This window comes from Culex pipiens, chromosome 1, assembly GCF_016801865.2.
Source record: "Culex pipiens pallens isolate TS chromosome 1, TS_CPP_V2, whole genome shotgun sequence".
Classification (NCBI taxonomy): Eukaryota; Metazoa; Arthropoda; class Insecta; order Diptera; family Culicidae; genus Culex; species Culex pipiens.
The window spans coordinates 46,848,040-46,992,218 of NC_068937.1; the positions used below are offsets into that span (position 1 = coordinate 46,848,040).

Consider the following 144,179-nt stretch of genomic DNA (forward strand, 5'->3'; position numbering starts at 1 on the left):
AAAAAATTTAAAAAATTGTAAAAAATTGTAAAAAATTGTAAAAAATTGTAAAAAATTGTAAAAAATTGTAAAAAATTGTAAAAAATTGTAAAAAATTGTAAAAAATTGTAAAAAATTGTAAAAAATTGTAAAAAATTGTAAAAAATTGTAAAAAATTGTAAAAAATTGTAAAAAATTGTAAAAAATTGTAAAAAATTGTAAAAAATTGTAAAAAATTGTAAAAAATTGTAAAAAATTGTAAAAAATTGTAAAAAATTGTAAAAAATTGTAAAAAATTGTAAAAAATTGCAAAAAAAATTGTAAAAAAATGTAAAAAATTTAAAAAAATTGTAAAAATGGTAAAAAATTGTAAAAACTAGTAAAAAATTGTAAAAAATTGAAAAAATTGTAAAAAAATGTAAAAAAATGTAAAAAATTGTAAAAAATTGTAAAAAAATTGTAAAAAAATTGTAAAAATTGTTAAAAAATTGTAAAAAATTGCAAAAAATTGTAAAAAATTGAAAAAATTGTAAAAAAAAATGTAAAAAAATGTAAAAAATTGTAAAAAATTGTAAAAAATTGTAAAAAATTGTAAAAAATTGTAAAAAATTGCAAAATTTTTTTAAAAAAATGTAAAAAATTGTAAAAAATTGTAATTTTTTTTTAAATTGTAAAAAAATGTAAAAATTATAAAAAATTGTAAAAAAATTGTAAAAAATTGTAAAAAAAATTGTAAAAACATGTAAAAAATTGTTAAAAAATTGTAAAAAATTGTAAAAAATTGTAAAAAATTGAAAAAATAGTAAAAAATTGTAAAAAATTGTAAAAAATTGTAAAAAATTGTAAAAAATTGTAAAAAATTGTAAAAAATTGTAAAAAATTGAAAAAATAGTAAAAAATTGTAAAAAATTGTAAAAAATTGCAATTTTTTTTAAAAAATTGTAAATTTTTTTAAAAAATTGTTAAAAAAATGTAAAAAAATTGGAAAAAAATAAAAAAAAATTGTTAAAAAATTGTAAAAATTGTAAAAAATTGTAAAAACTTGTAAAAAATTGTAAAAAAAGTAATTTTTTTTTAAAAAGATGTAAAAAATTTACAAAAAATTACAAAAACTGTCAAGAATTGTTGAAGTTCTTGGTTAAAATTCGGTTTGATAGTTAATTTTTTATAAGTTTTTCGATCATTTGTGAAAAACTTTCTCGATAATACAAAAATAAATATGTTAATTTAGGGTGAATTTGAATAATCAAAGCGAATTGAGATTACTGTTCAAACTGTAGTCCCGATTCACTCAGTTTAAACTTTCAACAAGAGATGAATAGTTGAACTTTGATCACCGTGAAAAACATGAAATATTCAAAGCCATCTTCCAAATCAACCCCACAAACAGGTGTTAACAACTAGTTTAAAGTTGCTCTACATCCAAACCCACAAGCAGGGAAAAGCCCCAGTTTCGGTAAGCTTTACCCTTAACTACTTCCCCAGACGAACCCGTCTCCGACAAATTCCCGTGGAAAACTCAACCGGAAACAAACTTTGCGTGTACCACTTTACAGTGCGACTGCGACGACGACGATGATGGCACCACAAATCTTCCCCCGGGGAGCCCTTAAATCAACTGAATTTATGCGCTCTCGTCTTACCGAACAACTGAGTGTAACTTGAAAACATCTTTTTCGGAAAGGTGCTAAAACTTGTGCATTTGCAAACGGAGGGAAATGCTGTTTTTCACTGTGGCGGGCAATAGGGTGCGAAATCTGTTGGAAAACAAATTTTGTGCATTTTCCTCACAGCGCCAAAGTTTTGCGGATTGTGGCAAGGGCAAGGTGTGTTTTTCTTTCAAGGTAATAATGGAACGAGTTGTGGACTCCACTCAATTAGGGGAGAAGAGATGCAAAAAGGGAGCAAGCTTTTTATGGATTATTGTGGAAAGGTCGCGCGGTGAACTTTTGCAGGGTGCATTTAACGGGTCGTAAATCAGATGTTGAGTTGTGGTGAGCTTTTAACGGTTTGGCTTTAGATGTGAATGGAGTTTTTTTTTCATATTGTTCATTCTAAATTTTGAAAAATGCTTTTCAGAATTCATAGCTCACTATTTCCACACAAATCGTTTTAGGTTCACCATGAATTTATATCTGTTGAACTAAATTGGGCCTCACAACTCTAGTTACAAGAATACATTCACCATCCTGGAGAATATTCTACATGAAGACATTTGCTGCAGCTATAGAGGAGAAAAGCAACTCGCGACAAAATTTTGAGGCTAGGAATTTTGACAGGTATGATTTTCATAAAGTATTCGCCTCCTTTTCTCTCCCACAGAAAACCTGGGAACGAGGTAGCTGTCAAACTAGGCCAAAATGTTAAAGTCACTCACAAAATGAACTTTGAGTGATTTGAGTTCATTTCTGACGTCACGATTTTCTCCTCTATTGCCACAGTATATTCTTCGTTCTACTTTGTCTCGGTAGGTTTTCCGAGCCTTCTTTGTTTTTCACTTTAGTTTAAGTTGGTACTTCTCCAAATTTAAAAAAAGGTAAAAGAAGAGATGTCAAAGTGATTTTACTCATAACATTTAACTGTTTTACATGAATCTGTTTTAAATGATCAGTCTGAAAATAGTTTATTTTCAATTATTTCACTACAATTTTGTTTAACCATTTATTTAGCATTTATTTATTTATTGGAAAATTGCTTTAAATTCAACTCCTAACTAACATTTCTATGTTACGCAGGTAATAATAAAAATGTATAAAAAACTTTGCTTGTTAATCACACTTTCTCTTCATGATCAAGCAACATTAAGGTTAATAAAAACCACCTTTCAAAACAAAGTAAGAAGATTTACGTAGTCCAACAAGCCAACACAATGTAACCTCCAGAAAACATTATTCTCCTCCAAAGTACCTCTCAGAAGAGGTGTTTTCCATCATCATCATCCTTCATCCTGCACAGCATGGTGCCTTTAGATTTAAGATTTTTGTATCTCAAACACAAAACAGTAAAAATCTCTTTAAAAAAGTTGAAACCTTAGACCGATGTCAACATGTGTTTTCGGCAACCACCTTGGCCGGAAGTTTCAGTGTCTGGATCCAGGATTTTGTCAACGCTCACCCTGGCTTCCGGGGCAGAAGAGCAGACGAAGGACGAAGGACTGAGAAATAAAGGATAATTTACCACCAGACCTCGAAGTCACCTGTTTAGCCTAGATTTTGGTCGAGTCAGCTTTAAACAGGGTGTCAGCTTAAGTTACGTAATTTTATTTACTTTTTTGATTTGGAAATTTTCTTTATGAATCAAGCACGAATAAATTAAAATATGTTTTGACAACTTAAAAAAATACCTATTTGTTCAACCACGTAATTTAGAAATGACCCCTTCTAAAAAACGGTAAATCTCAATTTTGTAACTTTTACAATGGGGCTTGCTCACCCTCCAGACCAGACCACACAGAACATGCCGCCTTCACAATGAGGGAGAGCAGGATACCTTCATTTTAAAGGTGAAAATCAAGGTACCGAGAAAGCATTGTCTGAATAGGAAAAAAAGAAACATCATAAGAAGGGATGAGAGAGAGAGCTTGATTCGCAGGGGTAGATTTCAAGTGAATGTTTATTTGGTCGTTTTTCCCCCAAACATGGAGGGAGGGACGGGGGGAAAACGTATTGTTTCCAAAAATGGAAAATTCTTGGAGTAGAGAGGTGGCATGAGCTTGGAGGGGGAAAAATACAAAACACAATGGTACAAATCAGGACAAATGGCTTCAAAGCAGACGACACGTGTTTTGTGATAAAGATCTCGAAATTAAGTTGGGCGTGTGGGGATTGTTTCGTGAGGAGAAGGTTGGGTAGGGAGGGGGTGTAAATGAAAATTGGGAGAGCTTTACATTTTTGTGATATGATCTGGCATTCGATTTGCGTATCTTGAATTTAAGGTGCAGTATTTGAATAAAAGAAAACAAGGAGATCAAATTGATCAAATAGATAAGATAGTGGAAACTACTACATGGCAATAAAATGATTGCAGGTAGATAGCAATGATAGATGAAGAAAGATCAAAAACCAAAAAAATGTTAAATAAGATTCAAACAGATGGTTAATGGATGGTTTTCTATTACAACCTGAACATCAACGATAGTAAGGTTATCACCGATAATAATCGTTATCAAAATACGATAATACTATCAACGAAACGTTGTCGCCGACAACTCCTCGCCGTCGTGCTAACTTGTCGTACGTGCATTTTGGGCCAAATTGAGTCAAGAACGCCATTTTGTGCAGCTCACAATGCCTCACCTTTTGACCTGCACAGATCCCCAAAATTCGTTTTCAATCCTGAGATATTCTACGAAATCCGAAAAAACTCCGTGCATTTTTGTCACTTTACATATGAAAGTAGTTTCAATCTTGTCGTGCTATCTTGTCACTCCATGAAAATTGATGTAAGTGCAACAACTGGCCAAACGGATTTCAGGTCAGGATGCGTTTGACGCACGTACAAGTTAGACTACCGTAAAAATTTGTAATTATAACTCGGGACTCCAGCAACCAACTTCAACCAAACTTCAGGACAATGTACAGAATGGTCAGCCAAACAAAACGTGTTTGTTATTGTTTACATTGCGTGCTCTAGTTTTGGTATATTCAAGGTCAAACATTAAAATGTGTTTTTCTCGGAACGTCGAAATGGCGGGTGCCACAAGATAGCAAGACGACATCGAACTGACGATAGCTCATTTAATGTACCTAACTTCTTAAAATAAACTTATTCAAACGCAATCATCTTAGACTTTGTAAACCTTCACTATTTTTTTTAGTTGGTTACCTTTGACTCGAAAACATTAAAAAAATAAAATTTTTTACTTTATTTATTTTCATTTTTCATTTTAGTAAAGAATTTTACTACCGTCATCAGGGGTGACAAAGGTTGAGATTGGGTCATACAAAAATGCAGAAATTTCTATAACCAAATCTCACCCCTAGACTCAATGTCACTCCTGATGATGGTACATAAGAAATTTTAGTGTAAAATTCTTTAATTTTCATAAAAACACTCATAGTCATGAGATCAAACATTGCGATTTTTACATAAATTCTACTAAATTGATGTTGTTAGTGTAATATCCGATAATACAAAAGTTTTTTAATTTTTGTCATTCTCTGCCAACTCACACGAAATCGCAAAAAGTTGCCCCGACCCCTCTTTGATTTGAGTAAAACTTTGTACTAAAAAACGTAATTTTGATCCTTGGTCAGAGTCCAATGTCCACTTTTCGATATCTCGTGACGGTGGGGCGGTATGACCCCCTTTTTTGAACATTCGAAAAATACGTACTCGAAATTCCGAAAAAAAATATTTATTTTAAAAAATACAGTTTTTAAACCCCTGGTATTTTTTGTTATTTAAACTGCATAAAACATAAAATAAGTATTTAAACAAGAAATTTAATGTACATTACGAGCCTAAAAAACCAAGCAGACAAAAAAACATTACCTTAAATGTTTAAGAGTTTAAAAATCGTTGTTTACGTGTCATTTTTTTTTTCTCAAATAAATAAAGGGGAAAAATAATTAAAAATAAAAAATTTCTTTGAAAAATTTTGTAAAATCGATTGTAAATTATTCAAAACACATTTAAAAACGCTTGGTTATAAATTTTTAATATTTCAAAAAAGGCTTACTAACTTTTTTACAATTTTTGAATGTTGGTACCACAGATCGAAACAAAAGGTTCAAGTTATGGAAAACAATATTTACATTAATTCATTGAAACTTTGCAATTTTTTAAGTTTAATTTTACTTTGACGATTTATAAAATATTTTGTTATACTTTTTGTTTCGAAATTTCAAAATTCAAGCTCGAAACTATTTTTTTTTGTGCCTTGGGTCAAAGGTTTTGTTTTTTATTGTAGAGTAGTACTCTCCGATTCGCAATTTTTTTTTGTAGTTTTCGATTCGGTTTAGGCTTGTACAAATGTTATATAAAGTTTTTCAAAGTCGACTCAAAAAATCAAAGGGCAAAACAAGAATTAAAAAACGTTACTTAATCCACCTAGGTGAATGGGGGCTTCCTCTTCTCGGTTCATACACATATAAATGTATTGAGAATGTACATGTATATATAGAGGCGATTCGTTGATTGAGTTCTAAAATTCAACTAAATTGGTAATATTATTGTTCACAATGATAAAGCTTAATTTTCTGGGTACAATGACCCTTTGTACGACCGCAAAGGACTTAAAATGGATTTTTAAAACAATTTAAAATAATAACTTTGCGATCCTTTTAGACTGAAAGCAGAATACTTAGTATATAGTCTAGAGACTTACTAAATCGATTGCTATTCAATCCGAGTAGAAGTAAAATACGCCCATGTTCGTCGACGAAAATCCATGTAAGCAATGCACGCGAGTTTTTACACCGTGACGGCATAGGGGGATGGCGTCACTATTTTTAGACCACGTTTTCCACTTTTTCTTATCGAAACCGACTACTTTATCGACTTCATTTTGCTGGGCGAGATAGGACGCCGTCTATTTTTAGACGATGACTCAGCACTTTTGCACTTAAAAAAACCAGATGGCAGCACGATGTAACGCCACGTCCCTATGCAGTGCTCAAACGAGTCAAAATTTCCGTAAACTCTCTCCTTCTCACGCCTTGCATTCCGCTCTCACCTTCTACAGCTAAAGCGAAAATTTAAGAAAGGGTAAAAAGTGTATCGCTAACGGAGTCGATCGATGGCTCATGGATAGGTATCTAAGAACACATTACATATTGTCATTTCCCGAAATGACTTGACTTGTCTTGGCTTGGCGAAGACGTTTTTGAGGCTATTCTGGTCCTGATTTAGGGACGACAGAATCTTAGCATGCTGGACGCGATTCACAAAGGGAATTTTATTTCCTAAAATGACATTCGAAGCACGATGAAAAATGCTTTCGAGTGAAGTATAATAGTTCTGGGTTTTTTAGCCGGATGGGCGAACCAGCATGTGATAATGCATTGGTATCGTCAAAAATAGCAGTTTAGTGCAGATATTAGCGACTAAGCCTAATAATTCGTCGAGATATGTATCTCATTGGATTGGGTTTTGAAAAAGCTTTACAAAAATGTGCAACATGCCGAAATTTTGGTTAATTTTGGCCACGTTTTAGTCGATTTGGAGGCGGCTGAATGCAAACAGTTTTCTTAAAGTGGCTGTAACTTTGGCTAATTTCAATGGATTTTTGTCCCGTTTCAGCCGTGGATGGAGGACATTCCAGACTACCTAGTTGTGCAAAAATGAAGCAATTTTGAAAATTTTTCATCGTTTTTTGTTTTTCCATTTTAGTTTTGCAAATCGTTTTTCGTAAATATCTTTTGACAGGAAAGGGCTACGGGGAAGATTTTCAATAGCGACTTATCGGAAGCTAAGAGGGATCGAATGCAACCGGAAGTGTCCAAATCCGTTCAGCCATTTCCGAGAAATCGAAGTGCAATTTTTTGGCCAATTTTCAAGTGATTTTATATGGCATTCCTCGGAGAGGAAGCCAAAACTCGGGTTCCCCCAAAATAAAATAATCTGCCGTAAACCAATTGCGACCAGTTGGTCGCGTTCTTGTTGCACTCTTCTCAACAAGTCGAGTCGGCGTAGTGAGCTAGGGCGCGCCCTAGAATTTTATTTTTGGCCGTGGGTTCGAATCTCGTTCTCTCCCGCTCGCTCTCTGAGCTGATTTGTTTTTTTTTTTTTCTCTCTGCGCGTTGTCGAGCAATCTTCCGGCCGGAAGGTGCTCGACTTGGTTTTTCGAGCAATCTTCCGGCCGCTCGACTTTTGGGGCCATGCTGGACCTGATTTGAGGTCGGCGGAATCTTTGCATGCTGGACGCGATTCACAAAGGGAATTTTATTTCCTAAAATGACATTCGAAGCACGATGAAAAATGCTTTCGAGTGAAGTATAATAGTTCTGGGTTTTTTAGCCGGATGGGCGAACCAGCATGTGATAATGCATTGGTATCGTCAAAAATAGCAGTTTAGTGCAGATATTAGCGACTAAGCCTAATAATTCGTCGAGATATGTATCTCATTGGATTGGGTTTTGAAAAAGCTTTACAAAAATGTGCAACATGCCGAAATTTTGGTTAATTTTGGCCACGTTTTAGTCGATTTGGAGGCGGCTGAATGCAAACAGTTTTCTTAAAGTGGCTGTAACTTTGGCTAATTTCAATGGATTTTTGTCCCGTTTCAGCCGTGGATGGAGGACATTCCAGACTACCTAGTTGTGCAAAAATGAAGCAATTTTGAAAATTTTTCATCGTTTTTTGTTTTTCCATTTTAGTTTTGCAAATCGTTTTTCGTAAATATCTTTTGACAGGAAAGGGCTACGGGGAAGATTTTCAATAGCGACTTATCGGAAGCTAAGAGGGATCGAATGCAACCGGAAGTGTCCAAATCCGTTCAGCCATTTCCGAGAAATCGAAGTGCAATTTTTTGGCCAATTTTCAAGTGATTTTATATGGCATTCCTCGGAGAGGAAGCCAAAAAGATCAAATTTTCAGTAAAATTTTAAGTGTAATCAACTGAAATCAACTTAAAATGCTGTTTTGCGTTTAGAACCATTTTCAGCATGCTTGGGTTAATTTAAAAATCTTTTTAATTTTGTTGAATTTTTGATGTTTACGGTTTTTTTTAAACGGCAAAAAGTTTTTTGTTCGTCAAATATTGAACTTTTGGAAAAGTAATGCTTGCATTATTTTTTTTTTTGTAGCTGCATTACTACTATTACTTTTTTGTTGTGTAGTATTTTTTATGACCGCAATTTAATTTTAAACTTTACTGTTTTTGAAAATGTACCACATTAATTCAACCTGTTCAATCTGTTCTGCCAAATCACCCACAGACAGAAGTTCAATGCCAACAGACACGGTGATTTTATCGGTGCAGAGTTTACCGGTGTTTGTAAACATGGAAATCACACAAAACGTGCGTGCAACCCGTGCTGAAGTGAACAAACACTACCACAGCACCATTTTACGACCATCACCATTACGGTTGTGCAGGGTGGCAAGTGATAAAAGATAACCATATAAAACCATAATATTGATAAACGACGACGACTGACTGCTCTCAGACACACACACTTTAACACTCTGTCTGTGTCATCCAGACAGTTCGACTTTGGAGATACAGGTTTTATGAGGTCGTAACATTTTAAAAGGTCGTTTTTTTTTCTTTCCTTTTTATATTTTAAAAAATTGAATTATGCAAGATTATTATTTAAAATTTTAATTGAGCAAACCCATTTTTGAACTGTTTGAAAAACTTATCTATATTTAGTTCAAGATTTAGTCAGAACGATGTCTACACAGAATGTACGATAAATGATGGTTCATAAACTGCCGTAACCCAAGCAAGAGGAAGGAAAGTTCCTGCCCACTGCAGAATTGCAGACCTCCGGATGGTTCTGGGAACTCTTCACAAACAGTCATAAACATCAACTCAGTCCGACGGCACGTGGACAAGTGCACAAGAAAATTGTTTGTTAGGCAGAAGGGGGTGTTGCGAATGTTTGCCGATCAAACAATAAACAAAATATTTCCACAATAATCATCGAAATTAATTCAACAGCACGATTTTGCGTACCTTCTCACCACCCCCAGGCATGGAAGAGGGAAAAACTACATTCCTCCGGTTGATGGTGGATAAAATACGTTGTGTTTGTCAATTTTAGATTCTTTCATTATTTTTCATAAAATTCAAAATTGTGGCAGAAAATGCATATTCTGTTTAATGTAACAGTCACTTTCACCACAATAATGAATAGAAATAAAAGAACCAAGCCCTGCGGGTCTAATTAACGTCCTCGTTCACCGCAAGTCAACGTCAGGACCAAGAGAGTTTTCATTGTAAACTGTAGCACCTAGACCTGACTGAAAGTTCATCTCAACCCAGAACAGGAAGCAGGAAGGTCTTCCCTCCCTTTCCAAGGAAGCCTCATCAAAACGAGTTATTTTCACCCTCATTCGCCCAACGCAAAGATTGGGTTACGGCTGGGCTTTTTTGTATGAAAAGTTGCTCTTTTGACATTTGCTTGAATTAGCATCGTGCATGGAGCAAAGTCATACCTCATGAAAAAAATATTGTAAAACGACACTTTTTTGTGCGACAAATTTTATGCAAAGCTGACAAATAGTTTGGCACATTACCAGGAACCGGGAAAACACAATTCACATATGTGGGGTAGTTTTATCTGGATGGCGCGAAAATTTCCTCGAAAAGCACGTTTTCACTTGGATGGAAAAGTTTGGGCCCCCGTTAAACATGGTGGCCCATGGTATAGAAAATATGAAACAAATGTGTGCTTTCAATGCACAGTGGTCCAGATCGTAAAATTAAGTGGAAAATGGATTTTCCGAAAAATGGTTAAGTTTTGGAGCTTTGGTGTCTTCAGAAGAGTTGTTGCATATGGAAAGGGGCAACTTTTGGTTTGGTTGAAAATTAGGGTGGTTCACGATTTGGGTGATTTTGGAAATCTAACTTTACAGGAATATTTTTGGGAATTTTTTCGTCTTCTAAAAAGTTGATGGGCTTGCTAATCCAAGCAACTTTGTCGAAGACACCAAAATTTTATCTCGTAATCTACGCCTTCTACGACCAAATTTATAGAAAGCATCTGAGCAAACCTTCAAAAATCAGTTTTTTCAACGTGGCAATTCAGGGTTAAGTTTTAGAGAAAAGTGGTATTCGGGACACTTTTAGAGCTTTAAAAAACAAACATTTTTATAATCTGACAAGTCAATTTGGACTTAAGGGTCAAAAGTTACAGCGATTTTAAGGTAAAAAAGATGCAAATTTAAAACTTAAATATCTCGAAAAGGCGCAAGCCAAATTTTAAGCATCAGGTTGCATTTGAAAGAGGAGATCCAGCACTACAAACGCTGAAAAAATCTCAGGGGTGTTTTTCTTTAAACTCGAGATATCTTCATTTGAAAAAGTCTAATTTTCAAGGGAAAACCTTATGGGACCACCCTAACGAATTTCGAAAATTTTCCAAATAAATGTTTTTACATGTAATTTTGCCTGCTGAATCTGAATCTGCCCTCAGAATTGAACCAAAGTGTCGAAAAATCGATTTTTGGTCATATTTTGGGTTTCCATGTAAAATTATCATTTAAACCCAAAATATGACCAAAAATCGATTTTTCGACACTTTGGGTCAATTCTGAGGGCAGATTCAGATTCAGCGGGCAAAATTACATGTAAAAACATATATTTGGAAAATTTTCGAAATTCGTTAGGGTGGTCCCATAAGGTTTTCCCTTGAAAATTAGACTTTTTCAAATGAAGATATCTCGAGTTTAAAGAAAAACACCCCTGAGATTTTTTCAGCGTTTGTAGTGCTGGATCTCCTCTTTCAAATGCAACCTAGTCCTTAAAATTTGGCTTGCGCCTTTTTGAGATATTTAAGTTTTAAATTTGCATATTTTTTACCTTAAAATCGCTGTAACTTTTGACCCTTAAGTCCAAATTGACTTGTCAGATAATAAAAATGTTTGTTTTTTAAAGCTCTAAAAGTGTCCCGAATACCACTTTTCTCTAAAACTTAACCCTGAATTGCCACGTTAAAAAAACTGATTTTTGAAGGTTTGCTCAGATGCTTTCTATAAATTTGGTCGTAGAAGGCGTAGATTACGAGATAAAATTTTGGTGTCTTCGACAAAGTTGCTTGGATTGGCAAGCCCATCAACTTTCTAGAAGACGAAAAAATTCCCAAAAATATTCCTGTAAAGTTAGATTTTTAAAATCACCCTAATCGTTAACCACCCTAATTTTCAACCAAACCAAAAGTTGCCCCTTTCCATATGCAACAACTCTTCTGAAGACACCAAAGCTCCAAAACTTAACCATTTTTCGGAAAATCCATTTTCCACTTAATTTTGCGATCTGGACCACTGTGCAATGGCGATACGGGAATTAGCAGCGGGACACGTACTTTTAGAAAGAAAGTTATTTTAATGAAATTTTAATGTTTTTTTTTTTGCCGTCGTTGCCTTGTTTCTCTTCCATAGCTCGGTATAACAAAAAAAATGAGTCTTAATTTTTCATTTCTTACAGAAAAAAAATCGTGAGTTTTTTGAAAAATGCAGAAATTGTTAAGGGACTCATAGTGGCAAAAACCAAAATACGGGTAAAATCCCATTTAACTTCAAAGTATAAGCGCCAGGTCCTGTCGCAACCAATCAAGCTAATATTTGGGATTTGGGCACAGTACATCTAAGGGATCATGGCCTGAAATGTCAGTTTCATTCCTTTCTTCTAATTTGTGAGTTTAATTTCAACGAAAACTACCGATAAAAGCCCGTAATAGAAACTTTGTTAGTGCCTTTCAATATTACGCCATTTTGAAATGTAAGTCTTGATTAAAAAAAATAAAAGTATTTTTTTCGAAAAGATCAGAAAATTTTACGAATGATTCATATTTTAACATTGAAAATCGGATCATTAGTTGCTGAGATATCGACATTAGAAAATAGTGGGTTGTTTGGGTGAGACTTTTGAAAAAAAGTTTCCCAAAAAATGGCTTTAACTTGAAAACTGTGCAATTTATCAAAATTTCACAAAAGTTGATTGATTGCAAATTCGATTTTACATCGAAAAATGAAGTTGAAAATCTTTTGCGACCAGTATTTCGATTTTTATTTTAAATCAGTATTGATTCCAAAATTCATAACTCGATCAAAGATTTTTTGCCCATTCTGGAAATGTCTGAAAAATTGGCATTTGATGTCTCCTAAAACATATCAGAAAATAAAAAAATAAAAATAGTGTTTTTTTGCAAATCAAGTTTTATTGATTAAACGTAAAATAAAAAATCACTTTGCCGAAGACACAAATTCGAACAAAAAAATCCTTCAAAAGATACAGACTGTTGAATTTTCATAAATCATTTTTGTATGAACAGCTGCCAAATTTGTATGGAAAGTATATAGACAAACTAAAGATGCAAAATGGCTTCTTTGGGCATACCGAAGGCACCAAAAAAGTTCCAGCCGGATTAAAAAATACAAAAATTAAAATTAAAAAAAAAATACCGATTTTGTAGAGAATTGCTCATGTATATTACAAACTTACTGCATGATTATTTTTTTTTCATAGCATTTTATTTGCATGTTAACGTGATCGTGCTATATTGTTGCACGTCGCTTTTTGACGTTTGGAGAAAAACCAAAACAAGCAATGTAAACGATAACAAACACGTTTTAATTGTCCCGAAGTTTGGTTGAATTTGGTTGCCAGAGTCCGAGTTAAAAACATATAAAATATAAAAAAAATACTGTAGTTGGGCATGCACGTGTGACAAAACGTCCTCGGCAGGGATGCCACATGATTTTTTTAAATGTCTGTGAAAAAGTCTGTATATGTCTGTGCATTTGTCTTAAATTCAAATATATCAACTCACAGTCATAGAAATCCATCAAAAAATGTGTTTTTAAGCAATTGAAGACAAACGCAATAAGTTTTGATTGATATATTTACAAAATAACAATTTAATGAAGTTTTTAAAAAGTCTGTGCACCTCAAAAAATGTCTGACATGAGCTCAAATGTCTGTGAAACACAGACAAATCTGAGAAATCTGGCATCCCGGACTAAATTCATTTCGGCCAGTTGTCGCACATGAGTGTGTAAAGATAGCACGATCAGATCGAAACTTCTTTTATATGAGGGTGGCAACAATTCATTGCATTAAAACTGAAACAAGAATTTGTAAAGAAAAGACATTTTCGAATTTCTTTTTTATTTTGTTTTTATTTTCAAATATATTCAAAACCAAGCTTTAAAGCAAAGAATATTATCTTGAACTTTTCTCAAAAAAAGTATGGGGAAATCTTTATTTTTTTCATTTTAATGGCGTTTTGTAGTCACTCTTACAAACATCCTTATAAATGTGGCACGCTGTAACTATTACAAGTAAAATCAAATAAAATATTCAAAAAAGGACTTATCACATCGTTCAAATTGTGGTGAGACGTTAACTAAATATTTATCTGGAAAATCGATCATGTAAAGCCACCTTAGTTCGTACACTAAAACCCCCGATTACGCTCAGGCGTTACGCTTTTTGTTAGGTTGATTTCTCGAAAACAGTGTAATGTTTCTACATTCTTTTGAAATCAATTTGTAGATCTGCACAAGACGTATAAATTGCTTTAAAAAGATTGCAAAAATGTTGCGTCGTTTCAGAGAAATCGACGAAATACAAAGCGTAACGCCTAAGCGTAATCGGGGATTTTAGTGTACTGCTATTGAAAAAAGGCATCAACTTTATTGAATAACTTTTTGGTAGTCGCACTACAACATGTGTGAGGAAATTTGTTAGAAATTTTTTGAACTGAAAATGTGATTGTGTTAAGGATACATGTTATCATAGATCCATTGGATATGATCTTTATAGTTTAATTTCAATAATAACCCGTAACCATTGTTACAATAATACCGTGAAGCTTCAAGTAAAATAAAGTTTTTAGTGCCATTTCTAGGAGAGTAAAATCCTATTATCGTTGTTTTGTTATTATTCCCCATGTTTTGTAAACATAGCAAATTGGCATTATTAATCCTGATGAATTTTTCATACTCAAGACACTGATGTTTACATTTAGACAAATGTTGCCTTGTTACTGGTTTATCACGGAGTATGGGTGAATTGTCAAAATTTAAAATGGATAAAGTTACCCAATCGTACGATTGTAGTTCCTCTAACGTAGGTAAACAAATCGGTTGCACTTGATCTGTAAAAAATAAAATGAAATGAGAACAGTATCGACTCCACGACTCCAAATTTTCATCAAACCTCCAAATATTATATTGTTTACCAAACGAAGGAGAGCTAATTTTACTTCGGAAGATTGGTAGATGATTAATGACTCGACGTCTTCATAATATACATTGGAAAATTCCTCCTCGGAAATCGCGTCTACATTACTCAGAACAACTCGAACTCTAAAATATTTAAGTGTTGAATATTAAACGCAACACTTTTTCAATACAAATCTCTTACATATCATTTTCTTGAAACAAACACCCGTTGACTAGAACATAACGCTGGCTTATAACTGCTCCTATACAAAATTTATACCAATGTATTTCAAAACCAATATCTGAGTAGTGATAAACTGTTACAGCCATGGTGGAATTTGAATCTGACATTCCGCAATGTTGATGGCGAAATTGTTCCATCAGGATATCTGGCAAAATGAAAAGGTAGTGATACAAAAGCAATTAAAGATTATGATTTAGTACCTGTTGTTATTTGCTCAATCCATGGTAAATATTTGAAAACATTTGTATAAACTGCATATCCATTCTCCTTGCAACGAGTAACAGCCGTTCCTTGGGTAGCAGAGAATGATACGATCCCTCCTAGTTGCATAGTTCCATTCCGATGGAATAAAAGTCCCCCGCCACTGTCTCCGTTGCAGACGGTTCTTCCGTCTGAGTGACCAGCACAGAATTGTTTAGCATCCATGACGTAAGCAAACTCAGTGTGCTTTTTTACACATGACAATGAATCTAAGACCGGGACATGAAGCAATCTGAGCGTAGTCGAAAGATTATTGTTGTTAGTCAAGCCAAAACCAACAACTGTTCCAGTTTCGTTCAAGATAACATTCTGTTGTGCTAAGCATGCAGGAACAATGTACACCGAAAACTGAACCGTCCTATTCAACTGAATCAGAGCAATGTCATTACGAAAGTCAACAGAATGCTTTTTGCCAACTGTATGGATCGCAGAAACCCCGTGCGTTTGCGAATTTTCGTGATCACCGTAAATTTCCTGCAAACCAAGTTTCACTATAATCTCGTTGATTGGAACATGGCGCTCCACTCCACTTATCAAGGTGCAATGACGTGCTGTGAGTACAAACTTGTTATTGATAAGAGTGCCGCCACATTGGTACTCCCAATCTTGCTCGATCCAATGAAAAACGGCCGAATGCCATGGATGTTCTAGGGGATCAGCAGTTTTAGCACCGCGAATCAACCCAAGAATTTGTTTCTTATGTATTCCACATGGAAACGTCCGATCTGGTTGACATTCTATATGCCAAAATATAACACATATAGCCAAAAAAAAGATCACTCCTCTCATTCCAACGGCCAGAAGATTACTGAATGCTTGTGCATAAGTCATGAATATAATTGTTCGTCTGATTTTTTGCTCTCTTGTGCCAACGACCGGCTTCATAGTGTTAGGAAAGATGAGAAGTCGCGCGATAGATTGGGAGCCGATCAACGGCCGAATGTGTAGGTTGCGGATTAAATACCGTTTCTACAATTACCACATCTTCAAAGTACATTGCCCACACGGAGAATCAACCGATGCCGAACAGGAAGCTTTCTACGCGGAGCTGAAGCAGAATTTCGACAGCTGCCCTCAGAGGAACGTGAAGATCATCATTGGATGGGTGGAGACGTACAAGCCGGTGGTCGGGTCGAACAGCCTGCACACCGTAACGAACTACAACGGCCAACGGTGCATCGACTTCGCAGCCTCCCGCGGTATGGTGGTACGGAACACACTCTTCCCCCGGAAAGACATCCACAAAGTCACCTGGACATCACCAAACCAACGAACAAAAACACAAATTGAACCGCCGTTCAACACCGAGCGGCTGCAGGACACGGTTGTGGCTCAGCACTGCGTGCAGCAGCTAGAGGCAAGACTGCCAACGGAGAAGGAACTTGGCGCTGCCTCAATCAACGATGGATGGAGCTGAATACGCTCGGCCATCGGCAGTGTCACTGAAGCCGCGCTAGGTTGGTCAGTTTAAAACTGCTCGCAATTTGATACAAAGATAAAACTTCGCGTTACAGATAGTCTAAGACTAAGACCAAATAATGTTCTCTTGTACTTACTAGGATGTAACAAAAATGACTTTTTGGCGGGCATTCAGGGACAGGTACTGGTGGGCGTACTGAGCCCAAATCCCAAATATGAGCTTGATTGGACGTAACAGGAGCTGGCGCTCCGCCCTTCAATTTTCAATGGGATTTAGCCCGTAAAAATACATTTTTACAAAAATGTCTATTTTTGAGGCACTTAGGCCACCAATGCGTATATCAAAAACATCACTGGCGTGTAGGCCAGATCCTTGCGCATGTTTTGGTATATGAGCAACTCTAGCATATCATAGCATTGCATTGGTGTCTACCTGTTGTTGCTACTCTGTTATTGACCAGGACCTCCAAGAATTGCTCCGTGGACCACAGATGAAGAGTAGGAACCAATCATCACCACTTCTCAACTTTCAAATGTCCCTATCATGCTTGCCAATCACAGCGCCGGCCACGACCAGTGATAAGACACGGGGAAGTGGATAGGAATTTTAGTCCGATACTTGAGTGACCGTGGTGTAGGGATAAGCGTGATTGCCTCTCACCCAGTCGGCCTGGGTTCGATCCCAGAAGGTCCCGGAGGCATTTTTCGAGACGAGATTTGTCTGATCACGCCTTCCGTCGGACGGGAAATAAATGTTGGCCCCGGACTAACCTAAAGGTTAGGTCGTTAGCTCAGTCCAGGTTTAGGAGTCGTCTCCCTGGGTCCTGCCTCGGTGGAGTCGCTGGTAGGCAGTTGGACTAACAAGGAATCTCGCAATCGAGAACGCCAAGGCAATGCTGTAGAGCGAATAATTTGATTTTTGAGTTGACTTGAGTGATGAAGACCGCTAAATCGGCTGCGTCTTCGACAAAGTATCACGTGAGGTTTGATGGTGTTAGTAAGATGGGTGTGAAGCCAGGATTCACCGTGGTAAGTGATGCGGCCGGTCAAATCTATTTATGTGTGTGTGTGTGTGTGTGTGTGTGTGTGTGTGTGTGTGTGTGTGTGTGTGTGTGTGTGTGTGTGTGTGTGTGTTTTTTTTTTTTTTTTTTTTTTTTTTTTTTTTTTACAAGGTCGGAATCTGCTACCAGACACCTGAGAATTCATTTCTCAGGTAGTGTGGGGTTGGGAAATCAAAAAAAGATTTCCCGACCCACTAAACCAGTCCTTGAACGCCGTGCCCTTTTCCCCCCGGGACCACCTTTCGGTATAACTTCGGGGGGAGGCGTTGCATTTTCTGCACTAGTCTACTTACAGGATCCATGCCGGGTACTAGAACCATTTCCTGTTCCACATACATATGAGTCCATGCGAGGGTTTAACCGCGCCCAAGAATCGCGTTGCTTTTGATCGGCTAGTCATATGCAGCCCTCTCCTTGGACCATCGAGACGTGTACCGATTTGGTAGAGCCAACCGTCATAACGTGCTCTCCTTCACAGCCACACTCGTGGGTTCTCGACTCCTGTGACCATCGAGACGTGTACCGATTTGGTAGAGCCGACCATCATAACGTGCTCTCCTTCACAGCCACACTCGTGGGTTTTCGACTAGGCTCCTAGTCGTTCCTCCTCTGATCGTCTCTCCATTTCCGCTGGAGAGCCGAAGTGATCTGCGTCACTGCTCCGACGACCGCATTCCACTTGGCGATGTCGCTGCACATTCTTCGCACCACATTATCCGGGCTGGTGTCTGCTCCGATAATGGCCAGCATTTCGCTTCGCGCAGCCTCGAAGCGAGGGCAGCCGAACACCACGTGCTCCGGTGTTTCCTCGCAATCGACGCAGTCCGGACAGAGCGGAGACTCTGCATGTCCGAACCTGTGCAGGTACTTCCTGAAGCAGCCATGGCCCGACAGGAACTGTGTGAGGTGGAAGGTGACCTCTCCGTGCCTTCTGTTCACCCACGCGGATACAGACGGGATCAGCCGATGCGTCCATCTGCCTTTCTCCGTAGTGTCCCACTCGCGTTGCCACCTTGTCAGCGATTCGGCTCTCGCGGCTTCCCGGATACCTCTCGTGCCTCTTCGGGTGTAGCACACGGTGTCCTCTTCTAGTGTGATTCCGATGGGGATCATTCCGGCTATGACACCAACTGCTTCCGACGAGATGGTCCTGTGTGTGTGTGTGTGTGTGTGTGTGTGTGTGTGTGTGTTTTTTTTTTTTTTTTTTTTACAAGGTCGGAATCTGCTATCAGACACCTGAGAATTCATTTCTCAGGTAGTGTGGGGTTGGGAAAACAAAAAGAGTTTTCCCGACCCACTAAACCAGTCCTTGAACGCCGTGCCCTTTTCCCCCCGGGACCACCTTTCGGTATAACTTCGGGGGGAGGCGTTGCATTTTCTGCACTAGTCTACTTACAGGATCCATGCCGGGTGCTAGAACCATTTCCTGTTCTACATACATATGAGTCCATGCGAGGGTTTAACCGCGCCCAAGAATCGCGTTGCTTTTGATCGGTTAGTCATATGCAGCCCTCTCCTTGGACCATCGAGACGTGTACCGATTTGGTAGAGCCAACCGTCATAACGTGCTCTCCTTCACAGCCACACTCGTGGGTTTTCGACTAGGCTTCTAGTCGTTCCTCCTCTGGTCGTCTCTCCATCTCCGCTGGAGAGCCGAAGTGATCTGCGTCACCGCTCCGACGACCGCATTCCACTTGGCGATGTCGCTGCACATTCTTCGCACCACATTATCCGGGCTGGTGTCTGCTCCGATAATGGCCAGCATTTCGCTTCGCGCTGCCTCGAAGCGAGGGCAGCTGAACACCACGTGCTCCGGTGTTTCCTCGCAATCGACGCAGTCCGGACAGAGAGGAGACTCTGCATGTCCGAACCTGTGCAGGTACTTCCTGAAGCAGCCATGGCCCGACAGGAACTGTGTGAGGTGGAAGGTGACCTCTCCATGCCTTCTGCTCACCCACGTGGATACGGACGGGATAAGCCGATGCGTCCATCTGCCTTTCTCCGTGGTGTCCCACTCACGTTGCCACCTTGCCAGCGATTCGGCTTTCGCAGCTTCCCGGATACCTCTCGTGCCTCTCCGGGTGTAGCGCACGGTGTCCTCCTCCAGTGTGATGCCGATGGGGATCATTCCGGCTATGACGCCAACTGCTTCCGACGAAATGGTCCTGTACGCGCTTGCAACCCGCATGGCCATCAGTCTCTGCGTTCTGTCGAGCAGCGCTCGATTTCGCTTCGTCCCCAGCGCCGTCCACCATACCGGTCCGCCGTACCTAAGTATGGACGTCGCGACACTTGCCAAGAGGCGGCGCCTACTGCTCCTGGGTCCAGCGTTGTTCGGCATAATCCTCGACAGTGCCATGATCGCCTTAGCCGCCTTCTCGCAGGCGTAATCGACGTGGCTGTTGAAGTTCAGCCGGTCATCCACCATCACCCCGAGGTACTTGAGCGCTCTCTTCGAGTGCACGACGTGTTCCCCAACGTGTATCTGGGCCTGCTGCACCTTTTTGTGGTTACTAACCAGTATCATCTCCGTCTTGTGGTGAGCGATCCGCAGCTTCACCTCGAGCATCCAGTTCTCGATCATTGCGATTGCCTCCATAGCCAGCACTTCGACCTCCTCGACATTTTCGCCGGTTACCGTCAGCACTATGTCGTCTGCAAAGCCAACAATCTCTACGCCGTTGGGTAGCCCCAGTGTCAACACTCCGTCATACATTCCGTTCCACAGTGCTGAACCCAGAATGGATCCCTGCGGAACTCCCGCGGTAACAACAACGGTTTTTTGTCCATCGGCAGTGTCGTAGACCAGCACGCGGTTCTCGAAGTAGCTCTTCAAGATCATGCACAAATAGTCAGGCACCTTCATTTTGTGCAGCGCTGCTGCTATGGCCGCCCAGCTCGCACTGTTGAACGCGTTCTTGACGTCAATCGTGACTATTGCGCAGCAACGGTTCCCCCTGCGTTTTTTCCTCCGCGCCTCGTCGGCTTTCTCGACCACTTTCCGGATGGCGTCCACCGTGGATCTCCCTTTACGGAAGCCGAACTGCCTCGCTGCTAAGCCATGCTCGCTCTCCGTGTACTTGGTCAGCCGGTTAAGGATGATCCGTTCCAGAAGCTTTCCGAGGGTGTCCAGCAAACATATAGGCCTATACGATGATGGGTCCCCCGGTGGTTTGCCTGGCTTTGGCAGCAACACGAGCTTTTGAACCTTCCACGGGTCGGGGAAGTGTCCTTCGTCCAGGCATTTCTGCAGGACTGTTCGAAACCTATCCGGGAATGCTTGAACCGCCGATTTCAGGGCGAAATTCGGGATTCCATCCGGGCCGGGAGCTTTCTTCACCTTCAATCTCTTCGCTACTGCCACAAGTTCTTCGTTGGTGATCAGATGACCTTCGGCGTTGCTACCCCCTTCGTCGTTGTACGGTGTAGGAGGCCATGTCGTTGGGTCATGTCTTGGGAAGAGCCCTTCCACAATGACCTTCAGCTTGTCGGGACACGTTTCAGCCACCATCGATGGGCCTCTGATCTTCGCCATCGCGACACGATATGCGCTCCCCCAAGGGTTTGCATCAGCGTCTTGGCATAACTATCTGGTACAGGGGCTCGTCTCCCGATGCTGTACCGGATCGCTTGGTGATCGCTATGGGTATAGTCCTCACTCACCCTCCAGTTCATGTCGGCCGCCAGTCGCGGGCTACAGAACGTAACGTCGATAATGGACTCACGACCGTCTTTGCGGAAGGTACTGCTGGTTCCGCGATTCGCCAGCCTAACGTCTAGCTTTGCCAGAGCTTCCATTAGGCTATGCCCCCTAGCATTGGTGCATCTGCTACCCCACTCGACCGCCCACGCGTTGAAGTCACCTCCGATAACGATCGGGATTCGTCCGATCAGTTCATCGGTCAGACTATCCAGCATCTGCTGAAACTGCTCCAAGGTCCATCTTGGGGGAGCATAGCAGCTACAGAAGAAAGTTCCGTTAACTTTGGCAATCACGAATCCTTCAAACGCCCTCGAAACCACTTCCTGTATGGGGTACCGCCCCATCACGTGTATCGCCGCCATTCTTGCTGTATCCGCGGCCCAGTTTCCGTTGTCGTGTGGAACTCGGTACGGTTCTGCAATAATTGCCACGTCACACCCCGTCTCCGCGGTCGACTGCCACAGCAGTTGCTGTGCAGTGTCGCAGTGATTGAGGTTCACCTGGGACACCTCCATTACTTTTTGCCCGAGGCCAGCTTCTTGTACACCGGGCAATTAAAGCCACCCGTCGCATGGCTATTGCCATCGCCTTCTTTACAGAGCACGCACTTCGGCTTATTTTTGCAGTCTCTAGCCATGTGGCCTTCTCTACCACATCTTCTGCAACTGTTGGTTCGATCGGGACCGTCGCAATTTCTCGCCTGGTGGCCGAAGCCCATACAGCGGAAACACCTCGTCATCTGCTGGGTCACTCGAGGAACAGGCCTCAGTGGGCACACCGACCACCCTACTTTGACCTTGCCGGCTTCCAGCAGCTTAGACGCCGAAGGCGTCGATAGTCGGATCGACGCAATTTGCGTGCCGCCGTAGGCTTTCCTCAACCGGATTGCCATCGGTGTCGTACGGTCATCCAGAAGAACGATCAGCGCATCTTCTAGCTCTTCCTCCGTCGTGATCTCGTCCAGGTTCCTGCACTCAATCGTTGTCTCCGGCGATAGCGCCCTTACCTTCGACTCGTAGCCTACGGCTTTCTCGACGAGGGACTTAAAAGCTGAGCTCTTGACCGCGGGGTCATTCTTCAGCTCAAAAAGCATCGCTCCGGTCTGTGTGCGCCTGGTTTTAACCACGTTCTCGCCAAGCTCCTTGAGTTCCGGATCGGTTCGTACTTTCCGGAGGAGGTCTGCGTACGAAACACCTTCCTTCACCTCGACCACCAAAGCCTCGCCTTTGTTACGCTCCCTGCGAAACTTGGGTTTTTGGGTGTCCTCGTTCTGCTTCCCTTTTTTCTTCCGCTTCTTTTTCTTGACCTTCTCCCATTCCTCCTTCTCTGGGGCTGGTTCTGGCTCCTTCGCTGGGTCCGGACTGTCTCCATTCCCCTGCTTCTGCTTCTTTGCGTCCTCCTCCTCTCCAGGCGTTTCCCTGTCCCTTTTAGAGCCTGGGCCGGGCGGCGTTTTCGGTTTTTTCTCCCGTAGCGCTTCCTCCTCCAGTTTTGCGTTCAGCGTTTCTTCGGCTCTTTCAGCTCTGAGCTTCAGTGAATTCCGCGTCACCACCAGCGAGCTGTTTTCGCGCTCTGCGGCATTCATGGCTGCCTTGACTCCATTCACCATCTGCTTGATTCTGGTGTGGACGTTGTTTTTGTCCTTGATGAAATCAAAGAGTTCGTTAACCCTCCTTCTGACCTCCTGCAACGCGGTCCTTCCGAGCAGGACTCCGTCCTGAGGGGTACTGCCGGCGAAGTTCAACAAGGATGACTTGGGTGTCTCCTCTCCAATTACTCCTATCTGCTGACTCGAAGCAGCCGCCTGGTTCAACACTGGGGATCTCATCACCTTCCCGCTTCCACGAAACGCGCTCGCCCCTCCGCTTGCTGTGTCGCCGCCGTTTGACTCGCCTCCTGTCATTTCGACGTTTGCGTCCTCTTCTACCTCCGTGTTTTCCGATGCTTGGGGCGCATCGGGACCCTTTTGTTGGTTTGTTTCACTTGTCTTCATTTTGAATCCCACGAGTCGCTAGGGAAATACGGTCCGCTGCGCCAGTGCCCTGCCGTGACACAGTAAGGGCAAATTACGTGTGGGGTGCGCCCCTGTGCCCCACAGGCTCCGTTATCGACTGGGAATCTGTTGACATCCTCCCGCTGCTGGTCCGGGGGCGATGCAATGAATGTATGCAATCGCCGACAGCTATCCGCCTACTGCAACCCGCCCGGTAGCTGGCAGCTAAGCTCCGCAGGGACCCTCACCTGTCCCCACGGTTCACGGGTGTGTGTGTGTGTGTGTGTGTGTGTGTGTGTGTGTGTGTGTGTGTGTGTGTGTGTGTGTGTGTGTGTGTGTGTGTGTGTGTGTGTGTGTGTGTGTGTGTGTGTGTGTGTGTGTGTGTGTGTGTGTGTGTGTGTGTGTGTGTGTGTGTGTGTGTGTGGGTGTGTGTGTGTGTGTGTGTGTGTGTGTGTGTGTGTGTGTGTGTGTGTGTGTGTGTGTGTGTGTGTGTGTGTGTGTGGGTGTGTGTGTGTGTGTGTGTGTGTGTGTGTGTGTGTGTGTGTGTGTGTGTGTGTGTGTGTGTGTGTGTGTGTGTGTGTGTGTGTGTGTGTGTGTGTGTGTTTTTTTTTTTGTTTTTTGTTTTTTTTTTTGTTTTTTTTTTTTTTACAAGGTCGGAATCTGCTATCAGACACCTGAGAATTCATTTCTCAGGTAGTGTGGGGTTGGGAAAACCAAAAGAGTTTTCCCGACCCACTAAACCAGTCCTTGAACGCCGTGCCCTTTTCCCCCCGGGACCACCTTTCGGTATAACTTCGGGGGGAGGCGTTGCATTTTCTGCACTAGTCTACTTACAGGATCCATGCCGGGTGCTAGAACCATTTCCTGTTCTACATACATATGAGTCCATGCGAGGGTTTAACCGCGCCCAAGAATCGCGTTGCTTTTGATCGGTTAGTCATATGCAGCCCTCTCCTTGGACCATCGAGACGTGTACCGATTTGGTAGAGCCAACCGTCATAACGTGCTCTCCTTCACAGCCACACTCGTGGGTTCTCAACTCCTGTGACCATCGAGACGTGTACCGATTTGGTAGAGCCGACCATCATAACGTGCTCTACTTCACAGCCACACTCGTGGGTTTTCGACTAGGCTTCTAGTCGTTCCTCCTCTGGTCGTCTCTCCATTTCCGCTGGAGAGCCGAAGTGATCTGCGTCACCGCTCCGACGACCGCATTCCACTTGGCGATGTCGCTGCACATTCTTCGCACCACATTATCCGGGCTGGTGTCTGCTCCGATAATGGCCAGCATTTCGCTTCGCGCTGCCTCGAAGCGAGGGCAGCTGAACACCACGTGCTCCGGTGTTTCCTCGCAATCGACGCAGTCCGGACAGAGCGGAGACTCTGCATGTCCGAACCTGTGCAGGTACTTCCTGAAGCAGCCATGGCCCGACAGGAACTGTGTGAGGTGGAAGGTGACCTCTCCATGCCTTCTGCTCACCCACGTGGATACGGACGGGATAAGCCGATGCGTCCATCTGCCTTTCTCCGTGGTGTCCCACTGACGTTGCCACCTTGCCAGCGATTCGGCTTTCGCAGCTTCCCGGATACCTCTCGTGCCTCTCCGGGTGTAGCGCACGGTGTCCTCCTCCAGTGTGATGCCGATGGGGATCATTCCGGCTATAACGCCAACCGCTTCCGACGAAATGGTCCTGTACGCGCTTGCAACCCGCATGGCCATCAGTCTCTGCGTTCTGTCGAGCAGCGCTCGATTTCGCTTCGTCCCCAGCGCCGTCCACCATACCGGTCCGCCGTACCTAAGTATGGACGTCGCGACACTTGCCAAGAGGCGGCGCCTACTGCTCCTGGGTCCAGCGTTGTTCGGCATAATCCTCGACAGTGCCATGATCGCCTTAGCCGCCCTCTCGCAGGCGTAATCGACGTGGCTGTTGAAGTTCAGCCGGTCATCCACCATCACCCCGAGGTACTTGAGCGCTCTCTTCGAGTGCACTACGTGTTCCCCAACTTGTATCTGGGCCTGCTGCACCTTCTTGTGGTTACTAACCAGAACCATCTCCGTCTTTTGGTGAGCGATCCGCAGCTTCACCTCGAGCATCCAGTTCTCGATCATTGCGATTGCCTCCATAGCCAGCACTTCGACCTCCTCGACATTTTCGCCGGTTACCGTCAGCACTATGTCGTCTGCAAAGCCAACAATCTCTACGCCGTTGGGTAGCCCCAGTGTCAACACTCCGTCATACATTCCGTTCCATAGTGCTGAACCCAGAATGGATCCCTGCGGAACTCCCGCGGTAACAACAACGGTTTTTTGTCCATCGGCAGTGTCGTAGACCAGCACGCGGTTCTCAAAGTAGCTCTTCAAGATCATGCACAAATAGTCAGGCACCTTCATTTTGTGCAGCGCTGCTGCTATGGCCGCCCAGCTCGCACTGTTGAACGCATTCTTGACGTCAATCGTGATTATTGCGCAGCAACGGTTCCCCCTGCGTTTTTTCCTCCGCGCTTCGTCGGCTTTCTCGACCACTTTCCGGATGGCGTCCACCGTGGATCTCCCTTTACGGAAGCCGAACTGCCTCGCTGCTAAGCCATGCTCGCTCTCCGTGTACTTGGTCAGCCGGTTAAGGATGATCCGTTCCAGAAGCTTTCCGAGGGTGTCCAGCAAACATATAGGCCTATACGATGATGGGTCCCCCGGTGGTTTGCCTGGCTTCGGCAGCAACACGAGCTTTTGAACCTTCCACGGGTCGGGGAAGTGTCCTTCGTCCAGGCATTTCTGCAGGACTGTTCGAAACCTATCCGGGAATGCTTGAACCGCCGATTTCAGGGCGAAATTCGGGATTCCATCCGGGCCGGGAGCTTTCTTCACCTTCAATCTCTTCGCTACTGCCACAAGTTCTTCGTTGGTGATCAGATGACCTTCGGCGTTGCTACCCCCTTCGTCGTTGTACGGTGTAGGAGGCCATGTCGTTGGGTCATGTCTTGGGAAGAGCCCTTCCACAATGACCTTCAGCTTGTCGGGACACGTTTCAGCCACCATCGATGGGCCTCTGATCTTCGCCATCGCGACACGATATGCGCTCCCCCAAGGGTTCGCATCAGCGTCTTGGCATAACTCCTTGAAGCAGTTTGTCTTGCTGCATTTGATCGCTTTCTTGAGCGCGGCCTTTGCAGACCGGTACTCCTCTCTGCGCTCCTCTCTAGTTGCTTCGGATCTTGCTCTCTGGACTCGTCTTCTGGCGCTGAGGCAACTTGCCCGAAGGGTACCGAGTTCTTCATTCCACCAGTAAGCTGGACGACGACAGTTCCTTGGCTCCAGTCTCCGCGGCATGGTTGTGTCGCATGCTGTCACTAGTTGTGCTGTTAGCACGTCGGCACTCAAGTCTTGGGGACCATCACACCAATGGAGCGCTTCCACGAAGAGACCCTCGTCGAAGTACTGCAGCTTCCATTTCCTTCCGTAGGACCGGCTGCTCCTATCTGGTACAGGGGCTCGTCTCCCGATGCTGTACCGGATCGCTTGGTGATCGCTATGGGTATAGTCCTCACTCACCCTCCAGTTCATGTCGGCCGCCAGTCGCGGGCTACAGAACGTAACGTCGATAATGGACTCACGACCGTCTTTGCGGAAGGTACTGCTGGTTCCGCGATTCGCCAGCCTAACGTCTAGCTTTGCCAGAGCTTCCATTAGGCTATACCCCCTAGCATTGGTGCATCTGCTACCCCACTCGACCGACCACGCGTTGAAGTCACCTCCGATAACGATCGGGCTTCGTCCGATCAGTTCATCGGTCAGACTATCCAGCATCTGCTGAAACTGCTCCAAGGTCCATCTTGGGGGAGCATAGCAGCTACAGAAGAAGGTTCCGTTTACTTTGGCGATCACGAATCCTTCAAACGCCCTCGAGACCACTTCCTGTATGGGGTACCGCCCCATCACGTGTATCGCCGCCATTCTTGCTGTATCCGCGGCCCAGTTTCCGTTGTCGTGAGGAACTCGGTACGGTTCTGCAATAATTGCCACGTCACACCCCGTCTCCGCGGTCGACTGCCACAGCAGTTGCTGTGCAGTGTCGCAGTGATTGAGGTTCACCTGGGACACCTCCACTACTTTTTGCCCGAGGCCAGCTTCTTGTACACCGGGCAATTAAAGCCACCCGTCGCATGGCTATTGCCATCGCCTTCTTTACAGAGCACGCACTTCGGCTTATTTTTGCAGTCTCTTGCCATGTGGCCTTCTCTACCACATCTTCTGCAACTGTTGGTTCGATCGGGACCGTCGCAATTTCTCGCCTGGTGGCCGAAACCCATACAGCGGAAACACCTCGTCATCTGCTGGGTCACTCGAGGAACAGGCCTCAGTGGGCACACCGACCACCCTACTTTGACCTTGCCGGCTTCCAGCAGCTTAGACGCCGAAGGCGTCGATAGTCGGACCGACGCAATTTGCGTGCCGCCGTAGGCTTTCCTCAACCGGATTGCCATCGGTGTCGTGCGGTCATCCAGAAGAACGATCAGCGCATCTTCTAGCTCTTCCTCCGTCGTGATCTCGTCCAGGTTCCTGCACTCAATCGTTGTCTCCGGCGATAGCGCCCTTACCTTCGACTCGTAGCCTACGGCTTTCTCGACGAGGGACTTAAAAGCTGAGCTCTTGACCGCGGGGTCATTCTTCAGCTCAAAAAGCATCGCTCCGGTCTGTGTGCGCCTGGTTTTAACCACGTTCTCGCCAAGCTCCTTGAGTTCCGGATCGGTTCGTACTTTCCGGAGGAGGTCTGCGTACGAAACACCTTCCTTCACCTCGACCACCAAAGCCTCGCCTTTGTTACGCTCCCTGCGAAACTTGGGTTTTTGGGTGTCCTCGTTCTGCTTCCCTTTTTTCTTCCGCTTCTTTTTCTTGACCTTCTCCCATTCCTCCTTCCCTGGGTCTGGTTCTGGCTCCTTCGCTGGGTCCGGACTGTCTCCATTCCCCTGCTTCTGCTTCTTTGCGTCCTCCTCCTCTCCAGGCGTTTCCCTGTCCCTTTTAGAGCCTGGGCCGGGCGGCGTTTTCGGTTCTTTCTCCCGTAGCGCTTCCTCCTCCAGTTTTGCGTTCAGCGTTTCTTCGGCTCTTTCAGCTCTGAGCTTCAGTGAATTCCGCGTCACCACCAGCGAGCTGTTTTCGCGCTCTGCGGCATTCATGGCTGCCTTGACTCCATTCACCATCTGCTTGATTCTGGTGTGGACGTTGTTTTTGTCCTTGATGAAATCAAAGAGTTCGTTAACCCTCCTTCTGACCTCCTGCAACGCGGTCCTTCCGAGCAGGACTCCGTCCTGAGGGGTACTGCCGGCGAAGTTCAACAAGGATGACTTGGGAGTCTCCTCTCCAATTACTCCTATCTGCTGACTCGAAGCAGCCGCCTGGTTCAACACTGGGGATCTCAACACCTTCCCGCTTCCACGGAACGCGCTCGCCACCCCGCCTGCTGTGTCGCCGCCGTTTGACTCGCCTCCTGCCATTTCGACGTTTGCGTCCTCTTCTACCTCCGTGTTTTCCGATGCTTGGGGCGCATCGGGACCCTTTTGTTGGTTTGTTTCACTTGTCTTCATTTTGAATCCCACGAGTCGTTAGGGAAATACGGTCCGCTGCGCCAGTGCCCTGCCGTGACGCAGTAAGGGCAAATTACGTGTGGGGTTCGCCCCTGTGCCCCACAGGCTCCGTTATCGACTGGGAATTTGTTGAACCCCCCCAGCCATGCATCCCTCGACACGGGTCGCGTCACATCTTGGATTCGGGGTTTGGTGAGGTTTTGGGCTAAAACACTTATAGCGGCGTTCGATCGCTTGACAGAGGTGTTTACGGACCCATGTGGTTTTTTTTCGAAGAAATTAAACAGAGCCCTTGTTCAATTCCGCCACGTCCTAGACATCCTCCCGCTGCTGGTCCGGGGGCGATGCAATGAATGTATGCAATCGCCGACAGCTATCCGCCTACTGCAACCCGCCCGGTAGCTGGCAGCTAAGCTCCGCAGGGACCCTCACCTGTCCCCACGGTTCACGGGTGTGTGTGTGTGTGTGTGTGTGTGTGTGTGTGTGTGTGTGTGTGTGTGTGTGTGTGTGTGTGTGTGTGTGTGTGTGTGTGTGTGTGTGTGTGTGTGTGTGTGTGTTTATTTTTTATTTTTATTTTTTTACAAGGTCGGAATCTGCTATCAGACACCTGAGAATTCATTTCTCAGGTAGTGTGGGGTTGGGAAAACCAAAAGAGTTTTCCCGACCCACTAAACCAGTCCTTGAACGCCGTGCCCTTTTCCCCCCGGGACCACCTTTCGGTATAACTTCGGGGGGAGGCGTTGCATTTTCTGCACTAGTCTACTTACAGGATCCATGCCGGGTGCTAGAACCATTTCCTGTTCTACATACATATGAGTCCATGCGAGGGTTTAACCGCGCCCAAGAATCGCGTTGCTTTTGATCGGTTAGTCATATGCAGCCCTCTCCTTGGACCATCGAGACGTGTACCGATTTGGTAGAGCCAACCGTCATAACGTGCTCTCCTTCACAGCCACACTCGTGGGTTCTCAACTCCTGTGACCATCGAGACGTGTACCGATTTGGTAGAGCCGACCATCATAACGTGCTCTCCTTCACAGCCACACTCGTGGGTTTTCGACTAGGCTTCTAGTCGTTCCTCCTCTGGTCGTCTCTCCATTTCCGCTGGAGAGCCGAAGTGATCTGCGTCACCGCTCCGACGACCGCATTCCACTTGGCGATGTCGCTGCACATTCTTCGCACCACATTATCCGGGCTGGTGTCTGCTCCGATAATGGCCAGCATTTCGCTTCGCGCTGCCTCGAAGCGAGGGCAGCTGAACACCACGTGCTCCGGTGTTTCCTCGCAATCGACGCAGTCCGGACAGAGCGGAGACTCTGCATGTCCGAACCTGTGCAGGTACTTCCTGAAGCAGCCATGGCCCGACAGGAACTGTGTGAGGTGGAAGGTGACCTCTCCATGCCTTCTGCTCACCCACGTGGATACGGACGGGATAAGCCGATGCGTCCATCTGCCTTTCTCCGTGGTGTCCCACTCACGTTGCCACCTTGCCAGCGATTCGACTTTCGCAGCTTCCCGGATACCTCTCGTGCCTCTCCGGGTGTAGCGCACGGTGTCCTCCTCCAGTGTGATGCCGATGGGGATCATTCCGGCTATAACGCCAACCGCTTCCGACGAAATGGTCCTGTACGCGCTTGCAACCCGCATGGCCATCAGTCTCTGCGTTCTGTCGAGCAGCGCTCGATTTCGCTTCGTCCCCAGCGCCGTCCACCATACCGGTCCGCCGTACCTAAGTATGGACGTCGCGACACTTGCCAAGAGGCGGCGCCTACTGCTCCTGGGTCCAGCGTTGTTCGGCATAATCCTCGACAGTGCCATGATCGCCTTAGCCGCCCTCTCGCAGGCGTAATCGACGTGGCTGTTGAAGTTCAGCCGGTCATCCACCATCACCCCGAGGTACTTGAGCGCTCTCTTCGAGTGCACTACGTGTTCCCCAACTTGTATCTGGGCCTGCTGCACCTTCTTGTGGTTACTAACCAGAACCATCTCCGTCTTTTGGTGAGCGATCCGCAGCTTCACCTCGAGCATCCAGTTCTCGATCATTGCGATTGCCTCCATAGCCAGCACTTCGACCTCCTCGACATTTTCGCCGGTTACCGTCAGCACTATGTCGTCTGCAAAGCCAACAATCTCTACGCCGTTGGGTAGCCCCAGTGTCAACACTCCGTCATACATTCCGTTCCACAGTGCTTCCACAGTGCTGAACCCAGAATGGATCCCTGCGGAACTCCCGCGGTAACAACAACGGTTTTTTGTCCATCGGCAGTGTCGTAGACCAGCACGCGGTTCTCGAAGTAGCTCTTTAAGATCCTGCACAAATAGTCAGGCACCTTCATTTTGTGCAGCGCTGCTGCTATGGCCGCCCAGCTCGCACTGTTGAACGCGTTCTTGACGTCAATCGTGACTATTGCGCAGCAACGGTTCCCCCTGCGTTTTTTCCTCCGCGCTTCGTCGGCTTTCTCGACCACTTTCCGGATGGCGTCCACCGTGGATCTCCCTTTACGGAAGCCGAACTGCCTCGCTGCTAAGCCATGCTCGCTCTCCGTGTACTTGGTCAGCCGGTTAAGGATGATCCGTTCCAGAAGCTTTCCGAGGGTGTCCAGCAAACATATAGGCCTATACGATGATGGGTCCCCCGGTGGTTTGCCTGGCTTCGGCAGCAACACGAGCTTTTGAACCTTCCACGGGTCGGGGAAGTGTCCTTCGTCCAGGCATTTCTGCAGGACTGTTCGAAACCTATCCGGGAATGCTTGAACCGCCGATTTCAGGGCGAAATTCGGGATTCCATCCGGGCCGGGAGCTTTCTTCACCTTCAATCTCTTCGTGTGTGTGTGTGTGTGTGTGTGTGTGTGTGTGTGTGTGTGTGTGTGTGTGTGTGTGTGTGTGTGTGTGTGTGTGTGTGTGTGTGTGTGTGTGTGTGTGTGTGTGTGTGTGTGTGTGTGTGTGTGTGTGTGTGCAACCAACCAAACGGGACCACGCGGTCGCTTCTTACAAATTGAGTTGTTTCCATGTATTTTTAGATCTACATTCTATACATGCAAATAACTCGCATAGGCATTTGGAAGGTGTTAGCTCTGCCGAGCTTCGGTGCAGCGTTGCCACAAGTACAGATATTTTTGGCACAGACCAAACACTCAAACTAATTATTTTTACAGTTAAAATACACTTGAGTAGTTTTTGTAAACTGCACTAAAAAGATAAACATTTTTTGCATCTTTTTACTTGTTTAGTTTTTGATAAAAATGTTTTTCTTTAAAGTTATACTTGATTGAGTGTTTGGTCTGTGCCAAAAATATCTGTACGTGTGGCAAGCCTGCTTCGGTGACCCATTTCTACGCTGGCTAGCCGAGCGCGAGGTACTTCTGCTTTATCGACAAGCCCCGCCCTGAAGAACGTTTGCACCAATCGGGTTTCAAACGTTATTTAGAACTTCCGAACCCTTGTCAAATGGACAAGGACCCAGCGCGTATATAGTTGATAGTAACAGTATTCCTAATTCCAGTCATCGCTCACCAAGCTGTGATGGCGTAGTGGTTAGCATTTTTACTTACCATCCAAAGGACGGGGGATCGAACCCCGACTCGGGCGACTTTGATGTTTCGTTCATGTTCAGAGTTTCAAGATTAATATTTCCTATACTTTCTCGTTGGGAGCAGATGGGAATCGAACCCAGGACCATTCGCTTTGAAAGCGAACACCGTAACCAGTCAGCCACGGCCGCTCTATGCGGCCGGTCAAATCTATTTAATTCTTCGTATGTTCTTGGAAGCTTTCCAATTCGGTTCACCTAGCTTTTTGTGGTGAATTCTGGTCGTGTTGAAAGTTCAATATTCGCCTAACGAGTATGCAACCAGTAAAGTTCTTGAATTCAACTATGCATTCAATATTGCATTTGTCCTGTTCTTAGGTTCACAGATTCAAATCAAGTTTCTTGGATTCTTATTCCTTCTGGTCAACTAAGCCTCGATGGTCTGGTGGTTAGCATTTTTGTCTGCTGACCCAAAGGACGGGGGATCGAACCCCGCCGCGAACTAATGAATTTTTCGTTCATGTTCAAGTTTTCAGAATTCCTTCTATCCATAATTTCTCGATAGGGGCAGATGAGAATCGAACCCAGAACCTTCCGCTTACAAAGCGAACAGCGTAACCATTCAGCCACGCCCTACCCCGTCGAGCAACTCTCTACCAAAACCGGAAATGGATTTTATTTGTATTTTTTTATTTGGCTCAAACTTTGTGGCTATTTTGTGTCATTGGTTCACCCATATAAGTCACCATACAATTTTGGCAGCTGTCCATACAAAAATGGTACGTTAATATTCTATCAGCTGTAACTTTTGAGTGCATTTTCTGATCAATTTGGTGTCTTCGGCAAAGTTGTAGGTATTGATGAGGACTATTGAGAAAAAATAAGTACACGGAGAAAAAAAATTGCCGGTTTATTAATTAACATAAAAAAACTCAATTTCCCAACAAACTCTTTTTTTTTGATTTCAGAGATTTTTTGATATGTTTTAGGGGACAAAAACCCGCAAATTTTGAGCTATAGAGAAGTATGGTCAAAAAATCTGGCCAAGTTATGAATTTTTGAAAAAAACAGTGATTTTTGGAAAAAAAAACCGTAATTTTATATCAAAAAAGTTTTTCACGCAAAATTGAATTTGCAATCGAAAAGTACACCATATTCTTGATTTACACAACGAAATGGGGGTGTTTAATTCGAGAATCGTTTAAATAAAGAATGTCCATGACTTAAATTGAGAATATGACTTAAATTAAGAATCTTTAGGATTTCGTAATTTGTCGGAGAATTTTCATCATGTATCAATTGTATTTGGTTTAGTCATGTCATTAAAACATTTAAGCATGGTTTTGGAACACCTGGGATGTTCTAGTCCATCCGAAACTTCCGGAAATTTTGTGCAGCAGGCTAACCGAAGAAACAAGTTGAAACTTCAAAATTTTGACAACGGATCCTACCCAGACTGCTTCAGTGAGTGCGGTAGGCTACAGTGCATTGTTGTAACAACTTATTGGGATGATCTGGGACATCCAAGGACTCCCTGGAGTTAAGATCTGTGGGTCTACCGCCGTAACAAGCAAGAGGTCGACGGATTTTGACCCCGGAACATATCCGCATAGCTTCAGTGAGTATGGTAGACTACTTTGCTGATGTGTAGGGATGTCCTGGGTCATCCAAGATCTTCCTGGAGTTAAGATCTGTGGGTCTACCGCCGTAATAAGCAAGAGGTCGACGGATTTCGACCCCGGAATATACCCGCATAGCTTCAGTAAGCATGGTAGACTACTTTGCTGATCTGTTGGGCTATCTTGTGTCATCCAAGGACTCCCTGGAGTTAAGATCTGTGGGTCTACCGCCGTAACAAGCCAGAGGTCGACGGATTTTGACCCCGGAACATATCCGCATAGCTTCAGTGAGAATTGTAGACTACTTTGCTGATGTGTAGGGATGATCTGGGACATCCAAGGACTCCCTGGAGTTAAGATCTGTGGGTCTACCGCCGTAACAAGCAAGAGGTCGACGGATTTTGACCCCGGAACATATCCGCATAGCTTCAGTGAGTATGGTAGACTACTTTGCTGATGTGTAGGGATGTCCTGGGTCATCCAAGGACTCCCTGGAGTTAAGATCTGTGGGTCTACCGCCGTAACAAGCAAGAGGTCGACGGATTTTGACCCCGGAACATATCCGCATAGCTTCAGTGAGTATGGTAGACTACTTTGCTGATGTGTAGAGATGTCCTGGGTCATCCAAGAACTTCCTGGAGTTAAGATCTGTGGGTCTACCACCGTAACAAGCAAGAGGTCGACGGATTTCGACCCCGGAATATACCCGCATAGCTTCAGTAAGCATGGTAGACTACTTTGCTGATCTGTTGGGCTGTCTTGTGTCATCCAAGGACTCCCTGGAGTTAAGATCTGTGGGTCTACCTCCGTAACAAGCCAGAGGTCGACGGATTTTGACCCCGGAACATATCCGCATAGCTTCAGTGAGAATTGTAGACTACTTTGCTGATGTGTAGGAATGACCTGGGTCATTTAAGGACTCCCTGGAGTTAAGATCTGTGGGTCTACCACCGTAACAAGCAAGAGGTCGACGGATTTTGACCCTGGAATATACCCGTATAGCTTCAGTAAGTATGGTAGACTACTTTGCTGATGTGTTGGGCTGACTTGGGTCATCCAAGGACTCTCTGGAGTTAAGATCTGAGGGTCTACCACCGTAACAAGCAAGAGGTCGACGAATTTTGACCCCGGAATATACCCGCATAGCTTCAGTGAGTATGGTAGACTACTTTGCTGATGTGTAGGGATGTCCTGGGTCATCCAAGGACTCCTTGGAGTTAAGATCTGAGGGTCTACCACCGTAACAAGCAAGAGGTCGACGGATTTTGACCCCGGGACTTACCCGCATGGCTTCAGAGCGTATGGTAGACTACTTTGCTGATGTTCTAGGATGTTCTAGGTCGTCCAAGGACTCCCTGATGTTAAGATCTGAGTGTCTACCGCCGTAACAAGCCAGAGGTCGACGGTTTTTGACACGGGACTCACTCGCATAGCTTTAGTGAGTATGATAGACTAATTTGCTGATGTGCTGAGATGTTCTGGGTCATCCAAGGACTCCCTGGAGATATGATAGACCACCAGATCTTAACTCCAAGGAGTCCTTGGATGACCCAAGTCAGCCCAACACATCAGCAAAGTAGTCTACCATACTTACTGAAGCTATGCGGATATGTTCCGGGGTCGAAATCCGTCAACCTCTTGCTTGTTACGGCGGTAGACCCACAGATCTTAACTCCAGGGAGTCCTTGGATGACACAAGACAGCCCAACAGATCAGCAAAGTAGTCTACCATGCTTACTGAAGCGATGCGGGTATATTCCGGGGTCAAAATCCGTCGACCTCTTGCTTGTTACGGCGGTAGACCCACAGATCTTAACTCCAGGAAGTTCTTGGATGACCCAGGACATTCCTACACATCAGCAAAGTAGTCTACCATACTCACTGGAGCTATGCGGATATGTTCCGGGGTCGAAATCCGTCGACCTCTTGCTTGTTACGGCGGTAGACCCACAGATCTTTACTCCAGGGAGTCCTTGGATGACCCAGGACATCCCTACACATCAGCAAAGTAGTCTACCATACTCACTGAAGCTATGCGGATATGTTCCGGGGTCAAAATCCGTCGACCTCTTGCTTATTACGGCGGTAGACCCACAGATCTTAACTCCAGGGAGTCCTTGGATGTCCCAGATCATCCCAATAAGTTGTTACAACAATGCACTGTAGCCTACCGCACTCACTGAAGCAGTCTGGGTAGGATCCGTTGTCAAAATTTTGAAGTTTCAACTTGTTTCTTCGGTTAGCCTGCTGCACAAAATTTCCGGAAGTTTCGGATGGACTAGAACATCCCAGGTGTTCCAAAACCATGCTTAAATGTTTTAATGACATAACTAAACCAAATACAATTGATACATGATGAAAATTCTCCGACAAATTACGAAATCCCAAAGATTCTTAATTTAAGTCATATTCTCAATTTATGTCATGGACATTCTGATTTTAAGTCATGACTTAAAAAAAGTTGCGTAAATCGAGAATCGTTTAAAAAAAGGTGACTTAAAAAAGAATATGGTGTACTTTGCAGATTTTCGAATAAAGGGCTCCGTTTTCAAGATTCAGCCATCGAAAGTTTGATTTTAGCGAAATATTTGCAGTTTTGCGATTTTTAAAATATGTGACCATGAGTGACCATTTCTAAGAATTTTTTTTTAAAGTTCAAAAAATTCCAAAAAATCAATATTACGCCCTTTTGAAATGTTAATCTTGATTCAAAAAAATGCAAAACTTTATTTTTGAAAAGATCGGAAAATTTCACGAATGTTTCATGTTTTAACATTGAAAATCGGACCATGTTGGTTGTTTGGGTGGGACTTAGAAAACTTAAATTTTCGTGTCTCTTTTTCTTTAAGTCGCTGTATCAGAAGTCCAATTTTCAATGTCTCTTAGACAATTTCATAACAATTTTTTTCTGAACTTTTCAAAAAAATATTTTTTAGAAATGGTCACTCATGGTCACAATTTTTAAAAATCGCAAAACTGCAAATATTTCGCTAAAATCAATCTTTTGGTGGCTATATCTTGAAAACGGAGCCCTTTATCAAAAAATCTGTAAAGTACATATCAAATTGATCCAAAAAAAATTTTTTGGTAGGAAATTTTCGTTTTTTCCCAAAAAACATTACTTTTTCAAAAATTCATAACTCGGCGGCAGATTTTTTGACCATATTTCTCTATAGCTCAAAAGTTGCGGGTTTTTGACCCCTAAAACATAAAAAATCTCTAAAATAAAAAAAAATACTCTTAAATCAAAAAATACTATTTAGGGAAATTGAGTTTATGTGAAGAAAATGTTAATTAAAAATTCGGCAAATTTTTTTCCGTGTGCCTGTCATTTCTACCACTAGATTACGGTGGTACATTTAGCAACGATCTATATAGTCTACGTGTATTTGAAGAATTAATACAAGGCGGATTTCCCCTCTATGTTATTGTGTACAAATAATATACAAATAAACGTGTCTACGGAGAATCGAAGCTTGAGCAGTATTTGCTCTATAGTTCGGAAAGTCGCTAACAGTCCAGTTCTGAACATTGTCAGCGCACGAATATTATATTGAAAGCAGTACTTTGTAAGCTTGGAAGAAGCTTGTGAGAGATGCCTCGCTTCAAATTAAACCGCATGATTATTTTGATAATTTTAGTATGTACGTTGATGATAGGACAAAGTCAAAGTCAAAGGTTAGTAATACATTGCTTCGTCACTAAGAACATATACAAAAGTTTTTTTTTTGCATAGGTCCTACTAACATATGAAACACAATAGCTTACAACTCTCAAGAAAAATGCTAGAAAACTCACTTTTGTTCCTACATCTTACCTTGTTTTACTCATAGCTATGAAGTAAATTATCTACACATAAAAAAATATGTAATTTTACACAAAACACAAACCACACGCTTCACAACGTAAACTTGAAACTTAACTGAAAATGTTGAAGGTTACATAACAACCTCAGTGTAAATCCAAATTCAACCTTCCGTTATATATTCCACATCATTGATCATCATTGTAAATGTAAACTTGAATATGACGCATCCTCACTTAAATTCGTATCTAATTAACTAATCATAATTTTGCTTGCATATCTTTTAGCTTGTTTGTTTTAGGACAATCAACCATTCGACCATTTGCTCCTTATAGCGTAACCATAACAAACACTATGCAAAAAAATATACAACTTGAGCTGGTGTTGTACGGATATGACATGAATCAAACCAAAAAAATTACACTTAAACGCGAGTCTGAACAAAATATTGCGTTCGAGGTGAGTATGTTTCAGCCCAAAACACACTTCTCCAAAAATTTGCCCAGATCTTATTTTTGTTTAAGAGCGAGTTTTCCTCTAGTGATTTGGATAAATCTTTCAGCGTTTGTTTGTCTATACCGTTTACGACAAAGAAAAAAAAAGGGAATTGAATTTTGAGGTCCAAAAATAATTTTTTTTTTAATTTCTCGCAATTCCCTAAAACTGGATAAAATCCAATGCTGCATTCGAAACGTCTTCTGAAGCACTTTGAAATTTGTCACAAAGGACCGGGATTTGTTTGACTATTTCTCTTAGCTTTTGCAAAATACTGTTAGAAATTGATATCATGTAGGCCTGCAGAGCAAAAAAAAACGATGTTAAAAGTTTGTTATAGAAAAATCGAAAAATATGAGAAAAACTGCGATTGTGAACCGAAACTTTTACTGACATCTACTTCAAAAAAAATCCAATTGTGTTCTAATCTCATGAAATCAACCCGTTTTGTGAAGGATTGCTCTAAGACTTAAATAGGACCTGGGTGATTTTGGAACTCATATTAATATAACAAAGTATTCATTTCAGCCACAAAACGTCTTGGGAGATAGTTATAAGTTGGTAGTAAGGAGTTTGAATCCCACCTTTACTTTTAAAGAAGAAGTCGAACTTATGCCTGATACAAGGTTGTCTATATTCATCCAATTCGATAAATTAATCTACAAACCTAGTGACATGGTGAACTTCAGAGTGATTGTGGTAGATTTAAACACCAGACCTGTGGCTAATCTTTCCTACATTGAGGTTAGAATAGAGGACTCTGAAGATACTTCCATACGTGAATGGCAGTTTGCTGAACTGCAAAATGGATTGTTTGAGTCGTCCATGCAATTGCCTTCCTCGCCAAATTTAGGTGTTTGGAAGCTTACTGTTAAATCGCCGACGGTTTGCTCTTACTTTTCATATAAACAGAAGCAAAAAATATTCCAGATTTGAGTTTTGTTCCAGGTGACGAAGATTAAAGAATTTGAAGTCAAACAGTATGAACCGCCCAAATTTTGGATTAGGGTGTTCCCAACAGAGGTACCATTTATGGAGAGTAAATTTTTAAATTTAACAGTGGAATCTGCGTACACTTTTGGTAAACCAGTGACTGGAATTCTTAAAGTTTATTTGTATCCGGAAAAAGAACAAAAAGAGTACGATTACTTTGAGAGCAAAAGTTTTGAAGGGGTATCCATGATTCAGTTTTTTCTTGGCGAAACAGACATCTACGACGAGCAAGATTTTCGAGATGTGTTTGTAAATGTTACTTTAACTGAGGCACACACAAGTAAGTATCATGGATTTATTAAGTTGCAACAAAAACGCATAGATTACATTAACTGCTCTATCTCTTGCATGCATGAATGTTGTTGGTACAGCCAGTTTACATTTTTAAATTGCATGATATTTTGTCGAGAAGTTTCTATAAATTTGGCTAGGAAACATTGAAGAATGGACCTCCGGCTGCTGAGATACAGCGAATAGAAGAAAAAACAGAAAGTTGTCCGGTTTCCATGAATTCTGAATTAGTTTTTTTTTGAAAAGATCAGAAAATTTCAAAATTTGAGCGAGTTGTGGCGCTAAACCATGGCAAATAGTGTCCAGGGAATTTGTTGAAATACAATGTCCCATCCTCGAGGGTCCGGAAGCACCAAAACTTCTTAGCATGGTGGCTTCCAACGATTTAGTGTCTATACAAAACAGGACGGGAGCGGGGGATCCCCACGTTTCTTCCTCCCCTGTAGATTCAGAACTGTATTGCTGTTTAAACATTCGTGTTCAAACTCAATCCAATTCAACGAATCATCTTTGCGGTAAACTTTACGCTGTTGGCCTGGCCGCTTTAACGTTTGTGATGTTTCAAAGCAATTTATTTTTCATTTTTGCGATAGGGTTAAGGGGTTACATACATGTAGAAAATCACAAAATTTCATATTACAGAAAATTTATTAAATCCACTTAAAAGATGATTTTCAATCACTCCTGAAAGTTTCACGAATATATTTCATGATGAAACTGAGTTAAAGATGATTTAAGCTCAGAATTTTGCCATGCGCAAAGCAAACTGTCTAACTTTTGTGAGCGTTTTTCTCTGAACACCAAGTTGATTTACGGGTGCCACGATATCTCGAGATGGGATGGACCAAATTGGCTGATATTTTGGGTGAAGACTCCCAAGACATGTCCCGTGTGCATGACGAAGCCCGATTTTGAAATTTAGAATTTTCAAAAAATACAAAAATCAAAAACTGGCGATTTTTTTATATGAAAAACAGAAAAATATTTTTATTTTTTTTTTAATAAACTTTTTGAAAAACGGCCTTTGTCATGCACACGGGACCGGTTTAACGAGTCTTCACCAAAATTTTGAGCCGATTTGGTCGAAGCGATGTTGAGATATCGTGGAACCCGTTTTTTGAAACTGCCAACATCAAATAGCTATATCTCCGCAATGATACAACCAAATTTCTTCAAATTTGTTTTATTAATAGATGAAAATGTATAGTTTAATGCCCTGAAATCAGATTTTGAAAAAAAGTTAAAGTGCGTGCTCAAACTAACCTCTAACATTTTTGCCGATTTACATGTATGCAAGGTGTTTTTCAATCATTTGCAGCCTGAAACGGTGATGAGATTGAAATTTGGTGTCAAAGGGACAATTATGTAAAATTAGACGCCCGATTTGATGGCGTACTTTGAATTCCAAACAAAACGTATTTTTCATCGAAAAAACACTAAAAAAGTTTTAAAAACTCTGCCATTTTCCGTTACTCAACTGTGGAAAAAATTTGGAACATGTCATTTTAAGGGAAATTTAATGTACTTTTCGATTCTACATTGACCCAAAAGGATCATTTTTTCATTAAGAACAAAATTTTTCATTTTTAGATTTCGTGTTTTTTCTAACCTTGCAGGGTTATTTTTGTAGAGTGTAACAATGTTCTACAAAGTTGTAGAGCAATTACAAAAAAATTAATATATAAACATAAGGGGTTTGCATATAAACATCACGAATTATCGCGATTTTACGAAAAACAATTTTTTGAAAAAGTTGGTCGTCGTCGATCATGGCCGTTCATGGTCACCCGCGACACGGACGACTAAACAAAGTAAAACGCAAAATAGTAGTTTATGCAACTAGTTGCAAAAAGAGGATTTTTTCAGCACGAGTCGTACATTTATCCAACGAGGTTCACCGAGTTGGATAAATACGAAGAGTGCTGAAAAAATCCTCTTTTTGCAACAAGTTTCATACAACATTTTTTGCAATTCCGAAAAACACCCATTGAGTGAAACTTTAAGTCAAATTTTCATGTATTTGTCCAATAAATCGTTTAAATAAAAAAAAAGTTGAAAAGTTTTACATTTCGAAACAAGTGCTGAAAAGTAGAACTTTTCAGCATTTATTTTGAAATGTGTTGCTATTCGATTCTGTTATTTTTGGTAGGAAAAAGTAGGCCGTTTCATTTCTTCAGAAGGACAGGAAAAGTTGACAGTTTCACAGCGGATGATGATGTTTATAAGCAAACCCCTTATGTTTATACATCAAATTTTTTGTAATTATCTGCTCTACAACTTTGTAGAACATTTTTCTTTTCAAATGTAATTGTTGTGTATGTTTTATTGCGTTAAAATTTGTTTTAATAGATTATTCTCGGTTAAGTACAAAAATATTGTTTTCTATTCTCAGATACAACCTTATCAATTTGGAAACCTATTCGTGTATACAGGTTTGAATATGACATCAAACTCATTAAACCGGCGGCAGATTTCCGTCCTGGGTTGCCTTTCCCAATGAAAATATCCTTTAAAGATCTCAAAGGACATGCAGTTGGTAATGGTCAAATAATAACATGTCTAATTCGTTATTTTCATGATAACGAAGAGGAAACTTATGAAGAAAGGAATGAAACTATCAACAACAATGGATTACTATTGCTGTCAAACATAATACCTCCAGAAACGGCGAAATCTTTATCCGTTAGGGTAAGAATCCATTTTTAATTTAGTTCTTATCAAAAAGAGTGATTATCTACACCGAAAAAAATAATGTAAATTTGGAAGCTGTAATTTTGGTAGGTTGAATATTACCTCTTTAATGATGTAATTTTACCTCAATTTAGACTGAAAAAGTGACATTACACCAGAAAAGTGGTAAAATTACACATTTCCAGAGGTAAAATTACACCTTTTTTCTGACATAAAAGATGTACCCCTTCCCAGATGTAATATTACTATGATTTTTTTTCTGTGTACGTTTTCGCATTTCGTATGGTCTTAGTTCTGACTACTGCTCCGATGCAAATAGTTTCACATTACAAGATTTTAGAACCACTACCAAAACAGTTATAACCGCCCCGTGCGAATGGAAATAAAATTGCAATACACAGAAAAAAAAATCATGGTAATATTACATCTGGGAAGGGGTACATCTTTTATGTCAGAAAAAATGGGTAATTTTACCTCTGAAAATGTGTAATTTTACCACTATTCTTGTGTAATGTCCCTTTTTCAGTCTTAATTGAGGTAAAATTACATCATAAAAGAGGCAATATTCAACCTTCTAAAATTACACCTTCCAAAATTACACATTTTTTTGCTGTGTAAGTCATATGAACCTTTAAAAGGCCGCCTGACGGTATCTGGACCAGGGTTACCAGATCAAAATTCGAAAAATCTGACAGACGAAAATTGAATAATTCTGAATGGTTAGATGAATATGAATTAGTTCGGAACAAAACATAAAAATTCCTAAAAAATCATGTTTTCAAGCAGCAGAAACACACTATCTCCGGAAAACCCGAAATATCTCCGATGGTCACGAACCATTTTCCCAAAGCTGATCATGAATCAATGACATTTCCCCGAAACCCATATTACCGAAAGGACATTTCCCCGAATGCCACTTCCCCGAAAAGACACTTCCCCTAATAGTCATTTCCCCGAATTCCATTTACCCGAATTTCCCATTTCCCCTAATCGTCCACATCCCCGAATGCCATTTTCCCGAATGGGCCACAATCCCGAATGCCACTTACCCGATTAGTCATATCCCTGAATAGTCATTTCCCTGAACGCCATTTCCCCAAACGCGGTCAAGCCGAAATGCCCGGTGCCCCGGAGCGCGCGCGCTCCTGGGCACCGGGCATTTCGGCTTGACCGCGTTCGGGGAAATAGCATTTTACAGTCGACTCTCTGCTTGTCAATATCCAAGGGACCGTCGAGGAAGAGAATCATCAGATTACAGAACGATGCAAAATGAAGACTCGATTGAAAATATTTTTTTCTTGATACCCAGCTATGGGAGAGAATCATGGCAATGTCCATCAAACAAAAACAAACTAATGTCAAACACACTTTAAAGCTTCGTTTCGCCAAAAAATGTCTATGCAAGCCATGAAAACTGAAATTATTGACAACCGGAAGAGATTTTTAAAGCAAACAGAATCCAAGGGACCGTCGAGGAAGAGATCCTTCAAGCAAGGGAAAATATCGAGGAATGAAGATAATTGAAGTATGCAGATTGAAGGGACTGAAGAATTCATCGATAGATGGAGAATTATTGATATCGAGAAGATCGACAGCCAGAGAGTCGACTGTTTAAGAAAAAAAAATGATGGCAATTTCTATCACATCAAACTACATATAATATTTCTTGAAAGGTTCGTATTGGCCTTGAATGATCAACTTTCTTTTTGGCTTCCCTCAGAACAGACGTAGCATTTTAGGGGGGAAGGGGTGTTGGAAGGTTTGGTACTATTCATTCAAATACAATGAATATTGTCACAGACTTTTTTTTTATATATTCTCAAAACAAATACCCTTTTCTTATAGACATGATAATAATAATGCAATAGAAGTTTTGTTATTTTTTATGATTCAAAAACATACCGTGCGATTTTCGTAGTACCCCGTATCAGTAGAACCCCGTTCACACTGATCATTTTATTCACATTGCTGGTTTGGGATTTGGCGAAAAGTATAATCAACAAAAACTTCAAAAAAAATTGTACAAGCCTTATGTATTTGTTCGATTTTTGCGTTCTTGAACAAAATTCTCAAAAACAATATCTAATCATGCGGTTGAATACAAAATGTTAATTGAACAGCAAAAAATCTAGTAATTGGGTCCTAAAATTAAGCTTAAATTTGTGATATTGTTCACAAGAAAAATAAGCTTTACTAAGTACAATGACCCTTTGAACGACCGCAAAGGATTTAAAATGGATTTTTAATTCAATTCCTAAAAATTCACTTCACGGCCCTTCTTGGCAGAAAAGCTCCTACTTGACAGCTCGATCCAGGGGGGGCATAGTTGATCCATCGAAAAAATGTTGTCTTGTCAATAACTTTTTTTTGCATAAAAAAAGTTATCAGAAATGGTTTTTAATCGTGTTTCTTACCGTTGTTCATAAAAATTGACAAAGGGCTTTTCTACCCAATTTACAACATTCAATCAACAGCATACCCGAAAAAGCTGTTTGTTCGGTAAAATTGAGGAAGAAAATAACTGTTAGTCATGGAAAAGGCTTTAGTGAAAATGATGATTAGGGGATATGCAAATTGGAGTAATTTTAAATTAAAATAAACGGCAATTGGCGTAAGTGTCACTTCGGGGAAATGGCATTCGGGGAAATGGCCGATTAGGGGAAATGGCATTCGGGGATATAGCCGATTAGGGGAAATGATATTCGGGGAAATGGCATTCGGGGATGTGGCTGATTAGGGGAAGTGGTATTCGGGGATGTGACCAATTAGGGGAAATGATTTTCGGGGAAATGGCATTCGGGGAAATGTCATTCGGGGAAATGAGCTAGACCCGCTGATCATATCCAAAAAATAGGACTCATTTCCCGTCGAATGCAACTGGATTGATCCAAATTGATCAATTTTTCGCAAAGATGCATGCCCTTTTTGTGAATATCTGCGTTGTAAGGTTAAGAAATGTAAAGCGGAATGCGGAATCCTTAAACAAAAGTTTATTATTATGGCAAATTTAACGTACTTTAAGAATAGGTCAATCCGTTGTGATGGCACGGCAGAATGTATCTCAACCTTTCGGAAGTCGCGTTTTTCGGCCTCTCTTACAAACGGTGCACAAAGTACACTAGCGCGACTGGAGTGAAGAGTTCGTAAATTGATCGAGAACCGATCGAAAAACTGCTTTTTTTACAAATATCGCTCAAGTCCTATTGCAAACCAACTCGAGAGATGGTGATTTGCGAAAAGTAGAGATTTTTTCTCTCACGAGAGAATTTGGAAACAACAAAATAGTACTATACAGAAATAATATTCAATTTTTCAGCTCCGGTACCAATCTACAGAATTTGAAGAAGTAATCGATGGTGTAATATCAAATAGTCATCATCACCTTCGCATTATCTTGCCGGAAAAATATAAGTATGCCAAGTATTACCGATACTTCATTAACATAGATATAAAATTCAAAAACTTTGTCCATAACAGCCACGAGAAGTTTAACTCCATAATGCACACACACACACAAAATATTTTTTAAAGGTTAACTTTATTTCTAGTAGACTTTGTCCAAACAAAGAAGTTCAATTTGAGATACATAGTATAGAGCCAATGGCATTTATAACATATGTGTTGGTAGCCAGAGGAGTCATCGTAGATTCGAAATTAGTGAAAACTTTTAATAGAAAAAAATTCACCCTTACATATCAATTGAATCCAATTTTGGCACCAAAGGCAGAAATCATCGTATTTAAAATCACGAAAGAATATATTATGTTCGACGCCGTGAAACTGAACTTTGAAAGTTTTGAAAATAATGTACGTTTTGCTACTATTTTGTAAACAGATAATCACAGAATTAATTTTTCAATCAGTTAAGTATTTTTTTGGACAAGGAATCGTATGCCCCAGGACAAAATTTGTATATTGAAGTTGAGGCCACTTCAGATTCATATGTGGCGTTGCAAGCAATTGACCAAAATGCCTTTCCTTTAAAAGACGGATGGAATGATTTGACTAAAGCAAATATCGTTAACGAAATTAAGGGCGAAAAATACGGATTCGACTATTTTCAGGTATGTAAAATATCGATTCTTGTGTGCTTTCTTGTGCTATACTTCACTAAATTATGTTCAAAAAGAACAAGAGTGCCAAGCTTCCCATGCGCCAGTGCCAACGCACACCGCGGGTTTGGTTTTCTAGCTTCGGTACGTGCCTGAACCCATTTGTGTATTGGTATCTTGGTACATCGTACCTGCGTACCACGACACTCTCGACTCTCCCCATCGGTTTTGTGTCTGGCACTCACCCGTGGTACGTGTCGTGGTATTGAACCCGTTTTGTACCGCCAGCGCGTACCACGGCACGTACCTCGGCTCGTAACGAGTGAAGCACCTTGGCTCATATACACAGCAAAAAAAATTGAATTTTGGAATGTTGAAAATTTGGTTGGTTGAATATTAATCATTTTTTGAGTAATATTACTCAAAAAATGTTTAAAAATGTGAACCTGATGAATATTCATCAGAAACTGATGAAAATTCATCATTTTCTAAGGTAAAATTTATCATTTTTATTGCCACAAAATCTGTCACCATTTCCTGATGAATATTACCATCATTTTTTTTTTCTGTGTACCGGGTTCATGCCATGGGTGAGTGCCAGACACAAAACCGACGCGGCGAACCGAGAGTGTCGTGGTGCGCTGGTACGATGTACCAAGATACCCTCGGTTCGTGTGAGTCGGGTACGGGTGTAAACCGAACAAAGCAGGCGCAAAGCAAACCCGAGGTGCGAGTGAACCGCGTGTACCGCACAGAAAAAAAAAGTTGAATTTTGGAATGTTGAAAATTTGGTAGGTTGAATATTACCTCTTTTTTTGAGTAATATTACATAAAAAATGTGTAAAAATGTGAACCTGATGAATATTCATCAAAAACTGATGAAAATTCATCATTTTTTAGGGTAAAATTCATCATTTTTTTAGCCACAAAATCTGTCACCATTTCCTGATGAATATTACCATCATTTTTTTTTCTGTGCGCACGGTGCAAGGAAGCTTGAAGAGTGCACACAAGCATAACTATGATTCCGGCTGTTACTTGTTTCCAATTTCAGGATTTAGGATTGTTTTTGCGATCAGCCTCACGTGTAGAGCTAGGCAAGTATATGATTTTTTTTGTTTAACCGAACTGCCCCTGATCGCATAAATGTCCCATATGCATTTTCATCGTTTTTGAGTTATTGATGCAGTTTGTTCCGAAATTGTATGATCTTTCAAAAGAGCCTACAAGATCCAGTACTTTGTTCTAGAAATCAAGCGAAAATTTTTTTTTTCGCGAAAACTTAACACGTAGCCTTATGTGTGGGACAAACTTTAAATGCGTTTTTCTCAGCTTGATATTTTTGCATATGGGACATTTATGCGAACATGGGCAGCAAAGTCGTGTACAAAGTATGTTGTGTACGGGGATGTTCCGGAGTGTGGAGCAATTTGGAATTGTGGTCCACTGGGCATGATGGGTATCAAACTTCATAGTTTTCAAAGATAAACAAGACTATTGACATTTTGAGGTCCATGGGTGTCCTGACCTAATTTATTTGAAGGGTTTTCTTTCAAAACCCGCTGTTTTAACAATATTCCGGACTTCAGCTATGCTCGTTTTTGATAGCATAACTTTTGAAGTACTTTACTAAACTCCATGATTATGAATAGAGATTTCTACTGCCCATAATTGAAAATTCGGCTATTATGCCAGATCAAGTATTCCGAGAAAAACGCGTTTTAGTGATTGTTAAAAAATCTCCCATAAGAGTGGCATCGGCAGTCAAATCTGAACACTATTTTAGTGAAATTCAAGTTTCAGAAGATGCGTTGGAACATCCTCTACCCACCCTTCGACAAAGTTGTGGGAGTTGAGTGTGTTAGGTTCAATGAGACAGTTGAATAACTCTGGCTGTAGAGGTCGGATCGATCTCATATTTTGGTCAATGTTAGAACAGTTTTATAGATAGAAAATGCAACAAAAAGTTCATTAGAAAATGACGATGAAAAAATTCAAATAAAAAACATTGAAAGTTGAAAACCAAAAGTGTCTCATTGATGACTGCGCTACCCTAATCGAGAAGTAAACAAAAAACTGACTTAATCCACCAATGTGGTTGGAGCCTTCCTCACTCATTCCCAAAATGGCTGTACACAAAATTTCATCTATTTTTTTGATCCGGAATAAAAAAGTACATAAATATCACTTAAGTGGCCTATCTCGAGACAGGGTTGCCAGATCATCAATGTTCTGGACTCGTTGTAAAGGTCTTTTGATAACCTAACCAACGATGGGTTGGATGGTGGACCCGGACTTAGTTTACATACATTTAAGTGAGATCCGGATATATGTGAAAACACATTTTTATACATAACTTTTGAACTACTTATCGAAACTTCAATCTGTATAAAACTCGATCTATGGGACCCTAAACCAAGTCGAATGCAACAGGTTCGGGTCAAATCGGTTCAGCCAGTGTCGAGAAACATGAGCTAGTTTGTTGGTCACATACATACATACACACACACATACACACAGACATTTGTTCAGTTTTCGATTCTGAGTCGATATGTATACATGAAGGTGGGTCTACGCCGTTTTTATACAAAGTTCATTTTTAGAGCAGGATTATACTGCCCCTGATCGCATAAATGTCCCATATGCATTTTCATCGATTTCGAGTTAATGATGCAGTTTGGTTCAAAATTGTGTGCTCTTTCGAAAGAGCATATAACATCCAGTACTTTGTTCTAGAAATCAGGAGGAAATCCAGTTTTTTCGCGAAAACTTAACACGTAGCCTTATGTATGGGACAAACTTCAAATGCGTTTTTCTCAGCTTGCTGTTTTTGCATATGGGACATTTATGCGAACATGGGCAGTATAGCCTTACTGCCCATGTTCGCATAAATGTCCCATATGCAAAAACAGCAAGCTGAGAAAAACGCATTTGAGCAATTCTCTACCAAAACCGGAAATGGATTTTATTTGTATTTTTTGATTTGGCTCAAACTTTGTGGGGGCCTTCCCTATGACAAAAGAAGCCATTTTGCATCATTAGTTTGTCCATATAAATTTCCATACAAATTTGGCAGCTGTTCATACAAAAATGGTACGTAAATATTCGAAAATCTGTAACTTTTGAAGGAATTTTTTGATCAATTTGGTGTCCTCGGCAAAGTTGTAGGTATTGTTAAGGACTATTTAGAAAAAAAATAGGTACACGGAAAAAAAAATTTCCCGATTTTTTTATTAACTTTTTTTTCACAAAAACTCAAATTCCCAAAATACGTATTTTTTGATTTTCGAGATTTTTTGATATGTTTTAGGGGACAAAAATCCGCAACTTTTGAGCTATAGAGAAACATGGTCAAAAAATCTGCCGCCGAGTTATGATTTTTTGAAAAACTGGTGATTTTTGGAAAAAATCGAAATTTCATACATAAAATTTTTTTGACCTCATTTTTTTATGCAAAATTGAATTTGCAATCGAAAATTACTTTACAGATTTTTTGATAAAGGGCTCCGTTTTCAAGATATAGCCACCGAAAGTTTGATTTCAGCGAAATATTTGCAGTTTTTCGATTTTTAAAAATAGTGACCATGAGTGACCATCTCTAAAAATATTTTTTTTAAAAGTTCAGAAAATTTGCTATAAAATTGTCTAAGGGACATCGATGATTGGACCTCTGGTTGTTGAGATACAGCGGCTTAAAGAAAAAGAAACACGAAAATTGAAGTTTTCTAAGTCTCACCCAAACAGCCCACGATTTTCTAATGACGATATCTCAGCAATTAATGGTTCAATTTTCAATGTTAATACATGAAACATTCGTAAAATTTTCCGATCTTTTCGAAAAAAATATTTTGAAAATTTTTAAATCAAGACTAACATTTCAAATGGGCATAATATTCAATGTTTGAACCATTAGTTGCTGAGATATCGTCATTAGAAAATCGTGGGCTGTTTGGGTGAGACTTAGAAAACTTCAATTTTCGTGTTTCTTTTTCTTTAAGCCACTGTATCTCAGCAACCAGAGGTCCAATCTTCAATGTCTCTTGGACAATTTTATAGCAAATTTTCTGAACTTTAAAAAAAAATATTTTTAGAGATGGTCACTCATGGTCACTATTTTTAAAAATCGAAAAACTGCAAATATTTCGCTGAAATCAAACTTTCGGTGGCTATATCTTGAAAACGGGGCCCTTTATCAAAAAATCTGTAAAGTAATTTTCGATTGCAAATTCAATTTTGCATAAAAAAAATGAGGTCAAAAAAATTTTATGTATGAAATTTCGATTTTTTCCAAAAATCACCAGTTTTTCAAAAAATCATAACTCGGCGGCAGATTTTTTGACCATGTTTCTCTATAGCTCAAAAGTTGCGGATTTTTGTCCCCTAAAACATATCAAAAAATCTCGAAAATCAAAAAATACGTATTTTGGGAATTTGAGTTTTTGTGAAAAAAAAGTTAATAAAAAAATCGGGAAATTTTTTTTTCCGTGTACCTATTTTTTTCTAAATAGTCCTTAACAATACCTACAACTTTGCCGAAGACACCAAATTGATCAAAAAATTCCTTCAAAAGTTACAGGTTTTCGAATATATACGTACCATTTTTGTATGAACAGCTGCCAAATTTGTATGGAAATTTATATGGACAAACTAATGATGCAAAATGGCTTCTTTGGTCATAGGGAAGGCCCCCACAAAGTTTGAGCCAAATCAAAAAATACAAAAAATAAAAATGGTCGCAATCGGCCGGTTTTGTAGAGAATTGCTCATTTGAAGTTTATCCCACACATAAGGCTACGTGTTAAGTTTTCACGAAAAAACTGGATTTCACCCTGATTTCCAGAACAAAGTACTGGATGTTATAGGCTCTTTTGAAAGAGCACACAATTTTGAACCAAACTGCATCATTAACTCAAAAACGTTGAAAATGCATATGGGACATTTATGTGATCAGGGGCAGCTTACCTCAGTGAGAAAGGCAAAAAGGGTTCTTTCAAAATTACGTTCATTAATGGGTTGAAATTTTTTGAGAGCTCATGTTAAAGGTAAAGAAGAAGTGCTTGACAGGGGGGGGGATCCGCAATAATAAACATATTTTTTTCAGAAACTGTCAGACTCGTAAGAAATGGACTTGGCTATCAAAGTTCCGAAGATATTGTATACCAGAGAACCTTCTTTCCGGAATCATGGTTGTGGCAAAACCTACATATGAATGGCGAAACGCGAGCAAAATTTTCGGTTCAGGTGCCAGATACAATAACTTCGTGGCGTATCATGGGATTTGCTCTCAGCCCTACGACTGGACTAGGCATCATCAATGAACACGTTACTTTTCATGTGGAGAAATCATTTTTTATTGTCGTGCATCTACCATTTTCTGTCAAGCGTGGTGAAGTCGCAATCATAAATGTGAAGGTATTCAATTTGCTCGGCGATACTGTGGTTACTGTATCACTGCATAATAAGGATGATGAAATTGAATTTGTGGAGCAACTGCAAGAAGAACGTTAGTTTATCATTGAATATGAAAGTAAGTTGAGTATTAATGTAGATATTTTTTCCATCTTTACAGAAACACATCTCTCCAAACAAGTTAGTGTTTCCGGAAATGGTAACGGTCTAGTATCATTCTTGATAAAAGCTAAAAAGATTGGAGAAATTGACCTGAAATTTGATGCCGTTAACAATTTTCAACAAGATTCGGTCGAGCACACATTACATGTTGATCCTGAGAGCCATTCATTTGCAGTTTATGAGGCATGTTTTATAGAACATGCAAGCTTTGAACAATCATACAACAGTTTATATTTATACATACCAAGAAAACACATCGACCGGTCTATAAACATAACATTTAATTTAACTCGTAAGTTTTTTTTTTTAAATATTGTTTCGTCAATGAGCAATTCTATAGCATTTTTGATAATTATGGTATTTGCTTTATTTTGAGGCCGTTATAAATATTTTTTTTAGTTTATGTCACCCCCTTTTCTTTAAATCTGCCCGAAAAATCAGGTGGCGAAAAAGACATGCTTTCAAAAAATTTCAACATTTTAATTAAAAAAAAAAATATTTTGATTCGCTGTGAAATTTCAATTTACGGCGAAATGTGTGTGACGAAAATGGGTGTATTATCTCTACTTAGATATTTAGATAACTTATGAAATATTGGCATTTTGTAACAACTCGATGCTTTTGCTTTTGTAATTCTATGTGGGTAATTCTCTACCAACTCACACGAAATCGAGAAAAGTTACCCCGACCCCTTTTCGATTTTCGTGAAACTTTGTCCGAAAGGGTAACTTTTGTCCCTGATCACGAATCCGAGGTCCGTTTTTTGATATCTCGTGACGGAGGGGCGGTACAGCCCCTTCCATTTTTGAACATGCGAAAAAAGAAGAGTTTTTCAATAATTTGCAGCCCGAAACGGTGATGAGATAGAAATTTGATGTTAAAGAGACTTTTATGTAAAATTAGACGGCCGATTTGATGGCGTACTCAGAATTCCGAAACGTATTTTTCATCGAAAAAAAATACTAAAAAAGTTTTAAAAATTCTCCCATTTTCCGTTACTTGACAATTCTGGTTCAATGTAAGCAAAGATATTCCCAATTTCCTAAAAAAAATAGTGCATTTCTCCAAAAATTCTGAATATAATTCCCTTTCACATGATTAACACTGCCGCATAAAACGTAAACAATCCCAATGTTGCTTTGGCGGTAAGGGGTTTATGTATTCTTTTTCTTCCAATTATTCTTTAAAAAGTTCACCTGAATTGGGTACTAAAGCCCTATGTCAATTTGTATGTACAACGGTAAAAAAACATGATTAAAAACCATTTCTGATCACTTTTTTCATTTTAATGCAAAAAAAATCTGACAAGACAACATTTTTTCGATGGATCAACTATGGTCCCCTTGGAACGAGCTGTCAAGTAGGAGCTTTTCTGTCAAGTAGGACCGCGAGGTTAATTTTTAAAAATAGATTTAAAAATCCATTTTAAACTCTTTGTGGTCGTACAAAGGGTCATTGTTCTCAGAAATATAAGCTTTATTGCTGTAAACAATAATATCAGCAATCTAAGCTTCATTTTAGGACTCAATTGTAATAGTTTGTTTTCATTAAACAAGGTTTATTTCCAGTTGCTTCAGACATTTTTATAACCAGAAATAAATCTTGATATGAAAATAAATATATGGGGAAAATCGCAAAAATGTATGCAGAAAAACATCGTTTCAATATTTTACTGTCAGGTTGCGCAGGTCTCGCCTAAAATTGTCCAAGTGTGAGATTCTTGTAGGAAATTTAATTTCCTACAACTTTGTCGCAGGGTGCAAAATGATCCGAGTTGATTATGATTTTTGGTGATTTTTCTTAGCAAAAACTTTTTTTTTCTTATATGCTTTTTATATACCGTTTATATACTTTCAAGTATATAAGCCGATTCATTTTTATCGCATTGCTAATAACTCTTCAGGATCAACTCGGATCTTCTTGCACCCTTCGACAAAGTTGTAGGAAATTAAATTTCCAACTTGGAATCTCACACCATGCAATTCTACACGGAAAGAAGGTTTATCGTGAATCTTACTAAATTTCGGTTAAAAATCCTAATAAAATTGGTTGTTTTTTCAACCACCAATTTTTTTAGCTGGAAATCCTAAAAATAAATCCTGGATTTGACAGCTGGATCCAGGTCCTAAAAATGATAAATCCAGCTAAATTTTTAGTAAATTTTACTAATTTGCAAGCTGGAAAAATGCTGTCAGTCTCAAAAGCTGTATGTTTTGAGAAGGTCTGTTAGCTATTTTAGCTAGATTTTATGGTATTCTAGGAAGTTTTATAGTTAGCCCAGCGTGTTTTTAGGCTGTTTCAACTAGTTTTTTTGGAATCATTCTCAAAATTGGCTGCGAAGCCAGGTATTTTCACACATCTTTTTAGCTAGTTTAGCTAACTTTGCCACTATTCTTGGTAGGTGTTTTGGTTGGAATAGCTAATTTTTCCACTATTTCTACAAGTTTTCTTTCAAAAGCCTCCGTTGCTGCCTGCAAAGCACGCATTATTCACCCAGCCTTTTGGCTGATTTAGCTCGTTTCTTTTTTGTTCTTGCTTCGTTTTTCGGTAAGTCCAGCTAATTTTTCGACTGTTTTAACTGGTAATTTCGAAATCATTTTAAAAATCCCTTGCTGCCTGTAAAGTTGTTTTTTAATTTTCAAAAACACTTTTTGCTGGTGTAGCATGATTTTCCGCTATTCTTGGTACGTTTTTTGGTAGAGTAAGTTCTTTGGATGTTTCAATAGTTTCCAGGCTTTTTAAACTACGTTATAGTTGATCATCCTAATAGTACGGCTTTGTTGCGATATTCTATTGACAAGTAAAAAAAATACAAAAATACAAAAATACAAAAATACAAAAATACAAAAATACAAAAATACAAAAATACAAAAATACAAAAATACAAAAATACAAAAATAAAAAAATACAAAAATACAAAAATACAAAAATACAAAAATACAAAAATACAAAAATACAAAAATACAAAAATACAAAAATACAAAAATACAAAAATACAAAAATACAAAAATACAAAAATACAAAAATACAAAAATACAAAAATACAAAAATACAAAAATACAAAAATACAAAAATACAAAAATACAAAAATACAAAAATACAAAAATACAAAAATACAAAAATACAAAAATACAAAAATACAAAAATACAAAAATACAAAAATACAAAAATACAAAAATACAAAAATACAAAAATACAAAAATACAAAAATACAAAAATACAAAAATACAAAAATACAAAAATACAAAAATACAAAAATACAAAAATACAAAAATACAAAAATACAAAAATACAAAAATACAAAAATACAAAAATACAAAAATACAAAAATACAAAAATACAAAAATACAAAATACAAAAATACAAAAATACAAAAATACAAAAATACAAAAATACAAAAATACAAAAATACAAAAATACAAAAATACAAAAATACAAAAATACAAAAATACAAAAATACAAAAATACAAAAATACAAAAATACAAAAATACAAAAATACAAAAATACAAAAATACAAAAATACAAAAAATACAAAAATACAAAAATACAAAAATACAAAAATACAAAAATACAAAAATACAAAAATACAAAAATACAAAAATACAAAAATACAAAAATACAAAAATACAAAAATACAAAAATACAAAAATACAAAAATACAAAAATACAAAAATACAAAAATACAAAAATACAAAAATACAAAAATACAAAAATACAAAAATACAAAAATACAAAAATACAAAAATACAAAAATACAAAAATACAAAAATACAAAAATACAAAAATACAAAAATACAAAAATACAAAAATACAAAATACAAAAATACAAAAATACAAAAATACAAAAATACAAAAATACAAAAATACAAAAATACAAAAATACAAAAATACAAAAATACAAAAATACAAAAATACAAAAATACAAAAATACAAAAATACAAAAATACAAAAATACAAAAATACAAAAATACAAAAATACAAAAATACAAAAATACAAAAATACAAAAATACAAAAATACAAAAATACAAAAATACAAAAATACAAAAATACAAAAATACAAAAATACAAAAATACAAAAATACAAAAATACAAAAATACAAAAATACAAAAATACAAAAATACAAAAATACAAAAATACAAAAATACAAAAATACAAAAATACAAAATACAAAAATACAAAAATACAAAAATACAAAAATACAAAAATACAAAAATACAAAAATACAAAAATACAAAAATACAAAAATACAAAAATACAAAAATACAAAAATACAAAAATACAAAAATACAAAAATACAAAAATACAAAAATACAAAAATACAAAAATACAAAAATACAAAAATACAAAAATACAAAAATACAAAAATACAAAAGTACAAAAATACAAAAATACAAAAATACAAAAATACAAAAATACAAAAATACAAAAATACAAAAATACAAAAATACAAAAATACAAAAATACAAAAATACAAAAATACAAAAATACAAAAATACAAAAATACAAAAATACAAAAATACAAAAATACAAAAATACAAAAATACAAAAATACAAAAATACAAAAATACAAAAATACAAAAATACAAAAATACAAAAATACAAAAATACAAAAATACAAAAATACAAAAATACAAAAATACAAAAATACAAAAATACAAAAATACAAAAATACAAAAATACAAAAATACAAAAATACAAAAATACAAAAATACAAAAATACATAAATACAAAAATACAAAAATACAAAAATACAAAAATACATAAATACAAAAATACAAAAATACAAAAAAAAAAAACAAAAATACAAATTAAAATTAAAATTAACATAATTTTACTTAATTCAACTTATTTCAACTTATTTCAACTTATTTCAACTTATTTCAACTTAATTCAACTTAATTCAACTTAATTCAACTTAATTCAACTTAATTCAACTTAATTCAACTTAATTTAACTTAATTTAACTTAATTTAACTTAATTTAACTTAATTTAACTTAATTTAACTTAATTTAACTTAATTTAACTTAATTTAACTTAATTTAACTTAATTTAACTTAATTTTACTTAATTTAACTTAATTTAACTTAATTTAACTTAATTTTACTTAATTTAACTTAATTTAACTTAATTTAACTTAATTTAACTTAATTTAACTTAATTTAACTTAATTTAACTTAATTTAACTTAATTTAACTTAATTTAACTTAATTTAACTTAATTTAACATAATTTTGTTCAATTTAACTTAATTGAACTTAATTTAACTTATTTTAACCTAATTTAACTTAATTTAACTTAATTGACTTTAATTTAACTTAATTTAACATAATTTAACTTAATTTAACTTAATTTAACTTAATTTAACTTAATTTAACTTAATTTAACTTAATTTAACTTAATTTAACTTAATTTAACTTAATTTAACTTAATTTAACTTAATTTAACTTAATTTAACTTAATTTAACTTAATTTAACTTAATTTAACTTAATTTAACTTAATGTAACTTAATTTAACTCAATTTAGCTTAATTTTACTTAATTTAACTTAATTTTACCAAACAACTTTTAACAACAATTGAACTAAATTCTACCAAATGTATCGAAATTTAAAAAAATGTATCTTAGTTTAGTTAAATTTAACAAAAATTTCCAGATATGACTGAATTTATTTCTTTTTTACTATGTTCAGTTTAATTATACTAAACTTAACTTTATTTAATTAAACTTGATTTTTAATTACACATAATTTTACTAAATTTTATTAAATTTATCTAAATTTTACTGATTTTAACAAAATTTAATCAATTTAACTTAATTTAACTGAATTCTACTTTTTTCTAAATTCAACCAAATGTAATTCAAATTAACTTTCACTTAATTTAAAGTAATTTAACATTATTTAACTCTATTTTTATGTGCTTCAAAGGCATAAAGTGCCCTGCTCGTTCGGATCTGTCAAACATTGGCCAGTCTATATCTAGACACTCTGTACCCGCAGCCTCCCCCGCCCCCACGTAGACAGATGTCCATACAAAAAAAAAGTGGATTGTGGACAAACGCCAGCCTCCACCTCCCCCGCCAAAGTGTTCACGACAAAGGGATGCCACCAATCGTCCAAACAAAAATTAGAGGCTCAACTTCTAACCTCTTTCCCTCAACACAAAAAAAAACTTCTCACCTAATCAACTGAAGATCTCAGCCCGCAGAAAGTCTTCCAAACGCAGAATCGTCACAAAACTCCGCGAACTGAGCGGCTAAAACAGGATCAAACACGATACGAGACGTTCTCTTGCTTTGTGTTGGTCTCGAATTGATGATCTGTCAAAAAAATCATGCTGCCGGTTCCACATAGTTTTTCGGTAAAAAGTAGGCCAAATTGTGCTGGAACACCATTATTTTTGGTAAAATCTCTCCTGTCATTTTGATTTGGGCTGTCAGTTTTGGATAGCAAATCAGCAATCAGGGTTAGCTGTTTCACCAATCCCAAGTTGGTAAATTTACCTGTAATTTTAGCTAATTTAACCAAAAAAATCACTGTTCCACCAATTTGAAGCCAGCTAATTTGAATTGTTAAATTTAAGATGGAACTCCTTTCCGTGTAGGCATGACCCGCGCCACATGGCAGAAAAATACTGAAGCGATGTTTTTTCCCATCCAAATGTGTAAAAGCAAATTGGAAAATGTGTAATGCCGATTCTGAGTGTACGGGCGCACTGCTTTGTCGACCAAATGAAAAAAAAAGCAAACAAAGGTAAACAGTAAAATCACTTTTTTCGATATGAATTTTCAGCCAATTTTGGGATGGAATCTACAAGAATATGATAGAATTAGCCATTTTTTTTTTTTTTTTAAACAAAGACAATTTTAATTTACTGCTAATAGCGTTTAGGTTAACGGTTGCAAATTTTCGAATAAAAGGCATTAGAAGGATGGATTAATCTTAGTAGAGTGCATGAATATCAAGACTATCATGTCAAACGTAATCAAACGCAAAGAACACTTCTTGAACGTATTCATGGCTAGACTCATAGATGTCCATCAAAGGAAGAAATAAGTCGAGTGTGAAAAGATATTCAACATTTAGCCCTCCTCACTATAGCAACACAATTCACGTGTTTTTTCAGGAATTTATCGTTTAAATTTCGGAAAATTTCAAAATCAAAAAACCAAACAATGATTTGTTATGAGCTACCATTTGACAGCTAGTGCTTTTGTTGTGGGTTCTCATTTGACAACCGTGCTAATGTCGACTGTTGTCAGCAGTCTTCCCGAAACGCACGCACGCCGTACACGCCGTACAAGTTTTCAGTCCAGATGAACCTCAAACACACCAGGCTACCATGTTCGAGTTCTCCCCGCACGGCGCACTCAAGTTTACACGCGGTGTAAACACGGGGTGCACACCTCGGGTACAACGCCGTGCGAGCGAAGAGCGTATAAAGAGACGAAAAAATGACTGCTTCTCATTCTCACTGTGGCAAACACTGTAGTGTGACTGCAGCGGAGAATGAAACTCCACTTTACAGCAGAGGGAGCGTGAGGGAAATATTTTTGTCTCTTTTCTGCGTCGTCGGCCTGCACGGGGTTTGTACCCGAGGTGCAAGGTTCGGTTTAAACTTGAGGTTCGTGTACGGGTACAGCCTGTACACGGCACAGTTTAGGTTTGCTTGTACGCGTGCACACGCGGTGCTGGTGTTTGATCGAGTAGGGGAGAGTGGGGAGACTTGATCCCCTTTTTTTGTATCGCACATAACTCTGTCAATTTCTCACAAAACTATAAACTTTTTGTTTCAGCTATCACATTCCCGTCGAAAAATCTTAATCGTTTTGCGAAGAAACAGGGAAAGGAAAATATTTATAATTTTGTGCCTTATGCTGTTGCTTTGGATTATTATTCAAAAAAAGGAAATTATCGTAAAATTCAAAGGAAAATTTTAGATGCTTTAAAAGCAAGAATCCAAAACCAAATGAAGTATAGGCAAGACGATGGGTCTTTTGGGTTTGGTAATTCTGTACACCTTAATGAAAGCAGCATTTTTGTCACATCATTGGTGGCTAAATATTTAAAGATTGCTTCGAGTTATGACAATGAGCTGGTAAACATTGAAATTGTTGTGGCTGCCTTACGATGGTTAGCAAATAAACAGAGGGCTGATGGAAGCTTTGTCGAGATCGGAGAACAAATTCACAATGAGTCGCATCATTATCGACCATCAAGGTTTGCACTTACTGCGTATGTGCTAGCTGTTTTTCTTGACACAGGAGAAATGTCATCACAGTATTCTGCAAATATAGACTCAGCTGTTGATTTTTTGGAGCAAAATCTCGAAAACATAAAAAATCTGTATGATGTGGCATTGGCCGCGTATGCACTTTCTCTGAAGAAACAAAACAGTGGAAGAAAATGTTTGGATACACTTATGGATTATTCTATACGCGACAAAGGACAAAGGTATTGGGAAAAGGATACATTTTCTACCCAGATCGCAAGCTATGTGATACTAACATATATTCAATATAATATGACGATCATGGCAATGCCAATTGTAGCTTGGCTGGCTGAGCAACAGCGTATTGTAGGAGGTTTAAGCTCAATTCAGGATACTTTTATTGAGCTCCAGGCCTTATCTCAATATGCTTTGCAAACATCGATAAATGATTATGTATTAACATTGTCGTGGGATAAGAGACGACATTTTATTAACGTTACTAAGGTTGACACTGACAACAAATTTAGAAATCAAACTCACAATTTAGTTGTCCCACCACATGTCAGAAAAATTGATGTAGCAGTTGACGGTATTGGATACGGTTTATATGCGATTTCCTATGAATACCGTATGGAAATGAAAGACGCAAAAAAAGGATTTGATTTAAAAATAATGTTGATGGACAACAGCACATATTATGTTCATAATTTTAAAGTCTGTACAAGACATTTGAGGAAGAATGATCCTCCTATAATGCCATACGTTGAAGTGTTCTTGCCAAGCGGTATTTACGTAAAGGATAAAAACGGGATAACAGATCTTGCAACTGATAATAAAATACAGGTAGTTTAAACGGAATTAGAGTCAGCAAAAACTAATAAATTTTAAAATTTCAGCGCATTGAACTACATTACCAAGGAACCAATGTCCGTGTCTATTACAACAGTTTGGGAGACTTACAGTCTTGTTTCCTGGTAAAGGCCGAGCGACGCTACGACGTGGCGATACACAAACCGGTGCATGTTTTAGTTTATGATAGCGCCAATAAAGGTAAGAAGGATACAGAGTACACATCGTGCTTCAAGTTATATTGATATTTCTCAACGAGTGAAACTTTGTTGGAAAAGTTTTCAAAACATAATTATGTTTGTTTTGACAATTTTGCAAACAAATTTCCTCTTCACACTACAGTTTTTGGTTACTAACTCGATAGAATTATTGAGCGGTTCTCTACGGAATCGGTCTTTTTTCTTTTATTTTTTTGTATTTTTTAATCGGGCTGAAACTTTTTTGGTGCCTTCGGTATGCCCAAAGAAGCCATTTTGCATCATTAGTTCGTTCATATAATTTTCCAAACAAATTTGGCAGCTGTCCATACAAAAATGATATGTGAAAATTCAAAAATCTGTATCGTTTGAAGGAATTTTTTGATCGATTTAGTGTCTTCGGCAAAGTTGTAGGTATGGATATGGACTACACTGAAAAAAATGATACAGGGTAAAAAGAATTGATGATTTTTTATTTCATTTTTTGTCACTAGAACTTGATTTGCAAAAAACGCTATTTTTATTTTTTTTATTTTTTGATATGTTTTAGAGGACATCAAATGCCAACTGTTCAGAAATTTTCAGAAAGGGCAAAAAATCTTTAACCGAGTTATGATTTTTTGAATCAATACAGTTTTTTTTTCAAAATATCGAAATATCGGTCGCAAAAATTTTTCAACTTCAGTTTTCGATGTAAAATCTAATTTGCAATCAAAAAGTACTTGAGTGATTTTTTGATAAAGTGCACCGTTTTCAAGTTATAACCATTTTTAAGTAACTTTTTATAAAATAGTCGCAGTTTATCATTTTTTTTAAATTAGTCCCCATGTTTGCCCACCTTTGAAAAAAATATTTTGAAAAGCTGAGAAAATTTTCTATATTTTGCTTTATTAAACTTTGCTGAGATATTGTCATGCAAAGGTAAAAAAACAGGAAAATTGATTTTTTCTAAGTCTCACCCAAACAACCCACCATTTTTTAATGTCGATATCTCAGCAACTAATGGTCCGTTCACCATATGTTAAAAAATGAAACATTCGTGAAATTTTCCGATCTTTTCGAAAAAAATATTTTCAAAAATTTAAAATCAAGACTAACATTTCAAACGGGCCAAACATTAAACACTACGCCCTTTTAAAATGTTAGTCTGGATTTAAAATTTCTAAAAATATTTTTTTCGTAAGGATTGGAAAATTTGCACAATTAGATGTTGTTTTTGAGAAATTTTCAAGGAAATTTGTCTTTTTTTGAATTTTGTTCAAGAACCCAAAAATCGAACAAATATGTACATAAGGCTGGTACAAATCATTCATGGCCAATACGAACCTTTCAAGAAATATTATATGTAGTTTGATGTGATAAAAAATGCCATCAATTTATTTCTTATAAAATGCTATTTCCCCGAACGTTCGGGGAAATGGCATTCAGGGAAATGACTATTCAGGGATATGACTAATCGGGTAAATGGCATTCGGGATTGTGGCCCATTCGGGAAAATGACATTCGGAGATGTGGACGATTAGGGGAAATGGGAAATTCGGGCAAATAGAATTCGGGGAAATGACTATTAGTGGAAGTGTCTTTTCGGGGAAGTGGCATTCGGGGAAATGTCCCTTCGGTAATATTGGTTTCGGGGAAATGTCATAGATTCCTTGAAAACTGTGCACTTTATCAAAATTTAGTTTAAGTACTTTTTGATTGCAAATTCGATTTTACATCGAAAACTGAAGTTTTTTTTGTGCGACCAATATTTCGATTTAAAAAAAACTGTATTGATTTGAGGAGCGGCCGTGGCTGACTGGTTACGGTGTTCGCTTTGTAAGCGAATGGTTCTGGGTTCGATTCCCATCTGCTCCCAACGAGAAAGTTAAGAACACATTAATTTGAAATGATGAATATGAACGAAAAATCAAAGTCGCTCGAGGCGGGGTTCGATCCTCCGTCCTTTGGATTGGTAAGCAAAAATGCTAACCACTAGGCCATGACGACTTGGTGAGCGTGGACTGGAATTAGGAATACTGTTACAGAGAGCGAGTTGTGGCGCTATAACCACGGCAAATAGTGTCCAGGGCATTCGTGGAAATACAATGTCCCATCCCAGAGGGTCCCGGAGTACCAAACCTTCTTAGCATGGTGCTCCCAACGAATACAACCAAATCTCGGAGCGTATGGTGGTGTGTCCCCACGCTTCTTCATCCCCTGTCGATTCAGAATTGTGTTGTTGTTCGAACACTCAGTGCTCAAACTCAACCCAATTACGAGTCATCTCTGCGATACGGCTTTACGCAGTAGGCCTGGCCGCTTTAACGCTTGTGATGTTTCAATGCATTCTGATGCAATGGCGCACTACAAATGTTAATAAATGACAAGAAGAGTGCTAGGCGTCATCTAACCTAAGGCACTCTCCAGGATCCCTTCGAAAGATTGGCTGCGCTAGGGTCTGATTAGATTAGATTAGATTAGATTAAAAAAAAAACTGTATTGATTCAAAAAATCATAACTCGATCAAAGATTTTTTGCCCATTCTGGAAATTTCTGAAAAGTTGGCATTTGATGTCCTCTAAAACATATCAAGTTTTAGTGATAAAAAGTTAAATAAAAAATCACAAAACAAAATTTAACCGTGTATCATTTTTTTTCAGTGTAGTCCATATCCATACCTACAACTTTGCCGAAGACACCAAATCGATCAAAAAATTCCTTCAAACGATACAGATTTTTGAATTTTCACATATCATTTTTGTATGGACAGCTGCCAAATTTGTTTGGAAAATTATATGAACGAACTAATGATGCAAAATGGCTTCTTTGGGCAAACCGAAGGCACCAAAAAAGTTTCAGCCGGATTAAAAAATACAAAAAACAACGAATGACCGAAATCTCAGAGAATTGCTCTATTGACTTTGTTTTGATAAATCATCACTGATTATTACATTTCAATTGAGTGAACAATTTCACGACACCTTACCACTTCTCTACAAAAAAAGGCTTTTATGTTTCACTTTCTTTCACATTACGTTAACATTACATAATGTACGTCCTAAAAAAGAAATATATTTGTACTAGCAAAACGGATTTACAAAATTTAAACAGCATTTTGAAGGTGAGCAGTATCTCTACAAAAACCTATAAATTCCTTAAATTCAAAATTTCACCCACAGGACTTCTCAAAATAAACAAAATTCTTTAAAAAAAAACGATAAATCGATACCTTGGACATGAAAGCACAGAGGTGTGATCTCGATATTTAATTTTCCACTTCAGGAGCGCCGAGACAAGTTATAACATTAGATCAAGTCTATCATTTTTATTGCAGATTCTTTTGCTATTGAAACGTACGAAGGTTTTATCAATCAACCATGTTATATCTGCCAAGATGAGGATTGTGACCATGCTGCATGTGATGTAAACGAATAAGCAACGAAGTACCGGATTCGAGTGGTAATATTGAAATTTCGACCTTAAGAAATACATTGTAAAATATGAAAAAAAAGTTGTTAAATTTCTTAGTCTGTTTTGAAACCATATTTTTTTGCGTTATCGTAGTCATAGCATGGCATTACATTGTATGAAAAATTACATGGACAAGTCAGTAAGCAAGTAAGTTTTTGCCCCGCCCGTTTGCATCAATCGGAATTAAATTTTATTTAGACTCTCGTCAAATGGACAAAAACCCGGTATATAAATTGGTTGTAACAGTATTCTTAATTCCAATCAAAGCTTAACAAGACGCGATAGTCTGGCGGTTTGTATTTTTCCTTACCAATCCAAAGGACGGGGGATCGAACCCCGGCTTGAGCGAATTTGATTTTTCGTGCATTTCAGAGTATCCACTATTCCCGATTCTTTAACTTTCTCGATGGGAGCAGATGGAAATCAAATCCAGGACCATTCGCTTTGCTTAGTAGGCCCAACATACCCTTGTTTGAATTTGTTAGATGTTCAGAAAAAAATAAATAGTAACATTTTGCAAGAAAAAAAAAGATGATCGAAAACATTTCCATTTGCTTCCTCCTTGCAAAACCCGCAAAATAATAGCTCATGCCTCATTAAAAACCTGCCCACCGTGACAAATTTGCATCATTGGCCAGTGCCATCCATTAGCCGTTTGAAGTGTGAGGCCGTTGATGGTCTCGGGGGGGAAATCCTCCCCCATGAGATTGTTCTGCGTCGTTGGTTCCACGACACGAAAGGCAATTGAAAGTGCTTTTAAAATTATCATTCTCGCGACCGTGTCTAAACAGACGACTGGCTAATGGAGTCGATTATTCGATGGCTTATTAGATTTGTTTGGTGGTTTGCGGTTGTTGGAGAGGGGGAGTTTTGTCTTGAGTTGTTTGGAAATAATTTGTTTGGGCTAAGTGGTCAATATTCACTAGAAATGTTTGGAATTTTACAGGATTATATTAACACCTTTTCAAAGGACACCAACCTTAACCTTATCAAACTTTCCCTCCAGGTTAAGGAATTTAATTACCACATCCTTAACCCCTCAAAGAATGCTCCAAAGTCCCAACTGCAGTCAGCGGGACGAGGCCTCGCACGTGCACTCTCCCCTTAAGCACCACCGGATTTTGAACCCGAAAGAACCAAGTTCGTTGTTCGTTGGAATTATTGCAGGATATGAGGAAATTTAATAAGTTTCATGAAACGTGACATACTGCCGAAGCTACCCTTTGCCCCTTCCCTTGATCCGTTCATTTTCCCCGAGACATAAAAAGAGGGTGAAACTTTTCACTCATTTTCCCCTTTTTTGCAAGTTGTAATGACGTGTTTGTGTGCGTGCAACAATGCGAGGTGTGAAAATGTGACCTTAAGAAGTTTTAAAGCTAAAACTGAATTGGAAATACATCGATTTTTGTTTGTTCTTTTGTTCTTTTGTTCTTTTGTTCTTTTGTTCTTTTGTTCTTTTGTTCTTTTGTTCTTTTGTTCTTTTGTTCTTTTGTTCTTTTGTTCTTTTGTTCTTTTGTTCTTTTGTTCTTTTGTTCTTTTGTTCTTTTGTTCTTTTGTTCTTTTGTTCTTTTGTTCTTTTGTTCTTTTGTTCTTTTGTTCTTTTGTTCTTTTGTTCTTTTGTTCTTTTGTTCTTTTGTTCTTTTGTTCTTTTGTTCTTTTGTTCTTTTGTTCTTTTGTTCTTTTGTTCTTTTGTTCTTTTGTTCTTTTGTTCTTTTGTTCTTTTGTTCTTTTGTTCTTTTGTTCTTTTGTTCTTTTGTTCTTTTGTTCTTTTGTTCTTTTGTTCTTTTGTTCTTTTGTTCTTTTGTTCTTTTGTTCTTTTGTTCTTTTGTTCTTTTGTTCTTTTGTTCTTTTGTTCTTTTGTTCTTTTGTTCTTTTGTTCTTTTGTTCTTTTGTTCTTTTGTTCTTTTGTTCTTTTGTTCTTTTGTTCTTTTGTTCTTTTGTTCTTTTGTTCTTTTGTTCTTTTGTTCTTTTGTTCTTTTGTTCTTTTGTTCTTTTGTTCTTTTGTTCTTTTGTTCTTTTGTTCTTTTGTTCTTTTGTTCTTTTGTTCTTTTGTTCTTTTGTTCTTTTGTTCTTTTGTTCTTTTGTTCTTTTGTTCTTTTGTTCTTTTGTTCTTTTGTTCTTTTGTTCTTTTGTTCTTTTGTTCTTTTGTTCTTTTGTTCTTTTGTTCTTTTGTTCTTTTGTTCTTTTGTTCTTTTGTTCTTTTGTTCTTTTGTTCTTTTGTTCTTTTGTTCTTTTGTTCTTTTGTTCTTTTGTCGTTCTTTTGTCGTTCTTTTGTCGTTCTTTTGTCGTTCTTTTGTCGTTCTTTTGTCGTTCTTTTGTCGTTCTTTTGTCGTTCTTTTGTCGTTCTTTTGTCGTTCTTTTGTCGTTCTTTTGTCGTTCTTTTGTCGTTCTTTTGTCGTTCTTTTGTCGTTCTTTTGTCATTCTTTTGTCGTTCTTTTGTCGTTCTTTTGTCGTTCTTTTGTCGTTCTTTTGTCGTGCTTTTGTCGTTCTTTTGTCGTTCTTTTGTCGTTCTTTTGTCGTTCTTTTGTCGTTCTTTTGTCGTTCTTTTGTCGTTCTTTTGTCGTTCTTTTGTCGTTCTTTTGTCGTTCTTTTGTCGTTCTTTTGTCGTTCTTTTGTCGTTCTTTTATCGTTCTTTTGTCGTTCTTTTGTCGTTCTTTTGTCGTTCTTTTGTCGTTCTTTCGTCGTTCTTTCGTCGTTCTTTCGTCGTTCTTTCGTCGTTCTTTCGTCATTCTTTTGTCGTTCTTTTGTCGTTCTTTTGTCGTTCTTTTGTCGTTCTTTTGTCGTTCTTTTGTCGTTCTTTTGTCGTTCTGGTGTCGTTCTTTTGTTATATTTAAATTTTGTTGTTTATTTAAATTATTTTCAAATGAATACTTTGTGTCCTGTTTCTAGTTTTGGTGATTTTCAAGGCAAACGAGGTAAATTCCCCATTCTGTTATTTAGCTGGTTGTGGCCCCCGCCGAAAATAACGTGTCCAACTTTGGGGAACGTGCTCTGGCCACAACCGTTTATCAGGACCCGAATTGGTCCATACACGGTGGGTGTCGGAGCTAAAGAGTGAACACGCGGCCACACCGCAAGCACGAACCGTCTATTTATTTAAATGTTTGCTAATGCAAATTTTATCTGATCATGACTTTTGGGTTTCCCCCTAGAGAGGGACAGTGCCATTGGCTCTTCTGGATGGCTTGCATCGGTTGGGAAGAAAATAATTGAAATAGTTTATACTGTGGCTAACGATACAGTTCTGAGAGAATTGATGCTAATTGTAAACTTCTTCAAAAAAATTGTCAATTTTCAGCCAAAGTTTTTGAATTTGTATAAACATTTACTCAACTTTTTTGATTATTTTAAATTTAGCCATTTTGATTTAGCTGTTTTTATTTCTCATTTCCTTTTTTCTGTTGATCCTCAAAGTCAACTTGCCTTCAATCCTTCCAAGTAAACACCGGGATGACCAAACCACTGACTAAATAATAGATTCTGTTGTCTGTTTATTTGCGGAAATCCGACCAACCAGCTCGCAAACACTCTTTACTCCAAACTTTTTCCCCTCCATTCAACCTCTTTTCTGTGGCTATTTTCCAAAGCCAACTTTAGAACCACCGAGAAAATATTGTTTTTCCCGCCGACTTTTCCCGAAAACTCGTCGACGGCGATGATGATGGTGACAAAGTTTCTCGAGCTAATTTCAAGCTCGTCGGTGATCTTGTTTTAAAATTAATAGTGTTTTAAATAAATCATCCAGCGAGGATGGTCCGGATTGCAGCAAGACATTCAACTTTGAGCTGGCTGGCCTCTTTCGAGAAACGATAATTTGGTTTTGGGGGCGAACGAAACTTGTCTAGGCTGTGTGTTTTGAAAGAAGATTGAGAGGGCTTTTATTAAGTTCGTACCGGGGTCTGGACAGGACACAGAGGGTGGTTTTGTGCTTAGGGAGTCCGGAATTGTCGCACTGAGGATGCAACAGCAGCCAAAGTGTGTCAAGGAATGTGACCGGAGAAAAATGATGAGCTACACGGAAAAAAAAGTGTGCGAGAAATCGTGAATTTCGATTCATGAATTCGTGAATAATTTTGTGCATGATTTCGTGATACCTTTCATGATTTCATGAATTTTATTCATGAAATCGTGCATAAAAATGCACGAATTTATGAATTTATTTCATGGCAAAAATATTTTTACGAATATTCATGAATTTTCCTTCATGAAATCATGCATATCACTATTCATGATTTCATGACTGATTTTCATGAAGTCATGACTAAACTTCATGAATTCATGAAAAATATTCATGATTTTACGATTATTTATGCATGCGTAAATTTTACGTCGTAAAATTTTATTCGCGAATTTATGAATCGTGTTTTTCATGATTTCATGAAAGTGTACATGTTTTCATGAATAAAATGCATGAATTCGTGCATAACATTCATGGGTTTATGAATTTTTATCCATGTTTATGACGAGTGATCTTGATCAATCAAGAACAGTTTCGTTCGAACTGTCAAGTTTGTTTTTCGCTTGCCAGTTCAGCCGCGTGTTTATTTGCCACGAAGTCAATCGCGTTGTGACTTGTCGCGTCCTGTTGTGTTTGCCGGTAAAAGTGACCGTGATTTGCGGACCCGGGATTTGGAGGTGCTGTCCACCGGAACCGGGAAAAGATCTGCGGCCGTTCCGTTGGAAATGGCAACAGAGCCAAGGGCTAGCAGGAAGAGGACCGAGCTGCAGGAGGAGGACCGAGTGGCAGTAGGAGAACCGAGCGCGGGAGGAGGACCGGGCGGCAGGAGGAGGACCGAGCGGCAAGAGTAGGACCGAGTGGCAAGAGGAGGGCCGAATGGCAGGAGGAGGACCGAGCAGCAAGAGTAGGACCGAGTGGCAGGAGGAGGAACGAGCGCGGGAGGAGGACCAGGCGGCAGAAGGAGGGCCGAGCGGCAGGAGGAGTTACAAGGTAAGAGACAGAACAGTTCCCGGTTTGTTTCGATTGTCGAATCAAGGGGAACATGGTCCATAAGACAGTTCCCGTGTTTTATCTCCGCGTGTGACAGTTTCTTGGTCGTGGACTCGTAGGGATCTCGGTTTTCTGTCAATTGTCGGAGCATTCTACGCGTGTGACAGACAGTGAGGTTTGTTTTGGTTTTGGAAACGAAAAAATCCCGTTTTTTTATCGGTTCTCGTGGATGCGCTGAGTGACATTTCGGTGCTTTGTTTTGAGCTAAAAATGGGGACATAGGTAAAGTATGTTAATAATTTTAATGATTTTAATATTGTAAGCATATTATTTTAAAGTACAGTGGATTTAACATATTTAAAGTATTTGAAGTTAATAACGTATTTTAATAATTTTCAGCATTTCAATTTTCTTAGGTACTTTAATTTTGTAAAGACTTTTAAGTTTTTTGAAATATTATTATTTTTAGGTATGTTAAGTATGCTAATGAATTTAGGAATTTTTATTTTAACAGGTATGTTAATATTGTGACTTTTAAAAGTATCTAAGTATTTCAAGTATTTTAAATATTTCAACTGTTTAGAGTTTGTTGAGTGTTGAAATAATTTTAAGCATTTAATTTTTTCCAGGTACTTTAATATTGTAAGTATTAAAAATATTTTAAGTATTTGAAATATTTATTTTTTAAGTATATTCATTTGTTCAGGTATTTTAATATTAAATGTTTTTAAAGTTTTCAAGTATTTCAAGTATTTGAAATAATTGAAGTGTTTAAAGTTTGTTAAGCTTTTAAATAATTTTAAGCAATTAATTTTTTATAGGTATTTTAATATTTCAAGAACTTGAAATATTTTAAGTATTTTAAGAATTTTAAGTATTTTAAGTATTTTAAGTATTTTAAGTATTTTAAGTATTTTAAGTATTTAAAGTATTTAAAGTATTTAAAGTATTTTAAGTATTTTAAATATTTTAAGTATTTTAAGTATTTTAAGTATTTTAAGTATTTCAAGTATTTTTAGTATTTTAAGTATTTTAAGTATTTTAAGTATTTTAAGTATTTTAAGTATTTTATGTATTTTATGTATTTTAAGTATTTTAAGTATTTTAAGTATTTTAAGTATTTTATGTATTTTAAATATTTTAAGTATTTTAAGTATTTTAAGTATTTTAAGTATTTTAAGTATTTTAAGTTTTTTAAGTTTTTAAAGTATTTCAAGTATTTAAAGTATTTTAATTATTTCAAGTATCTAAAGTATTTAAAGTATTTGAAGTATTTAAAGTATTTAAAGTATTTTATATATTAAAAGTGCTTAAAGTATTTTAAGTATTTAAAGTATTTCAAGTATTTCAAGTATTTTGAGTATTTTAAGTATATTAAGTATTTTAAGTTTTTTCAGTATTTTAAGTATTATAATTATTTAAAGCTTTTTAAGTATTTAAAGTATTTAAAGTATTTAAAGTATTTAAAGTATTTAAAGTATTTAAAGTATTTAAAGTATTTAAAGTATTTAAAGTATTTAAAGTATTTAAAGTATTTAAAGTATTTAAAGTATTTAAAGTATTTAAAGTATTTAAAGTATTTAAAGTATTTAAAGTATTTAAATTATTTAAAGTATTTCAAGTATTTAAAGAATTTAAAGTATTTAAAGTATTTAAAGTATTTAAGGTATTTAAAGTATTTAAAGTATTTAAAGTATTTAAAGTATTTAAAGTATTTAAAGTATTTAAAGTATTTAAAGTATTTAAAGTATTTAAAGTATTTAAAGTATTTAAAGTATTTAAAGTTTTTAAAGTTTTTAAAGTATTTAAAGTATTTAAAGTATTTAATGTATATAAAGAATTTAAAGAATTTAAAGTATTTAAAGTATTTAAAGTATTTAAAGTATCTAAAGTATTTAAAGTATTTAAAGTATTTAAAGAATTTAAAGTATTCAAAGCATTTAAAGTATTCAAAGTATTTAAAGTATTCGAAGTATTTAAAGTATTTAAAGTATTTAAAGTATTTAAAGTATTTAAAGTATTTAAAGTATTTAAAGTATTTAAAGTATTTAAAGTATTTAAAGTATTTAAAGTATTTAATGTATCTAAAGTACTTTAAGTATTTAAAGTATTTAAAGTATTTAAGTCCCGCCCGTGTGGATCAATCGGACCACGCACTGGACTCACAATCCAGAGGTCGCCGGTTCGAATCCCGCGGCGGGCGCTCAAAAATTCTTTGTGTAAATATGGGTATTCGGCGCCGTCGCTCCGTGCCTTACATACACTTAGGAGCCCAGGGCGGCGAAGTCCTTGTAGATATAAAGGGAGACACTAGTGGTTGATACTATCAAAGGTGGCCGACAGCTATAAAGTCAACTTCGTTTTTCGTTTAAAGTATTTAAAGTATTTAAAGTATTTAAAGTATTTAAAGTATTTAAAGTATTTAAAGTATTTAAAGTACTTTAAGTATTTAAAGTATTTAAAGTATATTAAGTATTTAAAGAATTTAAAGTATTTAAAGTGTATAAAGTATTTAAAGTATTTAAATTATTTAAAGTATTTCAAGTATTTAAAGTATTTAAGGTATTTAAAGTATTTAAAGTATTTTAAAGTATTTAAAGTATTTAAAGTATTTAAAGTATTTAAAGTATTTAAAGTTTTTAAAGTTTTTAAAGTATTTAAAGTATTTAAAGTATTTAAAGAATTTAAAAAATTTAAAGTATTTAAAGTATTTAAAGAATTTAAAAAATTTAAAGTATTTAAAGTATTTAAAGTATTTAAAGTATCTAAAGTATTTAAAGTATTTAAAGTATTTAAAGTATTTAAAGTTTTTAAAGTATTTAAAGTTTTTAAAGTATTTAATGTATTTAAAGTATTTAAAGTATTTAAAGTATTTAAATTATTTAAAGTATTTAAAGTATTTGAAGTATTTGAAGTATTTGAAGTATTTGAAGTATTTTAAGTATTCTAAGAATTTTAATTACTTTAAGTAAAGAGTTTAAAACTATATAATAAAGTATACAAAAAAAGTATTTTAGGTATTTCAAGTATTTTAAGTTTTATGAGCATTTTATTTATTTTATGTATTTTGCGTTTTTCAATTATTTTGAGTTTGTGAAGTATTTAATTTATTTTGCGTATTTTAAATAGTTTGAGTTTTTGAAGTTTTTAAAGATTTTTATTTTGTTGAGTATTTTAAGAATTTCGGTGTTTTTCAAATTTTCAATTCATCTCTCTATGACTCTATTTTCGTCAAATTAAAGTGTTTGATCATCTGCATTTACAAAAATAAATCCTTTTATTGTAATTAATCACTTTATTGTAATTGGAGTTATTAATGAGACAAAAAATTTATGGCTTTATTATACGAATTATCGATTATTCTATTATTAGTTCATCAGACAATCGAGTCTGGACTGTACAAGAAATCCCTTAGGTCTTTTTGTATTTAATTTAAGTTTTCGTGGTATTTTTGTATAGTAACGATCGGTACCCAATTAACGTTTCCGAAATGCTCATGTCAAGTTTTTGAATGTTTGTTTTACTAAATTTATGATTGTATTTTTAATTTATTTAAAGCATTTTTGAACATCACATAACTGGGACCTTTGTAAATTCAGAATTCTTCCGCAGTGACCGGTAATCGGTTCCAAAGTGGCCAGGTGGGGCCAGATTACACTGGCATCACATTAAATGGCCACAGTTTTAAATTTCATGAATTTTGATATGTCACATGACAGGGTTTCTTGCACATTCCGAAATGTCCCCAGTGACCACCGGTAATCGGTGACCGGTTCCAAAGTGGCCAGGTGGAGCTAGATTACATTGGCATCACATTAAATGGCCACAGTTTTAAATTTCATGAATTTTGATATGTCACATGACAGGGTTCCTTGCACATTCCGAAATGTCCCCAGTGACCACCGGTAACCGGTGACCGGTTCCAAAGTGGCCAGGTGGGGCCAGATTTCATTGGCATCACATAAAATGGCCAAAGATTTGAATTTCATGAATTTTGATATGTCACATGACAGGGTTTCTTGCACATTCCGAAATGTCCCCAGTGACCACCGGTAATCGGTGACCGGTTCCAAAGTGGCCAGGTGGGGCCAGATTACATTGGCATCACATTAAATGGCCACAGTTTTAAATTTCATGAATTTTGATATGTCACATGACAGGGTTCCTTGCACATTCCGAAATGTCCCCAGTGACCACCGGTAACCGGTGACCGGTTCCAAAGTGGCCAGGTGGGGCCAGATTTCATTGGCATCACATAAAATGGCCAAAGATTTGAATTTCATGAATTTTGATATGTCACATGACAGGGTTTCTTGCACATTCCGAAATGTCCCCAGTGACCACCGGTAACCGGTGACCGGTTCCAAAGTGGCCAGGTGGGGCCGAATTACATTGGCATCACATAAAATGGCCAAAGATTTGAATTTCATGAATTTTGATATGTCACATGACAGGGTTCCTTGCACATTCCGAAATGTCTCCAGTGACCACCGGTAACCGGTGACCGGTTCCAAAGTGGCCAAGTGGGGCCAGATTACATTGGCATCACATAAAATGGCCAAAGATTTGAATTTCATGAATTTTGATATGTCACATGACAGGGTTTCTTGCACATTCCGAAATGTCCCCAGTGACCAACGGTAATCAGTGACCGGTTCCAAAGTGGCCAGGTGGGGCCAGATTACATTGGCATCACATAAAATGGCCACAGTTTTAAATTTCATGAATTTTGATATGTCACAAGACAGGGTTCCTTGCACATTCCGAAATGTCCCCAGTGACCACCGGTAATCGGTGACCGGTTCCATAGTGGCCAGGTGGGGCCAGAGTACATTGGCATCACATAAAATGGCCACAGTTTTAAATTTCATGAATTTTAATATGTCACAAGACAGGGTTCTTGCACATTACGAAATGTCCCCAGTGACCACCGGTAATCGGTGACCGGTTCCAAAGTGGCCAGGTGGGGCCATAGTACATTGGAATCACATAAAATGTGCTCCGTTTTTTTTTTTTTTTCACAAAACAGGATTCCTTGTCAATTCCGGTATGTGCCCCCAGTGGCACGATATGGTAAATGTACAGAAAAAGTAATCCGGAAATTGTGAAAATCGTACCATGAAATCGTGAATATTACGAAATTTACTTTACGGTTTTTTGAACTATGCATATTGGGCACGAATAAGCCAGGAGCCGTGAATAAATATGCATGATTAGACATGCCCGAATACACTCGTAAACGTGAATTAAATTCATGATTTCATAAAAAAAAATCACGAATTCATGAAATTTATGCATGATTTCATGAAGTTTATACATGATTTCACGAATTTTTTTACGCCTTCAAAAATAAATCATAAAAAATATTCCAGAACTCATGAATTTTGTGCACGAATTCATGAATAAAATTCACGATTTCATGATTTATTTACATTTTTTCATGAATTGTGAGCATGAAATCGCGAATATTTTTACGCCTTCATTTACAAATCGTAAAAATAATTCGAGATTTCATGAATTTTGTGCACGAAATCATGCATAAAAATTCATGATTTCATGAATTTTTTGCATGAAATCATGAATTTTAATTCACGAGGTATATTTTTTTGATCGTAATCATGAATTTTTATTCATAAAATCGTGAATATTTTTCACGACTTCATGCATACATTTCATGAAATCATGAATATTATTCACGTTTACGAGTGAAATCGGTCATGGAAAGTCATGCATATTTATTCACGATTCCTGGATAATTCGTGCCCATTATGCATAGTTCAAAAATTCGTAAAGCAAAAATCGCGATATTCACGATTTCATGGTACGATTTGCATGATTTTCGGAAACCTTTTTTTTCCGTGTAGGGAATCGGAAAATTAGGGACGGTCAATGAAGAGTTCCATAAAAATATATTTGATGAAATTATCAGTTAAAGTCAGTTGTTCCATTATCAAGTAGAACTACTTTTTCAAGTGAAATAGCAAGATAATGGCCTCAACGAGGTCCTAATAAACACAAAAGTGTTTCGAGTTAGTCAAGTGCTCTTTTTCCCTACGAAAACAGCCCAATTCGAAAATGCCTCGATCGGGCCCAAAATTGATCTGGAGGTTCTTTGTTAGGAAGAGGTTTTTTTTGGTTTGGCCATTTAACCTACGCCGTGCAAGGATGGCGATTTGCGCAAAAACACAATTTTTCAAACTCCGTGACTTTTTCAGCCGGAATGATATTTTTTTGGACCTTCTACAACCCAACCCCGCCTTTAGACGGGGTTCGATCTAAAAAAAACGCTAAAAATAATTTTTACAACCAATTTTTGATGTTTAAAAAGCATTGGAAAGAAAAACTCTAAAAATATCAGAAAATTTATGGGTTGGAAGTTTTACTTTTTTTATGTGACTTTGTCAATGTTTTAAAAAATGTCATTTTTTTTAGGGGTCAACTTTGGCTGTGTTTTTTACTAACATTTCCTATATTTTTAGTAAAAAGAAGTTTTAAGTAATATTTGTAGTGTCCCAGAACATGCCTCCACGCACTTTTGTTTTTAAACAAATTTAATAATAAAGGTGCCATTTTATAGCAGAAAATGTGAAAAACATGCAAAAAATTGAAAAAGTGACTATAAAAATACGAAAAAATAGATAAGCAAACGTAATGATAGGAGGTGGTGGAATAGGCCAAATACTACCGAAAACAAACATAAACTAAACAAGATACAGACATGCCTCGGTTTAGCACCACATATGGGGGATGCAAAACCGAGGCGTGCATAACCGAGGCACAGAGCTTATGGGATTTGGGCTATATGGGAGACATTGGCTATAATCGTATGAAAAATCATGCAAAAATATAAAAAATATAGTGTTTTGGAATCGGGATGATGTCAGCTATCAATTAAAATTATTATTTCATGAAAGTTTTCACAAAAATACGTATTTTTCCTGTATTTTAAAAATGCTTTTTTTTTTCTTTAAAGAAACCAAAAATATATTGTTGTTGCAATATGGGTATCAAATGATCAGTTTTTTTTCAAACATTTCGAATGTAATAACAACATTTTTTGAAAATACTGAATATTTTCACAAAACTACGTATTTTCTAAAAAATACTCAAAATTTCAGTTTTTACAATATACTTATTTACAATATACAGTTTTTACAAAATACTTTCACACGTAGCACTACGGTGGCTTGAGACATCTAGAATTTCAAGGGCCTCAGTGTTACAATTGACGGTGCGTCTCAGTACTAATGAGGTGGTTGCTGGTTCAAGTCCTTTCGTCCCTTAGAAAAATCGGATACAAAGAACAATTTATGCAAAAATCTCAATCATTTGATACCCACATTGTAAAAAACTGAAATTTTGAATATTTTTTCTAAAATACGTAGTTTTGTGAAATTTTTTGTATATTTTCACAAATTTGTGTTATAACTTTCGAAATATACGAAAAAATCCCGATTATTTGATACTCAGATTGTGAAAAAATTAAATTCGGTTTTTTTTTTCGAAAATACGTAGTTTTGTGAAAATTTTGAGTATTTTCAAACAATGTTGTTATTACACTCAAAATGTATGAAAAAAATCCATATTTTAATAACTGAAATTTTGAGTATTTTTTTCGAAAATACGTAGATTTGTGAAAATTTTTACTGTTTTCAAAAAAAATATTTTGCTTCGAAATGTATGAAATTTTTTTTATCATTTGATACCCATATTGCAACAACAGTAATTTTGAGTATTTTTTTCGAAAAATATTAAATTTTCAAAATACAGGAAAAATATGTATTTTTGTGAAATTTTAATGAAATTTTAATATAAATGGATAACTGACATCATCCCGATTCCAAAACACTATAATTTTTTGATGTTTGCATGATTTTTCATACGATTAAAGCCAATGTCTCCCATATAGACAAAATCATCGATTTCATCGATCGAATTATTTGTGAGGCTGTATCTCAGAAACTATTTGCCCGATGGTCAAAGTTTCAGAGGGAGAACTATAGATCATTTCCTTTCAAATCTTTTTTTAAAAACCGAAATTTTTCACCTAAATTTATGTTCATTGTTTTAATGGGAATTAAATCCAAACATTTTGGAGAAAGTCACTTTTTTGTGAATTTGGGCAAATCTCTGCTTTTATTGAACTAAAAATTGATACATTTGTTAAATAAATTATTCTGGAAACTGTTTTCTATGGATAATAAATGACTTTTTGATGCAATACTCTAAGTTTAACAGTGTTTTATGTTAAAATTTGCATTCTGTTGCTGCATTTTCACGACAAATTATACGAATTAAAAAGTTTAATTCGGTCGTTTTGTGGTTTCCAGCTCGGATTTTGGGATTTCTTCTAAGAACTTTTTATTGCAGGTCAAATTTTGGATAAATATCATAAGAAATTTGATAATAGTACATAAATCCATCGATTTTCAGCGAACTTTACCATTTTTTTTTTATTGGACTTATCAGGAATGTTATTTTATTAATAATTTTCATCAATTCATCGAATCAATAGTCTCTGAAGTTTAAAATCGCTGCTTTAAAAAAACATTATTAATTTTGATCAGGCCCGAGATACTGACGTAGCTTGCTGAAGCCGCCACCAAATGTTTGGCGCTGTTTCGGGAATAACATTTCAGAGGTTCACAAATCAAAATATAATAAATCTTATTTATTTTTTTTTTTGGAAAAAATCCTGTAGCTGTTCAGAATGATTCTTTTTATTAAAATAAACCAAAAATGCCGCCAACAACAATATATGTTTAGCATCAGGTCTCAGGCAAAGCTTCCCAGCAGGTGTATTTTTCAAATCCTCTGAAATGTCTTCCGCAAATTCTTATTTGCAATGAACTTACAGATCATCATAATATTAATTTAAATCTGCAATTTGAGGCGGTTAAACCAATATGTGAGCTCAACCATGTTGTTGGGAAACCTTAAGAGCGAGTCTGATTCAGGGGTTGTTTGAACTTATACAACTAACATCTGGGCTAAATATAAGCACTCTAGCTCAATAAGGCTTTCTAGTTAGAACTTTACCAACACATGCAAAGTATGTTTACATTACAGCTGGACGTTTGTTTGCATCAGGTTTCCTATCTCTTTCCAGCAAAAGTTTTTTGTCAGGCGACTTCTAGCTGGTTTTTTTGACTGACCGCCCGATAAGTCAGCCAACATACTTCGCAGGGCTGTGACAGCTCGAGCTCGATCATTGTTTGCATCAGAACACTGTGACGAGAAGTTCGTCATTTTTGGGTTAAATTATATTTTTTTCACTGGGCCTAGAAAGCCTTATGGAAACTGGAACAAATCTGGACACAACTTTTGAACTTTTTTTTTTTTTTTTGTAACTGTCTTTATTTATTTAGGCTCATCTACCAAAGTTTTACGGAGCTGGATATCATTTTTACATAATTACTTAAAGCTAGGGTTAGTAAAGGGGGAAAGCCGAATACTCGCGGCTGTTTCGAGGTTAATAATACACTGGGTGCAGAATAGTTGTCCGCAAAGCGGCCTCAATTTAGAACTGTCAAAGCGGAACCAATTTACTGTTCGCATAATTATACCAAGAAGTGGCAAGTATTGTGATCGATCTAAAATGTATTTAGTCAAGAATAAAAAAAAAATCGATGGCTTTTGAGGTATTCGAAGTCAAAACATCTTAATAAGAGGTTTGAAATCGAGTTTGGCATAATTCGTCGCTAAAATTTTATAATCGCCATGTCTACAAAATCTATGTTTATGACGCTTTTTTAAATGTTAGCGACGAATTATCAACTATCAATAGTACTTTCCAAATAATATTGGATACTCCGATATTATCACTACACATCAAAGATACATAATTGACCGGTTCCTTCCGAAGTGCGTATACCGCTTTAGTCTACGAAGAAAAAAGTGCGAAGCACTTAATTTTTCATCTAAAACATCAACAACAACAGATCCAAAATGTTTCATAATAATTCACTTCAGCAGCAAAAAATATGTCACGCTTGAGCTTGAACATAGCCTTCTACTTTGTTTATGTTTACAGCTGTAGTGCAGATGTATTAGTGGGGAGCAGTTGGGAGCTTTCGAAAATCACGTTACGCATTCTGTCTTTTCAGCACCCAGATAATACATTATGTTTAAGGACAGACTTTTGCTTCAGTGCGGGCTAAGGTTCTAGTTTTCATCAGATGTTACTATTGCTAGGTTGCAGGGTGGCGATGCTTGCGAGATTGATGCTGTTACAGGTGCACTTTAATTGACTTTAGAAAGCGGTACAAGCAGAGAAGATGTGGCACATCTTGACTTGCCAAAATGTCACGAACAGGGAAGTCTGATTGTCTTCCTTGGGCCCTAAGGGAGTCTAAGAGTTGAGATCTAGCGTGAAGGTTCTCTGGACAGTTCCAAACAATATGTTCGATATCGTGATAGCCCTCTCCACAACCGCAGAGATTGTCATCTTTTAAGTTAATCCGATATAAGTGAGCGTTGAGTAGGTAGTGGTTTGACATTAATCTTGATATTACGCGTATGAAATCCCTTTCAACATTCATGTGTTTGAACCACGAAATTGTAGAAACTTTTGGCCTGATAGAATAAAGCCATCGACCCATTTCGCTTTTGTCCCATTTGGTTTGCCAGCTTACAAGAGATTCTTGACGAGGGATTGTAAAATATTCGTCATAAGTGATAATACGATCGTAAGTGGATCCTTCCAAGGCACCTTGCTTTGCCAACGAGTCCGCTTTCTCATTTCCTAATACAGAACAATGAGAAGGGATCCAAACAAGAGTAATTTTGTATTTTTTCTCTACCAGTAAACTCATGATTTCTTTAATTTTTTGAAAAAAGAACGACGAGGAATTGGGTGATTTCAACGACCGGAGAGCCTCAATTGTACTAAGGCTGTCAGAAAATATGTAGTAGTGATCTTGTGGCTGCAGGTTAATGATCCCTAGTGCATAATGAATTGCAGCTTGTTCTGCTACGTTAACTTTTGAACTTTTAAATACCGTCAGTGGGGGTGACTATGGGTCAAAAAACGAAACACCTCTCGAAATTTCTTAATAACAAAAACAATTTAAATAACATCGAAAATCTTTTAACGTAGATTTGATAGTTTACTAACATTTTCCCAAAATATGGTCGATTTTGATGAACACTACCTTAAATGCCAATTGTTTGAAAATTGACCCAATCTCACCCCTTAGAGGGGGTGACATTGGGTCAAATGAAACTAAAATGATGCTGAAATACAAAGATATGGTAAAAACAAGTCATCCAACAGCGTTTCTTGTTCGAGGGAATCGTATTGACACGCTACAATGTTTGAAGTGGAGATTTTCAAACATTTGGGTAGTTTTCGAGCAATTCTAACAAAAATATTAGAAAAATGATTTTTCGAGAGGTCATTTTTGGCCAAAAACGTACCCCAACTTTAGACATCTGCCAAAATAACAGGATATGTTCTAGGAACGATTTTTTTCAGCGAAGTCATCTTAAGATGTCCCCTACACAACCCTTTTAACAGAATTCAGTTTCATTAAAAAGAATCTGAGAAATGGTAAAATCCGTAAAAAATCACTTTGACCCAATCTCACCCCCCAGACCCAATGTCACCCCCACTGACGGTACCTAAAAAAATGAAAATATTTGCAACTGAGGCAAATTTCAATTGAGTCTCAAAATTCTTAAACAAGGCTTAAAAATGCTACAAAATGTAGGGTGAAGCATCCCAATTGTTCAAATCCAACGAAACTAATTTTGTTGTTTTGTGTCTATTCTAACTGAAACCAATAAAAAAATATTTAAATAGTGTGCAAAACATTGCTAAAATCACTTCCCAATTCACCCCATGTTTCCCGATTTGCCCCGGATTATGGTACACATTTAATTTCATTTTAACTAACGAAACAAAAATAAAGAAACAAAATATTTTCGTCCTTTCGATTTTGCGCCCTTTTCGTCATGGTACTCCCCATAATTTTAACACTAGACACCAAAACTTTGGTACTTTTTAGGCTTCAGTGACATTGTATGCAGATGACAGCCGTAGCATCCCCGTGATTTTGATATTTAAATTGATTTAAACAATGCAAATTTTAGATGACGTTTTCTCTATCCCCTTCTCCACCTTCAAAGTCATCGCTTAGAACTAGGGGGCAGAAAAAAAATTACTGCTTAAAAAAATAAAATTCAGCTACCGTAAAACGGGGTGACTTTGATAGCCGGGGTGACTTTGATAGGTTTGCGATTTTTCCGCAAAATGAAGAGTACATTTAAAATACGTAAGGAATGGTTCAGAAACATACTGACCGTGGTAGAGAAGTGTTCAAAGTACCTCAAGAAGAACTTTTCATAAATTTTTGAAAGGTTTATAAAGTTAGTTAACTATAGTTAAGAAAATGTTGATGGAAGTCATTATTTTAAACTTCTCAAAGTGTCATGATTTTCTCAATGATCATGATTTTTAATCGGAAAACGGAATGCATTTTCGTATTCTTTGGACAATTTTACAGTAGGAGAAGGTTAAATAAGTTTGTAAATAATAAATAATATGTGTTTTTGAAACACAGTTTAAAAAAAACTCAAAATTTATAGGCGTTTTCAGTTGAACAAATTTCATGTAAAATGTGAAAACTTGTGATTCGTGCTTCGAATTCAGTATAAAATGCAATATAAATCGATTATTTTATAAACAAAACTAGTTTTAAAAAAAAATCATGAAAAATTCCGACTTTTTAACAATTTTACCTAAAATTTATATGTATTTTGTTAAAAAGCTTATAAACTTAGTTAACTTAACATAAACATTGATTTTTTTTCTTACAAACTATATCAGCTACTTTAGTGATGGTACATTTAACGTACAAATAAAGTTTGAACATCTTAAATATGATTTTAACAAGAAAAACTATGACTATCAAAGTCACCCCGGAATTAAAACTAAGAATTTTTAACGTAACTATTTTTCTAAACACTATTGAAAAAACTTTTTTTTCCTTATTAGTGCATGGACTTTGTGTGGCCTACCCCAGTACATGTTTTGAAAATAATAATCTTGAGAAAAACCTCACCTGTTGGAAAACATTCTAAAAACAAATTGAAATCCTATCAAAGTCACCCCGGTTTACGGTACATAAAAACATGAAATGTCGATTTTAAATTATTTCGTATTATTTTTATAAATTAATTTTATTTATGGTTTTTGCTCCAAAAAATTAGCAAACAAAAAAAATAATTACTGACCCACATTTAAATTAACAATGAAAAAAAACCTGTTTACTCAGCAAATATTTCATAACGCATTTTATATCAAATAAAGACTTCATAAAAAAATAGTTTTGGAACCACAGATAGATACAAAACGTGAAAGTTCATTAATAAAAACATGTTCATAATTTTATTGAAATTTTGCATTTTTTAAATTTTTTTAACACTCGATGCAGGTGTTAGAAAGTTCAAATTTTCAGCACTCAAATGTATGGTGAAATAGTAGTTTATGCAACATGTTGCAAAAAGTGGAATTTTTCAGCACGAATCGTACGTTTATCCAACGAGGATCACCGAATTGGATAAATAGGAACAGTGCTGAAAAAAATCAAGTTTTGCAACGAGATCCACACAACATTTTTTGCAATTCCGACAAAACACCCATTGAGTGAAATTTTAAGTAAAATGTTCATGTATTCTGTCAATAAATCGTTTAAATCAAAATTTGAATTGTTGTGAAAGTCAAAGTTTCTCAATGGAATTTCAAGAAGCATAAATATTTTGCGTTATTTTTTTTTTATTTTGGCTTATAATCTTAAATTATGATTTTTTTTCCTTTCTCGACTTTCACTAGGGCCACACGACAAAAACTTGAAATAAATATTTTGAATAGTCTTAAACAACTACAAACCTTAAAGTAAAATGTTCATTGGTCAAATGTTATAAAAACAAATACCTTTACAAAAATTTGACCATCTCCAGCTTCAAAAACCCACAGAATCCTATGAATTTTCCAAATGAAGCTACTCTGGCTTCGACGCTCCAATGTTTTCGATGAAACTTGCCAGTCATAAGAAATGCAAATCACGAAACAACTTAATGCTTACTTTGTGCTTTGGTCATTTCCATCCCCTTCTCACCGTCTTGCCACAAGGAAAAGCAAAAGGTGCCGAGGTGGAAAATCTTTCGATGCTTTGGGTAATGATTTCTTACGAGCGCGGGGAGTTGCATTCTCGGGGAGTGATCCCTGAAAGTGCGAAGGCTTTATTGTCTCTGGATATGATGTGAGCAGTGCATGAATATTTTAGTGTTTCTGTCCAAGGTATCGATCGAAATTGTGGACGCACGTGTGGCTTAAGTTTGGCCATCCCGATGAATTCCTTCGGGGTCAAAAAATTCCCGCAGCTTATGCATTATGAAAATGGCTTCTCTGACCACTCTCTCAATCAGGTCAATCAAAGTGTTTGGGCGTTTTGTCTTGGAAGCAAATAACAAACAGAAATTCCATAATGCAGGAGCAGGAAAAAAGAGCAAAATTCCACACAAAACAAACAACCTCTCGAGAGGACGCTGATTTGGATGTAAGGAAGATTTATTAGATTCCAATTTGGGCAATATCGTAAAAGTGGAAGTATTCTTTTGTTGTATGGAAATATGGCAGATCAAACGACTGTCTGGTGGTACAAATTGGCAGGGCAAACGGCTCGATGATTGATGGTGGCAATAAAAGAAGAAGGGACATTTTTCCAGCAAAGGTTAATCTATTGTTGTGGAGGGATTCTTAGGAAAGCTACGATTGACTGATGGCCTTTTGATGTTGTTGAAGATAAATTTGAGAAAAAAATAAAATCAATTGAAACTAACCAAAATTTTATCAGAAACTAGCAAAACGACCAAACTAATCCCATCTACTCAATGCAAACCTCTTCCAAAAGCTACGAAACAACCGCAGTTCACAAAAGCTCATTAAAAGTGGAAACAGCTTGTACAGCAACCCGTCATGAATTCGTTAGAAATCGATTTCTAACGAGATTTCCCAACTACGCAAACACACAGAACCGAAATGTCACACGGTCTTCCCCGGCTCCTCTAATCCTTTTTCTGCCCGGGGGTTGTTGCCCATGGTGGCCGGAAAGCAAACTTTAAATCTATTGAGACAATTCCGAAATTAAACTGAATTAGCATACATATTAAATTATGTGGGGTGAGGAATCGAAAATCTTGGAGTCCAGAACAGAACTTACGAAAAGGGGTGCCAAAACCAGAGATGAGTTTAAACTTTCTGGTTGGTCTCTGAGAGTTGAAGAATTCGTTGAAGTCAAACAGACCTTTTGTTTCAAGATTTGAGAATTTTAAGCTCACACTTCGGAAGAATTTTCCAATGAAACACATTTTTGTCCAATTGTCTGTGATGCAATTGCTTCCGGTTTTCAGGGTTATATCTGGTCACATTTTCCGGAAGTGTCTCAACTTCGTCAGCTGCTGCCGCACGCCCGAAACATGTGTGCTGCCTTCAAGCTCGGGACGCAGAAATCCGATTTTGGAGCTCCACTCAGCTGTGCAAATAGACAAACACAGAAAAGAGAACCTATATGTGTGAAATTTACCCTCCAGACATGTTTTTGGAAGGTTCCAAGCTGGTAGGGTGGTTCGAATAATTTGAGGAAAATTTAAAACGTAGAACTATTGTTTCAACTTCAAACTACAGTTCAATTATATTTTTTCAAAAAAATATGTTTTCAAGTATCTAACAAATCCTACTCATCAAGGACCCCCAACAATCCCAATTTTCCCCCTCATTTGACGCCAATTTTGCTTATCGGTGTTTTCAATCTTTTCAGCGATCCGGAACAGGACGGAGCAACAACAAAAAAAAAAGCTCAGAGGAAATAAAATTGAAGGCGACACTTCCGTCTCTGGCTGTGAAAATTGTTGTCGCTCTGGTGGAGGCAAGGAAAAAATATAGTATCATAGTGGGGAAATGTTTCACACCTTGTCGCGTCGTCGGTCGTGATTTTTTAAACAATTTATTTATACAACCACTTTCATTGATATTCATTTGCAGTGAGTTTTCTAGTTTCCGCTTTTATTCTCCGACAGTTTGCATGGTATATTCCCATTTTGTCCTGAAAAACTTAAAAAAATATAAATACCATTCGTCTTTCACATCAGCACGCGTTCACAACTAGGTTTGGTGTTGAGAAATTATTTTTTTTTTGTAAGAAATTTTAATGATTTGCGTCTGTTTGTCTGTGTTAACTCCCTAAAGATATTTTTAAGTTGAATAAAAATTTATTTAAGCATAACATCGTCGTAGATTTTGTTTTCATAGAATGAAGAATCTGCAGTAAATCAACCAAAAATGTTGTTGATTTCTTAATTAAATACGATCTAGTACACGGAGAAAAAAGAGTTCCCAAAATCGTGAACAAGTGTTCATGAAAATGGGAACCAAGAACAAAGTGTTCAAATCCCATGGTACGAGTTCCAAAAACGTACCACGGGATTTGAACACTTTGTTCGTGGTTCTCATTTTCATGAACGCTTGTTCACGATTTTGAGAACTCCTTTTTCTCCGTGTAGACCCACCTTCACGTAAACCTATCGACTCAGAATCAAATTCTGAACAAATGTCTGAGTGTGTCTGGATGTGAGTCCGTGCACCCAAAAATATGCACTCGATTATCTCCGGATTGGCTGAAACGATTTGGACCATTTTGGTCTCATTCGATCCGTCTTGGGCTCCCGTAAGACCCTAGCTAATATTATAAAGTTTAAAGTACTTCAAAAGTTAGGCTAAGAAAATTATTTTAACAAAAATCCGAAAGATTGAAAAAGGGTGGTTTTTGTAAGAAATGTATTTGAATGACCTTTCCAATGAACATAAAATATCGAAGATCTGATTACCCAATCAAAAGTTATGAGCACGTAAGTGTTGTTATTACACTTTTTAGAGACCGGATTTCAGATACAGTATGTAAAAAAAGTATTTACACCCCTTGGGCACCATGCACATTTTGTGATGAAACATGTAAACAATTTAAAGTTTGACAGAAACCTAGAACTACGTTTTGTTCAGAAACTCATGCCGAACATTTTGCTACAAAAAGCTCATGAAAAGATGATTTCTATAAAAAGTTATATAACAAATACTATTACAGAAATAAAAAAAAACGAAACTATTGGCACTACGCCCCCCGGGGCATGGCCTTCCTCTAACGTGGGATTTCTGCTCCAGCGCCTCTGACGAGACAGGAGAAACCGGGACCGACGTTTTACTTCACCATCCGATAGAAGCTCAGTGGATAAGGCGGGAATCGAACCCGCGTCTCATAGCATCATCGGGATCGGCAGCCGAAGCCGCTACCCCTGCGCCACGAGACCCACGGAGAAGTGAACCTAGGAAAGACCTTTAAAAAAATTAAAAAATGAACCTAAAACATCGGAGATCTGAAAAAACTTTATCAAAGTTGAGTGCGTTTAAGTCTTTATTTTAATTAGCGAATTAGCGAATCTAAGAAAATCCTTAATTTTATAAATATATTTTAAGGAAGATATTTGAAAGATTTTCCGTAGGTGTGAAAAGATGTGGGGGGGAGAGGGGGTTTGCGAGACTGTGACGTTACGCTAGGTTTTTTTATGATTGCATAATATAAATTTGAAATATGCACAATTACAATAAATCCTCTTTTCTAAAATTGTTTGCTTACTATTATTTAGATGTACCTTCATCAGGAGTGACATTGAGTCTGGGGGGTGAGATTGGGTCATACACATTTCTGCATTTTTGTATGACCCAAACTCACCCCCCAGACCCAATGTCACCCCTGATGACGGTATCACATTATAATTTATTATGTAGTCACATTTTTTCCAGCTGAAACTTCAATATTTTTAAATGCTTTGAAAGCAGGGTGTTCATAAGAAAACTGCTATAAATGGTTTAAACTTATTAGATACAAAGCTGTGAAAAACAGTTTTCAAGATTTGTTTATGCTTGAATGTTATAGTACGGTATGCTGATCGGAAGGAACGCGGTCAAGAAATGTTGCGTGTTCTTTTCGTGACCCCCCAAGAAAAGTTGACAGTTCGGTATGAGCGCGATTGACGGTGTGCGCGCTTGAGGATCTTCCGAGGAAAAAATAAAAAGATTAAAAATATTCAAAACTTAAAATTAAATAGGTTTTAACAACAATTATAAACAAAATCAAGAAATCAATAAATAAAAGCAAATTCAGAAATTCTTAAATTCTAAAACAAGAAAAACTAAAATTTTAAAAAATGTAATTATGAAATAAGAAAATTAAAAAATTAGGAAATTAGGAAACCAGGGAATTAGGAAATTTGGAAATTATGATATTAGCAAATTAGTTAAATACAGAAAATAAGAATATTATGAAATTAGGAAATTTATATGTAAGGAAATTAGGATGTTAGGAAGTTAGGAAATTTGGAAATTAGGAAGCTAGGAAATTAAATTAGGAAATAAGAATATTAGGAAGTGTGGAAGTTAGGAAGTTAGGAAATTGGGAAATTAGGATATCAGGAAACTAGGAAATTAGGAAATTAAGAAGTTAGGAAATTAAGAAGTTAGGAAATTGGGAAGTTAGAAAATAAGGAAACTAGGAAATTAGGAGTTTAGGAAGTTAGGAAGTTGAGAAATCAGGAAATTTGGAAGTATGGAAATTAGGAAATAAGGAAATAAGAAAATAAGGAAATAAGGAATTAAGGAAATAAGGAAATAAGGAAAGAAAAAATAAGGAAATAAGGAAATCAGGAAATAAGGTAATAAGGAAATAAGGAAATTAGGATATTCGGAAACTGAAGCTAGGAAATTTGGAAATTATAAAATAAGGCTGGTACAAATGTTTAATTTTTTTCTGGAATTCATAAATTCTTAAATTCTTAAATTCTTAAATTCTTAAATTCTTAAATTCTTAAATTCTTAAATTCTTAAATTCTTAAATTCTTAAATTCTTAAATTCTTAAATTCTTAAATTCTTAAATTCTTAAATTCTTAAATTCTTAAATTCTTAAATTCTTAAATTCTTAAATTCTTAAATTCTTAAATTCTTAAATTCTTAAATTCTTAAATTCTTAAATTCTTAAATTCTTAAATTCTTAAATTCTTAAATTCTTAAATTCTTAAATTCTTAAATTCTTAAATTCTTAAATTCTTAAATTCTTAAATTCTTAAATTCTTAAATTCTTAAATTCTTAAATTCTTAAATTCTTAAATTCTTAAATTCTTAAATTCTTAAATTCTTAAATTCTTAAATTCTTAAATTCTTAAATTCTTAAATTCTTAAATTCTTAAATTCTTAAATTCTTAAATTCTTAAATTCTTAAATTCTTAAATTCTTAAATTCTTAAATTCTTAAATTCTTAAATTCTTAAATTCTTAAATTCTTAAATTCTTAAATTCTTAAATTCTTAAATTCTTAAATTCTTAAATTCTTAAATTCTTAAATTCTTAAATTCTTAAATTCTTAAATTCTTAAATTCTTAAATTCTTAAATTCTTAAATTCTTAAATTCTTAAATTCTTAAATTCTTAAATTCTTAAATTCTTAAATTCTTAAATTCTTAAATTCTTAAATTCTTAAATTCTTAAATTCTTAAATTCTTAAATTCTTAAATTCTTAAATTCTTAAATTCTTAAATTCTTAAATTCTTAAATTCTTAAATTCTTAAATTCTTAAATTCTTAAATTCTTAAATTCTTAAATTCTTAAATTCTTAAATTCTTAAATTCTTAAATTCTTAAATTCTTAAATTCTTAAATTCTTAAATTCTTAAATTCTTAAATTCTTAAATTCTTAAATTCTTAAATTCTTAAATTCTTAAATTCTTAAATTCTTAAATTCTTAAATTCTTAAATTCTTAAATTCTTAAATTCTTAAATTCTTAAATTCTTAAATTCTTAAATTCTTAAATTCTTAAATTCTTAAATTCTTAAATTCTTAAATTCTTAAATTCTTAAATTCTTAAATTCTTAAATTCTTAAATTCTTAAATTCTTAAATTCTTAAATTCTTAAATTCTTAAATTCTTAAATTCTTAAATTCTTAAATTCTTAAATTCTTAAATTCTTAAATTCTTAAATTCTTAAATTCTTAAATTCTTAAATTCTTAAATTCTTAAATTCTTAAATTCTTAAATTCTTAAATTCTTAAATTCTTAAATTCTTAAATTCTTAAATTCTTAAATTCTTAAATTCTTAAATTCTTAAATTCTTAAATTCTTAAATTCTTAAATTCTTAAATTCTTAAATTCTTAAATTCTTAAATTCTTAAATTCTTAAATTCTTAAATTCTTAAATTCTTAAATTCTTAAATTCTTAAATTCTTAAATTCTTAAATTCTTAAATTCTTAAATTCTTAAATTCTTAAATTCTTAAATTCTTAAATTCTTAAATTCTTAAATTCTTAAATTCTTAAATTCTTAAATTCTTAAATTCTTAAATTCTTAAATTCTTAAATTCTTAAATTCTTAAATTCTTAAATTCTTAAATTCTTAAATTCTTAAATTCTTAAATTCTTAAATTCTTAAATTCTTAAATTCTTAAATTCTTAAATTCTTAAATTCTTAAATTCTTAAATTCTTAAATTCTTAAATTCTTAAATTCTTAAATTCTTAAATTCTTAAATTCTTAAATTCTTAAATTCTTAAATTCTTAAATTCTTAAATTCTTAAATTCTTAAATTCTTAAATTCTTAAATTCTTAAATTCTTAAATTCTTAAATTCTTAAATTCTTAAATTCTTAAATTCTTAAATTCTTAAATTCTTAAATTCTTAAATTCTTAAATTCTTAAATTCTTAAATTCTTAAATTCTTAAATTCTTAAATTCTTAAATTCTTAAATTCTTAAATTCTTAAATTCTTAAATTCTTAAATTCTTAAATTCTTAAATTCTTAAATTCTTAAATTCTTAAATTCTTAAATTCTTAAATTCTTAAATTCTTAAATTCTTAAATTCTTAAATTCTTAAATTCTTAAATTCTTAAATTCTTAAATTCTTAAATTCTTAAATTCTTAAATTCTTAAATTCTTAAATTCTTAAATTCTTAAATTCTTAAATTCTTAAATTCTTAAATTCTTAAATTCTTAAATTCTTAAATTCTTAAATTCTTAAATTCTTAAATTCTTAAATTCTTAAATTCTTAAATTCTTAAATTCTTAAATTCTTAAATTCTTAAATTCTTAAATTCTTAAATTCTTAAATTCTTAAATTCTTAAATTCTTAAATTCTTAAATTCTTAAATTCTTAAATTCTTAAATTCTTAAATTCTTAAATTCTTAAATTCTTAAATTCTTAAATTCTTAAATTCTTAAATTCTTAAATTCTTAAATTCTTAAATTCTTAAATTCTTAAATTCTTAAATTCTTAAATTCTTAAATTCTTAAATTCTTAAATTCTTAAATTCTTAAATTCTTAAATTCTTAAATTCTTAAATTCTTAAATTCTTAAATTCTTAAATTCTTAAATTCTTAAATTCTTAAATTCTTAAATTCTTAAATTCTTAAATTCTTAAATTCTTAAATTCTTAAATTCTTAAATTCTTAAATTCTTAAATTCTTAAATTCTTAAATTCTTAAATTCTTAAATTCTTAAATTCTTAAATTCTTAAATTCTTAAATTCTTAAATTCTTAAATTCTTAAATTCTTAAATTCTTAAATTCTTAAATTCTTAAATTCTTAAATTCTTAAATTCTTAAATTCTTAAATTCTTAAATTCTTAAATTCTTAAATTCTTAAATTCTTAAATTCTTAAATTCTTAAATTCTTAAATTCTTAAATTCTTAAATTCTTAAATTCTTAAATTCTTAAATTCTTAAATTCTTAAATTCTTAAATTCTTAAATTCTTAAATTCTTAAATTCTTAAATTCTTAAATTCTTAAATTCTTAAATTCTTAAATTCTTAAATTCTTAAATTCTTAAATTCTTAAATTCTTAAATTCTTAAATTCTTAAATTCTTAAATTCTTAAATTCTTAAATTCTTAAATTCTTAAATTCTTAAATTCTTAAATTCTTAAATTCTTAAATTCTTAAATTCTTAAATTCTTAAATTCTTAAATTCTTAAATTCTTAAATTCTTAAATTCTTAAATTCTTAAATTCTTAAATTCTTAAATTCTTAAATTCTTAAATTCTTAAATTCTTAAATTCTTAAATTCTTAAATTCTTAAATTCTTAAATTCTTAAATTCTTAAATTCTTAAATTCTTAAATTCTTAAATTCTTAAATTCTTAAATTCTTAAATTCTTAAATTCTTAAATTCTTAAATTCTTAAATTCTTAAATTCTTAAATTCTTAAATTCTTAAATTCTTAAATTCTTAAATTCTTAAATTCTTAAATTCTTAAATTCTTAAATTCTTAAATTCTTAAATTCTTAAATTCTTAAATTCTTAAATTCTTAAATTCTTAAATTCTTAAATTCTTAAATTCTTAAATTCTTAAATTCTTAAATTCTTAAATTCTTAAATTCTTAAATTCTTAAATTCTTAAATTCTTAAATTCTTAAATTCTTAAATTCTTAAATTCTTAAATTCTTAAATTCTTAAATTCTTAAATTCTTAAATTCTTAAATTCTTAAATTCTTAAATTCTTAAATTCTTAAATTCTTAAATTCTTAAATTCTTAAATTCTTAAATTCTTAAATTCTTAAATTCTTAAATTCTTAAATTCTTAAATTCTTAAATTCTTAAATTCTTAAATTCTTAAATTCTTAAATTCTTAAATTCTTAAATTCTTAAATTCTTAAATTCTTAAATTCTTAAATTCTTAAATTCTTAAATTCTTAAATTCTTAAATTCTTAAATTCTTAAATTCTTAAATTCTTAAATTCTTAAATTCTTAAATTCTTAAATTCTTAAATTCTTAAATTCTTAAATTCTTAAATTCTTAAATTCTTAAATTCTTAAATTCTTAAATTCTTAAATTCTTAAATTCTTAAATTCTTAAATTCTTAAATTCTTAAATTCTTAAATTCTTAAATTCTTAAATTCTTAAATTCTTAAATTCTTAAATTCTTAAATTCTTAAATTCTTAAATTCTTAAATTCTTAAATTCTTAAATTCTTAAATTCTTAAATTCTTAAATTCTTAAATTCTTAAATTCTTAAATTCTTAAATTCTTAAATTCTTAAATTCTTAAATTCTTAAATTCTTAAATTCTTAAATTCTTAAATTCTTAAATTCTTAAATTCTTAAATTCTTAAATTCTTAAATTCTTAAATTCTTAAATTCTTAAATTCTTAAATTCTTAAATTCTTAAATTCTTAAATTCTTAAATTCTTAAATTCTTAAATTCTTAAATTCTTAAATTCTTAAATTCTTAAATTCTTAAATTCTTAAATTCTTAAATTCTTAAATTCTTAAATTCTTAAATTCTTAAATTCTTAAATTCTTAAATTCTTAAATTCTTAAATTCTTAAATTCTTAAATTCTTAAATTCTTAAATTCTAATTCTTAAATTCTTAAATTCTTAAATTCTTAAATTCTTAAATTCTTAAATTCTTAAATTCTTAAATTCTTAAATTCTTAAATTCTTAAATTCTTAAATTCTTAAATTCTTAAATTCTTAAATTCTTAAATTCTTAAATTCTTAAATTCTTAAATTCTTAAATTCTTAAATTCTTAAATTCTTAAATTCTTAAATTCTTAAATTCTTAAATTCTTAAATTCTTAAATTCTTAAATTCTTAAATTCTTAAATTCTTAAATTCTTAAATTCTTAAATTCTTAAATTCTTAAATTCTTAAATTCTTAAATTCTTAAATTCTTAAATTCTTAAATTCTTAAATTCTTAAATTCTTAAATTCTTAAATTCTTAAATTCTTAAATTCTTAAATTCTTAAATTCTTAAATTCTTAAATTCTTAAATTCTTAAATTCTTAAATTCTTAAATTCTTAAATTCTTAAATTCTTAAATTCTTAAATTCTTAAATTCTTAAATTCTTAAATTCTTAAATTCTTAAATTCTTAAATTCTTAAATTCTTAAATTCTTAAATTCTTAAATTCTTAAATTCTTAAATTCTTAAATTCTTAAATTCTTAAATTCTTAAATTCTTAAATTCTTAAATTCTTAAATTCTTAAATTCTTAAATTCTTAAATTCTTAAATTCTTAAATTCTTAAATTCTTAAATTCTTAAATTCTTAAATTCTTAAATTCTTAAATTCTTAAATTCTTAAATTCTTAAATTCTTAAATTCTTAAATTCTTAAATTCTTAAATTCTTAAATTCTTAAATTCTTAAATTCTTAAATTCTTAAATTCTTAAATTCTTAAATTCTTAAATTCTTAAATTCTTAAATTCTTAAATTCTTAAATTCTTAAATTCTTAAATTCTTAAATTCTTAAATTCTTAAATTCTTAAATTCTTAAATTCTTAAATTCTTAAATTCTTAAATTCTTAAATTCTTAAATTCTTAAATTCTTAAATTCTTAAATTCTTAAATTCTTAAATTCTTAAATTCTTAAATTCTTAAATTCTTAAATTCTTAAATTCTTAAATTCTTAAATTCTTAAATTCTTAAATTCTTAAATTCTTAAATTCTTAAATTCTTAAATTCTTAAATTCTTAAATTCTTAAATTCTTAAATTCTTAAATTCTTAAATTCTTAAATTCTTAAATTCTTAAATTCTTAAATTCTTAAATTCTTAAATTCTTAAATTCTTAAATTCTTAAATTCTTAAATTCTTAAATTCTTAAATTCTTAAATTCTTAAATTCTTAAATTCTTAAATTCTTAAATTCTTAAATTCTTAAATTCTTAAATTCTTAAATTCTTAAATTCTTAAATTCTTAAATTCTTAAATTCTTAAATTCTTAAATTCTTAAATTCTTAAATTCTTAAATTCTTAAATTCTTAAATTCTTAAATTCTTAAATTCTTAAATTCTTAAATTCTTAAATTCTTAAATTCTTAAATTCTTAAATTCTTAAATTCTTAAATTCTTAAATTCTTAAATTCTTAAATTCTTAAATTCTTAAATTCTTAAATTCTTAAATTCTTAAATTCTTAAATTCTTAAATTCTTAAATTCTTAAATTCTTAAATTCTTAAATTCTTAAATTCTTAAATTCTTAAATTCTTAAATTCTTAAATTCTTAAATTCTTAAATTCTTAAATTCTTAAATTCTTAAATTCTTAAATTCTTAAATTCTTAAATTCTTAAATTCTTAAATTCTTAAATTCTTAAATTCTTAAATTCTTAAATTCTTAAATTCTTAAATTCTTAAATTCTTAAATTCTTAAATTCTTAAATTCTTAAATTCTTAAATTCTTAAATTCTTAAATTCTTAAATTCTTAAATTCTTAAATTCTTAAATTCTTAAATTCTTAAATTCTTAAATTCTTAAATTCTTAAATTCTTAAATTCTTAAATTCTTAAATTCTTAAATTCTTAAATTCTTAAATTCTTAAATTCTTAAATTCTTAAATTCTTAAATTCTTAAATTCTTAAATTCTTAAATTCTTAAATTCTTAAATTCTTAAATTCTTAAATTCTTAAATTCTTAAATTCTTAAATTCTTAAATTCTTAAATTCTTAAATTCTTAAATTCTTAAATTCTTAAATTCTTAAATTCTTAAATTCTTAAATTCTTAAATTCTTAAATTCTTAAATTCTTAAATTCTTAAATTCTTAAATTCTTAAATTCTTAAATTCTTAAATTCTTAAATTCTTAAATTCTTAAATTCTTAAATTCTTAAATTCTTAAATTCTTAAATTCTTAAATTCTTAAATTCTTAAATTCTTAAATTCTTAAATTCTTAAATTCTTAAATTCTTAAATTCTTAAATTCTTAAATTCTTAAATTCTTAAATTCTTAAATTCTTAAATTCTTAAATTCTTAAATTCTTAAATTCTTAAATTCTTAAATTCTTAAATTCTTAAATTCTTAAATTCTTAAATTCTTAAATTCTTAAATTCTTAAATTCTTAAATTCTTAAATTCTTAAATTCTTAAATTCTTAAATTCTTAAATTCTTAAATTCTTAAATTCTTAAATTCTTAAATTCTTAAATTCTTAAATTCTTAAATTCTTAAATTCTTAAATTCTTAAATTCTTAAATTCTTAAATTCTTAAATTCTTAAATTCTTAAATTCTTAAATTCTTAAATTCTTAAATTCTTAAATTCTTAAATTCTTAAATTCTTAAATTCTTAAATTCTTAAATTCTTAAATTCTTAAATTCTTAAATTCTTAAATTCTTAAATTCTTAAATTCTTAAATTCTTAAATTCTTAAATTCTTAAATTCTTAAATTCTTAAATTCTTAAATTCTTAAATTCTTAAATTCTTAAATTCTTAAATTCTTAAATTCTTAAATTCTTAAATTCTTAAATTCTTAAATTCTTAAATTCTTAAATTCTTAAATTCTTAAATTCTTAAATTCTTAAATTCTTAAATTCTTAAATTCTTAAATTCTTAAATTCTTAAATTCTTAAATTCTTAAATTCTTAAATTCTTAAATTCTTAAATTCTTAAATTCTTAAATTCTTAAATTCTTAAATTCTTAAATTCTTAAATTCTTAAATTCTTAAATTCTTAAATTCTTAAATTCTTAAATTCTTAAATTCTTAAATTCTTAAATTCTTAAATTCTTAAATTCTTAAATTCTTAAATTCTTAAATTCTTAAATTCTTAAATTCTTAAATTCTTAAATTCTTAAATTCTTAAATTCTTAAATTCTTAAATTCTTAAATTCTTAAATTCTTAAATTCTTAAATTCTTAAATTCTTAAATTCTTAAATTCTTAAATTCTTAAATTCTTAAATTCTTAAATTCTTAAATTCTTAAATTCTTAAATTCTTAAATTCTTAAATTCTTAAATTCTTAAATTCTTAAATTCTTAAATTCTTAAATTCTTAAATTCTTAAATTCTTAAATTCTTAAATTCTTAAATTCTTAAATTCTTAAATTCTTAAATTCTTAAATTCTTAAATTCTTAAATTCTTAAATTCTTAAATTCTTAAATTCTTAAATTCTTAAATTCTTAAATTCTTAAATTCTTAAATTCTTAAATTCTTAAATTCTTAAATTCTTAAATTCTTAAATTCTTAAATTCTTAAATTCTTAAATTCTTAAATTCTTAAATTCTTAAATTCTTAAATTCTTAAATTCTTAAATTCTTAAATTCTTAAATTCTTAAATTCTTAAATTCTTAAATTCTTAAATTCTTAAATTCTTAAATTCTTAAATTCTTAAATTCTTAAATTCTTAAATTCTTAAATTCTTAAATTCTTAAATTCTTAAATTCTTAAATTCTTAAATTCTTAAATTCTTAAATTCTTAAATTCTTAAATTCTTAAATTCTTAAATTCTTAAATTCTTAAATTCTTAAATTCTTAAATTCTTAAATTCTTAAATTCTTAAATTCTTAAATTCTTAAATTCTTAAATTCTTAAATTCTTAAATTCTTAAATTCTTAAATTCTTAAATTCTTAAATTCTTAAATTCTTAAATTCTTAAATTCTTAAATTCTTAAATTCTTAAATTCTTAAATTCTTAAATTCTTAAATTCTTAAATTCTTAAATTCTTAAATTCTTAAATTCTTAAATTCTTAAATTCTTAAATTCTTAAATTCTTAAATTCTTAAATTCTTAAATTCTTAAATTCTTAAATTCTTAAATTCTTAAATTCTTAAATTCTTAAATTCTTAAATTCTTAAATTCTTAAATTCTTAAATTCTTAAATTCTTAAATTCTTAAATTCTTAAATTCTTAAATTCTTAAATTCTTAAATTCTTAAATTCTTAAATTCTTAAATTCTTAAATTCTTAAATTCTTAAATTCTTAAATTCTTAAATTCTTAAATTCTTAAATTCTTAAATTCTTAAATTCTTAAATTCTTAAATTCTTAAATTCTTAAATTCTTAAATTCTTAAATTCTTAAATTCTTAAATTCTTAAATTCTTAAATTCTTAAATTCTTAAATTCTTAAATTCTTAAATTCTTAAATTCTTAAATTCTTAAATTCTTAAATTCTTAAATTCTTAAATTCTTAAATTCTTAAATTCCTAAATTGGGTACTAAAGCCCCATGTCAATTTTTATGTACAACGATAAAAAACATGATTAAAACCCATATCTGATCACTTTTTTTAATTTTAAGCCAAAAAAATAAATTTGACAAGACAACATTTTTTCGATGGATCATCTATGGTCCCCTTGGAACGAGCTGTCAAGTAGAACTTATTCTGTCAAGAAGGACCGTGAGGTTAATTTTTCAAAATTGATTTAAAAATCCATTTTAAACTCTTTGTGGTCGTACAAAGGGTCATTGTGCTCAGAAAAATAAGCTTTATCGTTGTAAACAATAATATCAGCAATCTAAGCTTCATTTTAGGACCCAATTCTTAAATTCTTACATTCTTAATTTTTTTAAATTTCTTAATTCTTAATTTTTTTAAATTTCTTTATTCTTAAATTTTCATTCCATTTTTTTTTAATTTTGGAAGAAATAGAGTTTTTGATTGTTATAATTTCGAGGTTTTCGTAAATTTGTATTTACGAATTTCTATATTTCCGATTTTTAAAGCTTTTGGATTTTCGACTTGTACATTCGTTTCGAATTTAAACATTTTTGATCTATTGAATTTATAAAAACTTTAATATTTAAATTATTATTCAATTCTGCAAATTTTTAATTTTGGTTTTCCAAATTTCATATTTTTGTTGAAATTTTCTTTATTATTCAAAAAAATGTTATTTGAAATTTCTGAAATGTTTGTTTTTTTTCATATTTTTGAATTTGTTGTTTGGTTGGATTTCAAAATTTCAGATTATTATTGTATTTTCAGTAAGAACATAGATATTTGTATGATTTTTGTCAAGTTTAATTTCACTCTGATTTACTTCATTTTGGTCCCGCGAGTGTGGATAAATCGGACAGTGCAGGGGACTCATAATCCAGAGGTAGCTGGTTGGTACTAGCAATAAATTGATGGTGACACGATGACCGACATCTATAAAGCCAACTTCTTTTTTTACTCCATTTCGACCAAAACACGAAATCTGTCCTTTTAGTTTCAATATTCTGCTTTTTGAGATTCGGCGGGAATTTTAAATACCGCAATATTATATCCAATACAAAATTATTAAAATGTTTGTAATTATCAGTCGCATTCAAAAAGGAAAATTACAATTCTTTGATTTTTTCATCAAAACATATTATAAACAAGCACCGCGCGAAGAAACGTCAAACGCAATCTTTCCGTTTCTGTTACTTTTCAGCTGCGTACCGCTTAAGAAAAATCTTTTCGTGACCCTTTCCTTGGCCGTTTCTTGGGCGTTTTTTTGTATGGAGTTTTGCGTTCCTTCCCATCTGCGTATCAGCCTTATACCAGGTCTTCGAATTTTTAAAAGATACAAAACTGTTTTGCCTTCCTCACCTCACTGAGGCAAGGCTATAAAATCACTCGAAAAATGAACTTCTTAAATACACCTCCTAGATATACCTTCACGTATACCTATCGACTCAGAATCAAATTTGTGATTTTTGCGTGACATACTTTATGGAAGACGCCTAACAGTTTTTGCAACAAGCTCATAGCTCGTTTTTGCCCGCGTGTAAACATGTCAGCGATCTGCAGTCCTCGAGCAACACTTCAGAGAGAAGAATATGTTGGTGCTCTGTCCCTCACAATTCATCAAGCGTCCATGGCGCGGGTGTAATGAAACTTAAATGAATATATGTTTTGGCAAAATGTTATCGCAAGTGTGCAAGTCTGTTGTAAAAAGATAGGACGTGTAACAAGATAGTACATAAGCGACGATGTAATATATGAATTTGAGGAAGGCACCAACCACCTAAAGGTGAATTAAGTCACGTTTTTAAGTTGATGCGGAAGAATCCATCAAGGATTGGTAATCCGTTTCACAATGAAGGTGAGAACCTGTTTCATTCCCGGTTGCGGAAGTCGTGACGGAAATTCTATTTTGAAGAGAACCCAGGGTAACGTGCATTTTGACGACACTATCTGTTTTCATGATCCTACACGGCCATCGAAAGTCTAACTTTTAAAAATAACAATCTGAGTTATTTTTGCCATCCGGACAAACAAATGAAAACCGTGCTTCCGAAGAACCAGTAACTGATGATGACCAGAGTAAACAGATTGGCCAAGGAAGATGATCAAAAAGGCTGGCGTGAGTATACCGAAAAGTGGTGCCAATGAGACTGGAATCCAAAATCGTTTAATTTGTTTTGGTTATTATCAGAAAATGCGAGACAGGAGTGAAGAGCCGACTGAATAATTACGCTAATCATGCCGAATATAAGTAACTATTGTGTGGTCCCTGCTTCGAGAAGTTTATCGACCAACTGCCCATCACGTTACTAAACGGTCCAACGCAGAAAATCAACGGTTATTATAAACGACTGAACGTGGTCTCTCTTTGTGATACGCAGAAGAAAACGAAAAGAAAGAACATTCTTCTTGACCGATACATCACAGGGCTTAAACTGGACGATGGCGAATTGAACCACAACGAAACATCTACCTACGTATACGTCGGTGTTAGTGATGTCATCCTATCTATGGGAGGAACCGGGCAAATATTTTTGAATTTTGGAATTTGAGATAGGGTTTATCAAGCTACGCAAAATTTTGGGAAACGTTTGGTAGGTTATCTTCAGATAGATAGATTGGTAGATATTTTTTGGAACAATTTTTAAATTTTATCGGCAGTGTCCATCTTAGTAAATGTCTTTCAAAATTATTTTCGATTATTTCCATGAAGATTCTCTTTAATTTTCTGATCTAGATCATTTTCGTTTTCGTTTTACGGAGCAAGGTGGGGGACGCGGCCTCAAGTCAGTCCAAGTCCGGTTTCTTGTGGAAAAAAGGGTAGTGGCCGAACTAGTATTGCATACCAAATGAACACCACCGGAAGATATAGGGGATCGGGAGGGGGAAGGTGAAAGAAAATTAGTGTAGGTGTGAGTAGTAAGAACTTTGATGACTTGAGCAGTTACGTTAATCTAACTTTAAAACTGAATATAGGAAATCTGAAATTATGATTCAATCAAAAACTCAATTGAGATTTATACAAAGGGAACCTATGATGTATTTCAAATCTAAAGGTAATCAAATAAATTTACTGGAAAATGAAAGATGAAAACTAACTTGTCAAGGGCATTTTTTCTGGACCCCGTCCTGTCGCGTCCGTCAGTAGTCTTGTCGTACACTACAAATAACTTTAATTTAACTAATCATTTATGTCCAATTATTCAATTCAGAAAAACTAACTAACTTGAAACAACAACCTCAACTAAACTGTCTGAAAGTAACTTGAATCTCAAATCCCCGAAATTTTAGTTACAAAGCCAAACATTTCTTTGCCTATTTTTAAAACCTGTCTTGCTGCTTCCAAAAACAATAAACATTAATGAAACGTTCATATTTTACAAGTTGAACACTCGTTGTTAAGACGACTATTTCGTGCCTTCCATTTCATTAGGGCACACAAGCTCTGCAAGCAAGAGTGTATCCCTATCATATATCTTACGTAATTTGAGTGAAAGAGACACAATCCTGTTCACACCTGTGTGTCCTTTTGAAATGTTAGGCTCTATTTGATCGTCAAAACTCCAGTAGATCCTCGATTCGCAACAATGATCGATACAACCATAATCCGAAAACCGTTAGTTCAACAGATTAACGAATTTTGTCCGATATCATTTCATTATTGATTGATCGAGACTCTATGGATTTTTTGACAATTCAGAATGGTTAGTATACCACTTCAATTGAAATCAGAAATTCTGATAGCATTACTAAACTGGCTTACACATAACTGAAGTCTGGAATTATTAAACAACCTAGAAAAAGTTACAAAAAAAAACTAACTATTCCTCCCCATTATCAAACAGTTTTAAACCTGTTTCTAACAGATTTTACGAACAAGAATATTGAGACTCGAATAATAAATTTCAATATCTTGTAATTTTACATATTATAAAAGCTGTGATTTTTATCAACACAAGTATATAAATATAAAATAAATGTGTGATATATATCAACATCGGAAACCATCTTGGCAAATAGCCCTGAAACGACGGCAACGTGTGGTTCCATCTCCAGGGAATTTTCTGATCTAGATCATTTTCGTTTTCGTTTTCGTTTTACGGAGCAAGGTGGGGGACGCGGCCTCAAGTCAATCCAAGTCCGGTTTCTTGTGGAAAAAAGGGTAGTGGCCGAACTAGTATTGCATACCAAATGAACACCACCGGAAGATATAGGGGATCGGGAGGGGGAAGGTGAAAGAAAATTAGTGTAGGTGTGAGTGGTAAGAACTTGGATTGATTGAACGGTTACGTTTATCTAAATTTAAAACCTAATAAAGGAACTCTAAAGTAGTTATTCAAAAAAAAAAAACAAAACAAAAAAGGCCCGGAATTCAAAGATACCCTATTATGCATTCCAACTCTAAATGGAATCAAAAAATCGCACTGGAAAACGAAAGATAAAATAACTTGTTCATGGAATACAAATCTTGATGTTAAAACCTCTAAACGGGGTTCTCGTCCTGTCACGTTCGTCAGTAGTCTTGTCGTACATTACACCTAGAAGCATTTCTGCCAAAACCTTAACTAAACTTTCTGAAATAACTTTAATCTTAAATCCCCAAAATTTTTAGTTACAAAGCCAAACATTCCTTTATCTTGCCTTTTAACCTGTCTTGCCGCTTCCAAAACCAATAAACATAAATGAACAGTTCCTATTTTATAAGTTATACAGGCGTCGTGAATGAGAAAATAGACGCCCATTTCGTGCCTTCCATTTCATCAGGGCACATAACTCTTGTAAACAAGAGTGTAACCCTTTCACACCTTATGAAAACTATCATTTAAGTGAAAGGGACACACTTTCCTGCTCACAAAACCCATGCGCCCTTTTGAAATGTTAGGCTCTATTTGATCGTCAAAACTCCAGTAGATCCTCGATTCGCAACAATGGTCGATACAACCATAATCCGAGAACCGTTAGTTCAACAGATTAACGAATTTTGTCCGATATCATTTCATTATTGATTGATCGAGACGCTATGGCCACTTTGACAAATCAGAACAGTACTCAACATGAATGAAAATTAACGATTCTAGCTGTATTACTTGCCCCGCTAACTGCCTAATGTAATTCTGATAATTGTTATCTTTAATCTATTTCCTAAAATTACTAAATGTAAAATCTTCAAAGACCCAATTTTAATTTGAATTTGGAATTCGAATGAGAAACTATTTTTTTGAAAACTAAGTCCTAACCTAACTCCCACATTCGATAGGGGAAAAGTCACATATGTAGCGGTTTGTTGTACATTTGTGATATTTCCACTATCGGAGAACCTCTTGGTCTCGACGCCAGCTTAACTCACCCGCAGTCGCGTTAGTATTCATTGTACACACGTTGTAAGGACATTTTAAGAGTGTCCAAAATACGCGACTTCTAGATGGTTAAGCCAAAAGACATCGATAAGCCTTGGTGCTACGGCAAAGCGGGTTCTCATCAGCATGGAACGATATCCATTGTGTTAATAAAATGGAAGTTTTAACAGTATTTGGAACAATACAATTAAACCCTCAATTTCATTACCATGACGGATCTATCCATGCCCCTTGACAAAATGAGTACTATAACGATCTAGATAATACTCCCCTGGCAAGGCCCAAGGAATTTTCTGATCTAGATCATTTTAAGCATAAATTTAGATTAATTTGACTTAATAAATTCCTCGAAGTTATAATGATTCTAAGAAACTACAAAATACGCGACTGCTGGTGAATTATTTTCTCAAAATAAACAATATAGTTACAACTTTTCCCATTTATTCACACACAACTTCCATGTACTCGACCTCCCCCTCATCCTCCTCCCCCTCCTCCACCAACCCCTCCGGCAGCATCATTTCCCCATTCTCGTCCAACTCCTCGTGCGCCTCGAACCTGGGCTGATCGCCCTTCGCCACGTGCTTCTGCTTCACGTGGAACGATCGCCAGTACTTGTTCTTGAACACGAACCCACAGTACTCGCACGGAAACTTGGCGATCCCCGTGTGGACCGTCGCGTGATGGTTCAGGTAGCTCTTGCGCCAGAACCGCTTGCCGCAAATCGAGCACGCGTGTGGCTTTTCCGCCGTGTGCATCTTCCGGTGCCGCTGGAGGGAGCTCTTCGTTTTGATCTTTGCGCCGCAAATGTCACAGTCGTACACGTTGTTCCGGTCGGCGTGGCGAGCCATGTGGCCGTGCAGGCCGGCCCGGCTGGAAAAGCTGTGCTCGCAACCCTCGACGGAACACGCGTACGGGCGGTGGCCCAGGTGCTCGTTGCGGTGGCGTTCCTGGTTCTCCCGGTTGACCAGCATGCCGCAGATTTCGCAAACCTGGGAAGTTGAAAAAATGGTTAAAATTTAGACGAAATTGACATGGCAATTTGTACGTCGATTCCTCTGGCCGAGGTTAAAATTTACTTGAAGGCTTTCAAAACATTTACGGAGAGACCAACGGTTCGTCCGATGCAGAGCATTCGGGCTACTCAAGAGGGAGTTGCGACAAGACGGAGGCAAAGAGTTCAACCGCAGCGGTGGGGTGAAATACAAGAAATGATCAGTCGTGTCCAACAGCTGGAAGACTTCTTATGAAGCTCAACGACAAGCTAAACAACATTGCGAAAGCACCATTTGTTCCAGTTCCAGCTATCCGTTGGGAAAACATCAAACCTTTCCCGAACGGCGTTGCGGCCAACAAGCAGTACCAACAATGGAAGCGTTATTGCAATGAATGAACTTAGAGATGGAAGCGAATCTGAACATCTCACAAGACGCATTCTTCCTGTTCCAGCTGTTATTAAACTCAATGGCGAGGAGATGCAAGGAGTCTTTAAGACTGCGGATCATTAACTGATGAGATGTTCAAAACTAAACGACAAGAATTAGAGAAGGTGGCTGATTTTACTGCAATACTTTTTGAACAAGATTCTCCGGAACTAATACATTGTAGGAGTCATGAATTTATTTTTAAGCACCCATGAGGAAGCTGAAAAAGATTGAGCATATTCCTAAGAAGAGCCAGACAAATTTAGATCATCAGGAAGGATTCTCGAGAAGAATGTTTCTCAGATTGAAACTACAATTTTTGGGCACAATGTAGAATCATTTCACTAGCTAGAAAACATCTCTAGACGCACATCGACAGGTCGATCAAACTAGAATGTAGAAGATTAAACACGAAACTTTCCCCGATGGCTAACAGCCGAGGAAGTTGAACGACTGACTACATAAATCTTACGTCCCAAGATGGGAAGTCCACACTGCATTACTTAAACTTTATGATGTCAATTCAAAACAATAATAAAGTATCCTTACCGACTGCGCCGGAAGCTTGTTTCTTTTAAACTTTGGTCCCCTCTTTTTCTTCGGCTCGTCCGGGTTTCGTCTCCGGTGCTTCCGCAGCTCCTCCGGCAGTGGTGGCCTGCCTCGTCGTTTCCGTACCACCTTTTCCTCTGGCTGCTGCTCTTGGTCGAAAGTCTCATTTTCATCCTCGATTTCGCACGACTTCTCTTCGAGGTCTAGAATTTCCAGCTGAACATCCTCAAAGTTGAGTTCTCCGCAAATTTCCGGCTTCATCAGTACCGGGACCTCGTCCAAGCTTTCGAGCTTCAGCTCGATTTCATCCGGTTCCTCGAGCGTATCAGCTTCTTCCTCGCTCTTCACTGGCGATTCTTCGGAGAGCAACAGATCGATTTCTCGCCGGCAATCTTCCACCAAAGAACGGCACGTGCCAATCGCCTTCTGGTCCAACTCTTGCGTCCAAAAAGATTCCCCTGAGATTTCTACCTCGCGCAAGAGAAGCTGCTCCGTCCGTGCGCACACCTCCCGGAAGTCGTTGATTATGTGGACCAGGTTCAGACAGCAGTGGCAAATCCGGACTGAGCGGTCCTTTCGGCTGACCTGAAATTTGCGGTTATTAAATACTCCTTAAAATCACTAGAAATAGTAACATACGTCAATGAAAACAGCTCTCTTTATGGCCTTTTGAACGCTATTTCCTCCGGCAAATATCTCCGAAAGGTCCGCTTTACCGAGAACTCGCAAGCAAAGCCGGCACTGCAACGATTTTCGTTTGTATGGACGTTTGCTAGCGATCGGTTCCACCTGTTCCTGGGCATCATCTTCTGGGACCACATTCCTGGCGGATCGTCTGGAGCGATTTCTCATTGTTCTCTTTTAAAACTTAAATTTAGAACAAAGTTGCATTTAAAATAAGCGTAAATAAACAAATTCTTAACAAACTGAATTCAATAACAACAAGCACAGCTCTGACAGATTGCAATGTTTGTAAATAAACGAGACCAAGGGGGGTGATTCGTGACGACATCAGCTTTTGTGTAACCTCCATGTAACCCCTTCCGGGTTGTGACACCTAGGTGGCAGCACCGCAATTACTTGGATAAATGAGCTTTTCATCAACAAAAGCGTTACTGGCATGACTTTTCATCCAGAAAAAAGTTTTGAAAATGAAAAGCTGTCGGGAAATTCAATAACTTTTTTACTCTTTGCTTTTCGTTTATAACATGTTTTTTCAGTTTTAAGTTTTAACCTGAAAGTTTCTATGACTTGAAAACGATAAAAAAAAAATTAAAATCATAAAAAATGAATTGCTTTACGCTAAGTGTGTTATGCTAACTAAATTTGGACACTTTACTTTTTTTCCATAAAACCATATTGCTTCCTAATGTCAATGCACTTTTGTCTTTTCAATAGCGCTTAAGAAGTTTCATTTAACAATGTACAGTAGTTGTTCGGTAACTGGGCGTTGTTTAACTGGGCTGCTTTTTAACACTGGAACGCCCAACGCATGTCCATTGGACATTGTCCAACTTACACGGGCGCCCAAGCCTCCCAAAAAAAGGTGGAACGGTAACTTCAACTCGCTGGTTTTCGGGCATTACTCAACCTATCGGGACGATTCTTTTTTCAAGTGACTTGTAAGAATGTCTAGATGATCCTAAAATTTTGCAGAACTTGATTTGAACAAATCTGTAATTTCTGCGACCGAAAACATCGTTCCAACCTTTTTTAAACGACTGCCTCCGCGAAATTTCTGGCGATTTTTTTTCTACACGCGAAAAAAAAAGTTGGAACGATATTTTTGATCGCAAAAATTACAGATTTGATCAAATTAAGTTCTGCAAAGTTCTAGAATCATCTAGACATCCTAACAAATTACTGGAAAGAAGAATCATCTTGATTGGTTGAGTTATGACCGAGAACCATTGAGTTGAAGTTACCGTTCCAACTTTTTTGGAGCCTTGGGCGTTGGAATGTTAACTGGGCGCTCGATAACTGTTCCGTAGCCCAGTTAAAAAGCAGAAAAACGTCAAAAAACCAAAACAACCCGAAATGACCGAGGGGTTAATGGATGCAAAAAACCTGTTCAATAAATAAAAAACTTTTTTCAAACTTTTATTCAATTTCAAGTCACAATCGAAGAAATATAAGAAGTAAGCATTGTGAATAAATTTGATTAACTTTTATTTTTATATTTCATCAGGAAAATATTATGTTAGGCGGTCCCCTCGTTATTTTTCGTTCAGCCCAGTTAGCGAGCAGCATTCATTGACTGGGCTACGTTCTCAGCCCAGTTACCGTACAAGTACTGTAATTGAAAAATCTGGAGTGACTATGAAAGCTACTGTGTTTCTTACAAATCTCAGCTTAAAAGTGTGCAAATTGAATTGATTAAGTCAAATCTAAATCAATTAACTTTCTAATAAACTGTTTTTGAATTATCTTTTCCATTTTGTTACTAACATATAAAACATGTGAATAAGAAACTAATTTTAACTATTCTTAGTGTAAAATTGTCCGACAGATCCGAAAATGCATACCGTTTTCCGAATTATACTCAGCATAGTTCCAATTATTCCGTTCTTATTAAATTCGTATTCAATATTTTTTTCCCTTCTGCAAAAAAAAATCTTGATATTCTCCTGAAAACACGTTTTTAGTCATTTGGAGCTCAAAACCGTGAAGATATAGAAATTTGATGTTAACAGAACTTTTGTATTAAATTGGACGCCCGATTTGATGGCGTACTTAAAAATTCTGAAAAAAAGCAGAAGCAGATCTTTTTTAAATTTTATTTATAAAAGGGTAAAAAATGATGAAAATAAACATTTTTATGCATGTTTCTATTGTGAAATTGTCTCAGGAACACGAATATGATAAAATTATCACCAGAAAATGGGATCCCACGGGGTCCCCCAAGCAAAAATTTACAACCAAAACAATCACTAAAAGTTAAAGTGTCTATTTAATATGTTAAACTGCCTTACCCAAAGCGTTCTCAGTCTCAGATGGTAATACCAGATGTCCCCTACAAGCTGCAGGTCGAACCGAGTTGATATCTGGATGGAACACTTTTTTATTTGAGTTTGAAAATTAAGCAATTTTTTCACTAAAATGCCAAAAACTTCCTTTGAGCAATTCTCTACAAAACCGGCCGATTTCGACCATTTTTATGTTTTGTATTTTTTGATTTGGCTCAAACTTTGTGGGGGCCTTCCCTATAACCAAAGAAGCCATTTTGCATCATTAGTTTGTCCATATAAATTTCCATACAAATTTGGCAGCTGTTCATACAAAAATGGTACGTATATATTCGAAAATCTGTAACTTTTGAAGGAATTTTTTGATCAATTTGGTGTCTTCGGCAAAGTTGTAGGTATTGTTAAGGACTATTAAGAAAAAAATAGGTACACGGAAAAAAAAATTTCCCGATTTTTTTATTAACTTTTTTTTCACAAAAACTCAAATTCCCAAAATACGTATTTTTTGATTTTCGAGATTTTTTGATATGAGACAAACATCCGCAACTTTTGAGCTATAGAGAAACATGGTCAAAAAATTTGCCGCCGAGTTATGATTTTTTGAAAAACTGGTGATTTTTGGAAAAAATCGAAATTTCATACATAAAATTTTTTTGACCTCATTTTTTAATGCAAAATTGAATTTGCAATCGAAAAATACTTTACAGATTTTTTGATAAAGGGCTCCGTTTTGAAGATATAGCCACCGAAAGTTTGATTTTAGCGAAATATTTGCAGTTTTTCAATTTTTAAAAATAGTGACCATGAGTGACCATTTCTAAAAATATTTTTTTTGAAAAGTTCAGAAAATTTGCTATAAAATTGTATAAGAGACATTGACGATTGGACCTTTGGTTGCTGAGATACAGCGGCTTAAAGAAAAAGAAACACGAAAATTGAAGTTTTCTAAGTCTCACCCAAACAGCCCACCATTTTCTAATGACGATATCTCAGCAATTAATGGTCCAATTTTCAATGTTAATACATGAAACATTCGTGAAATTTTCCGATCTTTTCGAAAAAAATATTTTGAAAAAAATTAAATCAAGACTAACATTCGAAAAGGGCCAAACTTTGAATATTATGCCCATTAAAAATGCTAGTATTGATTTAATTTTTTTCAAAATATTTTTTTCGAAAAGATCGAAAAATTTCACGAATGTTTCATGTATTAACATTGAAAATCGGACCATTCATTGCTGAGATATCGTCATTAGAAAATGGTGGGCTGTTTGGGTGAGACTTAGAAAACTTCAATTTTCGTGTTTCTTTTTCTTTAAGCCGCTGTATCTCAACAACCAGAGGTCCAATCTTCAATGTCTCTTAGACAATTTTATAGCAAATTTTCTGAACTTTTCAAAAAAAATATTTTTAAAAATGGTCACTCATGGTCACTATTTTTAAAAATCGAAAAACTGCAAATATTTCGCTGAAATCAAACTTTCGGTGGCTATATCTTGAAAACGGAGCCCTTTATCAAAAAATCTGTAAAGTACTTTTCGATTGCAAATTCAATTTTGCATAAAAAAATGAGGTCAAAAAATTTTATGTATGAAATTTCGTTTTTTTCCAAAAATCACCAGTTTTTCAAAAAATCATAACTCGGCGGCAGATTTTTTGACCATGTTTCTCTATAGCTCAAAAGTTGCGGATTTTTGTCCCCTAAAACATATCAAAAAATCTCGAAAATCAAAAAATACGTATTTTGGTAATTTGAGTTTTTGTGAAAAAAAAGTTAATAAAAAAATCGGGAAATTTTTTTTTCCGTGTACCTATTTTTTTCTAAATAGTCCTTAACAATACCTACAACTTTGCCGAAGACACCAAATTGATCAAAAAATTCCTTCAAAAGTTACAGATTTTCGAATATATACGTACCATTTTTGTATGAACAGCTGCCAAATTTGTATGGAAATTTATATGGACAAACTAATGATGCAAAATGGCATCTTTGGTCATAGGGAAGGCCCCCACAAAGTTTGAGCCAAATCAAAAAATACAAATAAAATCCATTTCCGGTTTTGGTAGAGAATTGCTCCTTTATATTTAACCAATTGGGATGCTTCTCCCTGCATTTTGTTGCATTTTTAAGCACTTTCAGTTGCATTTTGAGTTTTGAAATTAAATTGAATTTTGCCGAAGTTATAACTTTTTTAAGTTTTTTGACGTTTTTGAACTTTCAAACTTGATGTCCCGATTTGCCCCACTTCCCGTTGACCTAGAGTGCTAGTTTTATATGTACAAACAACCCCTGAAAAAATTCAGGCAGATTGGTGAGCTCCAAACGACGTCCCATACAAAGAGGTATGCCCTGTTCGTGAACTCGCTCTTGATGTACTTTGTCGAATAACCCAGACAGGTTTTTTTTCATGTTTACCAAAAAATTATTTTAACATTAGGAGAAGGTGGGGTTAAAAAATAAAAAAAGTATAAAAATTACGAGCGATGGTTTCAACATTTTAATGAAAAAGTGTTTTAAAATGCATTATACACCTTTCTAGTTGTTTTGCCATCATTATTTCGCAAAATATCTAAGTATTGACGAACATTTAATTTTTTTGCGAAAAATAAAGTATTTACATAAAATTCAAAACAAGCTCAAATATACTAAATATGACTATCAATGCAGAAAAATGCATTTTAGATTGTTTTCAGTTGATTAGACTTCTCAATTGATGGAAATTTTGAAGTTTTTTGGAAAAATATTTTTTTGACTCTCGATTTTTCAGACCATTTTTCAAGGAGGGGGGGATATAAACTTTGAAAAATATTTGCAACGGCCTTATCGATTTTTAGTACGTTTTACTCGACTAGTGGGGTAAGACGAACAACCCGTTGGGGCAAGATCACTGAGATACATTAGATTAGAATGTGTTTGGAACGGTGCTTCAATTTTTAGGTTAATTAACAACATTTTAGTAATAATTTAACGGTTTTATTTTTTGAAAAGAAATATTCAGAAGATATACGGTAGAAAATCATAAAATTTTATATTTCAGAAAATTTATAAAAGTCACCATAAATACGATTTTGAATAACTCCAGAAAGTTTGAAGAAGATATTTCATGATTAAAGTTAGTTACAGACGATTTAAGCTAAATATTTTGCCATACGCAAAGCTAACTTTCTCTAAACATCGAGTTGATTTGGGTTCGTTCAAAAATTACGTCCTTGAATAGGGGGAGGGGGGGGGGGGGTTGAGGTTTGTGACAGCCCATGTTAAAGGTATGGGAAAAGTGCGTGACAGGGGGGAGGGGGGGGGTCTGAAATCCTGAAAATATCTGGACGTAATATTTGAACAAACCCTTTACGGGTGCCACGATTTCTCTATCTCTGAAATTTAAGGTGAGGACTCCCAAGACATATCCTGTGTGCATGATGAAGCTCGATTTTTTAATTTTGCTTTTTATAAAAAATACAAAAATAAAAAAAACTGAAGATTTATTATATGAAAATCTGAAAAATATTTTTACCTTTTTTTTTTAAATAAACTTTTTGAAAATCAGCCTTCGTCATGCACACGGGACCGGTATAACGAGTCTTCACCAAAATTTGGAGCCGATTTGGTCAAGGCAGTGTTGACATATCGTGGCACCCGTTTTTTGAACCTGCTAACTTCAAATAGCTATATCTCGGCAATAATACAGCCAAATGTATTAAAATTTGTTATGTTAATAGATGAAAATGTATACTATAATGCCCTGAAAACAGATTAAAAAAAAGTTTAAGTGTGTGCTAATACCAACCTCTGACATTATTGCCGATTTACATGTATGTAACCCCTTAATTTTAGTTATATTACTATATTTTAAATGGACGATTTTTTTACAATTTTTAACAGATTTTAATTTTTTTGTATTTATGTCCCAATGGTCGTCTTGCCCCACTTTCTCCTACAACTCCTTCATTCCCCTCCCCTACAAACATAAGGGGTTTGCATGTATTCTTCACTAGTTATATAAGGTTTTTTGAAAAAGTGATGATTTAGAACATTTTTACCAGTTTTTCGCAGTTTTCACCCCTAGAACTCATTCGTGTTATGTTGAAAGTATTTTTACGAAAAGCTTAGCCAATTTTATATGACAGTGACCCTTTGGACGTTTGCTAGAATAAGGGGATTTTTCTTTATAAAATATGTTTATGATGACCGGCAGTACCAAGTTTGATTCGTTATTTAAGGAAATCCCAAATTTCAAGCAGTGCTTAAGCCTCATCATACGTCCAAAGTGTCATTCTAATGCCAAATTGGTTGATCTTTTCAAAAAATATTTTCAAAAGCACACGATTGAGTTTTAGGGGTAGAAACTTCATCATTTTCACTTTTATAAAAAAAAAACTTTATACTAAAAATCTGATAAATCGTGAAGAATACATGCAAACCCTTTAGGAAACATCCATAAACCACGTGGATATTTTGAGGGGACGGGGGCGAATATTTCCAAAAGTTGTCCACGCTCCCCCACGAGGCACAAAATGGGTTCTATTGGAATAAATAAAAGTTTCATAAAAAAATGTTTAAAAAAAAGAATTAAAAATCTCACAAAGAAATGTTTTTTTTAAAGAATTACTCAGTTGCTTCATGTTTGATAACTTTATCAAAAAAGGCACACGATCTAAGTCGAGGAGCATTAAATACCTACTCCTCAACTCTGATTGTTTAATTCTATCAACTGTATTTTTTACACTATAAATGGATATCAAGAACCTGTGTTTTAAAAGGGAACTCATAGCTCAAATTGGTTTAATTTTAACATAATCAAAGTCAGGTGATCATCCCAACACAAACAGTGCCGTAAACGAACAACACACCCAAAGACCTTCTGCTTTACTACATCATCGAAGGGGTAGCCCGTTTTCCATCATTTTCTCGCTCCGGATTTATCACCACATCCCTTCGAACGTAGTTCATGTTTCCACACGGAGCTTTCCCTCCTTACGAGAATTTCCCCTCCCCTCAATATTTTTTTTTCGGCACCAAATGGCACGACAAGATTTCCCTCTTCTATTTTTCCCAGGTATCAGCCGGCAGGTGAGAAAAGTGTAATCGTTGGGGTATTGCTTGGGAAAATAAATAAAGGAAACTCTGCGAGCAAACCCCAGGTAACCCACCCCAACCTATTGTTAAGCCGAGTTTTCACTTTTTGTGAAGCAAAAAAAAGAAGAAAAAATATTTTCCTATTGAAAGTCACAAACAACAATTCGTCTTTCTTCCTATTTTTATTTGGCTTTGACTGACGAAACCCTTTTTAGCAAGATAAATAAATCCCGCTAGTCCAAGTCAAGCGGGGAAGGAAAATCTTAAAGTCGTCGCCGGTAAGCCAAAGTTCAACAAAGTCACCGAGCGAATACCTTGTCAAACGACTTTTCCTGCTGATTTGAAAACGGTGAAGGGAAAACCCCATTTTTCAGCCAGCGCGCGCGATTAAATTTCAGTTTAAGGGGGCTGTGAAAAATGGAAAATGGCAGTTTGAAGAGCTGCGAATCGACGCGCGGTTGACACGTGTACTTGGGAGGGGGCGCGTTTGAAATTTGCATGTAAATTGTGCGAAAAGTACTAAATCACGCGACGATTTGCTACTAGTTGTGGGGGAAAGCAGTGGTTTGTTGGAGAAATTGATTACGGTATCGTTGATCTTTGTCTATTTTATATTTTGAATGCTCAAAAACCTTTTATCAAAACTGCAAAATACTTTATTTTGATTAAAATACGAAAATTATGATTTTCAAAAATATAATGATGAGATGTTTTTTTTTTATATTTCAAGCAAAACAATTGGAAATTTAAATAAATAAATTTAGTTTTCTTGATTAATTTTAGATTTCAAAAGGTAATTCAACTTTCCTTCCACAAATTATTCATTAAAACAATTTAAACTTATGACGATGAAAGCTCGTAACTTTATCCTTCCATCTGGGTCACGTACCTTTGGAAAGTCGAGTTAATTTCCCACAAGCTTGCAATAAGCTGGGGCCAACAACCAACAACTTGAGGATTTTCAGAATTTCCCTTCCAACCTCCGTAACTTCCCCACCCAGCAAATATCGCAATAGTATTAGTAGCCAGGTGTAGTTGGAGCAGTGTGAAAAGTGTGCGTGTGTGTGAGTGGAAAACGTAAAGTTCAAAGGATTTTTGCTTTCAAGTTGAAGGATGTTTTGCTGGTTTTCCCACCGGCGCGCGTTCGCGCTGACTGGAAGCTCTGTTTGTGACGGGCTTTTCCAACGGGGAAAAATGTCAGAGCACTTTTCAGCGCGAAACTTTTGTCCTATTGGTGCCAACAGGTATTCAGGTAGAGCTGGTTGCGCCGGAGGATTTGTTGCGTTAGCTTACTACTATGAAGCGAAAATATGTTGTGGAGAAATTAAATCAAAATTAGTTTACACATGAACTTTTATCACTGTATTTAGTTATATTAAGTGAAATCTGAACCTTCAGTTTACAGTAAACAATAACTCGCTCAATTTTAAATATATTTTTTACAGTTCCATATTAATTTAAGAGGCAGTATTTGTAAATATTGCTCGGTTTGTTCTAGAGGTCGTATCGAGGTGCTCCGATTTGGATGGAACTTTTAGCGTTTGTTTGTCTATACATGAGATGAACTCATGCCAAATATGAGCCCTCTACGACAAAGGGAAGTGGGGTAAAACGGGCTTTGAAGTTTGAGGTCCAAAAAACCTAAAAAATCTTAAAATTGCTCGCATTTCCGTAAAACTTCATCAATTCCAACTCTCCTGGATGGATTCGAAAGGTCTTTTGAAGCACTTCAAAATGTGCCATAGACATCCAGGATTGGTTCGACTTTTTCTCTTAGCTTTTGCAAATTACTGTCAAAAATGGATTTTTTTAAAACATTAATATCTTTTTCCAACAGCCTCCAACACCCATACTCCCATAGGTCAAAAGATAGGTAATTACATGGACTATAAGCCTACGGTGTTAACTTTTTGGCCAATCGCAGTTTTTCTCATAGTTTTTCGATTTTTCTAGAACAAACATTTTACAACGTTAGTTTTTGCCCTGTAGGCCGCCATAGCGGCACTTTTTGGTCTCAATTTTGTCATATTCGGAATCCTCGGACAATTTCACCCCGCATAAAAAAGTACCATATAAAAACTTTTTTTCATATGGTAATTGAACTTTAAACTATAATTTTACTACCATTTCCAAAAATGTTTGACTACTATTTTAAAAATGGTATTTATATGGTTGGTATGAATTTTTACTATCTCACAAATGGTTTAACCATCTGGCATAAGGGTGGTTAGCAATGGTAACCTTAAAAAACTCAGTACTATTTTCGTCAAAAAACTGTTTGTTGTATGGTAAATAAATGGTTTAAGTACTATTTGGCAAAAAGTAACCTTAAATCAAACAGTTCACAAATAGTTTGATATAGTTAAATTTTAATTTTGGGAAATTGAAAAATGATTTCACAAAAAGTTACCATTTCTCAAAGTGTCATTGTATGATCCAATATGGTAATCAAATGGTAATTTTTTATCCGGGACGTAAGTTAGTAGTATTGGGGTTGTAAATTGGATTTAAAAAATAATTAAATAAAACATTTTTGTAAAAAGAAATGGATCTTATTTCCCCTGTGATGAATACGTCAAATGCTGTATCAAGTAGGCGAAAACCTGTTTTACCCCTAATCCAACAAATTGTTAAAAAATATTTTAATTCATTCTAAATGGCATTTTTTTCAATCAAATTTACTACTCCAATACTACTAACTTACGTGAAATTGTCCGAGGATTCCGAATATGACAAAATTGAGACCAAAAAGTGCCGCTATGGCGGCCTACAGGGCAAAAACTAACGTTGTAAAATGTTTGTTCTAGAAAAATCGAAAAACTATGAGAAAAACTGCGATTGGCCAAAAAGTTAACACCGTAGGCTTATAGTCCACGAAATTACCTATCTTTTGACCTATGGGAGTATGGGTGTTTGAGGCTGTTGGAAAAAGATATTAAGGTTTTAAAAAAAACCATTTTTGACAGTTATTTGCAAAAGCTAATAGAAAAAGTCGAACCAATCCTGGATGTCTATGGCACATTTTGAAGTGCTTCAAAAGACCTTTCGAATCCATCTAAGAGAGTTGGAATTGATGAAGTTTTACGGAAATGCGAGCAATTTTAAGATTTTTTAGGTTTTTTGAACCTCAAACTTCAAAGCCTGTTTTACCCCACTTCCCTTTGTCGTAGAGGGCTCATATTTGGCATGAGTTCATCTCATGTATAGACAAACAAACGCTGAAAGTTTCATCCAAATCGGAGCACCTCGATACGACCTGTTACACTTTGGTGAAAAACTCGCTCTTAAACGGAAATTTTGCGATAACAATCCGGAATATTATTTCAGTAAGATTGTTGCAAATAAGCATTATTATATCCAGAGTAGGGTGCCCAGAATACGGGACTTTTTCTCAAAACCTCGTTCCACAAGCTGAATATTGTTCCTCGAGCTATTTTAGGACTCTGGGCCAAATATGAGCAAAATCGGTTAACATTTACCCATTGATACTCGGGGGTGAAGTTTGTATGGGAAAAATCGAAAAAATGTATGGAAAATCCAATTTTCTTACGGTTTGGTCTACAGGGTGCGCTACTTACATCCAAATATTTCCAAAAGTGAGATTCTCATTGGAAATTTAATGCTCTACAACTTTGTAGAACATACCAAAGCTGTAAAACTTAATCCTGAAAAGTTATTAGCCATTTAAAAAAGTCATTTTTGTATGAAAAACATTTTTTTCACCAACTTAAGGCTCGGGTATCAATGGGTTAATCTCAACCAATTTCGCTCAAAATTTGCACACATGCTTAAAATAACCCAATAAACCGTTTTCCGCTTGTGGAGCAGGGGGTCATTTTTTCTGGGCACCCTAATCCAGAGTTTTTTTTTTAAAGGCCCAATAAACTATTGTGTTTCATATGTTTATAGGACCTAATCAAAAAAAGTCTAGATATATTCTCTACAAAATTGGCCGAGTTCGACTATTTTTAGCACATACATTGTGCCCCCAGAAATTATGGAAGAAAAATATTATCATCGCTAATATTGAAAATCAAATTTCACAGAAAATAATATGGAAACCTGAGTGGATTCAATCAGTTTGTATTTTCTGTTTTGTTGTTTTTCTGTTAACCCTGAAAATTTTATTTTATTCTGAATAAAATATAATATAATTTTCATAGATTCTCCCTAAATGGTTCTTTTTTCATGGATCTCTTTCTTTATTGAAGGAATTCTCGCAGAAATTGGAATACTATTTACACACAAGGATAGAAATCAGGAATTTATTTGTTTTCGAGCCCTAGTTCGTTTAGTTGAATTTGACCACAAAAATGTTGGCTAAAAATACTATTGTTTCAAAATTATATTTTTGAAAAATCTTAACGAAAGCTTAGACATTTTCGCAAAATGATCTTTTTGGTAAAATTTTAAAAATTAATTAGGGAAATTTAAATTTTTGTTGAAGTTTTCCTTAAAACTAAGACTGCAAAATATTCCTTTAAGAATAATATGTTAAGGAAAAAATGAGCAATCAATGGTATACAATGGAGAAAACATAGTTTACGTTTATTTTTGCATTTATAATCTCATGAGCAACATTAGACTTTTTGCAAATTTGATTGCTGAGACCACGGAAACGGCAATATTATGGAGATTTTTTCATGAATTAAAACTATGCTTTTAATTTTATATTCATATTCAATCCTACCTCCGATCTTGACCAGGGCCGAGGGACAAAACTTGAAATATAAAATATTCTAATATCCTTTTTTTATAAATAAAATACCGTCATCTGGGGTGAATCGGGACTACAGTCTGAATAGGGACAGCAGTGTTTTGAGCATTTAATGGTTTTCAATTTGAAAATGGATGTACACATTTTGTTGGTCTGAGTCTGTTCTATCCGAAACCAAACAGAAAAATCAACATATTGTGATCTAAGATGGTTAAAACTACTGTTCCAATTCGCCCCAGTTTACGGTATGTAATATTTCATTTGTTTAGTGGTCGTCGCCTCGCGTGGACTTGTTCTTTTTTATTATGGAATTTGAACAAAAAGCGAAGAACACCTGATTTTTTTTTAATTTCTGTAAAATTGTTTCAGCTTTCATTTGGACGTGCCGATTTTAAGAAATAGCAATTTTAATTCCTCATGCTCTGGCAGATCACAATGAAGAGAAGCGTATTATTATAATGTATTTAAATAAATTTATGATCGAAATACATCAAGAATATTAAAATCTAAAGCAAATTTCCAAAACAACTTATGAGTCATTAGTTTCCTATGAAGATAGGACCTTTTGAAAATTATATCTAGAAATTTTGTTGCTATGAAAAGTAAATATGATCTTTCTGTTTTTTTTTTTATTTTTAAAGTCGGTTTCAGCGTTAAAACATAAAATTGAATTTTCCAACTGTGTACTGTCCCACGCTATTATGAAAATACTTGCAAAATGTTGTTTTCTGCAATGTACACATTTATTCATATGGATTCCCGAGGAAAATAATTGGATCGATAAAGTTTAAATTTCAAGGCTAATATTCAAAATCATAAATCAAGAAGTTTTATGTCATTGATTTTCCTCTAGAAATATTTATATTCGCCCAGACATTATACCGATCAATCTCCCATGATCTTATTCAAATGATTTCTGTTATTTACTACACAATGAAGAGAGAGACGAAAAACGAGAGAAAGTGTAGTGCTCATTTTTCGTTCGTTTCCTCTTTGTGTTTACGTTCAACGACCGTCGCCAAACAATGACGATCATGGTAGGCGCTGTGTGTCAGCGATCAAATATCGTTTTCGAAAATGATCGCTGACAAAAAGTTCTTTCAAATATCGACCAGTCCCATTCAGTGAAATATCCGTTTTCAAGTGCTGTTTGCTACTCTCACATATTGCATGCAATGTTTGCTTGTATGCAACAGTGAAGAACCACCCTAATTCTCCTTACAAACTTTGGAGAAAAACCGTTTGGCCATGTCTAAATATGATTAAAAAATTCAAAGTGCACGTGTTTCTGGGGATCTTAAACTTCATGCTTCGAGTTGAGCCTACGCAGTCATTTTTGTCAATTATTGTAGGTCAGTGATATCAATGAAAACTAAACAGTACAACTTGATGTGCCGGGACCAGTGCTGAAAATGTCAGGGGTCATGACTCGAAAATCGGCGACGCTGACACGAATTTTTGAGATCCATTCACTGAACCGCAAAACCGTGACATAAACAAACCCGGCGCAGTCGTGAGTGCCCTAACTCATTGAGCAGCTGCAATGCGAGGCAGTAGTCGACCAACGCTCATTCGACGTTGCACGCACACACATAAATAAACAAGTTTTTACACAAAAAGTTCGTATTTATGCGTGGAAATGTAATTTTGAATATAAGTTATGGTTGTTTTAAGTGTTTTGCACAGTCTAAAACCATTCAACTGTTTGAAAATAGTCAAAATAGTGTTTAAAGAGGATTCTACGAGTCAGTCATATGACACGAATTGAGTGAGTGTAGCTCATTTTTTCACGTCTCTCATTCTCCAGCAGCCGACCGGCACAAGTCAGGCGGCAGTGGTTGAATAGACACAGTAGGCTTGCAGTCACATGCTAGCAGTGAACAGACATTTTGGTTTGCTTCATGTGTACGCTGGGTTGGAAACTTTTTGCAGGCCTGGCCGGGACCCGTGATGTAGGGGTAAGCGTGGTTGCCTCTCACCCAGTCGGCCTGGGTTTGGACACCTAGTTTCGAGTAGGAATCTTGCAATCGAGAACGCCAAGGCAATGCTGTAGAGCGAATAATTAGATTTTTTTTTTAATTTTTGTTAAGATAATTATTTATATTTTTTGAGCTCTCACAATTTTGTTGAAAAAATTGAAACTGTTTATGTTATTTCAAACGCAACCCAAATACCAAAACCAGAATAAAAAAAAACAACTTCTCAGTAATTGAGATTCCCTTTAAGTGAAACGTACTATTTTTCCTTATTAGGTAAAAGAAGATAGTGGTATAGAAAACTAATTAATTCTTATTAGCTTTTGAGACAAATACGATATTAAACGAGAGGATTCAATCAACAAGATCTGAATCCATAAATATTACCTTAAAGCATGTTCCTTTGCAACTTCAAGCTTCCCAGTAGCCACACAATACGCAAAATTAGCAAACAAGCAGAGTTCATTTCCAACAATAGTACAAACGCCCCCTTTTACCTACCATCCCGAACAACCACCCTTTTACCTAGTTGCCGATCTATCGAGCGATTGTCTTCTTCGTTTTTAATTAAAAATTCTCTGTGATAAGTCAGCGGAAAATTCGTTTAAAAATAAAATGTTGCTTCAAGCAAAGAAGGAATAAAGGCAACAAAAAAAACGCAAGCAAAAGAGGAAAAAACGAAGCTCGACGCAGCCAACTCCAATGTTGTTGTTTATTGCACTTTTGTATCCTTATTTTCTCGTTCGAGTATCTTGCCCTGCACTGAAAGGCACGGTTAAAAATTAAACATGTTTGAAATATAATAAAATCAAAAATCTTTTATTACTAAGCACATTTTAGAGTTTTGTATTATAAATTTACACTCTGATGATTTTAAAGATTTTTTAAACCGTGCAGCAATATTGCATCCTAGAAGTAGGTCCCACGAGGACACTGGTTGCGCCAGAAGCTTCGGAAGGGGAAGAATCCAGTTCAAGCGGATTTCCCTCCCCCCCCCCTCCCCACCCAGCGGTGGGAATGCTTATGAATGATGTGGCAGTTGGTTCTAATTTTGAAAAATTACGAGCCAACTAGCCTGTGCTGAATGATTCCAGTGGTGTTCATTTGTACCGAAGCGGCATCGGAGCTTTCACTACCCCTCAAGTTGGTTTCGAGAAGCTTTCCGAAGAAAATTCACGCATGCGCTGAGGGAAGGATGATTCATCGCGTGAATTCTGTGAATTTGCAATTTCGGTTAGAACTTTTCTAGAAAAGAACAGAGCTCAGCTGAATGCCAAGGACGCCAGTCAGCTGGCAGCGTGCCAAAAGTTGTTACAATAGGCTGCTCACAGGGATGCTTGGGGATCATCCGGAATGCAAGAATCATTCCTAGGAAAGCTTTTAGCTTAATTGTTTTTTTTTTAAACTTAAAACTATCAGGCGCAAATTGAAAACAAATTTGACCCTGGCCGTTTGCTCAAGGTTTTAGGCTGTTTTTAATTATCTTAATGTTAATGAATGCTTTCATCTGGTTAAATAAAAAGATTATGGTGTTCATATTTACATTAAATGCATATTTTTAAAATATCCTCAATAAAAAACTTTTTGGAGGTTTGCGCGTTGGAATGTTAATGCTAAATTTTAAAACTCAAATTGATCTCAAACATAAAATTAAGAATTTTGAAACAAGTGGTACAACAAAATGTATCATACGTCATAACACTGTCCACGTTCGCATGAATGTCCCATATGGAAAACAGCAAGCTGAGGAAAATCCCAAAACAAGTTTGCACAACAAATAAGGCTAGGTGTTAATTAAAATAATTTTAATCGGACTATTTTGGTGAAATCTTACATAAATTTTAAAAGAAAGTAAATGATTTTTTCAGATGGATAGGCCGACTAAGAGTCTTAGAAGAAGATGCAAAGGATGAAAAGCTAAGTCAGCAAAGTGCCATTTGATCAAACCTTCTTCTAATTTGGCTCTCTGCAAGTTCTGAGTGGAACACAGAGTCAACCTAATCCTGCAGCGTCATCTATATGACTCCCAAACAGCCATTAACTTTCTTCTAAAATGTGTGTCAGATTTCACCGAAATATTCCGGTTCCAGTTATAGCGGTTTTAAGTTCAGTTTTCATCAAAAATATTTTTTTTGCGATTTTTTTAACTGCCAATAAATGCCCAGTTCTGAAACAAAAATTTAAAGAGCTGAGCAATTTTCCTTTAAATGTACCTAAGCAACATTTAAGGTTAGTCTTTTTGATCCTGAAATACATTCTCCAATTTGATTAGAAAATAATAAAATTGAAGTTTATTAACCGTCATTCAAACATCACTCAATTTATTCTCAAATGCTGATATCTCAGAAATCAATGGTCTCGTTTTCAATGTTAAAAATAAATCACTGTTTTTTTCTGATCTCCTTAAAGAATCAAGATTTATAGTTGAACGGGGCAAAAGAACGCACTGGCGATTTTGATACTTAACTATTACCTAATATACTCGGGGTTTCGACTTGTTGGTCTACTGATCAATTCGATGTGTTTACAAAAATAAAGTGAAAAAAGTTTAAGTTTGTGCAACTTATTGGGAAAGGCAATTGTTTGGCCAGCTCTATATCTGATAGTATTGATTCAAAATAACTGAAAAAAAATATTTCTGCTCAAATCGGACCAAAAAATAAAGCTTATGCAAAAATTAAAAGGTTTTTAATCCTAAAAATTATGCTTTGCTTCAACTAAGCCAATTTACCATAAATGTTTCTATATTTGGGTTAAAAAACTCCCAAATCATAGCTAGATGAAAAGTTAACTTTTACACTAAAAAAAGCGAAAAATCTTTTTAACCCGCGTGCGTATCTTTGCCCCAAATTATTTTTTTTAATAGCAATGCGAATAATTAAAGTTTAAATTATTTTTCAGCAGTGTGAGAAATTAAGTTATATGAGAATATTTAAATGCTACCCAATCAGCATTCACTTTTCAATCGACGATATTGCGTTTACTATTGATTCAATGATTGGCTCTATTTTGAAAAAATTAAACATTTGTGATTGTTTTTATCTTCTCAAATATTTAAACAAACTTTAATTCTTTCCAGAAGTACATATTTATCTATATATTTATAAAATAAAAAAAAAATCGACGGTTTTGTTCGCACGCGAATCAGTTCAATACGGAGCGTCGGATCGAGGTGCTTTTTGTTGCGTTGGGTTCGTATAAGCCCAAAGAAGGTTCTTACGCTAATTAATTGGCCACTCTGGAACCGATTCCGGAGCATCGGCAAATTGTATGGAGAAAGTTACGTAAAATCATATTTTGATCACAGGAGGCTGAATAGGCAAAAAATTAAAAAAACGTCAACAAACGAAAAAAGGCAGAACGAAGTTTGCCGGGTAAGGCTTGTTTATTATAAAAAAAATGACATTGTAAAAGAAGAAACAAGTTTTAGCTGAAATATTTCAGGAATAAACTAAATTAATTTTGTTTGATTAAATAATCTTGAAATGTACTTTTTTGTTTTAACCCTTTCTGTTTATATGTAGCCAGTTGCACTCGAAAATGACATTTGAGAAGGGCGTAAGTTATTTAAATATTTTTGTATTTTGTAATTTAAAAATTAACGTAACTCAAAGCCGTTGCAGCGTATCCAAAAGTGGTCAAAGACAAACTTGTAGGAACTTGGACGGGCTTTTTGAAAAAAAAAAAAAAAAAAAATACGCTGAAAGAAAAATACATGCCACTTCCATGAGATTTTTCAATTTTTAAGTTAAAAGATAAATTTGAAATTCAAAAACTTATAGGAAATTTGATGAGCTTTCCGGGAAACATATTTTCGAGACTAAAAATCAAGTCTGTCAATTAGAAATTGCAAAAAAAACCATCAAAAACCCTAATATATCAACATTTTTATTTCTAAAACCGCTGTATCTTCACAAGGATGGACATAGGACAATGGTCAATATGGTGACTTTTATGTAAAATTGTCTGGAAATTTTTTTGCGTTTAGACCACTTAAAAAACGGTTTTAGTAAATGATTTTTCTATTTTTTAGGAGTGACATACCATCCTGCATTTTTCGTGAGTCTTTTTATAACATTTTAGGCCATTTCTTCAAAAAATTTGATCGAAAAAAATCGTGACATCACCTTCAAATTTAACTTTTAAACTCAAAAATTGAAAAATCTCATGGAAGTGGCATTTATTTTTCTTTCAGTGTATTTTTTCAGAAAGCCCGCTTTTTGATACGATGCAACGGCTTTGAGTTACAGTAATTTTTAAATTACAAAATACAAAAATATTTAAATAACTAACGCCCTTCTCAAATGACATTTTCGAGTAAAATTAGCTCTATATACACAAAAATTGCTAATATATGCCTAGGATAACATGTCTAAAAAGTTTCATTGAAATCGGAGAGGGTCGGGTACAAAAGTACCAGAAAAATTCCTGATTTGAGCTGGAATTGCTTATTAACCAACTTCTACGTTAATCCTCAATTGGCATCGGCTTGTGATTTCTGGTCGTAAATAATAAAAACGTTACTTAATCCACCGATGGTGGTTGGTGCCTTCCTCACAATTATGTACATATTTGTTTCTGTAGTAAGAATGTCAAACCTACAAATTTTATCTAAATTTTACTTCTTACAACATATCTACATGGAGTATGGGGTCTAGAATCCCAAAAATCATTGGACGTAATATTAGAACAACACCTACGGGGCTGTTTCATGAAAATTGTTCACTTTCAATAGTTATATTAAGGTAAAGTTTTTTAAGCCTTAAAGCAGTAAAAAAATATATCTGTTAATTTTTCCCGGGAGTTTCAAATCAACAAAATCCCGGGAGAAAGATCTCCGGATAGATCCGAACAATTTTTTCATCAAAATATTTGAGATCCGGCCTCTGAAATGTGTACAAATGACACTTAGGTTGTAACAGTTGCACTTGTTAGCATTTACTTATTTATTTATTTTGGTTTTTCCGTTCGTCTTTAAATGTAATTTGATCTCCGTTACCACGGTAATCAATGTAGGTGATGTTAGCCCTCACGATCGTTGGTAACTTTCGTTACCGGTTTAAGACCTGGAGAGAGAATCTCGCGGAGGTCGCTCATATGTTGAATCCTTCGGGAAGACGGAAAGGGACGGTCAGAGCCATTGCCGACCGCTAGAGTGAGACGGGAACTCAGATCTTTAAAGATCCGAAGAAGCCCGAGGCAATCTCCGGGAAACGGCGTACCAAAAGTACGTCTGGGGCCACTTTCCCCGTTCTGAGGAACCTAGTACTCGTTCACTTTGTCCCAGACCTTTGTGAAGTGTGGAGTGCGCGGACTTTTATCCCGGGTTCCCTTTTTCCAGTCCTGAGGTTTGAAAGTGGCGTGGTAGTGTTTCCGGTTAGGCTTTAAATTCTAACTTCTCCCCCCCTAGATCTCGTCGAAGCTAGAATTGTGTGCGATAGTGTGTGCGAAGAAGTGAGCCCTAGTGCGGCCTAGCTAGAGATCAGGTAAAAACCCGTTACCCCGTGCGAAGTTTGTTGGCTTCGCTTCCTTTCGCCCTACCAGCAAAGCAGCACCAGTAGGAGATCGAGCGCGCGTCCACCACCGCCCCGCATCGAGTGTGGGACAAGTTTGACCTGGCACACGCTACATCGCCAGAAGAGACGAGCCGTCAACATCTCGTCTGGAGGCGGTTCCATCCGCCCACGTGCTGGCCCGGAAAGCCAAGTTCCGGCCCGCGCAACATCATCGAAGTCGACCGCGCCCTCGTAGGTCGAACCGGCAGCGTCGTTCACGCGGTGAACATCAGCAGCAGCATCAACAAGTAACAGGAGCAACAGCAGCAGTCCGGTGAGTCCGTTCTATTTCATCGGGGGAAGGGTGACGGCCACAGAAGGCGTCACGAACGTTTTTCCGTTCCGGCTGCGGCCGTAGAGCGGACGCCATTTTGATGGAGGGCGTCCATTTTGTTTAAGCGCGTGTTGACCATGTGCCCGGAGTGTGACGGCCTTTATTGATCCGCCCACACATCCACGACATCGCACTCTAGTGCCTTTTGTCTGCCGCAGTCCGCTTGACTGCCGGTGACGTCAGCGATCAGCTGTTCCAGCTGACGAGCTGAAGATTTGGTAGAGGTTTGAGCACAAAAGCACGGGGTAACAGAAGAACGAAGAGTAGACAGTAGGGAGAGCAAACGCACACAGTAGGGAGATGTCTAGACGCTAGAACAGAACAATGAATGAAATACACAAATGTTAGACTAGTCCAATAAACGAGCACCTCTTTTTGATTCCCTGCCAACCAAATTATGAGTGATTATTTTGGAGTTCAATAAAAGTCCCTGCAGTTAAAATGAGCTCACGTGTTAGTTTTTTTGGTCGATCCGGAGCGCTGCTTCCGTCACTTTAGGGTCCGTTCCCAGTCCTTTCCTCCCCAATGCAAAAGTTCTGCGTATTTCCCATGCTTCGTGAAGTTCTCTGGTGGCGGGTGTCGGTACTACCCATGATGATTCATACGGGCACGGGGGGTCCTATACTGGCGGATTTCTGAGGAGCTTTTTCGGGAGGCTGAGCTTTCCGTCAAGGGGTTTCCAGCATCGTGTCAGACTGGTCACTAATCCGGAATTACTTGGAATTTGAGCAAGTAATTCTGTAATTCCGGATTTACTGAGTAATTCCAGAGTAATCCTGGTAATTCCTAATAATCCCAGTAATCCTGGTAATTCCATGATTCTTGTTTGTGAAAACATACTTCAGAAAATAATAAAATAATAAAAAAAAATTGTTAAAAAGATAATTTCGATAAACCTTTTATAATTCTATTTATTGCCTATTAATTTTCATGTATGAAACCAAAGTTACAGCTAGTACGGGATCATTCGGATTTTGAGTAAGTAATTCAGTAATTCCAGAATAACTCCGCAATTCTGCAGTAATTCCTGTAATTCTGGAATTACCTAGTAATTCCGTAGTAATTCGAGTAATTCCATAGTTACTCAGTAATTCGTGTATTCCCATTAATTCAAGTAACTACTAGTAATTCTTTATAGGTAAATCGGCAGAATGCATTTTGCTTTTCCTTGATGCTTTTTATGGTTGTAAGAAGTACCGAGCGGATTCGAAATGTCCGCCAATTTGGATGCTCTCTAATTCAAATGTATTCGGATGAAAAACACTCAAACGTCAAAATCAGTTGTCAAACTGACGTTGATGTTTACCACATTATTCGACGATTTCCAAGTAGGGCGTCCAATATTCCCGGGTTTTGAGTTTACCGGAAAACGGAAAAAATATATTTTTTATCCCGGGAAATTTTTGAAAACGTCATAAAATCTATGTTATCTTTATATTTATTAGTTATGTTTTTAAAATCAAACTATTAGCTCAATACTATTAAAATCAATCTTAACAGGGATAGCACTTTTAGATAGTTTTGAAGATTTTTTTTGTTCTTTGTTGTGCTTTGAATTTTAAATGCACTCAAACGCCAAAATCAGTTTTCAAAATGCTGTTGATATTTACCCAATTGTTCGATGATTTCCAAGCAGGACGTCTAATTTTCCCAGGTTTTGAGTTTCCCGGAAAACGGGAAAAATATTTATTTATTCCCGGGAAGTTTTTAGTTTTTAAAAAAGTCATAAAATCTATGTTTTCTTTATATTTGTTATTTTTTTCAAGCTTTAAATTTATAGAATTAGCTCAATACTATTAATATCAATCTAAACAAGGATAGCAGTTTTTAGATAGCTTAACATTCCAACGCCCAAGGCTCCAAAAAAGTTGGAACGGTAACTTCAACTCGCTGGTTCTCGGGCATAACTCAACCAATCAAGATGATTCTTCTTTCCAGTGATCTGTTTGATATTTAGATGATTATAGAACTTTGCAGAACTTAATTCGATCAAATCTGTAATTTTTGCGATCAAAAACATCGTTCCAACTTTTTTTTTTCGCGTGTAAAAAAAAATCGCCAAAAATTCCGCGGCGGCAGTCGTTTTAAAAAAGGTGGAACGATGTTTTTGATCGCAAGAATTACAGATTTGATCGAATTAAGTTCTGCACAATTTTAGGATCATCTAGACATTCTTACAAATCACTGGAAACAAGAATCGTCCCGATTGGTTGAGTAATGCCCAAGAACCAGTGAGTTGAAGTTACTGTTCCTCCTTTTTTGGGAGGCTTGGCGTCTGTGTAAGTTGGACATGCTTTGTGCGTTCCAGTGTTAAACAAATTTTTGCTTTTCTCTGTTGTGCTTTGAATTTTATATGCACCACATTTCTAATTCAAATTAAATAATTATCTTATAAATATTTATTTTTTATTTATTTCTATATGACATGAATAAAACAGCTTGAAAATTGGTTTAAGATGTCTAAAAACAAAAATGACAACAAATAAAATGGTACCAATGTATGTAAAATTTTAGAAAAGTTTAAACTTATTAATTGTAATACTAATGTAATTTCCAGGCCAAATTGGGTCCTAAAATGAAGCTAAGATTGCTGATATTATTGTTTGCAGCAATAAAGCTTATTTTTCTGAGTACTATGACCCTTTGTACGACCACAAAGAGTTTAAAATGGATTTTTAAATCAATTTGGAAAAATTAACCTCGCGGTCCTTCTTGACAGAAAAGTTCCTACTTGACAGCTCGTTTCAAGGGGACCATAGTTGATACATCGAAAAAATGTTGTCGTGTCAGTATTTTTTTTTTGCATTAAAATGAAAAAAAGTGATCAGAAATGGGTTTTGATCGTGTTTTTTACCGTTGTACATAAAAATTGACATAGGGCTTTAGTACCCAATTATGATTTTTGTTTAGTTCCGGAAATTCCCCGTACAACATAAAAATCCCGGGAATTTTGTGCCGGGAATTCCCGGGATGGACGTACTATTGCCAAGCACGTGGTTTTGTACATTTGACAGCTGTCATTCTATCCAATTCTCAATATGCTGGAAGCTAGGCAGTAGTTCCAAGTTATTTTTATAAATTTGAGCAATTCTGCGTGGTTTCTGGAAATCCCAAGTAATTCTGGGAAATCAAAGTAATTCATGACATATTGCCAGTAATCCTGGTAATTCCATTTAGACTGGTCAGTAATCCTTGATGCTGGAAACCCCTTGCTTTCCGTACCGTTCTTGTGGGTCACTTTGGTACGCTGGCCGATTCGATCTTGCTTCTTCCCTGGGAAGAAGTTCAACCGAGCACCTCTTTGAGAGTCTCAAACCGGGCAAATTTAACATGGCGGGCAGTCTCCCTCACGGGAGTGGCGCATAAGCTGCACCGTTTGCAACCGATCGAATCGCAACGGCTACAAGGTGCTCATAACTTTTGATAGGGCTATCAGATCTTCAATTTTTTGTGTTTGTTGGAAAGGACTTTTGATTACCTATCCAACGAAGGGTCGCATGATAGATCCGAACAACTTTTTCATCAAAATATTTGAGATCCGGACTCTGAAATGTGCACAAATGACACTTAGGTGCTCATAACTTTTGATAGGGTTATCAGATCTTCAATCTTTTGGGCTTGTTGGAAAAGTCTTTTGATTACCTATCCAACGATGGGTCGCATGATAGATCCGGACAACTTTTTCATCAACAAATGTAACTAAAGTGCTCATAACTTTTGATAGGGTTATCAGATCTTCAATGTTTTGGGCTCATTAGAAAGGTCTTTCAAATACCTTTCTAAAAATGTATGATCAGACGGGTTTTAAACATTTAATGTACTTTTCGAATCTACATTGACCAAGAAGGGTCATTTTTTCATTTAAAACAAAAATTTTCATTTTAAAATTTCGTGTTTTTTCTAACTTTGCAGGGTTATTTTTTAGAGTGTAACAATGTTCTACAAAGTTGTAGAGCAGACAATTACAAAAATTTTGACATATAGACATAAGGGGTTTGCTTATAAACATCACGAGTTATCGCGATTTTACGAAAAAAATAGTTTTAAATGAATTGGTCGTCGTTGAGCATGGCCCCCGTGACAGACACGGACGACGAAACAAAGAGAAACGCAAAAAGTTACTTTTTCAAAACTTTTTTTTTGTAAAATCGCGATAACTTGTGATGTTTATAAGCAAACCCCTTATGTTTATATATTTAAATTTTTGTAATTGTCTGCTCTACAACTTTGTAGAACATCATTACACTCTAAAAAATAACCCTGCAAAGTTAGAAAAAACACGAAATTTTAAAAGGAAATTTTTTGTTCTAAATAAAAAAAATGACCCTTCTGGTCAATGTAGATTCAAAACGAACATTAAATTTCCCATAAAATAATGTTCCAAAAATTTGTACAGTCGAGTAATGGAAAATGGCAGAGTTATTCAAACTTTTTTAGTGTTTTTTTTTCGATGAAAAATACGTTTTTTTTTGGAATTCTGAGTACGCTATTAAATCGAGCGTCTAATTTTACATAAAATCGGGCGTCTAATTTTACATAAAAATTCCTTTGAAACCAAATTTCTATCTCAACACCGTTTCAGGCTGCAAATTATTGAAAAACACATCTTTTTTCGCATGTTCAAAAATGAAAGGGGTCGTACCGCCCCTCCGTCACGAGATATCAAAAAATGGACCTCGGATTCGAGATCAGGGACAAAAGTTACCCCTTAGGACAAAGTTTCAAGCAAATCGAAGATGGGTCGGGGCAACTGCTGTGTGAGTTGGCGGAGAGTTACCCATTTAGCATGCTATTGATAAATTATCACAAAAGTGTTCCGAATATGTTGGATGACTGTTCGTCATTTGTGGATGATGCTAAACACATCCAAAATTTATTTGAAAAACTTTAAATGTTGTCTTTTTGTATTTAAGATGGTTGCAATCATATAATTTAATAAAAATCATATAAAATCATCGACCATAAAAAAACACATATTTGAATATCTTCGTAGTTATTTTCATGAAATGCTTAAACTTCCTAAACTTCCAAATCATGTACAGCCAAACTACTTCCACCCTGTGAGCTCGACCAGGTGCACGTGGCACCACCACGTACGCCCACATTAGGAAAACTTGTTCTACTTTTCCCCACCGAAAAAAAAAAAACGAAAAAGAGAAGTTAAGTTCCAGCTAACAATTCAACGCAGCTGACCGTTTTCCCTCCCCCGTGCACACGAATCTGCGGGTTGTCGAGGAGAGTTCAAGGATAATCACTTTATTCGCATGGATTAACGGGGACCAAAGTTTTCACGTGGGCGCGGACGGAATTGTTTCGTTGTGGTTTCTCATTATCAGCTGGGCCGACAAGAATTGCGTGTGCACGGTAATTTATTCTCACTTCTTTCGACTAAGTTAAGTTTAATTTGTGTTTTCTAAATAGGAACGGAACTTTTGTGAATGAGAGAAAGCTTCATGCGTGATGAAGCTCGAATAAAAGAGGTAGATTTAGACAGTTTTTGACGAAGAAAATTTGACTACGAATGACGAAGTTATTTGGGTTTCAAATGACTGAAAGCTTTCAGAATCAGTGGATAGAAGGAATTATGAAATTATTCTAATTTTCGTTAAAACTCACATCACTAAAGTTGCTATTCAGTTCAAGCTAAAGTTGAAAACTTCCCCTTAAAGTAAGATAGTCTTAAACCCGAGCATGGGTAAATAACAAGGGAAATGCGTAATAATACCTTTCTCTGGTATCAATACCAAATTTTGGTATTCCTGGACCCATTAAAATTTGTCTTAAGGATTATGCAAGAGCAAAATGTGCTATCATACCAATTAAAGGTATTGTTTTGATATTGCAAAATTGCAGAATTTGTCAATGGTAGAACACCACATATTGGTATTCTTTTGGTATTACAGTGTTTTATCAAATTCCTCTGAAACTATGGGAAAATTTTGACCAATTTTGACAAAATAATTAATTTTGCGCTAAAATTATGTCTCAAAGCGAATGCTTTCATTGAAAACCGGAAATTCCAAACTTGATTTTAAACATTTTTGATATAATACCCCCTAAAGAAATGACTTGACATTGTGGAAAAATTTCTAAGTCAGGATGCCACATTTTGGTATTATTTTGGTATTGAAAGGTGTCATCAAATTCATCTGAAACTATGGGAAATTTTTTTATAAATTTTGATGAGATAATTAATTTTGCGCTAAAATGACTTGAAACCCAAAAATGTTAAAGCTGATTTTAATTTTTTTTTTATATACCCACTAAGATTTTTTTTAAACGTTGAAATTTCTCTAAGTTGGGATAACCAAATACTTTGAAAAAACGAGTTAATCGACAGATTATAGAATTTTGGTGAATTTCAATCCAGTTTCATTTTAATAACACTTATTTTTCAATCTTGTTATTTTTTAGAATCTTCAAGAACTTCAAGCACAGGCCGTTCATCAATGACAAATGCATTCAATGTGGTGAAGAATATCACTAAGAACAACATGGAATCATCAGGTGAGTAGATTTGGCTGTTGCATATGGATCATTTCCGTTTTTTCACTAACTGCAACTGTTGCACTAAAAATGGTATGAAAATACCAAATTTAGGTACTGTTTGTGCAAATACCAGCGACCAAAATGTACCAGTAATAGATGGTAAAATACCATGAAATCATACCAAAATCATGTATGTGGAAGACCACAGGAATACCAAAATCTGATTTTCCAAGGGCGCGGGAATACCTGAAAATAAAACCATGGCAATACCAAGTTTTGGTATTCAAGCAATGTTCAAAAATCCAGAAGACCTCAACTTGGTATTGAAATGGTTTTATTTTGAGGTATTATTTTACCCTTGGAATAACATGGTTTGGTATTGTTGTGCCCTTCCACATACTAGACTTTGGTATGATTTCATGGTATTTTACCATCTATTACTGGGCAACCAAGGGCACATTTTGGTCCCTGTTATTTGCCCAAGTAATACCAAAATTTGGTATTCCCGTGTTATTTACCCCTGCTCGGGAACTAAGATGCGGCTGTAACGACCCACTTGGCACCAGAACTTCACATTTCTTCCTGATCACGTAACACTACGCAAGCTTTTCCTTGTGCGATATACGACACCAACTAGGAGGGGGAAAAGTTGACTCCTCCGAGGTCCGAGGAAAGCGTGGAAAGCAAGGTGAGTGTGTGTCTGTCCTGTAGTTTTCCGTGTTTAACATCCGTGCATTTCTGCTGGTTGACTTCCTTCCAAAAGGAGCAGACTGTTTTTTCTTTCATCTTTCAAAAGGATGGGAACTTGTCACGAAACAGGATTGTTTAGGAAGATGATACCGTGTTAGAAATGTAACTAATTATTTAAATATGTTTTCTTATTAAATTCTACAGTACATTTTACTTAATATTTTTAAAAGTAACATTTTTTAAAATAGAAATGTGACTTCACTTATTGCTAAAATTTAAACCTCAAAATCAGCTCAATTCCCCTCTACTTGTTGCAAGCACTTTTCAACTCGTTTGTTCTTCGCTGCTTGTTGCATTCCCAAGAAAAGCACTTCAACACTTCAGTGCCCGTTGAGATCGTTGTTCCGCCCCGGTAATCGTAACCTGATGGCGTCCTCGAAAGAAGCAGGACACGTGTTCCTGCATGTGTCTTCTTTTTGGAACTATTTCCGCCTCACGAATGTTCGACAAAACTTGTAACTTCTTTCGAACCAACTTTTCCCTGCCCAGCTGGCTCGTCCTCAGTGCGGAGCAATTTGTTGTAGTTTTATCACCCTGCTGCTGCCCGTCGAACAAATCCCCACGTGTTTCAATTTTGTCGTGAAAGTTTGTCCTTTGGAACAGTTTTTGGTAATTGTTTCTACCCTACTAAACTTGTTCCCATCAGACAGTTTCCCAAACTTGGACTTTCGTTTTTGCTTGCTGGACAGTATTTTAGACATAGAAAAATAAAAAAAGAGTTTTCCAACCGAGAATCTTTAATTTTGTTTGTTCCAGAAAACAAAAACATAACTTCAATCAATGTGGTTAACAACAACAGGTGTTCCAGCGAGACTCTTTTTATCTTTTATAATTTTGTTAGCTTTTTTTGCTCTCTCCTCCCCTTAATGTATCCCAAATGGACACGCGTAATCAATCATGCCTGAAAGGTGAATCAACCCCTGAACTTGACGTGGCCGCCCACGCAATCTTTTTATACCTTACCTTAAAAGTAATGTTGAACCACAAACCTTCTCCCCTCCCTCCCCATTAAGAATCCTTTTCCCACCATCATTTATCCCTTCCTCTATCCAGCAAAAGGGTTAACTGCGGGCAAGCAGTAATTAACATTTTAATTTAGTTTGTGGTTCTTTTTAAAACCTCTCACCCCACTTTTGCTTTGCATTTCGCAAAGTTGGGCGACTCTCTTTTGGGGTTTGGATGATTGGTTTTGAGGAGAGGGGGAAAAAATGAGAGCATTTTTTTCTACTTTTGGGAAAGAAAGGGGAGTTACTTTTAAGATTTTTTTTTTTTGAGTTGAGTAAAGTGCTGTTGATTCACTTTTGTTTTGATTTTCATTGTAGGTTGAGTGCTTTTAATGACTTGTTTGTTATTTTTCTTTACTCAGTAAGCAATTTAAGAGCGAGTCCACGAACAGGGCATACCCCTTTGTATGGGACGTCGTTTGGACCTCACCAATCTGCCTGAAATATTCAGGGGTTGTTTGTACATATGAAACTAGCATCTGGTCAAAATATGAGCACTCTAGGTCAACGGGAAGTGGGAAACATGCATGAAAATGTTTATTTTCATTCATTTTAACCCTTTAAAAAATGAAAGTTAAAAAAATCTTCGATTCACATTTATTCAAAATCAAGTTCGTTTCCAAGGATACTAGATGACACCAGAAAAAAGCAGCTTCTTATTTTTTTTTAACTTTCATTTTTTAAAGGGTTAAAATGAATGAAAATAAACATTTTTATGCATGTTTCTGTTGTGAAATTGTCTCAGGAACACGAATATGATAAAATTATCACCGGAAAATTTGAAGGGGTCCCCCGAGCAAAAATGTACAACCAAAAAATTCACTAAAAGTAAAAGTGTCTATTTAATATGTCAAACTGCCTTACCCAAAGCGGTCTCAGTCTCAGATGGTAGTCCCAGATGTCCCCTACAAGCTGCAGTTCGAACCGAGTTGATATCTGGATGGAACACTTTTTTATTTGAGTTTGAAAATTATGCTATTTTTTCACAAAAATGTCAATGACTCCTTTTAGTTTAAACCAATTGGGATGCTTTTCCCTGCATTTTGTTGCATTTTTTAAGCCCTTTCAGATGCATTTTGAATTTTGAAATTAAATTGAATTTTGCGTGAGTTATAGCTTTTTTAAGATTTTTGACGTTTTTGAACCTTCAAACTTTGTGTCCCGATTTGCCCCACTTCCCGTTGACCTAGAGTGCTCATATTTTGACCAGATGCTAGTTTCATATGTACAAACAACCCCTGAATATTTCAGGCAGATTGGTGAGGTCGATGCGAGATGGGTATGCTTTGCTCGTGGACTCGCTCTTAATTGATCAAACGTCACAAATATTCTCAAATCCCAAACCTAAAATATCATGATTAAAATATGATTAAATCAGTCACGTAACCGATCATTTATTTTTAACAACAAAAAATATCTTCTGATTTCATAGAAAAAAATATTAGTAAAGGAAAAAATGCATTTTTTTGTATGGTAATCATCTGAAAATGAGTTTATTATTATGTCAGAAAAAAGTAGAATAACCACTTTTATAATGAAACGCCACTTTGCAATCTTTATTGAGTAAATATTACTTCATAAAAGATGTAATAAATTGATACAAATTGTACACCATCTAAATTTGCTGCAAACCGCTTGTTTATATTTGAGAAATTTTTAAATTGAAATAATGAAATGGTAAGTCTAAGTTAGTATGTTGTTCGGACAAGACAGTGAGCAAGAGAGCAACTCTCTTTCATCTAGATTCCTCACCTTGTTTTGCTCTACATACATTTAAATTTCTAGATCATCATATTAAGAAGAATTAATATCCTATAAGGTTATATTGTTTAGAATATCGCCTTTTTTCTAGATTTCGAATATTTTGCCCAGAATGTGTTTGTCAGTAGTAGACATTTTGCATCATAATTTTCTACATCTCTTGTGCTAACTGATCAATTTTAAGACCGTTTTATCATGTTCAACATAATACTGCCTCCCACAATTACCAAACAACAGAATTTTACTTATTTTCACACTAAAATGTTCAGACTATTTACAAAACCTAGTTGACCATTACATTTATTGATTTCAGCGAAGCGAAATTTTGTATGCTTTTTCACTTTATTTTTTCGGAAATACTCAATATTTTTTAATTCGTTCTGGGCATCACACGACGTATTATACATAAAAAGCATACACAATTTGAATGTATGTTTATAGCATGCAAAATTTCGCTTCGTTTGATACCCATATTGCAAATTATGAAAACTTTGCAATATGGGTATTACTTCCGAAAAAACTTGGTATTTTGTGAACATTTTTGTATTTAAAAAAAATCTTTTTTGAAAAAGTAAACCAAATTTCACTTCGTTTATCACACATATTACAAATTTTGAAAATTAGAATATTTTGGAAAAAAATACGGTAATTTGTGAAACTTTCAGTATTTAAAAAAAAACCAATTAATAAAAAAATCATACAAAATTTTGCTTCGTTTAACATCCATATTGTAAATTATAAAAATTTAAGTATTTTCAAAAAATACGGTATTTTGTGAACAATTTTTGGTACCAATTTATACTTTGAAACATACTATATTTAAAAAAAATATATTCTTAGTGAAAGCATTGAAAATTTAACAATATTATTGATTAAAGAAAAAAATAAAAAATGAGTTATCGTCCATTATCGGCGATAAGATTATCGCCAAAAGAATCTCGAAATAACGATTATCGTAATTGTCAGACGATAATATTATCGACGATAATGTTATCGAATAAAAACCTTGAAAAAATAGTTAAAATGTTTTGGATTTCATGGATTTCATTCAAATAAATGATAAAGATAATCACCATGCTCAATAATCGTTTTTTTATGATTATTTTAACAATGGAGTTCTTTAAACTGTTTCAAATATGAAGACGGACTGTTTAGGGTCATAAATAACCTATGAGGCCTGAAAAGGTTAAATAGAAAATTGGAGAAATTTTTTGTAAGTTTTTCAACGTAATTTTCAATGTTTTCTAAATATTTTTCTTTTTTCAAAAATTTATAACTCCGATACCAGATTTACACAATCTTGAACTGTAGCCTTTTAAAGTCACACAAATACAAAAAAAAAAAACAAGAAAAGCAAAGCAAACCTAAATGGGTAATTATACCTCATTTTCCCAGCAGAACAGCTGCTGTCCAGCGCAAGTGATGATTGCCAGGATTATTAGCATTTTTATGGCACACCAACAAACGTCACTTGCACAATCCACTGGCAGTGAAAATGGTAGAAATTTTCCCGTCTTCTTTACCATCGTGTTAACCCTTGAATCGCTGTGATATTATTTTGTATTTGTGATTCTTTTCATCAAAAATTTATAAATCCTCTTGTCGATGAGTTTTGATGCTTAAAAAATGTATTTTCTAAAAAGACTGAAAAAAATCACAATCGAAGGTTCAAAAAACTCAACTAAAATAACAATAGCGGGAAGCGATTATAGCATTTCAATGTCAGTGCAAACAATGGTCGTATCGCCATAACGTGGACCACTGAATTTTTAAACAGTCGTTTAAAGGGCTTTTTTTCTTCTTGACCGTTGTAATTTTTTCTCGCATTTTTTTTTTGCTAAAATGAATTGTTTAAGGTGCTGCTTTACATTTTATGAGAAGTGACAAAACATTAAAAAAAACAGTTCAATATAGAAACAGAATAAGAAAATAATATCAACAAAGCATATACACGCCAACCTCCTGTCTCCCAATCTTGGTAATATTACAAAAGAGTAAAACAACAGTCAGAAAGAAGAAGCACAACGAGGAAGTTGGCTGGGAAAAGTTGTTTGTTTTGTTCGCGTCATGCTGCCTTTTTTTCTCAATTGTGCCCCTGTCTAAGTGAGTGTATGTGTGTGTGACTTTGTGACTGTGTTTGCGTTCGAGATTATCTTGATTGCGCGCGTACTACCAAGTTCAAGTCGAACTTGGTTGTTATGTGAGAAAAAGTTGAACAAAAAGAAAAAAGTTTATTTTCTTCACTTTTTTTTCTCCACTCTCAATCTTACATTTGCAATGTGTTTCCTGGACGACGATGAATAAGATAAAAAGCGAATTTCAATGTCTTTATTGTCGTCGTCAGATATAACTCGTTTATTTTTTTGTTTTTTTTTTTGTTTTGTTTGCTGTCAGATGGAAGAAAAACACGTTGTGCTTTGTAGTGGAACGGCAAGCAGGTGACAGAATATTGAATTTCTGAGTTTATCAGTGTGTAAAAAACTCAACTAGACAATGCAAACGTGATCAATAACAAAGTTGGTACTACTTATTTTTATTTATTTTAGGGTTTAGGGTTTTTTTTCTGTCTGTGACCAATTCAAGCAAAACTCACTCACTTACTTACCCACCGCAAATATGCTCACTTAATTGCTCACCTTTTTATGATACACTTTGTAACTCACTCAATATTTTAACTACTCACTCACTTTCTCACTATCTCACTTACTCACTCATTCACTCACTCACTCATTCAATCATTCACTCACTTAATCACTCACTATTTCACACACTCACTCGCTAACTCACTCACTCGCTCGCTCACTGATGATAATGATGATTTAATTGATTCCACGACATTTTCCTAGCCAAAGATGGCCAACCGGGCATCCAGCTAGCCAGCAAACTTTCCCCCTCAGCCCAAACCTCACTTCCTGCGGCCACCGCACTAATTACCCCACCAGGGTAGACCGTTTTAATTACCCATTTGTTGCGCTTTCTACCCGTGGAGTCCAAATCACTACGGCACACCATAACATTGTGAGGTTAGGTCGAGCTCCAGCAAAACAACACACGCCGCTGAAAGCATCCAGCAAAAAATCCTGGCTCATCCTCATAACTCTCCTCTGGTGGAAACACAGCTAGATGGTGACCTATAAAGCATCACCACGAGTTTCTCGCGAGTCATTGTTGTCGTTATCGTTGGCATCAACAGGTTTTGAGGAGTTGTTATTTGGATACTTCTCTTTAAATTTGAAATTAAATTTTAACGCAAAGCATTTTTACTCACTATACTCACTTTTTGAACACGTTTGCCAATTATAAAACAATCACTTTAAAAAGGGGTTAGTGAGTTAGTGAGTGAACGAATGAATGAGATAGTGAGTGAATTAGTGAGTAAGTAAGTGAGTGAATGAAAGAGTAAGTGATTGAGAGAGTAAGTGAGTGAGTGAGTTAGTGAGTTAGTTAGTGAGTGAGTGAGTGAGTGAGTGAGTGAGTGAGTGAGTGAGAGAGTGAGTGAGTGAGTGAGTGAGTGAATGAATGTGTGAGTGAGTGAATGAATGAGTGAGTGGGTGAATGAGTGAGTGGATTAGTAAGTAAGTAAGTGAGTGATTGAGTGAGTAAATGAATGAAAGAGTAAGTGAGTGAGTGATTGAGTGAGTAAATGAATGAAAGAGTAAGTGAGTGACAGATGGAGTGAATGAATGAGTGAGTAAGTGGATGAGTGAGTGAGAGAGTGAGTGAGTGAGAAAGTAAGCGAGTAAGTTAGTGAATGAAAGAGTAAGTGAGTGAGATTATAAGTGAGTGAGTTAGTGAGTGAGTGAGTTAGTGAGTGTGTATGTGTGAGTAGGTGAGTGAGTGAGTGATTGAGTGAGTTATCGATTGATTGATTGGGTAAGAGAGTAACAGAGGAGAAAGGTATAAACCAGTGAGCAAGTGAGTTGTTTTGTCAACTTAGATTTTTAGTTTTTCAAACTGTTTAACTGACACATTTATTATTAGGGGAACTATACCCTTTCTCAGCCTATTTCTATTATCGGCCTATCAGCACTTTGATCATGAATTACAGCTTTCATAAAGTGTTTTTGACTGTTCAAAAGTAATAAATAGCTCAAATAAAAGTGAGCAAGCAACTCTCCATTGATGAAACATCTGAAAATGTTGATTTAATAGCGGAAAACGGCAAAAGTGATTAGAATTGGTCGAACGGCTTAGACTGATTAAAATGGGTATATTTCCCCTATGTAATTTCAAAATGATGCTTAGTATTTCTTATATTTTTTTCATGAGGTATATTTGAATGTTTGAAAAAATAATAAGTACTTGTATGAATACTCGCTGACTATGGAGAAAGAAAAAAAAAATAGATACATCAAAATAAATACTTTTCGAAACTTTGGTGAAATAACGCAAAATTGTCTCATTCCACCAACATAAACAAAAAAAAAAAAAAAAAAGACAACGGAAAAAAGCGAAGCAAAATAAACGAACAGACGTGTCCCGAGGCATAACACTCAATATAGTAAAGGTCAGGTCGGTTAGATCAGGTGCTGGTAGTGTGAAGTTTCTTAAGTTTCGCATATTTTTTAGAGATGCCATTATTCGATGCTATGAAACACTTGGGTTGAACAAGTCTAGAAATATTTTGTGCACTTTTTTAAATTGTGTTATAAGAACAATGTGAAAAAGTATATTAATTAGTACTTATCAAAACTAGTTAACAAATTCACAAAGTTAAAAGATTTTTTACAAACCAACATCCTCGGAACACTGCAAAGTTGTACTGGAAAATATGCCAAATGCGTTATTTTTCACACTCTGCATATTTTGCTGAGCTGCATTTTTCATTCTTGCTTGGGGGGATTTTCTTGCTTGCTAGAAAAACATCTTTGCAAAAGCTAGAAATTGTTCGGACTCATAGGCGCTGTCATATAATTATAAAATCATAAAATCATAATATCAGAAAATCATAAAATCATAAAATCATAAAATCATAAAATCATAATATCATAAAATCATAAAATCATAAAATCATAAAATCATAAAATCATAAAATCATAAAATCATAATATCATAAAATCATAAAATCATAAAATCATAAAATCATAAAATCATAAAATCATAAAATCATAAAATCATAAAATCATAAAATCATAAAATCATAAAATCATAAAATCATAAAATCATAAAATCATAAAATCATAAAATCATAAAATCATAAAATCATAAAATCATAAAATCATAAAATCATAAAATCATAAAATCATAAAATCATAAAATCATAAAATCATAAAATCATAAAATCATAAAATCATAAAATCATAAAATCATAAAATCATAAAATCATAAAATCATAAAATCATAAAATCATAAAATCATAAAATCATAAAATCATAAAATCATAAAATCATAAAATCATAAAATCATAAAATCATAAAATCATAAAATCATAAAATCATAAAATCATTAAATCATAAAATCATAAAATCATAAAATCATAAAATCATAAAATCATAAAATCATAAAATCATAAAATCATAAAATCATAAAATCATAAAATCATAAAATCATAAAATCATAAAATCATAAAATCATAAAATCATAAAATCATAAAATCATAAAATCATAAAATCATAAAATCATAAAATCATAAAATCATAAAATCATAAAATCATAAAATCATAAAATCATAAAATCATAAAATCATAAAATCATAAAATCATAAAATCATAAAATCATAAAATCATAAAATCATAAAATCATAAAATCATAAAATCATAAAATCATAAAATCATAAAATCATAAAATCATAAAATCATAAAATCATAAAATCATAAAATCATAAAATCATAAAATCATAAAATCATAAAATCATAAAATCATAAAATCATAAAATCATAAAATCATAAAATCATAAAATCATAAAATCATAAAATCATAAAATCATAAAATCATAAAATCATAAAATCATAAAATCATAAAATCATAAAATCATAAAATCATAAAATCATAAAATCATAAAATCATAAAATCATAAAATCATAAAATCATAAAATCATAAAATCATAAAATCATAAAATCATAAAATCATAAAATCATAAAATCATAAAATCATAAAATCATAAAATCATAAAATCATAAAATCATAAAATCATAAAATCATAAAATCATAAAATCATAAAATCATAAAATCATAAAATCATAAAATCATAAAATCATAAAATCATAAAATCATAAAATCATAAAATCATAAAATCATAAAATCATAAAATCATAAAATCATAAAATCATAAAATCATAAAATCATAAATCAAATCATAAAATCATAAAATCATAAAATCATAAAATCATAAAATCATAAAATCATAAAATCATAAAATCATAAAATCATAAAATCATAAAATCATAAAATCATAAAATCATAAAATCATAAAATCATAAAATCATAAAATCATAAAATCATAAAATCATAAAATCATAAAATCATAAAATCATAAAATCATAAAATCATAAAATCATAAAATCATAAAATCATAAAATCATAAAATCATAAAATCATAAAATCATAAAATCATAAAATCATAAAATCATAAAATCATAAAATCATAAAATCATAAAATCATAAAATCATAAAATCATAAAATCATAAAATCATAAAATCATAAAATCATAAAATCATAAAATCATAAAATCATAAAATCATAAAATCATAAAATCATAAAATCATAAAATCATAAAATCATAAAATCATAAAATCATAAAATCATAAAATCATAAAATCATAAAATCATAAAATCATAAAATCATAAAATCATAAAATCATAAAATCATAAAATCATAAAATCATAAAATCATAAAATCATAAAATCATAAAATCATAAAATCATAAAATCATAAAATCATAAAATCATAAAATCATAAAATCATAAAATCATAAAATCATAAAATCATAAAATCATAAAATCATAAAATCATAAAATCATAAAATCATAAAATCATAAAATCATAAAATCATAAAATCATAAAATCATAAAATCATAAAATCATAAAATCATAAAATCATAAAATCATAAAATCATAAAATCATAAAATCATAAAATCATAAAATCATAAAATCATAAAATCATAAAATCATAAAATCATAAAATCATAAAATCATAAAATCATAAAATCATAAAATCATAAAATCATAAAATCATAAAATCATAAAATCATAAAATCATAAAATCATAAAATCATAAAATCATAAAATCATAAATCATAAAATCATAAAATCATAAAATCATAAAATCATAAAATCATAAAATCATAAAATCATAAAATCATAAAATCATAAAATCATAAAATCATAAAATCATAAAATCATAAAATCATAAAATCATAAAATCATAAAATCATAAAATCATAAAATCATAAAATCATAAAATCATAAAATCATAAAATCATAAAATCATAAAATCATAAAATCATAAAATCATAAAATCATAAAATCATAAAATCATAAAATCATAAAATCATAAAATCATAAAATCATAAAATCATAAAATCATAAAATCATTAAATCATAAAATCATAAAATCATAAAATCATAAAATCATAAAATCATAAAATCATAAAATCATAAAATCATAAAATCATAACGCCAATGATTTTTCAACTTTTTCCGACGTATTTTCTGAGCGTAAAAGAAAAAAACTGCACGTGGCAAAAAAACAATCAACCTTACCGAGCACGACCCAACCAACTTTTCGCTGATGCTCAATCAAGCTTCACCTGGAGATACTTCCCGCAAAAGGAGGGAGGTGTGGTGTTAGGGAAAAATCACAATAAACCCGGGAAACCCCAAACTTCCGGCGCCAAGAGTTTGCTTTTTTCTTTGTTCGCGCGTTCAGTTTGCACCTGGGAAATTTTGCCCCTCCCCTAAAAGTCGGGGATTTTCCTTTGCCCCGCTGATTTTCTGGAAGTAAAGTCGAAAGCCCAAAGTTGACCAAGTTTTGTTTCAGGGGGAAGTTGGGGCAAAAGACCATTGAATTAACTCTCATTCAATTCTCATCAGAAGGGCGGTTTTCCGAGTGCAGTGAGAAAAAAGCGGAAATCTAGAATTGCAGGGGCTGGGAAGCGCAAATAAAAGTGTAGGGAAAAAAGTGGCTGAGAGAAGAACTTTTCTTTTTTCCCAGACCTAAGCTTCGTTTGCTTAAGGATGTGTTTCATAGGTTAACCTTTGGCATTAGCAGCAGTATCAATTTCAGAAGAAGTAAATTAAGCTTCGGTGATTAAATTGGATCTTTACCTGGGGAAAGTTTTTCCCGGCCACTTTGGTGTTTCCTAAATAAAGCTCCTCTTACTTTAAGGTTGACTGAATTTCTACTTGCATTTTTTCAATGTTTTCGAGAAAATGTGTGTGTGTCATCTTGTCGAACTTTTTTGCTTGCTTCAAGCTGACACCACCCTA

At 35.1% G+C, this 144,179-nt stretch overlaps 4 protein-coding genes across 6 annotated transcripts; 2 read left to right on the top strand and 2 right to left on the bottom strand.

The window, feature by feature from the left end:
* Positions 1-13,650: 13,650 nt before the first annotated feature.
* On the bottom strand, positions 13,651-16,101 carry LOC128092403 (uncharacterized). Its single transcript, XM_052706158.1, has 4 exons — positions 15,259-16,101; positions 15,017-15,203; positions 14,810-14,958; positions 13,651-14,747 (listed from the first exon to the last, which is right to left on the bottom strand). The coding sequence occupies exons 1-4, from the start codon at positions 15,482-15,484 to the stop codon at positions 14,368-14,370; spliced, it is 942 nt and encodes a 313-aa protein (XP_052562118.1). The 5' UTR covers positions 15,485-16,101; the 3' UTR covers positions 13,651-14,367.
* A 116-nt stretch (positions 16,102-16,217) lies between these two features.
* Positions 16,218-16,736, top strand: LOC120428369 (craniofacial development protein 2-like). Its single transcript, XM_039593371.1, has one exon. It carries the CDS (start codon positions 16,218-16,220, stop codon positions 16,734-16,736), a length of 519 nt encoding a protein of 172 aa, XP_039449305.1.
* Positions 16,737-37,747: 21,011 nt separating this feature from the next.
* Positions 37,748-86,064, top strand: LOC128093260 (thioester-containing protein 1 allele S3-like). Of its 3 annotated transcripts, none has more exons than XM_052709381.1 (15): positions 37,748-37,898; positions 38,313-38,484; positions 39,049-39,405; positions 39,469-39,793; positions 42,197-42,492; positions 45,812-45,906; positions 46,044-46,302; positions 46,359-46,559; positions 47,602-47,644; positions 51,649-52,050; positions 52,117-52,410; positions 59,916-61,174; positions 61,228-61,381; positions 64,694-64,818; positions 85,600-86,064. In XM_052709381.1, exons 1-14 carry the CDS (start codon positions 37,816-37,818, stop codon positions 64,792-64,794), a joined length of 4,041 nt encoding a protein of 1,346 aa, XP_052565341.1. In that variant the 5' UTR covers positions 37,748-37,815; the 3' UTR covers positions 64,795-64,818; positions 85,600-86,064. The 3 variants fall into 3 exon arrangements, with proteins under 3 accessions (XP_052565341.1, XP_052565344.1, XP_052565345.1); XM_052709384.1 differs by having other exon boundaries at positions 46,047-46,302; XM_052709385.1 differs by lacking the exons at positions 37,748-37,898; positions 38,313-38,484; positions 39,049-39,405 and having other exon boundaries at positions 39,455-39,793.
* A 17,525-nt stretch (positions 86,065-103,589) lies between these two features.
* LOC120428372 (zinc finger protein 436-like) lies at positions 103,590-106,072 on the bottom strand. The gene is made up of 3 exons (XM_039593373.2): positions 105,762-106,072; positions 105,123-105,707; positions 103,590-104,141 (listed from the first exon to the last, which is right to left on the bottom strand). The coding sequence occupies exons 1-3, from the start codon at positions 105,972-105,974 to the stop codon at positions 103,590-103,592; spliced, it is 1,350 nt and encodes a 449-aa protein (XP_039449307.1). The 5' UTR covers positions 105,975-106,072.
* Between the last annotated feature and the right edge of the window lie 38,107 nt (positions 106,073-144,179).

Coding starts and splice junctions, on each gene's coding strand:
- LOC128092403 (XM_052706158.1), bottom strand. CDS start 15,484: ATGGATGCTAAACAATTCTGTGCTGGTCACTCAGACGGAAGAACCGTC. Junction 14,959..15,016: donor TTGTTTCAAGAAAATGATAT/GTAAGAGATTTG, acceptor TAAATATTTTAG/AGTTCGAGTTGTTCTGAGTA. Junction 14,748..14,809: donor AAACAATATAATATTTGGAG/GTTTGATGAAAA, acceptor TATTTTTTACAG/ATCAAGTGCAACCGATTTGT.
- LOC120428369 (XM_039593371.1), top strand. CDS start 16,218: ATGAGAAGTCGCGCGATAGATTGGGAGCCGATCAACGGCCGAATGTGT.
- LOC128093260 (XM_052709381.1), top strand. CDS start 37,816: ATGCCTCGCTTCAAATTAAACCGCATGATTATTTTGATAATTTTAGTA. Junction 52,411..59,915: donor CATAACATTTAATTTAACTC/GTAAGTTTTTTT, acceptor TTTTTGTTTCAG/CTATCACATTCCCGTCGAAA. Junction 61,175..61,227: donor CAACTGATAATAAAATACAG/GTAGTTTAAACG, acceptor TTAAAATTTCAG/CGCATTGAACTACATTACCA.
- LOC120428372 (XM_039593373.2), bottom strand. CDS start 105,974: ATGAGAAATCGCTCCAGACGATCCGCCAGGAATGTGGTCCCAGAAGAT. Junction 105,708..105,761: donor AGAGAGCTGTTTTCATTGAC/GTATGTTACTAT, acceptor CGCAAATTTCAG/GTCAGCCGAAAGGACCGCTC. Junction 104,142..105,122: donor ACAAGCTTCCGGCGCAGTCG/GTAAGGATACTT, acceptor TCAACTTCCCAG/GTTTGCGAAATCTGCGGCAT.